General features: G+C 39.0%; 6 protein-coding genes and 1 long non-coding RNA gene across 11 annotated transcripts; 3 read left to right on the forward strand and 4 right to left on the reverse strand.

Moving 5' to 3' along the window:
- The first annotated feature begins 4,980 nt into the window (after positions 1-4,980).
- LOC111580830 (gamma-aminobutyric acid receptor subunit rho-1-like) lies at positions 4,981-28,250 on the forward strand. Its single transcript, XM_023288743.3, has 10 exons — positions 4,981-5,195; positions 11,637-11,687; positions 13,689-13,795; positions 16,180-16,247; positions 16,321-16,544; positions 21,302-21,384; positions 21,665-21,805; positions 21,887-22,039; positions 24,166-24,362; positions 25,485-28,250. The coding sequence occupies exons 1-10, from the start codon at positions 5,092-5,094 to the stop codon at positions 25,773-25,775; spliced, it is 1,419 nt and encodes a 472-aa protein (XP_023144511.3). The 5' UTR covers positions 4,981-5,091; the 3' UTR covers positions 25,776-28,250.
- A 3,679-nt stretch (positions 28,251-31,929) lies between these two features.
- On the reverse strand, positions 31,930-39,367 carry LOC111580841 (peptidase M20 domain-containing protein 2-like). The gene is made up of 7 exons (XM_023288755.3): positions 38,885-39,367; positions 37,540-37,688; positions 35,344-35,486; positions 35,106-35,260; positions 34,898-35,033; positions 34,666-34,773; positions 31,930-34,435 (listed from the first exon to the last, which is right to left on the reverse strand). Exons 1-7 carry the CDS (start codon positions 39,290-39,292, stop codon positions 34,269-34,271), a joined length of 1,266 nt encoding a protein of 421 aa, XP_023144523.2. The 5' UTR covers positions 39,293-39,367; the 3' UTR covers positions 31,930-34,268.
- A 15-nt stretch (positions 39,368-39,382) lies between these two features.
- Positions 39,383-43,688, reverse strand: LOC111580838 (peptidase M20 domain-containing protein 2-like). The gene is made up of 7 exons (XM_023288754.3): positions 43,120-43,688; positions 42,819-42,967; positions 42,473-42,615; positions 42,235-42,389; positions 41,353-41,488; positions 41,139-41,246; positions 39,383-41,037 (listed from the first exon to the last, which is right to left on the reverse strand). Exons 1-7 carry the CDS (start codon positions 43,525-43,527, stop codon positions 40,871-40,873), a joined length of 1,266 nt encoding a protein of 421 aa, XP_023144522.2. The 5' UTR covers positions 43,528-43,688; the 3' UTR covers positions 39,383-40,870.
- Positions 43,689-44,153: 465 nt separating this feature from the next.
- cfap206 (cilia and flagella associated protein 206) lies at positions 44,154-55,120 on the reverse strand. Of its 3 annotated transcripts, none has more exons than XM_055016262.1 (13): positions 53,654-53,997; positions 53,416-53,499; positions 52,421-52,511; positions 51,470-51,658; positions 51,144-51,317; positions 49,905-50,119; positions 48,890-49,009; positions 47,284-47,482; positions 47,062-47,202; positions 46,662-46,852; positions 46,254-46,397; positions 44,946-45,063; positions 44,154-44,549 (listed from the first exon to the last, which is right to left on the reverse strand). In XM_055016262.1, the coding sequence occupies exons 1-13, from the start codon at positions 53,759-53,761 to the stop codon at positions 44,338-44,340; spliced, it is 1,986 nt and encodes a 661-aa protein (XP_054872237.1). In that variant the 5' UTR covers positions 53,762-53,997; the 3' UTR covers positions 44,154-44,337. The 3 variants fall into 3 exon arrangements, with proteins under 3 accessions (XP_054872237.1, XP_054872238.1, XP_023144521.2); XM_055016263.1 differs by lacking the exon at positions 53,654-53,997 and adding an exon at positions 54,983-55,120 and having other exon boundaries at positions 44,162-44,549; XM_023288753.3 differs by having other exon boundaries at positions 44,412-44,549; positions 44,837-45,063; positions 53,654-53,989.
- Positions 54,854-89,456, reverse strand: LOC111580836 (uncharacterized). The gene is made up of 23 exons (XM_023288752.3): positions 88,492-89,456; positions 88,172-88,258; positions 86,338-86,461; positions 86,152-86,254; positions 79,867-79,980; positions 79,668-79,784; positions 75,209-75,369; positions 73,122-73,268; positions 72,581-72,683; positions 70,936-71,064; positions 70,503-70,685; positions 70,142-70,395; positions 67,920-68,867; positions 66,578-66,674; positions 66,353-66,463; positions 62,607-64,076; positions 61,759-61,881; positions 60,917-61,045; positions 59,240-59,432; positions 58,905-59,029; positions 57,363-57,553; positions 56,915-57,048; positions 54,854-56,750 (listed from the first exon to the last, which is right to left on the reverse strand). The coding sequence occupies exons 1-23, from the start codon at positions 88,508-88,510 to the stop codon at positions 56,518-56,520; spliced, it is 5,295 nt and encodes a 1,764-aa protein (XP_023144520.2). The 5' UTR covers positions 88,511-89,456; the 3' UTR covers positions 54,854-56,517.
- Positions 89,457-100,909: 11,453 nt separating this feature from the next.
- LOC118471526 (uncharacterized) lies at positions 100,910-103,277 on the forward strand. Its single transcript, XR_008603612.1, has 6 exons — positions 100,910-101,421; positions 101,558-101,689; positions 101,820-101,945; positions 102,186-102,261; positions 102,378-102,624; positions 102,895-103,277. It is a non-coding gene; the product is annotated as an uncharacterized LOC118471526 (long non-coding RNA).
- Positions 103,278-108,257: 4,980 nt separating this feature from the next.
- On the forward strand, positions 108,258-111,088 carry LOC129350220 (SH2 domain-containing protein 5-like). 3 transcript variants are annotated; one of them, XM_055016095.1, is made up of 6 exons: positions 108,258-108,599; positions 108,768-108,828; positions 108,988-109,053; positions 109,141-109,221; positions 109,302-109,376; positions 109,459-111,088. In XM_055016095.1, exons 3-6 carry the CDS (start codon positions 109,003-109,005, stop codon positions 109,651-109,653), a joined length of 402 nt encoding a protein of 133 aa, XP_054872070.1. In that variant the 5' UTR covers positions 108,258-108,599; positions 108,768-108,828; positions 108,988-109,002; the 3' UTR covers positions 109,654-111,088. The 3 variants fall into 3 exon arrangements, with proteins under 3 accessions (XP_054872070.1, XP_054872071.1, XP_054872069.1); XM_055016096.1 differs by lacking the exon at positions 108,768-108,828; XM_055016094.1 differs by lacking the exon at positions 108,768-108,828 and having other exon boundaries at positions 108,261-108,547; positions 109,459-111,085.
- The last annotated feature ends 16 nt before the right edge of the window (positions 111,089-111,104 follow it).

Consider the following 111,104-nt stretch of genomic DNA (forward strand, 5'->3'; position numbering starts at 1 on the left):
ACGCACACGCACACGCACACACACGCGCACACACAGAAAAGAAGAGCTGCTGAGCTCATGAGGAGCCTAATTATGTCCGCATTTATAGATGAGTAAAAGACTTGCAAATTTAATGAAGTGATTAAACTTTAAACGGAATCAAAGTTGCTCAGGTACAGTCCAAAAATGGGTAATTATTTCATCGCAAGAAATAAAAAAAAGAGGGTAAACATTGAACCTGACAGTCACGCAGTCAACAAATATCATGAAAATGTGAGTTTTTGGGTGTTAGTGGGTGTAAATCAAGAGCTTCATTGAATTATTTTACCGTGGAAAACAGCTAAAGCTCCAGACATGAATGATGGAGATAACATCCTGAGTTCATAATTAAGAGATCAAAAGGTAGTTTGGATGATGAAACCTCTCTCTGGATTCACGTTTGGACCTATATAAAAATTGATGGAGGGCAGTCAAACTTCATCTGTAATTATTGAACCGTTTCCTTTTACTTTACAGTCGACTCGGGTTTTCAGATTTCTGTGTGATTCTCGATTGAACCGTTATTTAATTTATTTTACGTGCTCTTATCTCGTAGCCTGTTATATGGTGATGCTTGCATGAATCTGAAGTAGAAGCTTCTCGGCCATGAGGCAGCGTTTTCCCTGAAAAATTACAAAAAATGAAACAACTGAAAAACAGAAAAGAAACAGGAAAAAAACTGGTGCAAATTTGGTGTCATTTGAAGAAGAATCCTTAGCTACAGATGATAGCAGTGCTTTAAGAGTTGATGAAATAACATTAGGGGCAACAATTTCAGCAAATATTCAGGTGATAACACATGTTGTAAAACAACCTCTATATTTCACAATGATTTTTTCTGTGTTGCTAAAATAAATTTTAATATTCCATAAATTACAATAATGCACAATAAATGTACATGTCTAATGTAAGTTAAATTTAAAAAACCATACTATACTTGATTTGATCTAAAAGGAACAGTTTATTGCAATTATATTTATACACATTTGTTTAGTAAAAGTGATTTTAATTGTTTTGGGGTTTTTTTCAGGTTTTTTTTGTAGATTGACATACTTTTTAACAATAAAGATCTAATAAATATACAAAACCTTTACATTAAGTTACATGTAGAAGTTCATGTTACACATGATTTGATCTAAATGTAACAGTATATTATAATTATAATAACGCATTTTTAAAATAATGGTGGTAAAACTGATAATACACTTGATATGATCTAAAATTAACAGAAGATTATTGTAATTAAAAGGCAAAATTACTAGCTTGACAATCATATTTTAATTTTTTTTCATAAAACAATATAGTAAAACCGAACAAATACTAGCACTTTTTTTTGTCTGATTTGTTCTATTCTAACAATCTTCAATAACATGCTTCACTGCTATTGAGCAGCAGATGGTGCTACAATATCATCTCACTGTCAGTTTGTCTGCATCAGAGGGATTGTTAAAAGCAAAAGGCCCAGTTTCAAGGTTTTGCAGCTAAAATGGGGATGAAAGGGTATTAAAGACAAACACTAAAGAGAGCAACAAAATATAGACGGAAAGTTCAATCTGCAGGTATTTGGCAGTGATATATGTATTTTTTAAAGAGAAAATAACTACAGCTTCTGCATACATTTGGATTTCTGTTTCTCCATCTCCTCCATTTAGTGAAAAGTGATGAGTATGGTAGAGGATAGGCTGCAGATAGACACTGTCCGTTCAAAAAAAAGTTGCACACTCTAATATTTCATTGGACCGTCTTCAGCTCTGAGGACGACACACATTTGCTGTAGCATCGTTTCAATTAGCTTCTGCAATGTCAGAGCATTTATTTCTGTCCAGAGCTGCTTTAATTTTCTATCAAGATCTTACATTGATGATGGGAGAGTCGGGAGTTGTGCAAAGTCTTCTCCAGAACATCCCAAAGATTCTCAATAGGGCTGAGGTCTGGACTCTGTGGAGGACAATCCATGTGTGAAAATGATCTCATGCTCCCTGATCCACTCATTCACAATGTGAGCCCCATGAATCCTGGCATCGTCATCTTGGAACATGTCCATGTCATCAGGGAAGAAAAACTCCATTGATGGAAAGACCTGGTCATTCAGTATCTTCAGGTAGTCAGCTGACCTCATTCTTTGGGAACATAACGTTGCTGAACCTGACCAACCCCAGATCATAACTCTAACCCCCACAGGCTGGTAGGTACTAGACATGATGAGGGCATCACTTCATCTGTCTCTCTTCTTACCCTGATGCCCCCATCACTTTGAAACAGGGAAAAATCTGGACTCATCAGACCACATGACCTTCTTTCTTTACTCTAGAGTCCAATCTTTATGCTCACTAGCAAACTGAAGCCTTTTATTTCTGATTTGCCTCAATGATCTGTGGTTTTCTTACAGCTACACAGCTGTTTCGTCCCAATCCTTTGAATTCCCTTTGCATTGTGCATGTGGAAATGCTCTTATTTTCACTATTAAACATAACGGTGAGTTCTACTGTTGATTTCGTATGATCACCTAAGAGTTTGTTCCGACCACATTTGTTCCTCAAAGATGACGGTTCACCACTATCTTTCAGGTTTTAACAATGCGTTGGATGGTTTTTAACCCGATTTTAGTAGTTTCATCTCCTTAGTTGTTTTCTTTGCTTGATGCAGGTCAATATTTTGACCCTTCTGAGACAGACTTCAAACTCTGACCACACAGATTGTCTGCAGATACAGATGACAGTTCTGACGTAGAGCTCTTGATTATTACATTTCATATCTGTTCTATTGAAACAGCATTAAAGGATCTAAACTAATCTTAGGCAGCAAAGAAATATGACAGCATCCCTTTGGATAATCCCATAAACAGTAAATCTGACAACAAAGCAGAGCTCATCAGCGCCTTCTGCCTCATGGATACTAATACTGTCCACACGGCAGCTTTCAATATTGACAGGATTACTGAAGAAAACAGAACAGAGTGAAGGTGTTTCATAAACAATCTGAGGTGAGGCTTAAAAGACTGGATACAGATACTGAACACAGACTGTTACTCCTAAAGAAATGTGCCACCAGTGTAACACACCTAGATCCAGACTTACTCAAGTCTGATAAAATATCTCTGGTTAGGTCATCAGACGGCACAAGACTAGACATTTATTTTGCAAGTGTAGAGTTTGGAAAGGAGGCGTTCACTGGCCTCTGGAACAGTAATCAGTCCTAAACATATAAGATGTGTTCGTGTTTGTTGATCTTTGACCCCTGTGCACTATTATGTAGGAACAAGTGGCCAACAGAAATGAGGCATGTCGCCTGGCATGGAGAGTAAGTTGTGCATGTGTCTGAATTCCCTGGATTACATGACACAAGTTTGTGGTTGTACTGAGACTAGGGAAAAATGTTTTCATACCAGCAAGGCTGGTGCTAATGCTTGCTGCATACTAGCAAGGCTACTTCTAATGTTTGCTACTTCGAATGGGACAAATACATCTTTGCTGTTGAAGTGTTTGCAACAAACTGATTACTTCCCATTTGAGGGGATGGTGAAGTCACCCCGCTGGAGGTTTTGAAAACTCTGCCTATTTTTCATAGTGGCCTCCATGACCTTGACTATGGCGCCAGCAGTAACACCCCTCACCAGGATATACAAATAGCAGCTGAGTACATGCTTCAGGTCCCTCTCTTCAGGAAGAAAGGGCAAGCTGGTGACTTCACTTTATCCCGGAATAACAAGTTGGACGTGCTTGGTAGAATAGCATAGCCTGTCTGGGTTAAAAACTGTATTCGATTGGGCTTGAACACTTCTCCCATCACTTCCAAGCTCCCTGCTGTTGCTCTTGATCCTCTGATCCTCACACGTACACTGTATCCATCTATCCATGATCTATACAGTGCTTTATCCTCTGTAGGGTCACTGTGGGCCAGGAACCTATCCCAGCTGACATTGGGTGGAGGCAGGGTACATACACTATATGCTATAACCGTAATTATAAACATGGCAGCTTACAGAAAGAAAAAAGTACTGATTTGCCTTACAATTTTGATTCAAAATCTCTAAATAATATTCCATTAACATAATTCAGACTTACCTTGGCTAAATTTGCAATTTCGCATCTATTTTTGTTATCTTGGCAGAAATGGGGTTCCATACAGGTGCGACTGACACACACAGTATTGCTGAGAAGAATATTATCAGTAATTTTTTCAATAGTGTATCACACTTAACAGAAAACATTTACTGGAGGATTTATTGTTGATGTGAGGGATAATTTTTCCATTAAAACAGTTAAGTATCATTGATTTGTGGGTAACTTATAGGAGCTCTTATGAAGGTTCACATCAAGTAATAAAGACACAGTTCAAAATTAAATAAAATCAGTCAGGGCCAAAGCAGGTGACAGTTCAAACAGTCTGATTTCAATGTCAAACTATAATGCAGGACAAAGAATGAAATGTACAGTATTTGTGTGATGCTGATGGAGAATATAACCCCACTGACACGCCTGCTCTCAGCCATCCTGGATTAACAGTGTTATATAATTTCCAATACATATTGGTAATCGAGAATATGCTTTGTAAATCTGTCTCCAATAATGTATTTGAGACGATGCATCATAAAGTCCAAGCTGTCATGCCAGCATCATGTGAAATTTAGCAGAATTTATACCATCGAGGTTAAAATGATCCATCAGCTGGTTGGACACACCTTCCTCCCTTCAGTCACTCTCTTGTAAATGATAAAAGTGGTCCCACAAATAGATAAAGTCCTCTGCGCCCCTGTGGCCTACGCAGCTGTGTGCTTTTACCTGAGCATGTGAAGGTAAAGGGCTCGGCTAAACTAAAAAAAGAAGGACAAAAAACGTGCTGTGCGCTCCAGTCTCCACGGAGCGCAAATCCGAGCCATCTGACGCGGAGGATTTGTAGGCGAAATTGCTTCCCCCTCCTCTGGGAGCTTTAATACCGTGGCATCCATGTATAGATTCTCACTATGTTTACGGCGCGAAGCATGTGCGGAATGCGCGACCTGTGCGCAAAAAGAGCCAGGAGCAGCCTGCAGTTTTGAGACTTTCTTGGAGAGGGGCCGGGACTCTGGGCATCATGCACACGGATGTTGTGCTGCTCAGCCTGCTGCTTTGGATGGTCGGTGTGTCCGGGCAGAAGCGTCCCAGAGGACAAATACTGCAGCCGTACAGACACTTCAGGTGAGTCCACAGCTACAGAAACGGAGAAAAGGCTCGTCTCCCTTCTGCGCCATGCGTAAAATGTGCGTAATTATCCAAAAACAGCTTGGAACCAAATCTTTTTAGCTTAACTGCACCTGTCAAAGAAATTCTGTGCAAACCAGCGTGGGTTAGGGTAAGTTGCACATTACTACAGCAAATCCAAGGAAGTCCACATCCATTCAAGAAGGCTCTTAAACAAGAATCAGAAGCTACAAGAAAGCATCACAGAGCTTCACAGTTCATTCCTGAAGCTCAACTTCTACTCACAGACTTGCTCTTGAACTTTAAACTACATCAGGAGCTCTTCATCTGCAGATTCTGCAGAGTCTGCTCAGTTGCCAGATGTTCAAGCTTTTCATGATTCTGATCGCTTCTAGGATTAAACTTGTTTTTAAAATGAATATACTTGAGTCTAATCAAATTTTTTTGGTGCACCACTCCAGTCCTGCTTGGGCCTGACCTGATCAATGATGTGCTTATTGGATCCATCACACAGTGGTCTGTTGATCTGTAAACCTCTGCATGGTTCAGGCTGATATTGGTCTATTGTCACGACAAGAAAACAACAAATTCAATGCTTCCTTGTGGTTGCGTTGCTACCTTAAATATCTGTACAAAATGTCTGAATACAGTTTGAAATGTGTTCTTGTTTTCTCTCAGTGAGAAAGTTTACTCTTGACACTGGGAATAGTTGTTCACAAAATAACATTCAATCTATTTGCTAATGAAGACCATGGAAAGTAAATAAAAGCTGGACATGTTGAGTTATTCATTATTTTGTGTAGAAATAATTCATTTCTTTCTAATTTGTCCTGCTTGATTGGTTTGGCTGTTTTTTTGTTTTTCTATTCAGTCTTTGGAGTGCAGTTATGAAATTAGCACATAATACTGATGCATTTGGTTGTAACTTGGCAGCGAAAGGATTTTCCCTCTTTTATCGCTCTGGCTTCTGTCATGATGATGTAATCTTATTTATTCTGATTTAGGGATTGCATCGGTTTGATAGTGGCCCCATAAAGCTTCTTTCCGCAAATAATGACAACAGGATTGTCTATATCTGCTATTAAAGCCAGAACCCACAGACATTTTCAGCAACAGAATTTTATGACATGCACAGGAGAGCTGGATTAACCTATTCGGCACTCGGGGGAAATTTATTTGCAGACATTGTTTTATTCAAGCAAGCTGAATCTATATATAAAAAACTAATAGTATTATATTTTAATAAAATGATGCAAGCCCTCCTTTAACTATAAATGCTTTTTTCTTCTTCCTCCACCAAGGCGAAGCTGAAGCAGATGGATATATTCAGGACTATTTGTCTGTTTGTTCGTCTGTCAGAGAGATTATGCGAAAACTACCAGGCCGGATTTCATGAAACTTTGTGAAGAGGTGGAGCAAGGACAAAAGAAGAACTCATTACATTTCGGGGCAGTTAAGAATCACTTTTGGATTTGACTGCACTCTCCGAATGCCTTTCTAATTTTTCCTTGATTTAGATGGTTGGGCTTCACAGTGCAGAATAATGTATGTGCAGAGTTTCATCTGTTGAAGGGAGAAAGATGAGAATTGCCATTCAGTTTGCAGCTTATACAAATGTGATGTGGGAGTGTGAAACTCTGAGAATGGTGGGAGACATTATTGCATTTACACCCGGTATAAATGTGCTATTTGTATCTAGAAATCAGATCAGAAGGACTACATTTGGAAGTGGTGAGGCTCAAAACTGAACCACATTCTAAAGAAAAAAAACTTGAGTCCTGCAAGTTGAAAGGTCATCTAACGCCACCTTTTCCAGTTAACTCAATCACCCCTAAAAAAAGCTATGGGCAGAAGCAGCAACATTAGCTTGGCAATGGAAAAAAATAGAGCAAAAAACACAACAAAGTCTGTCCAATTCATTGTTTTTTAACAAGTCTTAAGTTGCATATTGAGGACCAAATTATAGGCACAATTAAGATAATGAGAAAGACATAATTTTATACAAGGTGAGACTGCAACGAGTCATGGATCTGATATTACTATACAGACTGAGCAATTGAAGTTTTGAAGTAAACAATATTTGCATCTTTATAGATTTTTTTCATAGGATTTTTCAACCAGAGAGAATGAGGAGATGTTAGTTTAACAAATATGACCAACAACTGTATTTTTTTTAGATCAAACCACGTTTTTGCATGAAAATAGAGCAGTGAGGGACATGCCAAAACACCAGAGTGTTTGGAGACCACCGTAGCACCAGCACAGCCTTGACCTGCGACTTGTCGGAGTCTTTTCTTTGCTGCGTTCGTGTGAAACCAGGACAGCAGCGAGCCCACGTGCTAATCAAAGCTCTGTTTTTAGCCGATAACGACGAAAGGTGACGTGCCTGCATCGCAAAATCACTTACTCTGATTACGTAACCTGTAATCTGACTGTGTTAATGGTCTTCCTGAATTATTATTATTATTGCTATTGTTGTGGCTTTGGGAAAGGTTAGCAGAGCAGAAGAAAAGGCCAGCAATTAAATGCCACTTCCAGTCAATGTAAAAATATTTAACTTCTTTTAACAGGTAGAATCAGAGGTTATCTGTCTTCCTGTTGTGCATCTGTCAAAAGATTTTAGATTTGAGCAGCTTTACTGGTTATACAATAAATAGAGATTTATTCAAATGAAGTCACATCTCTGAGAGTGGATGGATGGTTTCAAATTGTTGTAAAATAAAATAAAATAAAATAAATAAAAGTTATTCAATCTGGCACATTACAAACTGAGTCAGTTCGCTGACTTTATGACATTTTCTGTTTTACGGATGCAGCTTTCGGTGGCTCAGATTACAGTAGTACAAAGGAGAACCTTTAATTTAGGTTGGTTACATTTTATAGTCAAGCAAAAGTCAGACAAAAAAACAGACAAAAAAACAACAAAAATAAGACAAAATATTACAAAAACAAGACACAAAGCGACAAAAAAATGGACAAACTACACATGCGCGACAAAAAAGACACAAAAACGACAAAAAGGAGACAAAAACAATGAATAAAACGAAACAAAATGACAAAAATAAGACAAAAAAACACAAGCAAGACAAAAAAACCGACACAAAATGGGAAACAAAACAACACAAACATGAGACAAACAACAAAAGTCAGACAAAAAACAACCAGAACAAGACAAAATATTACAAAAACGAGGCACAAAACGACAAAAGAACGATGAGCAATATGATATTTTACTTTAGATCAAAAGAACTTGTCGAGGTCTAGAAATTATTTTAAATTTACAGTTTTACAAATTTACAGTTTGCAGTTAATGTCTTCTCTGTAATTTTTGCACTTTACAAAGTTGTCCCACAGGCCGGATTGGACCCTCTGGTGGCCTGCTTTTGGCCCGCGGGCCGCATGTTTCACACCCCTGATATAGACAATTATTATTCTTTGCGTTTTTGTCAAGAAATGGAATTCCCCCCATAAAAATCAACACTTTTGCAAAGTATAAAAGCATGATCACTAAGTAACTTACTTTCTACCTTCTAAGCTCAGTATAATGAACTGCATTTTCATTACTGCATCGCTGTTACCTTATTTTTTATGTGCTTAAGTGATTCCATAAGTTCCATCCTATGCAGTAGTAACCCCACTACTGCAAATTTTATTGCCATTAGGCTGCAAAATGGGAAAACCCACATTAATATTTCTCGTGAAACTCCAGAAAAGACACTATGATATGAAAAGAAAAATGTTCACCCTGATCATGACCACTTTGTTCCTAATAAGTTCACTGTAGAAACTATGAATCTATTCAGAAACTCAGATTTTGGATCAGGTATTGTCTCTCATTTTCAATTTATCCTAATAAAATACGGTTAAAGGTCTCACCCCCATCTCAGAAAATGAGCCAAAAGTTCTTCCGTTCTTTTAGCTGGAATGAAGAACATGGTTTAGTTTGATTAGAGTTCAAAAATAAAATAAGAAACTGAGCAACAAAGACCAAGGGGAATTAAATTTCACAACTTAATCTCTTACAAAGTAGGATTATGGGTTAGTGAGGCAACTTCAGGTTTAACTCAGGACTCTTAGCATCACAACAGTGGTTCCCTTTTTATGGGGTTACATTACTGGAGTATCTTGTGCTGCACACCTGAGTGGAGCAGGTTATGTTGAAGACAACCAATTTCCTTGGAAAATGGCGTCACCCTTCCTATAAGATCTCGTGTAGCTCAGTGTGCAAATAATAAAAGTACCTTAGGAAGACAAGGATTTCTACAGATCGTCTAATCCCTTCTCTGGCGTATATCTATACGAGGAATATACTGTCGCATGTTGCCAATGTGGCAAGTCAAAGTCACACGCTTACAGGCTTGTCACACGCTTACTTGTATTTTTATGTAACAGGCACTTTCATGTATGCTGTGAGTGATGTGGAGAACTTAAAAAGTGGTCTATAAATAATGTAGTCCTTATGACATTTATGATTGCATCTTAAATGCAGTCTGCTCTTTTCATAGGATTTTCTCACAGTGAGAGTTTTAGATTGCTTACATTGCACCTGAATTTCCATCAAAGCATGACAATGTGAGGGAAAAAGTGATTTTGTCATTCATAAGTTGATTCACAGCATAATTATTAAATGATAAATAAAGATCCTCATTGTTCGGTCATACTGGCACAATGCCTGCATGGACATTCGGAAAAATTCGGAGATGCAATTGAAATGCAAACTTTCCAATTAAAAACTAATTAGGTAGTGATATAACCATATTTACACACAGGTTGCTATTTTCAGGGGCTCAAATGTAATTTGACAACTTTATCATGAATTAAATGTTTATTTTTAATACGTTGAGAATCATTTGTTGGCACTGACTGCCTAAATATTTTTTCGCCAGCTTTCTGTCCTTCCTGGTTGTTACTGCTGCAACCGCATTGCTTTTAGTCCATATTATACTGTCTAATTCCTCACATTTGTTTTGGATTATACTTTGTTCTTCTTGTGAGAAATATGCAGCTTTAGACCTGCAATTTTTGCAATCGGTCATGTGGGTCCAACACGTCTCTTTTATGTGAACGTAGCTGGATTTACAAAACCTGTGTTGATTATCACTGTCACTATCACGGATCCTACTACAAATCGACGTACTGATCATGACTTATCCATTGGAAATAACACAAAGAACAACTGATTAAATTGTGGGGGTGTTTCAAAGTCCCATCAATTCTCGCCGCTACATGTTTAGATCAAGCAATTCAGTATCTGTACACAACGTACACATGCATAACACATGCTTGTGCTGAGCGCAAGGTCATTTTTTATGAAAGGTTTCATCCGTCAGAAATGATACAACTACTGAGCAGCCTTGGTGGAGTACTGCGCTCTCTGAGGGCTTTTCTTGTTACACTTTGTGAAGCCAAATAACAAAACTCTAAGCTGGGTATGTTCAGCTTCATAATGCAGACCCTGAGGTGATTATTTCAAAATAAAATGATGCTTTTGAGTTTTTGTGGGCAACAGTATTCCAAAATGACAGCATAAGCTGGAGTCGAGGAAACTTGTCTAACTTCTGGCTGCCTTCATCAAGATGCCTTTCCCTATTGCTCAAATAGTTAACCTGACTGAGTAGCCTTTATAGTTAAGTTACTCTATTAGTCATGCCTGTTAATGGCAGCTTTCTTCTAAATGGATCTGGCTCTTGGTGAATTGCTAGGTTATGATTTAGGGATCAGGAAAGGGAGACTCCAGGGATAAGCTTAGAACTCCATGTTCATTTTTGACTCTGACAACCTTAACAAAGCATTGAAATCTTCCCAACTTTTTATTACCATCGGATCTTGGTAACTATAAGGCGATTAATTATCAGGTTATAATACCTTGTAACATACAGTCCATTATTCTGTTTGTTTAATACCATTGTCCCACAGTAACAGCAGCTCCTGCAATCTCAAATCTCAACTCCTCTTGTAGTTGAAGTTTTCTGATTAGAATCAACTTTCTTCCACTTTTGTTTGATACAGTCCCCTGCTATGCACAGTTTTTGGTAAATCAGTGAAGGGAAAAATTAACAGTCTGCCATCTTTATGAGATACTTCTAGTGTTTGTATTTTAAAAACTATGATCCCAAGGCTTACTCAGTTTAAAGTGCAAACTCCCATCCCACTGTCGTCATCTCTTCATTCCAATGCTAGGCTCATGAATTCCATCTTCTTTGATATCCCTTCTCTGACTAGAAGTACTTGTGGTTTTTAGCTGTTTATGTAACAAATGGGAATGATATCATCATGCCACTGTCTCCTAAAATCTTTGTTCTACTTTCAAACATGTTATTCTTACTTAACTTACTTATTGATTCCAAGATTCACCCAAATTACCTCGTGGCTTCAGCGCTGTCTAGCATTGCATAATGCTCATTTAAATCAGTGACATAATGTTTTTTTCCCTTTCAGATCGAAACGAGAAATGCCTCCAGCAGAAGTATCTGGTTGCAAAGTTGGCAGGTATGATGTTTTTTTCATTTGTTTTTTAAATTTAGGTCAAGTACCATTTGGAACTATAACAGGGGCAAAACGAAAGAATCTTATAGTGGAGATTAAAGTAGCGTGTCCTGACCTGGAGGGACATAGTCAAGGTATTAATCACACTATTGTTTGGAGTATGTAGAGAGGAGCTTCTGTGTATTTTACTAAGCCCAATATAATCCATTCTTATCCTTCAGAATTAGGAAGTTCGTAAGATTATTTCTAAGTGCTGCACAATCTCCGTAACATGCCAAGAAGCTATGATGATCAAAGTCAAACCTCTGGGAGTAAAGTCAGATCTACAGAACATGGAAGCCATCATTTAACCACAAGTGATTTGGTGAAGCACCAGATTAGATACACAATATACTATTTTTGTCCCAATGAGAAAAATGCAGATATAATAACACCATTTATGTTATAGTTCAACAGTTTCTTAACCAAAAGAACAAATGAGTTGCAGTTAAGCAGAAATTCTGACTAGATTTGAGTACTACAGATTCTGGATCAAGCACATAACATAGAATAATTTTTCTTGTCAATCTGAGAACAATTACCTGAAGGGAAGAGCCGCACAGTAGTCCTAGACATCTACAGTCATCCCAATATCACATTATTAAACACCCACTCCAAATAAAACCTTTTTTTTACCTTGCTAAAATGTCCATTTAGTGTCTTTGTACGATAGAAAACAGTAAGAAAAAAACCTCCACTAATGAACATGTCTGCCTTGAAACGCAAGTGTACCAATGACAGTCTCAAAACACATTCAGACAGGAAGGGCTTCATACCTCACACACTTAAGAAACCTGTTGAACATTATTATTCTTCAGAATCGGTTTCTTGTTTTGAACACATATGGCTGATTTTCTCCATTTTCTCCTTCTAAAGAAGGCAGCAGTGTAAATCTACATGTAAGCCATTTCGAGGCATGAAAGGAATGTTTTGATGGCAAAAAACTTCAAATAAGATAATTTTACAATACAGAGATGAGTTTTAATGGTTAAATCAATGCCAAAGAATGGACTTCAAATGTATATGTAACCATTTAATCAAACCTCTACACCAAAAGCTATACAAAAAGGGCAGTTTTTGGGAAAGCATACCTGAAGTATACAGCCATGCTCTGGGCATTCTCTCTTTGCTACAATGCTAACGTTAAGGAGGTATCATGTTTACTATGTTAACCATCTTGGTTTAGCATTTCATCATGCTAAATTTGACCATTCCCGATAAACACATTGGACATATAATAATACATTTTAACTGACACGTAATGAACATAGGCCTATGTAGACTAAAATCTTTTGCGGGAGAACTTAAATGTGACTGGCTACATACAAAATGTACTGGCTGGACTGGCAGAGGGCCAACAGGGTGTTATCAGCAAACCTTTGCCCCCTCCCTTACTGAGTGATACTAAGTCAGCTATTGGTCAGTACTAATCTCTAAGCAGTGGATCACAACAGAAACAATACTTCCAGCACCTCCATAATTCATTTCACAAAGACCTCAAGGACCAAGACCATACCCACATTTAGCAAGATGTATCTATTAGTTACTGAGTGTGTCTTCATATATAAATGGATGTAAACACTACAGCAACGCTAAAAATCACTACTTGATTTTACTGATCAGGTCAGAGGTAGTCTTCAACTTCTTGTATGGAAATGGAAACATAATTTGGTACCTTCCCAGATTAACTGAGACTGATTGTGAAACCACCTGGTCAGGGATAAAGAACACCAGATGTGGTGCGACACCTCGACTCTTTGTCTTCACTTGGTGTGATTTTACCATCAAGGGGATCGAATTTAGCGATAGAAGAAATAGTATTGGACCATCACATACTGTAGTCAACACTGCAAAGACCGGATTCGGCTCAGAAAAATAACTGTATAAAATGTAATCTTTCTAAGACGCCCTTAACTTTACAGTGCAAGTTCACAAATTAACTCTCCAATTGCTGTTTTCCATCAGCCCCATTTTCAAGAGGAGTCCAGACGTGACTAAAGCCTGGGGTACAAAATCAGACACCCTGCTGAAGCTAGATGAACATGACTTCACAATGCGACCAGGTTTTGGAGGTAAGGAGGTCCATCTTTTGGAACTAAACAAGGAGTGTCAATCGTTTTTCTCTCAGTCAGTAGTCTGTGATCTCCATCCAAAGATGCTTAAGCTTTAGCTGTCCAGACAAGTCATTAGCATGTGTCAAATGTTCCGTTGAACTTTACGCTAAACCCCAATCCACACATCCAATCTATACTCTCATCTAAATATGGGAGGTGGGAGTGTCCAGCGCTGGCTTGTGGAGATGACATAACAGAGTGGGATTATGTCTGAGCGACGCTGCTGTGGGCCCATGATTAATTACCAAGCAGCCACAGTCTGTAGCTTGAAGTTCAATAACTCCCATCCTAATCTGTCACATTAGCAGGGCTCAAAGCCAGTGTGTCTTTAAACTCTCACACTTGTATTTCCGCTATAAGTTCGAACTCTCGTGGAGTTCTTGAAAAACCTTTACTCTGTAGGCTTTGGTCAGACTCTACTGCTGCTAAATACAACAGGAAATATTGAGCTGAATGAATGAGAGTAGTTATTTTAGTCATTGCTGTAAACCGCATGCTGTAAGTGCACGGTCTACACAACAAATATTTCAAACAACGCTCTTCAAAAATATGGAGTTTGCCTTAAATTCTTTCTTCATTTCTTTCCTATTTTAACTTCATTACTTTAAAAAATGGCAATGGATTAACTATATGTAAAAACTGGACCATACTTCTCCATCTGCATGTATGCGAGGGTGTTTGTCTGAGAATTTTGCTGATCAAATTTTGACAATGAATCTATCATTCATCTACCTCATAGACTGTGTAGAAAGCTGCTGGTGGCTTTAGTGTCAGAACTGCATCTCATGGTCATCTTTTCAGTTTGGAGCCAGGACTCCTAACATAAGAGGTTTTCTCTTATGCTTTGGAAATATGTCCCACATCCTCAGAGTTAAACAACACTAGCTCAGTGGAAACACTGACTGGTCCACATGTGGGCCAATGCTAGCTACATTGGCTGCACTGTGCTGAGAGGACCAGAACCACATTCAAGCGCATTGTCCCATCAGGGTGAATTTAGGGGTTGAGTGTAGAGCAGCAGGCGAGCCAACTGTCAGTCACCAACTGTCAGTTTACAGCCACACATCACACATCAAATCTATCTATAAGCCTTCAAATCCAATTACCAGAGCCGTAATTTCCAAAATGCCAAACATCACACTTATTCGAGACCCAAATCTAAACAGCATTGTATGTTAAAGTACTTCACATTGGCTTCAGACACAAGCTGTTGAAGTTGCTGCTTAATGTAGCTCCAGTGTTTGGTTTTGAACCAGGATGCTGAATTAACCAATCAGCTTCTTTGTAACGATGGCTGGCACAACGTTGATGTGGGAGCTGTACCTTTTGGGTCCTCTGCAACCCATAAAAACACCTTTTTTTTTATTTGATGCACAGAGACAGTTATATATAACTTTCTGTGTTTACATAAATGTATGCACATCATTGTGTTTCTCCTTCGGCACTGAAATTATATGACTCACTTCCTTTACTAAAACCTCACTTAAAGCCAAAGGCCAAGAACAAAAGTCAGTATAAGACTGGTACATTTTTTTTATCAGAAACTTATGTGCTGAAGTCAAGATGAGTAACAAATAAATATTTTGTGTATATATCATCAGGTGGCCAGAAACAACAACTAGGTCTGTGTCTTCTGTGCAATGGGAATGCTGAAAATGGATACTTGTATGGTTGAAGTTTTGCCAAGTTCATAAGAGTCATAATTGACACCACTGCAGGAAGTCTTTATCAGTTGAATACAATTGTATGTTACTTTTAACCATGTTAACAAATGACTGGTCGTATTCCTGAGAGGAACATCAGTCATCGACACAGCTGGGTGTGAAGCACACTAGATAGCAGCACAAATAGAATTTTAAGCTCGGATGTTATTACTCAGATAATGATGTCAGATTATGAGAACACCTTCAGCTGGAACCACTATAGCCACAATTCTACACGCTGTTTTCCACGTGCTTCATGACTTTTCTTTTTCAATTTCACAAATGTAGAGTATCTGAAGCCACATTGAAGACAAGTACGATGAGGAAAAATAGTCATCAGCAAAATATCAATCAGGATTAGTGTACTCACTCCGCTGGCTTTGTGCTCCGAAAATCTGCACACAACTGCTTTTATGTGGATTTGGAGGGCAGAAGTCACTATTTGAAGCAAAACACTTGGCATAAAAAGGAGTCACGACCTCCAAATAAAGACAGATAATCCTGACAGCTCCGAATGCGGCACCTGTTGTACATCTGCACTGTTACTGTCCACTGCTGTATATTCAGGTAACACTCATGATGGCACTACAGTAAAAGACACATTAATGCATCTTTAGAACCTGCTACATCTTCTTCTAGGGCCTGCAGTCCCAGTTGGAGTGGATGTTCAGGTTGAAAGTCTGGATGCAATTTCCGAGGTTGACATGGTATGTATTGTAAAGTCTAAGACATTTATGATAACTGACAGTACAGAAACATTTGTATATTTTCTTGTTGAAGGACTTTACAATGACCCTGTATCTAAGGCACTACTGGAAAGATGAGCGTCTAGCCTTCAGAAGCAACACCAATCACAGTATGACTTTTGACGGCCGCATAGTGAAGAAAATCTGGGTACCCGACATGTTTTTTGTCCACTCAAAGAAGTCCTTCACACACGACACGACCACTGACAATGTCATGCTGCGAGTTTACCCCGATGGCAAAGTCCTCTACAGCCTCAGGTACTTCTTTCTTAATTTATTTCAAAGAGTTACTTGGAAATATTATTCCTGGAACTATTTTGTACAGCAGCAGTGATTGTGGGTAGTTACGACCTTGTGGTCACAGTACATTAGATGGTTTGGTACCATCATATAGACATGATTTTTCATGTTGTATAGACTCTACACAATGTTAAAATGAATTCCTGTGTTAACTGACCCAACCTGGCAACCTACACTGTAACTGGAGTAACTGCAACTCATCATGAAACAGTAATAACACATAACTAAGCTGAAACACATGGAGAGAAACCCAACAATTGCCCCATAAGTAAGAACTTGGAGTGAATTATCAGCAGCTCTGTGGTTCTCTTCAGTTTTATGGAACATTTTGGTGTGAGTTATCTGAATTTTGGTTTCATTGTGCACAGCTTTTTTGGTTTAGTCTTGCTGCTCTCCTTAGTATAATTTCCCAAACAATCCACATGTACCCACCCAGCATTTAGATGCAATTACAATACAGTGTAAATTAGCATACGCTTTTATCCAGAGCAATGTACATTTTAGAGTAGATGCAACACGACATAGGTAGGCGGGACCTTGCCCAAGAGTCCTCAGTTGACAACTGTGCCCTGAGTGGGATTTGAGCCACCAATCTCCCAAAGTCTGGGGTGTTAATCACTGAGCTATCCAGCTAACAGCACTGAATCACATTATGTTTAAAAAAAAAAAAAGGTTTTGTTTACAGTGCAGCAAAGAGTACAAGCTCATCCTATAATTAGCCTGTAACACTTGTCAACACACAAAAGTTGGGAGTTGTCATCAAGGGACAAATCTAAAATTAACTGATGAAAGTCGATTCTGCCTTTTGTTGTTTGTCATTGAAGATACCTACCAGTAAATATCCGGTGTTTTTTATATGCTATCATGGCCAAAATAAGCCGTCAGTAGCTTGACTGAACATTTCCACCTTGAAGCTGTAGTGTACTGATGACAGCCGCTGAGACACAGATTCAGACTTCCAAATGTAGCAAACTTAAGGAACCAACTGTCAATTTGCAGTGTGGGTCTTTTCATATTGTAATTCTTCTTAAGAATCAGTTGAACATGTTGAACAAGTATTGCTGAATTATTCCAATGTCACAACTTGCCATTATGTAGTATAGAGTAGTTATACAGTGCTTCAGCAGAGTTGAAAGTGAGCTGGTGTGCTCGAACTGCAGTAAGTGGAAGGCATGACTTTTAGAGGAAGCCACAATGTAGGGCTACATCTAATCCATTTGAAAGGCAGGTAGGGATTTTTTTCTTTTAATCAAAGAACTTACTTCTAAATATGTAGTTTTGATACACAGATATGAGTTTTTAGAGGTTTAATCAACGACATGTAAGAGACTTAAAGAAATCAGATTTCTGGTGAAAAACACACCTCTGGACTGTGACATTGGAAGACTTTGGCTTGACTTTACCTGAACGGACAGAATAATGGGGGATAATCCTTTGTGCTCCACAGCAGCATACTCAGTGTTAGGATTTGGATTCTCGAATATCTAAAAATTAAACATTGCACCTCATTAAAACACTGTCAAGCACTCTGCTGACAAGTCATCAATGAGCCAAAACATTACCGCTCACAGTTGAAAGGACTAATGGTGATTATCTCATCTTTCTATCAACCAAGCATGTCAGGGTGAGTAAACAGACTATTTTTGTACTCAGTGTGTTGGAATAGGTAGGTGTAAAGACATGAATGACAATTTCAAGACCTAAATCAGAGCTGTTTTGCAGCACATTAAGGACCAGCAGCATATTGGACAGGGGGCCGCAATGCTTTGAGTCATCAGCGTATTGTCCTGAAGTCTTGGTTGTTTGTGTAATGAGCACTACAGCTTCATAAAATTCCTTCGAATAAAGTCCCCCATTTTCTTTAGCACTAGGCAAAACCCGTACGTGTGCTACTTATTCAGTGGAGCAGGTTATGATGTTAGTAGGTATTCAGGAATGTAATTGTCATGGGCAATCCTGCCAAGACAAGCGCCACCAGCTGTCGCGGTACAAGAGGGAGATAACGTTCCCCCAATTAGCACCACTAATACTGCTGAGCACGACCTTGTAATTTTGGTGAGCGATAGGAGGCCCCTAGCCAAGATAACCGATTCCGTAATCCACGTTGGCAGAGAAGAACAGCTGGCCATCTGCCTCCTGTTGTGACCACTCAAGCATAATACTGACTTCCTGACAGACGAGCACAAACAAAATTGAAATGATGACATCAACATCCACAAACCTACAAATCCATTCACCAGCATTCAGTGTTTAATCTGAGACATTTTAATCATAACGCTGAAGGTGAGGGCTACTTATGCGACATGTGAGGCATGTGATGATGCACAAACACCCTGCAATGGGGTGAAAGAATTCATCCTACAAGCTACAGAAATTTGGCTACTTTGCTACCTTCTGGGTGTATACTGTATTTATGATGATAGCTAATACATGCAGATATGCATGAGATTGCATATATACTGTATATGCATGTATGCATGCTCATCACATGGCCTGGATAATCTTGGAGATTTTCCAGACTATGGCAGATTGGCGAGTGAGCCTGACAGTCTGGTGACCTTGCCTGCAGATGTGTAGCCCTCTATTGTCCTGTGAGCTGGATTATGTATTTTCATTTATCATCTCTGTGCTTCTAACCAAATCTCAGATGAAACCTCTGCCCTACACAGTATTTGCCTGTGAATATGCTCTGCTGAGGCATGTGTTATGGGCGTCAAAGTATTAAAAATATGCCAAATATTCGGTATGTTCTACTCATGAAACAGCTCTGACCGTGTGGCCGTGGAGCACTTGCTCTGCACAAAACTAAAATGAATGCATCAGCAGAAAAGCGCCCAATTAATTGAGGATTTTCACCTATCCTGGATGGTTTAATGATGATTTTTTAGCTTAAGCTAAATATGAATTTTATTTATATATATATATATATATATATATATATATATATATATATATATATATATATATATATATATATATATATATATATATATATATATATATATGTTTTTGGACTTTTTGTTGGCTTTATTAGACAGGTTAGTAGACAGGCAGACAGGAAAGTAGGGAGAAGAACGGGGGGAGACCTACAGCAAAGGGATCGTGAATTGAACCGAGGCCACTGCATCGGGGACTATAGCCCCTGTTCACAGGTCGCCCACTCAACCAGTTAAGCTATCTGGGCGCCCAGAATCACAACATATTTTTTAGTATATGACGTTTTGTTTGAATAGCAATAACACTCATACTGCTATTAACATATAAAGCTGTAAATGGCACTGGGCCATCATATTAAAAGGAGCTTGTAGTCCCATATGAACCAGCAAGGTCCTTGTGCTCCTGGGGGACGGGTCTGCTGCCTGTCCCTAGAGTTAAAAAGGCAGACAATCAGCGCGTGGGCTTTTTATTTCCGTGCACCATCTGTTTGGAACGCTCTAACGTCTGACATTAGGCAAGCTTGCTCAGTAGAGGTGTTCAAAGCAAAGCTAAAGACCCACTTGTTCTCTGCTGCATGTAAATTATAACTTGTGAGGTACTGTGTCTTCTTAGATATTGTCGTTATCGGTTTTATCATTGTTATTGTGTCATTCTCAGCCATTGTTTTTATCAGTTATCATTTTATTGTAATTTATCTGTTGCATGCCCTGTAAAGCACTTTGACTTGAAAGTGCTATATAAATAAAGTTATTATTATTATACTGCGACCTCATTCTTCATTATATTTGGGCTATAAAATAACTTCTTTCCCTGAAGTCACAATCTACAGTGCCAGTAAACAGTATTTACCCCCCCTTGGAAGTGTTCCCCTTTTATTGCTTGTCAACATTCATCACAGTCAATATGATTTGTCTTTTTTGACAAGAATTTACAAACAAGACTCATTAATGTGGAGCTGAAAATAGATTTATACAAATAAATGTTAATTAATCAAAAATAAAAATAGGTGATTGCATAACTGTTCACTCTCTTCAAGTTCAGTCAATTCACTTTTAGCTGGATTTACAGCACCCTGTCTGGATTGATTTCAGTCGGCCTTGAACATGTAGATTTTTTTCCCATTCTTGTAGTTCTCTTGCAGACTGCATCCGTTTGTCCTCCCGATATTCCTTATTCTTTGCTACATTTCTTTTAACCTCTACCTTTACAAGCCTTCCAGTACCTGCTTTTGGGAAGTATCCCGGCATTATGATGCTGCCACCACCATGCTTCACTGTGTGTGTGATGATGTGCAGTGTTTGTTATCCACCAAACGTAGGGTCTAGTGTGATTGCCAAAAAGCTCGATTCTGGTCTCATCAGACCAAATACTCTTCCTCCAATTGACTTCAGAGTCTCCCACATAAGTCCTGGCAAACCCTAGTTCAGATTTAATGTCAGCTTTTTCAACAGTGGCTTTCTTTTTCTGACTGATGAAGACCAGGCAACAGTTATTCTATGCAGTAGCTCCCATCTAAGCTACTGAAGCTTGTAGCGCCTTTGAAGAAGTCATAGGTGTCTTGGTGGCCTCCCTCACCAGTCTCTTTCTTGCACAGTAACTCAGTTTCTAAGGACAGCCTTCTCAAGACAGATTTACAGTTGTGCCATATTCTTTCCATTTCTTAATGATGAATTTAACTGTACTCCAAGGAATATTCAGTTACTTAGAAATGTTCGTGTATGTAACCCCTCTTCACGTTCTTTAGTGACACTGCACAGCTAACTCTGCTGTCGTTGCAGGGTGACAGTCACAGCCATGTGTAGCATGGACCTGAGTCATTTCCCTCTCGATACGCAGACATGCTCTTTGGAGATTGAGAGCTGTAAGTGACTGATGTTCAAGCCTAATGTGTTTTTGCTTGTCTCTGCAGTTATAGGGTTTCAGCCAACTGCACTATGCTAATTTCTTGTGTTGATCATGAAAAATGTTGTGATAGCTATGAGATATTGACCTCTCTGTCTGTTTTCTATAGTCTGTTCTGTTTACAGTAAGAATAAACTGGATTAAAGAAAGTAAAGTTTAGTCTTCTTGTGTCTTCGATCGGAGTCTATATCTGGTTATCATTTTCGTGCCATACACAGTGAAGCTTTCTGTCTCTCCAGATGCGTATACAGATGACGACCTGATGCTCTACTGGAAGGAAGGGAACAGGTCACTGAACACAGATGAGAGAATTTCTCTCTCCCAGTTTCTCATCCAGGAGTTCCACACGACCACCAGGCTGGCCTTCTACAGCAGCACAGGTACTGACAAGGTGCAGAGCTGCTTTCGAATTTTTAGTCTGCAGTGTTACAGCATTATCTTCATCTTCATCTCTCCTCCAGGCTGGTACAACCGTCTGTACATCAACTTCACTCTGCGGCGTCACATCTTCTTCTTCCTGCTGCAGACCTACTTCCCTGCCACTCTGATGGTCATGTTGTCCTGGGTTTCCTTCTGGATCGACCGCAGGGCCGTCCCTGCCAGAGTGCCGCTGGGTGAGCGTGCTTGGCCTGTTGTTGTTACCTAACTGCTGTTTAGTTAGATAGATTGCTGCTTTTGTTCTTAGTTCTAGCTGTTGGGCTGATTTGAACTGTTTTACATTTCATTTATAATTTTCCTACAATTTTACACCTGACAAAAATGAAATAATATTTAATTAAAGTGGAGTGTATATTTCAAGTTTTTATACACGTTTGACAAAATTTAAGTCATTAAAATTTAGCTCAGTTGCCATTATGACAGTATTAGGTTGTGAAGTATTCTAAAAATGATTTGTGAATTCATTTTCATTTTAAAATAGGACTGTCCTCATGAATGTGCACCCTGTATTCCAAAAGAATGCACAATTGTGAGGTCCCCTTGCTTTATAAGTTGGAGAAAACTGCTTTTGTGTTTGTAGCAGCAGGTTTTAGGCAGCTGGAAGAACTACATTGATTTCCTTGTCAGTTCTACCTTCTGGGATGCTAATTGGATGCATTTTGACTGCAGAAGGTCCTGATATGCTGAATTGCTTTGTCATTGTCATGCTCTGGTTCTGCTTTCAAATGGTCTGAATTATTAATGGCACAAAAACTCCTTCAGCAGCTTCAGGTACATCTTTATCTGCAGAGCTGCTGTCATCAAAACACTCCAATATCAAAGAAAATCTTTCTTTGAACTAAACCAGTAACCAACTTCAGCTCCAGCATGTCATGTGACAACAAAATTTCAAATGTTTTCAGTAATTCATAAGTGCCAATAATCAGATAATCATTTGTTTACAATCTGACACCAAAACACTGTTAAAGAAAAGCAGTTTGTGACATACCAAAGAGTTGTGGGTGTAATTAGAAGAATGATTTAATCAGACAGTGTGTAATCTAGAGCAGTGGCTTTGGGGGTTTATAGGGAGCATCCATCAATATTAAGTTTGACCTGGCTGTTATATTCTCTTAAATTTTGATTAAGTCTGATACTCTGAAAAAAAAGATAGGCTTGACAAACCATAGTTTTCATGAACTACCTCTAATAGTAAAGGTTGAGCGTCACAGAGTGGAGCATCTTCCCTCGCAAAGGCTCTTTGGCCAAGTGCAGGCGCCCAGTCATCAACTTACTCCTCTTGGCTAATAAATAATAGTATGCTGTCCTCTCTAAAAGTTGTTGCAGGCAACACATTTTTCAGCTGTACCTATCTTAATACTATATCCCTGTGCATCGAATCCTCCAAGGAATAGACTTGTGGTTGTGTTTGGTAGAATTTAATCAGGAAAATAGTTATTTTTTGTAAAACTGCAATCGTGTGGGGAATTGAGAGTATAACATCTTAGATATTTAAAGCTGTACCAAGGAACATTAAATATGAACAAATAACAGTGAATTTACCATTTACATGCACACCTGTGCGTTAACAATCAACTACTGATGCATCCATTGGTAAAAAACTAACCATCATCAAAAAATACTGTACTCATTCCAAGAAACAGTAACAGAATCAAGTTAATACAACGGTAAATAGCTGACAACTTACGAATGAAGCCAGTTTGTGGACTTTAAGGCACAGGATTAGGAGGATTAATGTTCTGTGATTCTCACTCTGACCACATCACATGAAAATTCACTTCCTGAATAGTACTTCCTGTTCCTGTTAGCTCACTTCCTGTACTTAGTATCTGAACTCAGCCATTTTTCATATTCACACACACAAGCTGAGGTGAATAAAACTCAAAACGTGAAAAGAAATTATTAAAGTTTGGTAAGTTGCATTTTAGCTGGTGTCAATCCAAGAAAGTATGCCTGGATCTTTATTTTAAATTAAAATTCAATTATTTGTCACTTTACTTTTGTCGTACGTCATGCATACAAAAATGGAAAATAAAACTGCCATGTCATTAAATGATTTTATTTTAGTATTGGCAGCCCACAACTTTGACATAAATAATCTTAAATGGCAGCAACAGGGAACTAGTTACACTTTAAATGTTGTTAAATCCAGGCCTTCTGCAAATGAGGTGAAGAAGCACCTTCTTGACCAGAGGAATTTATATTTTTCTGTCTGCAGCTGCTCCTTCTCAACATATCTCCTTACTTATGGTTTGTCACTATGACTTAACATCTTTAACGTGAACTTGTTGTCCTATTTCAGGTATAACTACGGTGCTCACCATGTCCACCATCATCACTGGAGTCAACGCCTCCATGCCGAGGGTCTCGTACATCAAAGCTGTGGATATCTACCTCTGGGTCAGTTTCGTCTTCGTTTTCTTGTCGGTGATAGAGTACGCTGCTGTCAACTACCTGTCAACTCTGCAGGAACGCAAGGAGAGGAAACAGCGAGAGAGGGTCAGTACCAACATCTACATGTTTTTAGAATCCAGAAGGTAAATAGTACTAATACTATCCATCCATCCATTATCTATACACCACTCAGTCCTCATTAGGGTTGCAGGGGGTGCTGGAGTCTATCCCAGCTGACTTAGGGTGAAGACGGGACACTCTGGACAGATCGCCAGTCTGTCACAGGACTACATATATAGATGAACAATCACACTCGCACTCACACCTACAGGCAATTTAGAATAATCAGTTAACCTCAGCATATTTTTGGACTGTGGGAGGAAGCCGAAGTACCCGGAGAGAACCCATGCATGCACAGGGAGAACATGCAAACTCCATGCAGAAAGATCCCGGGAAAGCCAGGACGCGAACCAGGGATCTTCTCTTTGCAAGGCAACAGTGCTAACCACTACGCCACTGTGCAGCCCGTACTAATACTAATTACAACATAATTCATTCATTAATTGCTAAGTGCATCACATAAAAACAGGTAGCCATGTCATTAAAGATGACAAAAGAATCCACCTCAATTCACCAAATGCCAGACATATAAAATGTGATGTCATAGGTAATGTTAGTTTGTGAGTTAAAAATTTGTAAAGAGGGGGGAGGTCATGTTGATTTTTGCATTTTCTTTGCACCAATCTGTGGATCAATGTTTGAAGCACCATAACTTTGAGAAATAACGAAGCTATAGTCCTGAAATGTACCAGGCTCAGTGATATGCACATATGGTCTTTAACGGTACAACTGCTTTGATAGAAGAATACAAACCAATTATGTGATGGTGTAAAGTTGGTCAAAAAAATAAAAAAATAAATGTTTTTGTTAACTACAATATTCCACTAACCATAAAATCTTTACTAGCTACATTATTTCTCAAGGTCTGGCACTTCAAATGTTGCTCCACAGATTAATGCAAAGAAAACAATGCAAAAATAGAGGGGCCAAAAATGTTACTTACTAATATGCACAGAGAAAAAATCTGACAAATATGAAACAGTCAGGTGTGAACTTCCTAAAAAATTTGGTGAATTGAGGTGGAATGGCCCTTAGGAGAAAGTACAGAGGATTTTCTTTTAAAGTGTAGCTTTGTAGCATCATTAAGTCTTCCCGCTGTGCTTGTAGCTGCCGTGCACATGTGGCGTGGACCATCCCGGCATGATGTCAGCCAGCTACAGCGAGGTGGACGCCAACACCACCGGGAACTACGGCATGCGTGAGGAGAACGGGGTGAAACGGGAGAGGATGCTGGTGCAGCTGGCGATGGAGAGCGACCAGATTACCGGCCACGTCGGCTCCACCGTCTACAGCAGTGTCTGGATCGACACGCACGCCATAGACAAGTACTCCCGGGTCGTCTTTCCTGGATCTTACATCCTCTTCAACATCATCTACTGGTCCATCTACTCCATCTAAGGCAGATGACTCTTAAACAGACCTGAAGCTACCAGAGGTCTGAACGCTTCCAGCAGAAGTGTGAAAAATCTGCCTTCTTAACTGATACGCTTGTAGTGAAGTGGAGCCTTGTGCACTGAAATCATATTTTCAGGTTTTTGCATTTGCAAATTCAGAAGAGGAAAAGAAAGACAGACTTGTGTGCAATTGACGTCTTTCAGGTAGACTTTACTCCCTCTCAAAAAAAAAAAAAAAAAACGGAGGTTCTGATATGGACCAAATCTACGCACAACACATTCTACTTTGACATTTATGACTGTTCAAAATTTTGGACCGGACAGAACCTCGGAGGACCTGGGAACAGTTTAGCAGGACTAAATAAATCCCATGGAAAAATATATGTTATAATAGAACTGACCCTGTCATGTACTCATTGTCAGAAGTTTCCTTCAAAAATAGACAATTATTATTTTCAAGATACCCCAAAACGCTTTACATAATATGTTAAACACGCCATAAGCAGGAGGTAGCACAGAACAATAATCACATGTTAAAAGGTCAGTTTTATTGTGGAAGAATCCTTGTCTTGTCCCTTCTTGGTCCTTGATACTGCAGGCAGAGATGCTTTAGAGCCTGGCAAACGCTTTAATTAAGGATTTAAAAGAGATGGTAGGCTGCATATCAGTATAAGTTGAGCGTAAACGTATTTTTTTTTGTGGCCTCATGTCCATTTGGATGGTTCAGTTTTAGTGGCTGCTTGAAAACAGGTCATAATTTTTCTGTTTCTAGTAGCATTACTTCCATTTTTTGAGCTCTTTCTAGCACAGGAGAAGATAAAGAGTCATGCAAAAAACATTATTCCATCTGTGAGTCCACAATGTAGAATGGCATCACCAGCACTGTCCTCCTTTCTCTATAAGTTCCTACTCATATCACTTGGTGTCTTTGTAAACCCAAACTGACAGGTGCAGAACATTGTCGCATTTTGTTCTTTGGACCAACACATGAACTGTAGCTAAGTCAAAGTGAGATACATTCAAGGCTTTTGAATCAATTTGTATCTTTTTGAATCAGTGAGGACCCTATCTGCAGTCAAAGACATTTGCTTTACCAGATCTAAGTAGATCTCATCTACATGAATATGCGTATGTTTTGTTATGTGTGAACTGATTCATACAGAGAAGCTGAACGGACAAAAATACTGTACAATCATGTGAGGACCTTTTGAAAGAAAACATGCAGTTTTATATGGAGGACAAACAATGTCTTAAGTATAAATATAAGAATAAAAGCAGAAATATTAAATTAATGCTGTTATTTAATTATGATATTCCAATGCATCAACTCCTCTTTATTTTTGTATTTCTACATTTCTTCATTTGTTTTGTTCTGTGTTCAGTTCAATTTAATTCAGTGTCATCTCACAGCGCTTAGCATAGTGAGGTACAGACCTTACAAATTATAAACAGAAATCAGAAAACCCAACAATTAAAAGATGCCTTTGTGTTCCCTATGAGCGACGGTGGAAAGGAACGAAAAAAACGCTGGGATAGGGAGGGGGGACAAGCCTCTGTCAGGATATCGTACAATAAGGTCTTTAAGATATGATGAAGCTTGGTCATTAAGAGTTTTATGTGAGAAGCAGGATTTTAAATCCTATCCTGGATTTTACAGGGAGCCAATGAAGAGAAGCTGTATCTATATGCAAATTAGGTGGGTGTTCTTAACCTCAGTCTAAAGCAGGATTTGTCAGCTGGGAAAACCAGAAATGTAGAAATGAAGAAATGCCTTCAATAAAATTTCATGTATTTAAATGTAGAAACAGATTCAAGACAATAATTTAATCATGCCTCTTTTTATTTATGTATTTATTGATTGATCTATTTACATATGTGTTTTTTGTCCTCTGTACAAAACTGCATGTTTTTCTGAAGTGTCAAATCACAATTCAAGAGTTTTAATCACGTTCTGATGTGTAGCGAAAAACATTTCTGTCTCTGCATGTTTTTTCACTCCATGTGTTGTGTTTTGTATGACTCTTAATTTGACAGAGAGCATCGGGGTTTTTGATAAAAGGTTGTTTTTTTGTGTGTGTGTGTGTGTGGTCCAGTCATTGCATTGTGACACAACATCATTGTGGTTCCATCTGCACAGTAATAAATACACTAAAATAATTTTACACTTTACATTTACATTTGTTGAATTTTTTTTTTGCTTATTTTTATTTTTCATTCTTAAATCAGGTCTTCAGTTTTATTTTTAGTTTTTTTGTCTTTGTCTGGTCATTTGATCTGATCCTTCATACATTTGAACTTCCAATTTAGTAGCTGTCACCAACTTTAGCGTACATCTAAGAAAGAATTGGAGTTTTTTCTACTTCACATGTCCATTTCTTTTATCTCTCCTCATGTGCATAGTGGCATAATGAATGATGGCTGCTGACTGCGTGGTAAGTCAGTGTACAGACTTTGTGATTAAAATGGTTTTCTTACAGCAGCTCTGTTGACTTGCTTCGGGAAATGGGTGAGGGTTAGTGGAACATGAGACATATTTGAGTCCAACAAGGTCTTTTTTTTAATGATAGATGAAAGATAAAGATGCTGTAAAGATCAGAATCCAAAAATTTTCAGAGGTTGCTTTTGAAATTCGTCCTTCTGTTGCTTTCATCTTATGTAATTCTGCTGTAACATCTGCTGTAGCTTATGGCAAATTTTAGACAAAGCCAAACTGACAGACATAGTAGGCAAAACTGAGGGCTTAGCAAAATCTGACATGTCATTGTAAACAAACTCCAGCATCCACTGTCATCTGATAAAAATGGGATTAATGATTTGGGTTTGGTCTTCATCTGTTAAGATTTAGCTGTGATGGAAAAGATGGGCGCTGCAAGTTTTAAATGGATGAGTGACCCATTGTTTTGTAGACCATATCACAAAGGGAGCTTAGTGTGTTATAGCTGGGTTTGATTCAGGGTCTCTGGCCTTCATTTTAAAGGGAGATCGTCATGGAAACCAAGGTTTCATTGTTACCAGCTCTGGAGCTTAATGGAGACGATCAGAACGGTTCAACTGCAGCACAAGTCAAGAATTTTAATACATTTTTCAAGTCAAAAATATGAATGTGTTATTTTTTACTTTAATATTTTAGGAGATCAGAACCATGAAGCCATGGCTCTTTGCTGGACACTGGTGGATTGCTCCCTCCGGGTTGGGAGGAGTTGCTTCCCCAGGCAAAGGAGTTCAAGTATCTTGGGATTTTGTTCACGAGTGATGGAAAAAAGGAGCATGAGATGGACAGGCGGATTGGTGCAGCGTCAGCAGTAATGTGGGCGTTGTATCGAACCGTCATGGTGAAGAGGGAGCTGAGCTGCAAGGCGAAGCCAGTTGAGGTGGTTTGGCCATCTGATTGCGATGCCTCTGGGGAGGCTTCCTTTGGAGGTTTTCCAAACACGTCCGCCTCGGAGGAGACCCTGGGGCAGACCCAGAACTCGCTGGAGGGATTATAAATCTCATCTGGCCTGGGAATGCCTCGGGATCCCTGAGGAAGAGCTGGGAAGTGTTGCTGGGGGGAGGGACGTCTGGCATGACCTCTTCCTTTGCTGCCCCCATGACCCGACCCCGGATAAGCAGAAGACAGTGGATGGATGAATGGAGAACCATGAAATAATACATTTGGATTCATGTCGGAAGCCATAGGTGTTGTAAAGAATGCAAGCTATACTTTAAATTGTAGTTTTTTTGAAAGAAACCTCTATTTGCTTCGATGTCAGTGTTTTTACATACTTCATTCTTCCAACAGCTTCACTATTTGGATAGCAGGACGGCTTCTACAGCTTCTCATTAAGTTTTAAATGTGTCGTTAAAAAGTTTATCTAACAGCACAAATTCAGAATACAATTATTGCACTACATAAAGCTAAAGTCTCAAGTTAATGATATCGTTAAACATCACTTTTTGCTGCTGCAGTGGCCTCATTTCACCTCCCAGACAGTACATCTGCTGCCACATTAAGGACTCCGCTCATTTCATCACCACTGTGCATGCGCCTGGATTTAAGAACTCAAGTTTCTTTCATGTGAGTTGACTCACAGCTGGATTGTTGTACCCAGAGTTATCTGAGTCATTTGGTAACCAGCTTTGTGATGATGCTTATCAAGGATCACTGGTGGTGTTTGGCAGCTCAAAGAGAGGCGGACCGGGCCGAGGCAGACCTCAGATGACCTGACGAGTTAATAGGTGAAAGTACATCTACAATGTTGTTAATAAGTTCTCAATGTACTGGAAATATGTGCTGCATTCAGCTGAAATATGAAGAAGATCTGCAAACTGTCATAAAAGCAACAGCTTGTGTAATAATCTGTTTGTTTAAAGCAAGAAAGTCTATTTAAATTGATTGATTTGATTGCTTTTACTTAGTACTCTTATTAGAACTAATTTTATCTACTGATTTCTCTGTTTATTTATATATTTTAATCTATTTAATGTACAGTTTTTATCTTATTTTTTGTAATTTCTTATTCTGTTTATATACAGTGCGTAAGAAATTTGTGAGACCACGTTTCATCAAAACAAAAAAATAAAAATATTTTAGAAATCTGCCAAAAAACTGTTTCAAGCTAAAAACTGTGTTGTTATTTATTAGGCAAATAACAAACTGGAACAACTAAATAGCCTTTATTCACATATATTAACCAAAAATCTTAATATTTTGTATGACCTCCTTTGACCCTGATAACAGCTTGCGTTCTTGCTGCCACTGTTTTTATGGACTTTTCCAGTCTCTTTTGTTATTGATTTCCAAATAGTTTCTAGCTGTTCCCAGAGACTTGTTTTGAATGAAACTTTTGTGCCATCAATTTTTGAATCCAATAAATCCCAGATCTGTTCAATGGGATTCAAGTCTGGCCTTTAACATGGACAGTCAGTCAGTTCCACTACTCCAGATTCCTTTTTCTTGGTCCAGTCTCTGCACAGCTTTGAAGTCTGCTTGGGGTCATTGTCTTCTTGGTATATCTGTTTTAATAATGAACATTTTAGTTATTTATTTCACCTATTTTACCTTATTGTATTTCATTTTATCTGGTGTTTCATTATTGCACGTGTTAAAAAAGACGGCGGTTCCTCATTTCCTCTGTATTTGAGAGTCTTTTATTGATAACTTGACTGTGGAGGTAAAAATGGGGTAGGGGTGGGGGTTGTTTGTATCGTTTTATGGCATTTTTTATTATCTGTAAAGCCCTTTGTGTTGCATTTTTGTTTGTATGAGAAGTGCTATACAAATAAAAACTGACTAATATAGCACCTTAGCATACACAGAGGTCACTGAAAGTGCTTTACAGGCAAATGTAAAAACATATAAACACATAAAAATAAAAATGTTAAAAAAAAAGTCAAGAGGAGAAAAATTAATGCATGTAAGTGATAAAGTGTGCAATAAAAATAGAAATTAGTTAAAATTAAGTGAATAAAAATGCACACAAATTTAATAAAACTACAGGCAGTTTAGACCAGGTTGTATAAGAACACTCATCAATTAAAAGCAGCGGACAAAAGAACTTTCTCTAGATCTAAGAGAAGCTGGTTCCAGCAGCAGGCCAATGTCTAAACACCACTGAACTTTGGTAACTCTTGGTACAAAAATCTAATCAGTCTGTGGTCCCTGCAGATCCTAAAGCAAACATGTTTCTAAAATATATGACCACTCAGACACTTAAAGACAATTAACAGAGCCTTAAATTCAGATCTATATTCAACTGGAAGCCAGCACATTGACCTAAAAATCTCTGTTGATGCAGCATTCTGAATGAGCTGCAAATGTCTAATCGTGTACTAAGGAGGCCTGTATTATATAATTATATATTATATGCAAATATTATATCATAAAAATAATGTGCAAATGTATGAAAATAGGATTGTGGTTCTAAAAAACTCTTTTACACGTTAAAGTTTGTCTTTAATAGACAGGTAAGGTGTATTACAAAATATAACACTGCCCCCTAGTGGATGTTTGTAGACTGACTACATAAAGCAAAAAAGGCCAAAACACAATAACATCACTTTTCAGAACTATATCTCCTATGATTGCATGACACAGTCAAATAATACTACCCTTATATGTGTGTTTTTTTGTCCTTTTTTCACAATACATCCCTGGTGCAAAATAGAAACAAATAGTCTTCAGTTTTGTTTCATTCTATTTATTTATTTATTGGCTTATGTAATAGGCACCGTGCTCGTCAAGACACATCTCTGTAAACATCAGATTTTCCCTAACAGTCATCCCAAAAACAAAAAAAAGTGACATTTTAAAAATGACTATTGGAATAGTTTATAACCATTCAGCGTGATAATAAAAATCAGGACTATTAATGTCAGTAAAGATATGCATCGACATCTTTTTTGCTTAACTTGCAAGCATTAATGAAATCATGTTACATTGAAACTATACATTAGTAAACATTTAAAGCGATAACGTGAAGTATTTTAAAGCTAGATGATATTGCTGCAGCAGCGTGAGCAGTGTTTACTTAGAAGACTATTTCTTCTATGGCGATTTCCTGTTTGTGTCACCCCATGCAGTGCAGTATCGCTTTCAATTTAGCACTAAACTCCCTGGATTTTTCACATTATTTATCTTTCAGCAATTTTCTCACATCGAAACGTTCCCCATCACCGTAGGAAAACTTTTTTCCAAAGTTATCAGCATGCTGGATAGAAAAAAATTATGTAAGGCAATGCTGTGATTCACAGTTTGACCTGATGGCGACCATATTGTCTCACTGTTTTACTGAATAACTGCGAACACAAAGATATAGAAGCTTTTCTGTTTGGCTTATTGTCACACTATACGATGGATCTGCCGCTATTTATCGGTTTAGTTCAGTCCAGTATTTTCTTTGGTCATGGAGGGTTTAGATGACAACAGCTGTGCAAATTAGAATGTACATGAGCATGTGTTTTTGTGTGAAAATGGTGATCAAAATACATTCAAGGACTGATAAAGGAATCTGATATAGTTCCCTTGCCAGTCTCAATACCACTACAACAAAAGTAGCTTTCCAGGACAAATTTCCAACCATAGAAGTACCATGACTTCCAAAATTCTGATGGATGCTCTGAAAGTCTTTAACTTCTTTGGAAGTGCAGCCTTTTGCAATAGCCTGGTTGCAATAATAATAATCATAATTAAGTACATGAGTGTGATTAGTGATCACTGTGCTGACTGATTTGAGTTTTGGAAAGTGTCACTGTATGAGAAGTTGCAGCAGCTGTGTGCAAGATAAGGCAGTAGAAACATGGGATATAAAGTGGGTCCTCGACTTACGTTGGAGGTCCTTTCCTACAGCTCGACGTAAGTCGATTTTCAGCGTAAGTCGGAACTCCGTCGAAAATGTAAACAAGCCGATATGTGCATCATGATATCAATCAGCTGTTCGGAAAAGTCATGAATACCAATGACTTTCATGCACGTGTGAGTCATTTTACATGAAGATAACATGTTGCACTGTTTTTACAACTTGATCTACTTGATCACGCTTGGGAGCCATAATGAAGGGCAAAAAGTTAGTGAATGTAGCACGATCCAGGGTGGCGTACAACCGGCGAATGTAAACAAAGCTGTCTTATAGCGCCGCATGACGACATATTTGTCTGCTCACCGCGAGATGACATATTCATCTGCTCCACTCGCCAACTAGTTCCGCGTAACCAGTTCTGACGTAAAGATGAACCGCTGTACGTCGTACACTGAGGACCCGCACATAACCACTTCCGACGTAACGACGAAACGCCATAGGTCGAGGATGTTGTAAAGGGAAGACCCCCTGTATAAGTTTGAACTGACAATCATACAGTTAATGTATAAATTCACAAATGACAATACATGCAGATGATTTTAACATATGGCTGAATGTGTCTTGTAGAGGTGCCAGGTTGTGAGCAACCAAGGTAGGTAATAAGGTTTGAAAATGACCCAACATTTAAGAGTCAACAGATTTTTTTGTGAGGTTTTCTTGATGTATAGATAGATAGAGAGCAAGTTTGTGATTCTTTATGACCCAAAAATGTGCACAGGCATGAACATGAACAGAACGCTCTGATATAGTGCTGGGTGGATCAGGATCTGGGTGGATTTTTTTTTTCACATTTACAGAGCCAAGGCTGTGTACGAACACCAGATTTTTTCAGAAAATCTACAGGACAGATAGCTGGTGGAGATGTTCACTGAATTTGACAAAAAAAGTGTGAAGAATTAGAATACATATTCTACCATTTATGAATATTTTGTTACATTTTTCACTTTAGATCTGAGGAGGATTCCTGTTGATATGAGAATATAATTAGCTTTTTACTAATTCGCTAATTCAAGTTTATGTGCAAGTAATGCAAAGCCAAAAATATTTGAGATAATATGATAGATTTTTTTTAGATTAACCTAAACATAGTGAGAAAATAAGTGCAGACGTCTCCCTGAGTTTGATTTACACTCAGCGGAGCAGCAGCTCCTCCACCTGCATTAAGATGGTTTTGCAGGCTGCTTGGCATTCTGCTCCTCCTTCAGTTTTGCCTCAGTGAACTCCTGCTTCACCTTCTGCAGCAGTTCTGGACGCAGCAGCACATCCAGAGCCGTCATGGCCAGAGCCTTGGCTGTCCTCAGAGTGAAGAACTGAGCTCTATCATCACCTGTAACAAACACACAGAGTCTGAAAGGGTCAGATATCAACTTTAAAGTGGTCTCTTATATAGAATTTGTTACACAGCAGAAAACTGGTTTTGTGTTTGCATAAAATAAATATATCTTGCACTTCTAGATGCAACAAATGTGCAAATTTTTACATTATTATTGTCACAGTGACTAAATAAAAATTCAGGTTACACTTGTCATAAAAATTTGGAGAGGTGGGGTTGCATACCAGCAGCGACAGTGTATTCCTCTGTGTGGTTCAGAGCATTAGAACCAATGTAGAAGTATGGATGGATGCCAGGAAGAACAAATGACACGTTGCCAAAGTCTGTGGAGACTTTAGAAAACAAGGAAAAGAAACACTGTAATTACACACACAGGGTTGTGGAGGTAAATGTGATGTACAGATTTGAAATGTGAAATGAGTTGCTTCAAACACAGAACATTTACTGTTTTCTTACCAGAAGTGTTGTTCAGAGCTTCTTCATCTGTGGTGAATTCCATCCCCAGAGACTTTCCATTGATCTCATACAGATCCTCAAGTGTTCTGTTTCGCAACATGTTTTCATAAGGGTTCCTCCCATATTCTACTTCAACCTGAGGACAACATTAAGTTGACACAGTGACTTGCAACACTCAGTTAATAAAACTTCATGTGTCATTTCTCACCTCACAGCCGGTTGCCACGGCAGCTGATCTGAAACACCTCTCAGCTTTTTCCTTCAGGACAGAAAGCTCAGCTCTTGACGGGGTTCTCAGATAGTACTCCAGCTCCGTGTAGGCAGGGATGATGTTTGGTTTCACTCCTCCGTGCTTTATGATTCCTGCACAGCACAACACCAATGAATCACACCTCAGTAAAGTCCTGAGAGCGACACATGAGAGTAGAGGAGCATCAGCTGCTCACCATGAACTCTCCAGTCTGGCTTCATCTGCTGTCTGAGTGCAGACAGGTTGTTGTAGCAGAGCACCGCTGCATCCAAGGCATTGATTCCCTCCCAGGGGTAGGCGGAGGCATGAGACGCCTTTCCGTGATACTTTATAGTTACACTGGAAACACGACACAAACATTAGCATATGTAAGCATGCATATCTGCACAAAAAGCATGAAAAATCAAATGACATAATCCTGATGCATTTCAAAATAATGAGCAAAACGTCAACATGGAGAGGATAGTTGGCGATTATAAGTAGCTCACAATCATTTATTGCTAGAAATGTGCACAATGTCATCATGATGAGATCACAACACAGCAATATGACACATGAGATTTCAAGTCACTTCAGTTCTTTTTTTTTTCGTAAACTTATCACATAAAAGTAGGAACGTATGATAATATTGGCCCACCGATATCATCAGCCCGATATTGGCATAAAAATGTAATATCGGTCAATATTGTTATTGCTTTTTTTTCCCTACCATGAAAACCGGTAAAATTCTTATTTTTGCACACACAATGTTTACATTTGGAGAGTCTTGTTGCATTTGAGAATGCATCTAATGGGGAATCACAATAAAATTAGGCATGTGTTGATTCCACGACAGCAGATACGTGATGTTACATAAAATTAGTTAAAAAGCCCACATATATCGGTTTCGGAATCGGAAATTGAGAGTTGGACAATATCGGCATATTGGTTATTGACAAAAACACCAGTATTGGACATCCCTACATAAAAGCACGAGACACTATCACCATTGTTAGAAGACATATTCAGATCCTTTAGTCAAGTCAAAGTGCCAGTACAGTCATGTAAAATATACATTACAGGAAAAGGCCTGCATTAAAATTCCTACTTAAGCAACAACACATACACTACCATTCTAAAGTTTGGAGTCACCCAGACAATTTCATGTTTTCCATGAAAACTCTCACTTTTATTCATGTGTTAACATAATTGCACAAGGGTTTTCTAATCATCAATTATCCTGTCAACACCATTAGCTAACACAATGTAGCATTAGAACACAGGAGTGATGGTTGCTGGAAATGTTCCTCTGTACCCCTATGGAGATATTCCATTAAAAATCAGCCGTTTCCAGCTAGAATAGTCATTTACCACATTAACAATGTCTAGACTGCAAACACACACTGACTGAACTCTTATCTGTTAGAGAAAGTGTGGTGACCATCATGCAAACTATTTTCAAATCCTATGGGATTGCCCACTTATTAGACAGTACTGGAATGATATTCATGGAGCACTGCAAGAAATTTTTAAATGTGTAATTCCATTTGGAATAAAAACTGTTTATTTTGGATGTTTACCACAGGAATGGAGAAAGAAGGATGTATCTACTGACTGATTTGCTCGTTGCAAGGAAGAAATCTACAACTGAGAAATGCTTATCGCAGCAAATGTTATCTTCATTGAAAAAAATGTTTTTCTTTCAAAAATAAGGACATTTCAAAGTGATCCCAAACATTTGAACGATAGTATAAGTATTACCAGTAAAATGTAAAATAAAAGTACTGGTAAATAAATGATATATCATTATATAGGCCATCATCATAGTATTAATACTGAAGCATCAGTGTTTCAGCTGCATGTTACTGTTGTATCTGCTGTAGGTCGAGACAGTCTGAACTACTTTATATACAGTTTTACATACAGGGACACCAGACATCTAAAAGGTGATTAATGGGAGGTGAAAAAAAAGGTCCTGGGGCACAGATCTGTTTTCAATTTTTGCACTTATTTTTTGATGAGATACCTGATCATTTGCACATTTATTGAAATGCAACCATGTGAGAAGTTTTGAGGGAAAAGTAACTCTTTGGTGAAGTTGTTAATAACTCACAGACATGTGAAAAGTTAGCCTGACTGAAAAAGTTGGAAAACCACTGGTTTAATCTCTAACAATGTGTTGTACCTTAAACACTTGCTATATTATCAGTTGTGTCACCTAAATATGAACTACAGCTGTCAAATAAATGCAGCGAAGCACAAAGTTCAACATCTCATTCTAAAGGTAAAATACAAACACCTCAAAACTGCACTCGAGTGCAGTGTTTGAGTAAATGTAGTCATCACTTCCAACTTTGACGGAGAGGGTAAACAATAGATTTCTAAAATGTTAAACTAATCTTTCAAAACTTACTCTTGTATGGCCACAAGAGGGAGATATGCAGCGTCACCCTGCAGGGGGTGAGCCATGAACACCACATCCATACCATCAAAGGCTCCCTCCTTTATCAGATCCACTTTACCTCCTCCGTCCTCCTCAGCAGGAGTCCCCAGCACCGTCACCTGTGGAGACAAGCATTAACGTTATAATCATTAGTTATTATTGGGTGTGATATCTTCTTATAGTGGGGCAGGCAAGCTTTTCTGTGTGGCAACGTGTTAAATATACAGGAATCTGGTACTTACTAGATGTTAGTTATGTTTTCCTGCTCTTAAAAAATGACAAATGTTGCTACTCATTTATTTCCTGCTTGCTGTGTGCTGGGTTTCACAACACCCTGGCACTTATTTACCACATAAAGTAGGTCCAAGAAATGTAAAAAAAAAAAAAAAAAAAAAAAAAGTCTTGTTTACAATAGTTAGTCTGCTCCTTTCCACATGGCTTCGTGTGAAGACTTCAGAGACAGAAGTGTTATTTATTTAGTCATCTTGATATTTTTTTTATTAAAATGTAACTGAGATGTCATGACTGTCCTGGCTGTGGACTTAAGTGACAAACACCCATATAAATATTTGGCACTATATAGATAAAACTGAATTAAATTGAATGAGGAAGAGGCTGCACAGTGGATTGGTGGTTAGCACTGTTGCCTTACAGCTAGAAGATCCCAAGTTCGTGTCCTGGCCTGGACCTGAGATCTTCCTGCATGGAGTTTGCATGTTCTCCCTGTGAATGCGTAGGTTTTCTGTAGGTTCTCCGGCTTCCTCTCAGAGTCCAAAAACATGCTGAGGTTAACTGATAATTTTAAATTGTCTGTAGGTGTGAATGCAAGTGTGCTTGTTTGTCTCTCTGTGTAGCCCTGTGATGGACTGGTGATCTGTCAAGAGGATCCCCTGCCTTCACCCCAAGTCAGCTGGGATAGACTCCAGCCTTAGTGACCCTAATGAGGATAAAACGGTGTACAGATAATGGATGGACGAATGAGGAAGTCTCGCTCTTACTTTTTCACAGATTACAACAAAAGTAGTAGTTCAAACTAATGGGGAAAAAAAAATAAGTATAGCAATACAAAAAACACCACGAAGGCTGATTTTGTACTGTCAACATATATCAACACACGTGAAACGCACTTGTTTTGATTTTCTCCCACCAGAAAAAAATACTTCAATATTCAAATACTATGATCCAAGAAATTAAACCTGTCTATACTAATATATTTTGATTGCATCAGTGGCCAGGAGGGTATTTCTGGGGCATCCTCCCTGGTTTACCCTCCTTGGTGTGTTACTGTGAGTGTAGCTCGGTGCTCAGGTGTTACCTGCACCCGGACAGGCAGCTTGTGTGTGTTTTCCAGCACCGCTTTGAGCCCCAGAGCCGCAGCAGCTCCAACCTCAGCTATCAGGTTGTGTCCACATGCGTGTCCAATAGCAGGCAGGGCGTCGTACTCACACAGGAAGCCCACACTGACCACGTCTTTCTGCTCGCTGTCTCCAACCCAACAACACGCTCGAAACGCAGTCTGCAGTTTGTAGTGAGGGTCCACCTTCCAGCCTTCCTCCTGACTGAAAAACTCCACCAGTCTGAGGTGAGCCTTGTTCTCCTGGTAAGCCAGCTCCGGACAGCTCCAGATGTCCTGACTGAGGCTGTGCAGCTTCGCTTCGGCTTCGTCTATGGAGCGACAGAGTCTCTGTTTGAGCTGCAGCAGCAGCTCTGCTCCCTCAGACATGTTTCACTCTCAGTGTGTTGTTGTGTTTAGATGTTAGTCTGTTAATGGAACACTTCAGCTCTGTACTGCTGCAAAAATCACGTGATCAAACTTTTTTGTAAAAAACTTTATTGAACAAAGCTCATGTATAGAACATACAGATGACAGCTATACAGTTACAGGGTATGGAGGACCAATAGTGTCACGAAACACTCCCTTACAAAGTCAGAAAGCAGTAGCTACAAGACAGCAAAGACAAAGGCTGGAAGTTTAAAGGGTTTTAGCTAAATTTTGTAATAAATATTTTGCATATTTTAATTTATTGCCTCATTTTTTTAATATATCTCTTTAAATAACTGTGATATGCCTTTAAACTATATAAAAGATATTTAGTTTACTCCACTATCAATCTTACTAAGTAAACACTTTATTGAACTAGGTCTGTGTACATCACATATATATATATGGTAGCTATAAAGTTACAGGGTTAGGAAGACAAATAGTGTCACGAAACATCCCTTACAAAGTCAGAAGGCTGTCGCTATAAAAAAGGTAACAAATCAGCCAAATAGCAAATATTTTGTAAAGTCTTAATTTATTGCCTCATTTTTTTAATTTAAATTTTTTAATAATTGTGACAACCCTTTAAACAATCTAAGAGACATTTAGTTTACGCCACTATTATATGTAGGACCACAAATGTCATGATACTCCCCTACAAAGGCAAAGAGCAGAAACTAAAGACACAGCAAAAAAAAAAAAAAAAGTTGAAAGATTAAAGGCCTTTAGCTAAACTGTGTAGCAACTATTTTGTAAAGTCTAAATTTTATGCCCCTTATTCCTATTAATTTAGCCTATTAAATAATTGTTACAGGACTATACATGGCAGCTGTTAAGTTACATATATGGAAGACTACAAGTGTCTTATTGTGCTAGAGCTGAACAATTTAAGGAAAATATCTAATTGCAATTTTTCTGACAGATAATGCAATTTTATTTGCGATACAACTGTTGTGAAATCAAGCTTCAGTTCAATATTCCAGAACAGATTTGAACTTTTAGTGCACTAAAGACTGTAGAGATGACAAACACAATGACATGTGATCATTTCTATTTTATCTTTTTCTCATTTATAATAATAGGAAAAAAAATAGTTTATTAATCAATTTAATTATGACCCCAATGTATTAAAACATAAGTTTACGAGGGAGAAATCATGTGAATTGCACTAGACTACTCCCTAACATTGTTAATCAGTTATTCAGTTTCTTTAGAAAATAAATAGAACTAATTGAATTTTTCTTCTCTTTTTTCTTTTTAATTGCTCACAATGTTACTCTTCAAATGCATTTGCATATAAAATAGAAATACTTTTTGTTTTCAGACTGAGGTAAATACTTTTTAGGAATCAAGAATTGCCCTGAGATGGAAACATTTAGTGCACAGATGGAAAATAAAGCAGAATCAACTGAACTGAGACATTGTGATGAATAAAGAAAGATATCACCTAAAATCTGTCAGCATTTCTTTGCACAGCAGAGTGTTCTTGACTGCAGAGAGTCTCCATAAGTCTGAATGACAGCAGCTCCTCCACCTGCATTAAGATGGTTTTGCAGGCTGCTTGGCATTCTGCTCCTCCTTCAGTTTTGCCTCAGTGAACTCCTGCTTCACCTTCTGCAGCAGCTCTGGACGCAGCAGCACATCCAGAGCCGTCATGGCCAGAGCCTTGGCTGTCCTCAGAGTGAAGAACTGAGCTCTATCATCACCTGCAACAAACGCACTGTTAGTCTGAAATGATCAACTTTAGTGTTCACTCAGCTCAAGATTTAGCTGAAAACTGAATAACACATCATCAGGGGTTGCATACCAGCAGCGACAGTGTACTCCTCTGTGTGGTTCAGAGCATTAGAACCAATGTAGAAGTATGGATGGATGCCAGGGGCTACAAATGTCACATTGCCAAAGTCTGTAGAGCCTGAAGATTAAAAAGAAGAGAGAAGTTTAGAAGGAAAAACACAAATATCCATCCAACATCCTGATGTAGAAGCGCTGTTTGCCAGACACACATGATTCACACAGACCAGATTCATTTTTGAGAACATCTTCATCTGTAGTGAAGTCCATGCCCAGAGCTTTGCCATTCATCTCATACAGCTCCTCCAGTGTTGCAATGCGGAGCATGTTGTCATATTGATTTCTTGCAAACTCTACTTCAACCTGAAAATGAGAGGATTTTTTTTAAATTTGAGGATTTGTTGCCGTCTACACAAACTAAAAAAAGAGATAATGACATTATTTGTACATGCACTACCATTCAGAAGTTTGGGGTCACTTAGAAATGTCCTTATTTTTGAAAGAAAAGCATTTTTTCAATGAAAATGACAGTAAATTAATCAGAAATACAGTTTAGACATTATTAATGTGTGCAGATAATCTGAATGAAGAAAAACATTTAAAAGTTGAAATCTTCACATCATTGCATGTGTGACTGTATGAATATAATCCAAGTCAAACTAAAGAAATATTTAAGAATATGTCACATCTGCTTCAATTCACTTTTGATGGCAGAAAGGCATCACTTATAGCAAGCATGTGTTAACCCCTATTAATTAACCACTCTGCTGTATTTTAAATAGGATTAACCAAGATTAGGCATCATTTAAAATCACAAACCTTCATGATTCAAATAGTGTACTCTACTTAAAAATATCTATACCACAGCGGCAATACTTCATTACTTTGTCAGAAGAATGCTTACACAGCAATGGATTTGTTTCGTACCTTTGCTGTCGTCTATAGGGGCACATACTTATATGCTGCCATCTATTTTCAATGGGTGAACAAAATGCTTCCAAGCTTGAAGTCTTTTTTCAGTGAACTGGATGAATATTAAAGGGAAATGAATGCAGCGGCACAGAGAGTCCAAAAAGCTCCTTCATCGTTGTCCCCTGATCTTTCCTCACCTCACAGCCGGTTGCCACGGCAGCTGATCTGAAACACCTCTCAGCTTTTTCCTTCAGGACAGAAAGCTCAGCTCTTGACGCGGTTCTCAGATAGTACTCCAGCTCCGTGTAGGCAGGGATGATGTTTGGTTTCACTCCTCCGTGCTTTATGATTCCTGCACAGCACAACACCAATGAATCACACCTCAGTAAAGTCCTGAGAGCGACACATGAGAGTAGAGGAGCATCAGCTGCTCACCATGAACTCTCCAGTCTGGCTTCATCTGCTGTCTGAGTGCAGACAGGTTGTTGTAGCAGAGCACCGCTGCATCCAAGGCATTGATTCCCTCCCAGGGGTAGGCGGAGGCATGAGACGCCTTTCCGTGATACTTTATAGTTACACTGGAAACGTGACGCAAACACACTTCTGTGATTTCATGAGGATGCTAGGGCCAACTATGAAATACAGTAAGAAGGCAGATCAGTAGAAGAAGCAACACAAAGGACCACTTGTATCACATAACGAGACCTCCACTAAAGTACCCTGTGTGTTTTCAGATAAACAGGACATATTTAACAGGATATTGCGCTGTAATAAAACGTACTCGTGCACAGCCACACAGGGCAGGTATGGGGCGTCCTCTTTTGACGGATGGGCCATGAACACCACATCCAGACCTTCAAATGCTCCCTCCCTTAACATGTCGATTTTACCTCCACCATCCTCTTCAGCGGGAGTCCCCAGAACCACCACCTGTGGAGACACACACAGATTCACACTCCAGCTGGTTCTTGTTAAACTAATCATGTCCAGGCTAACTAAACTACAAGATTTCATTAATTTGTTCCAAACTGGGCATGAACTTCTCTAGTTGGGTGAAAACATTCTGCGTGCAGTTGTCTTACCTGCACCCGGACAGGCAGCTTGTGTGTGTTTTCCAGCACCGCTTTGAGCCCCAGAGCCGCAGCAGCTCCAACCTCAGCTATCAGGTTGTGTCCACATGCGTGTCCAATAGCAGGCAGGGCGTCGTACTCACACAGGAAGCCCACACTGACCACGTCTTTCTGCTCGCTGTCTCCGACCGAACAACACGCTCGAAACGCAGTCTGCAGTTTGTAGTGAGGGTCCACCTTCCAGCCTTCCTCCTGACTGAAAAACTCCACCAGTCTGAGGTGAGCCTTGTTCTCCTGGTAAGCCAGCTCCGGACAGCTCCAGATGTCCTGACTGAGGCTGTGCAGCTTCGCTTCGGCTTCGTCTATGGAGCGACAGAGTCTCTGTTTGAGCTGCAGCAGCAGCTCTGCTCCCTCACACATCTTGTTTACTGTGGCTCAAAGGTTGCTGCTATCTTAGTATCATGTTACAGTCACTCCCCACACCCTCACCCCCTCCAATACGAGGGCTAAATTAGTAACAGAGTAGTTTCAAAATAGTCCTCACACACAACGCAGCATACTGGTGAATTTCTGAGATACTATTTTACACAATGATAACCTGCTATTTCCTGATCATGAGAACTACTCAGCCTGTGTGCTGCTGTCATTAAAGGAGAATACCAAATGTAAGATATTCCAAGATTGAACTTTTCACTAAAATTGTGGAGCTGACGTCAAATGTAATTGAACATTTTTTAACCAAATTAAAAAATAATGTAAATTTAAAGTATCCTTGCTAGGTAATTTTCAATGGAGTCATACACTTTAAGAGAGTTCCAATACAAAGCATGAAACTCAGCTGCATTGGGAGTTTACAGTTAAGTTTCAACTCTTGTCACGAGTTGGATATTTCCATACTGTTACGCCCAGCCTAGGGGTCACTGTGCGTAACACGAAGAGGCATCCTTCCCCTGGTCCCAAGCATTTCCAACACACGTTTTCACAAAAAGATTAGGTATTTATTTCTCAACAAATTTTAAGAACTGAAACAATGGGGGACTGGTAACTGAAAGCGACAGTGAGCAAAACCAAAAACAACAAACAAAACGCCACTAAGCTATTAACCCAAAACTGATCTGCCAAAAACAAAAAGGTAAAAAGAACAACAAAGCCTAACTTCCCTATTCTAACTTAAACATGAGAAAAAAAACGGTTAAACAAAAGGTGGCTGCTGACTGCGATCACTCAATATTAAATCCCTAAATCACAGCTGATCACTGGAACCCAAGTGTGCTGACGTGTAGGTTGGAAGCAGGGTAGGATGTAGCCACGCCCTCGGACCCTCTGACCCGAAGACGACGTCACGGTTCCGCCTTTATATCGCGGTCTTCCTGGTACAGCCAACCAATCCAGTGCCGAGCCGTCATCCTGGCGACCAACCGTGGCCGTGGTGCGGCGCAGCCCTATTTGCATACATGATAGGGACATAAAAAGGACAGACGCAGCACAGGAAACTACGATAACGACCGCAGTCGTAACACATACTAAATACAATAAAAATATACAGCTTTCATTCTCATAAAAGTCCCAAAACACTGCAGACATGGAATTAAAATGTTGATATCTGTGTTTATATCAGTAATACTGGGACCAGATCAAAACCAAATTTTGTAGTGTGGCCCACATGTAAAAATGATGAGAAACAATAGCATGCTTAGAATAACTTTTATTGTGGTAAATGTTTCTGCACCTTGTTTATTCATCCACAGATCTGGTCAGGTTTGTTTTGACCACTTGTGCGTTTCTTTGTCCCCTCAGACCTGCCAGGTAGATCTGGGGTTTGGGCACGTTGCTCTCACTGTCTCTCTTGCTTTGACAGGCAGCGTCTTTGGGAAGCCAGGTCTGAGTGGCGTTTTCCCGTCTCAGGTGGCTCAGATCAGTCTGCATCGAGTGCGTCACTTTGGTCCGAAGATCAACCTGGGTTTATGGAACACAAAACAAAGATTATGACACACTTAAAATAAGGCAACAAATTCAGCGCAGTATTAACCTCCTTCCTCCAGTGGATCCCTGTAGAGCAGGGGTGTCAAACATATGGTCCTTGGGCCAAAGCCAGCCCTCCAGAGGGTCCAATCTGGCCCTCAAAGCGTAAAAATCACAGAGATGACATCAACTGCAAAATGTAAATTTGTAAAACTATATAGTTTTAAAATAATTTCTAGACTATGACACGTTGTTTTGATCATAAAATAGTAGTGTTTCTTGTTTTTGTCATTTTGTGTTTCCCTTTTGTCTCGCTTGTGTTTTTTGTCTTATATTTGTCATTTTGTTTGGCTATTCGTTCTTTTGTGTAGCATTTTTGTCGTTTTTTTGTCTCACTTGTGTTGTTTTTTTTTAGTTTTTTTAGTCGTTTAGTTTCTTGCTTTTGTCATTTTTTGTCTCGTTTTTGTCGCTTGTAACTTTTTTGTCTAATTTTTTGTTTTGTTTCGTGTCATCTGTCTCATTTTTTGTCGTTTTGTGTCTCGTTTTTTTAATATTTTGTCTTGTTTTTGTTGTCTTTTCTGACTTTTGTCGTTCATCTCATGTTTTTGTCGCTTTGTTTCTCATTTTGTACTGCATTTTTTTCTTGGTTATTTATAGGTTATTACGTTATGATTTTAATGGTCCTGCCCTCTTGAGATCAGATTGTGCAGAATGTGGCCTCTGAACTAAAATCAGCTTGACACTTCTGCTGTAGAGGGACTTGACTTTATCTGTCATTAAATCACAACATCGATCAAAGGTTGCCAAGCGTAGCGCATTTACTGAAGAGGCCTCCTGCCATTACAATAACTAAAATGGATGCATTGTTGTTCTTCATTGCTGTTGCATTTGAGATACAATAAAATCAGCATCACTAGCCCACTGTTACATACTAACATTTACTCTCTAGCTTTGAGAAAGTGGAAATAAAAAACAATCACTTTGATAATAAGAATAAGAAGCTTATTGTATTTCAAAATTCAAAAGTGTCTCCTATTCATAGAGCCTAATGCCCATTTTGGCTGCATAGTTATGCAGCTGTTACTGGCTGATTATGGGGATGTTTGTTCAGGTGGAACTGTTAAAATATAGTCTAGGCGTTGCAGTTTTTCACTGGTGAGGAATTCTACTTTCATGCGGCTCACCAGTTGAAGAGCTTTCCGTCGAAGCTCCCACTCATTCCACTCATATGACTTCACGATGTTTGTCTCCATCGGGTGTAGGTCAGTCTGGGTGCCACTCTCACACTTGGTGAATGGCTTCACCAGCAAACTCTCTCCTGGCTGCAACTGCAAAAGAGTCAAAAATTACATTTATTGTGAAACTCCCAGTAAGTGTGGTGCAAGTGGAGTTTCTGAGGGAGACAGTGATAGTGACAGATAGCATGCATTGCTCTTGACCACAATTCTATTCTTAATACCACCACCGGATTGTACCAAAGTGATGTTTCAAATCCTTTTGTGTAATTATTCAAATATATACTGAAATATGTGTTCTAATAAGCAATAGGTGCGTGGTGAAGTTGTGTCTTGTTCTGAGACTATCGAGCTGACCTCAGAGTACGGACTGACACAGGAAAACTGGTGGAGTTTGAGGAGCTGAATGAGTTCAGGGGAGCACTTGGCCTTTTCTGCCACCTTCTCAACAAAGTCATCTGGACTGGAGGAAAAATTCAAGGCAGCTTGTTTGGAGCTAAAAACATAGAACTTCTCCTTGTGTTTCAGGACTCCGATGTGTGGATTACCTGTAAAAGATCAATACAGTCAAATATTCTAAAATAAACACACGGGAATAAGAATGGTTTTCATATTGCATCCCATATTGTGTGTATTAAAGAGCAAAAACATTCTAACCACTTCGGCCGAGCACACTGTTGGTCCATTGGCTGAAGTTAGCAACAATTCAACAAGACCTATGGCTGAATATTGCATTGGTGTATCATAAAGACAGTACCTGGAAGTAAAAGCCCATCTCTGTTCACAAGTGTGTAGCCACAGACTCCATTATACTGTTGTGGCAGCTCATTAAAACTGGTTGTTGTTTCAGGCAGGAGCCATTCCTGTGGCGTCAACTGATCTGGATCAATACGCTCATCTGGAAGGCCAATGCAGGACACAGCTGTTTAAGATTCAGATAAACTTGGATCTGTTTTTACTCTGGAGACATCAGCAATACCTGAGGACTCTGTCATTCTCTGTTCATCTGTCTTCACCTGGGATGCCTCCAGCAGGCTGTCCAGATAAGATTCAGAGAAAATCTTGGCCTGAGAGGCGAGGAAAGGCTGAAGATTGAGTGTGATGTTATTGAGGATATTCAGAAGCTCAGCCTCATCCTGAAGTCCAGACCATAGCTTTGACAGGACCTTGAACAGTGGCTGGAAGAAAATATGAGGAATGAAAAAAATGCTCCTTGGAAAATACAAAAACTAAGCAGAGACATTTGATATTGCTGTCATGTCAGTGTGTTAAGCGCAGAGCTGGGTATGGTTATTCTGGCTTCACATGAGAACCAAAGGGGAAAGCAGTTACCAACACCTTGAAAACTAAGTAGTTAGCTCTTTGTATCACATTTGTTTAATCAATATACAAACAAGAAAAGCACTCAGAGAGTGCAGTACTCTGCCAAGGCCTTCATTCCCCAACGGGCATTGTCAGAAACGCAGCATTTTTTAAATTTTTTTTTTTTTTTAGAAAAGCAGCATTTGTTTATTAGTTATAGATGATCAGAAATTACGGCATCAATCTCATACAATGTTGACACCTCTTCTGTGGAGTTAAGCAATGAGAACGAATGCAGACAAAAAAAAAAAAAAGAAATCACGGCAACATAGAATGCAACCATTTAATATCAATGTACCCACAAACAAAATTACCTTGTGCTGAGCACAGGTGTGTGTCATGCATGTGTGCATTATGTACAGATACCAAATCACGTGACCTAAATATGTAGCGGGCGGCGGGAATTGATGGGACTTGGAAACACCCCCACAATTTAATCAATTGTTCCTTGTATCATTTCTAAGGATAAGTCCCATAAGTCAGCAGCGGTCAATTTGTTGTAGGATCGCAATCATGTGATTGTCAGCAGGCAGGTGACATAGCGTTCACTTGTTGTCATAGTTACACAGATGCCGTGCCGCTATCTCGCTATGATACGGAAATCCTTAACAAATCCGTGGATCCAAACTATAAGCCAGATCCCAGCCAAAATTTAATGAGGCGGTCCCTGTGTCATTTCTGACCTTCCCTGAAATTTTCATCCAAATCCGTTAGTCCGTTTTTGAGGATTGTGGTAACAGACAGACAAACATACACTGATTCTCACATAACTGCTGCGTTCTTTGACAGAGTAACTCATTTTAGTGTGAGCTATATGCTGGAGCTATTCCTAGACTAATAATAACAATTTATCTCTCCATGATGATACAAAATATGGAAACCTTGCTGAGACAACAAGACTCTGCGATGCTGCACACAATCACTGCACCAGGCTGTTCACCAAAAAATTGTTTCATTAGGTACAGTAAAAAAAGAAAACTAAAACCACAGATTTTAAATTGTCACACTTAGGTTTGTGAGAAGATAAAATAATTACAAGATAATGATGTCCTCCCATTTCCAGTCTTTATGTTAAGTCTATATGCCTAGCTAATCATTTCCTGAATTCAACCCTGTACCTAACATATAGACATAAGGCTGACATAGATAGGCACAAGAGAGTTAATCATTTAGATGAATTTTAACTAAACATAAAAGCAGTAGCAACACAAGAGATCACTTACAAAAACTGTTGCGGTTGGTACCGCCATCTTTGGTTGCACAGTTTCTTTCAGCAGCTTCATCTGTGATGAGAGTTCAGTCTGCAGGATTTCAATGTGCTTGGTACATAAATCTGCATCAGCCTAGTGGTAAACAGAAAAGCACATTATTGTTACTAAACGTTTTTCTCAGTAGTAACCTAAAGCATAAATGTAGTGGCCTTCTTTCATTTAATAACCTGCACAGAGAAAAACATTAATTGGGTGTCGCAGGCACAGGTTTTAGTCTCAACCATAGCTCCTAATTGGAAACATGCAGTACAGTGTGCCTCAATGGTCACTTCTGGGTCAATTTTGCTTAATATATGCCACTGCTAGAACACTTAATTTGTAGTTATTGTGTGCTTTTTTTTAACTTTTCATTTTTTTGTACTTCCCTGTTAGACACAATGACCCTGACATGCTGAGTTGCCTGCAAGACTGCCTGCAGTTTTTTGGATGTAAAAAACACTTTCTCCAGCTCAACAACAATAAAATTGAGATCTTAGTCATTGGAGGACATTGCCATACTTCATTTGACAGTAATTTAAGTTTCTAACAGCACAACACAAAATCAATCTCATCTTGTTTTTTTTAAATCATCTTTTAAGTATTTATTTTTATGTCATTAACTTTCTGTCTTCTCTCTCCTGTAGTTTTTACTGTTTTCTCTCTCCTGCTCAGTTTTTTTCTGTTTGTTGTTTTTCAATGCTCATATTCTGCCTCTCTGCCGACCTCCCTCCCCGATTTAGGTTCAGTCAGAGGTTTCCTACTATTAAATGGGAGTTTTTCCCTCCCTACTGTTGCCAAGTGTTTGCTCAAAATGGAATTTTTAGTTTCTCTCTATAATAAACAGTATGTCTTTGTAAAGTACTTTCCAACTTGTTTTTGAAACACTCAGTATAAATAAAGTTATTATTAGTATCTTTTTATAACAGTAATAAATGCAGGCTACATTAAAATACCACCTTTTCATAATTACTAGCTACTGCTACCTCACCAGTAACATTCTGAGGAAAACTTCATGCTGCCTGACGTTGTAGAGAGCCTGTCTGAGCAGAACAATGAGCACGTCACACTGTTTGGGCTGAACGTCAGGGTCGGTTAGCTTCTCCAGCAGAGCTGTATACTTCCACGCCAAACTCTGTGTCACACGTAGCTCGTTTTCTATACTTTTAGTGGTGACGGGAAGAACTTCTTTGACAACTGTAGGTACTGTAGAGAGAATGTACAAAGAAGTTGATCATTAGTGAAGAACAAAAATGCAGTTTGTTGATGTTGTTGAAGACACCAAATGAAGACTTTACACTCTTGGATGAAATCAAATATCACTGTTGCAGACTGAATTCTCACATTGTAGCAATTGCTATAGGTACTTTTAACTATTGTGCACTTAACAACTGGAGCTTCTCATAATCTGAACCTTTAAGAATCCATAAGGCCTACGTTCTCCCTCCTGTTTCCATGTTCTTTTGGACATCACTCAAAAGATAACACTGGGAAAATGTGGTCATTTTTATATACTGTTTTTTAGGCAAGTGTATCGAATCTTCAGCTGTGGGACACACATCAATACAAAAAGTGGAACTAAAATAGACAAAAAAGATCATTTATTTTAATGCTTGCATCTAGTAATAAAAGAGGAGGCCAAGTTGCAGTAGGAGGTTGACAGAATGAATCAGACAGAGGATCTGAGACGAGCATCAGAACCAGCTCCTGTGCCTACAGACAAACTCTGAAGGGCCAGATGCAGCTGCCAGCCACAGTTAAAACCTCACAGATATTCGTTTTAGTGTGATGTATGCAAAAGAAAAGCAGCAAATCCTCTTTGAAAAGCCAGAAATGTTAAGCATTTGTCACCAGTGTTGCTTGAGAAATGAAATCATTTATCATTTATCAACCCTGTTACTATTTTTCTGTCAATCAATAATCAGTTACTGTTAGACTGTATATAATGACATGACCAGCACATTATAATCATCTGACCTCCCCTAGACAAATAAATCCTGCCCCAGTGGGGCCACATATCAGCAGAGCTTGTTTTCCAGTTAAGCTTTCAAAATATTTCAAAAAAGTATAGCTGCATGTGACAACTTAAAGATTACAAAGCAACCTGCAACATAACCATTGTGCTAAATCTGTTATGCAGATCAACTAGGATGAACTGCTAACTGAATGCTGCCAACCTGGCCGATCAATGTACACCTGCTCAGTTTTTACATAAAATTAAAAACTTTACTCAAATCATTGATGTTGACTTCCTCCTCCTCCTCCTCCTTCTTGCTGGCTTTGTTGAAGAGCAGGATCCCAGTGACGAGCATGGTGAGCTCTACAAGCTGCTGCTCCTTGTCTTTCTTTAACAGCACCATGAAGGTTCCCACTTCAGTTTGAGGGAAGACGCTCTGCAGGGCAGCTGAGACAAGAAAACAAGAAGAGAAATCAAGAGTCAGAAACAGAACACACATGACCATTATCTCCACCTCATAGTAACACCGTCGGCCTTTCAATGTGAGCCACTCACTGGACTTTCAGTGTAACTATATAGTCTCAGAAACAGAGAAAGACCTGTAGCCTCTTGCATTGCTTTGTTGTCTGTCGGGGAGCCCATGGCGGAGCGTTGCAGGATATAGCTGACGATTTTACGGTACAGAGCGTCACACTCCTCCCTGGTTTTCACCCTGCTGTCAGTGATCTCTCTGCTCACTGGGATCAGCCTGGACTCCATCACCCGTTGGATTTCCTCAAGAAGCTCCCCTTTACAAATGCAAAGAAAGTGATCATGACAGTCATAATATAACAGAATTGACCTCCCACAAATTTCTCTTGTAACTATGCAGTGCTGTAACAACAAGTCAGAAGGCAAAAACTTGTGTGATATGCTTCACTTTGTTGGTAAAAGCCTTGTATCAGAGTTTTGTATAGTCTGTCTGTAGTTAACTGATGTTGCTAAGTAAACAGCTAATCTGAAAATGGCAAAAATGAAGACGAGTGACAGGTACAGAAAATCTTCACGATGCTTCGAAGTTAATTTTTAAAAAAAGTTTTAACTAGCTCAGTAATTTGATCATTTAAGCTGGGATCAAGTTTTTGCAAGATTTCCTTTGTGGTTTTTAACCTCAAAAGTCACTGTGGGTCACTGTTTTGTTTTCTAGGAAACACATGCAGGCATGAATTGAGTTTTGATAGTTTGTTGTTTACAAAAAATCTCCACCTTGTAACTAATATTGCAGGATTGGAATCACAGATTTGGTGGCACCAGTTAAGTAGTAAAAAAACCTGTCTTGCCAGTTTAAATTAAACCAAATGTAACTCATATCCCATCCAGTGTTTAGCTAGCTAGACAATCCTGTACAAGGCACAGAATATCAAAGTCACTACGCTAAATTAGAAGGTGTAGATCATAATAAGCATCAAGTTACCTGTTCAAAATTACTGCTCAAACCTACAGGCCTACAAACAATACATGAAGTACAACTCTACACCTTGACAACTGAGAATGTAGTTTTTATTACTTACGTCGAGAGGTGTAATTCATATCAAAATACACTTGCATTTTGATTGTATCAAGGGATGGGCTGCACTTTTCCATGAGTTTATCCAGACAAAGCTGTAAGACATGTTGCAAAGGGAGAAGTAAAGTGATTATTCTACAGTTACACATGTACAGTAGGGTGATGACTTTTTTACAACCTCATATCCCTGTATCATAATTTGATGAACTTTTATTAAAGATTAGATAAAATCTTACTTTTAAGGTGATTTGATAAAAAAAAAACCTCACGCACAAAATGATTTAAAAAATTTTAATTATCAGCTTTTTGGCCAGAATTTATCAACTTCAAAACAACTACCAACACTTAGATTATCTTTTAAGGCATTGAATCATTTACTTTTCTATGGTTGGTGCATTTGGTACTGTTTGTGAATGCTTCTTTGGGCTTAACGAATTTAGTCCCATTGATAGTAATAGTGATTTTTTCAAAGTGGTTTGTGCGTGACCTTTTTCAATATTTCAACAGAATAAATGTCATTTTAATCATTAATAGGCAAAAGTTCATTCATTAGTGCTACAGGAAATAATTTTTGAAAAAAAAAGTCAAAAAGTCATCACCCTAATGTACAGTTTAACTGGCTCTTGCAGATTAAATCTGTTTGAATTTAACCTCTTAAAGAATTCAGCATTTCTCTATCCAAATTTTATACCTGCAACTGTTGAAGAGGCTTTAAACTAAACCTAATTGATTTAGATGTTCATGTTGATGTAAACAAGTTAAAAGAATATATAAACATGAATCACGGTAAAAATGTAAATATATCAGTAGATTTTAATTTGTAGTGAATATTTTGCAGCGTTTGACTTGACATGCAAAAGTGTAACTATAGTGTAACGAAAAATACATTAAATTAATTTAATGCCTTAAAAAGCATAATTATATTAGTGGTAGCCTCTCTGAAATATTATGTTATACAAATAAATAAATGACACTGAATAAATGAATGGAGTGACTCACCTCTTCCAGTTTTTGGACATCTTGTTTAGTGAGTGTCCGATCAACATTAAAGCCATTTCTTGGGTCCAACACCACAGCTTTCACCTGAAGAGATTTAAAAGAAAAAAACGATATGTAATTATTATATAGAAAGCACCAAAATAGCGTATAGTCTTGCCAAACCAAGAAGCATTAGTTTGGTAGCTAAAGGTAACTAGCTAACAAGTTAGCAAGCAGCAGGTTAGTTGGGTTTACTGACCATAAAAGCCACCAGAGCGTCCGACACAGACTGTCCCCGCACCGCACACTCCTGGACTATTTCACGAATTATGTTTTTTATCACATTTTCAGCCTGAGCTCGGGACATTTCTAGCGACAGAGTGTAACGGTAAACTACAGATAACAGGCGCTAACGCAGCTGGTTCGCTACAACAGACCGTTGAGAACTGGTTGCCACAGCAACGACGTCAACTCGCGCTGCATTACGCCATGACGTCCGCTAGAGTGCGCTACAGTCAAACTATAACACTACGCTGCTGCCAATGAATGTCTACAGCTTTTTTTTTTTTTTTTTCCAGTTTTGTGATTGTGATTTTCCCTACAAATTATTTAAAACGTACATTAATTATTGATGAATTAATAGTTTAAAACATTTTAGTTTATCTAAAGCAGTAAAAACATAACTATTGTGCATATATTTGCAGCTACTTGACAAAAATATACATACAGAGGTTTGAAAAATGGTAAAATTGTTCCAAGTTATTTTTTTTTACAGATTTTCTTGTTCTTAAATTACAAATAATATTCAATTAAATCATAGGAAATCCAAAATATTTTTTAAAAAATTTTTACAATATATGACTAAAATCACAATTTTACTGTATTTTTAAAAAAATGTCAATAAAAAATAGAAATACAAGTGTAAAATTAGAATTCATATATTAATAAACAACTATTGTGACATTGAAAGTAAAAGTCCGCTGTGATAAATAAAAATACAGCTTTGGAAACAGCCTTTTTAATAAATTAAAACCTATTAATTTAACTATTATATTTTTTCGATTGTCTCATTTATTTCCATCACTCAGAGAATGTGACAAATTAAGAAAGAAATCTTCCAATGAAATAAGTAACTACAGCTATGAAATATATCCTGGAATAAAGGATTGTGGTATTAGAAAATGCTCTTAAGAGACTTTCAAATTGTAAAGTTTCAGAATAAAACACAATGTACAGCAAAAAAGAAAGCAACCGACCCTAAAATTCTGCAATGTTGGACACTAGATAAGTAAGATAGAAGTAGTCAAAATTTCAGTGACTTTTCTATTCATTTCCTACTAAGACAGGCTAAAGAACACTTTCCCTACAGCTGCTACAACTGTGTATTAGTCTCAAGAAATTCAGCAAAGTCTATGACAGTCAAACAAAAAGGGTCAACACAAAAAAATAAATAAAAAAATCAGGATTAAAATATTTATTTCAAAAAACATGGCATAAATAATATGGTTCAGGTGAGAAATTGCTAGATCCAGTCTGTTACAGTACATTTAGAGGAGACAACCAAGATGTGCGTTCTCTTCAAACTTACCAGTAAACAAAAGGCACAGATCAGTTCACTGCTGGCCTTACATAAGAATCATACTGCAGTTCCCACAGTCACATTTCATGGTGATTTCCACTTAAGAGCTGAGCCTTAGGTCACATGACAACCCCATGCCTTTAGAGAGGTAAAACACAAATGCATGCAAAAAGACAAAACGCCAAAGGGTGCAAATAAATCCAATACAGCTAAATTAGATCATGCAAAGGAGAAAAACAAAAAGCAGACCAAGTCAAAATACACAAGGTTGGCAACAGGATCATGGAAATGCAACAATTTGGCACCAATGGAATATTTTTTTTACAAAAATTAATGCTGCTGTGCACGTAGGTGTGGAAAATACATGCAAAGTTCTCACATCAACATATTTTAGAAAAGACACTAAGGGCATGACACTGCACTCACAGAAAATAGTAAAGAAACTTCAAACTTCAAAGGACCAACACTGTACCTGCAGCAGGAGCATTTTAAATCAGAACCAGACCAACACCTGCACTCCACAAACCGTCACCACCTAAAGTCAGCTCAGGGAAATTCAGCATTAAGTTCACTTCTAACAAATCCGCACTTTTCTCCTCTCTGGGTCAAACTACTGCCGCAACAGAAAACGTCCATGTAAAGGAATATTCAGCTTTGATTTGGGAGATATTTCATGAACATTAGGGCCACTGCAATGAAAAATATACATTTAGGAGATTTGCAAAAAAAAGGTAATCTTCCAAAACTCTTTTAAGAAGTCATGTTATAACAAAAACAAAAGTCCACTCACAATGTATAAAAAGAAATTGTAATAATTTGAAAATGTTTAAAGGGAAAAGGTTGTTTTTGTTGTAAGGCTAAAGTCATATTTTATTCCTTGCAGAGGCCTGAATACTCACCATCAAGATCATTGAAGGTTGAATAAAGAAAAAAATAGTTTCATAAATGCAACTTTCACCATGTCTAATTCATAAAATAATTTGATACATCAAATTTACTTTAAATGTTTGTAAAAATACACCGAAATTTGATATTAGATTGATATATATTTAGATATAACGATATAGATATTGGGAGTCAGTAAGTTGAGTTTCCTTCATGTGCCTCAGTTGCTTATTCTGGAAGCAAAGTTGGCAGACATCAATTAAAGGCCAGCTTCAATTATAGTCCCTTAACAATGAACGTGTATATACTTCACTGCTGGGGACACATTTAGCCCCAAAATATGAAATTGAAGACAGTTGTATGGTTCTTAAGGGACAACGATTATAAGGACAGAAATCTTAGGACAGAAGTTTCCTCATTTGCCACATTGGTGGATCTCGACATATTAAGCATAAAGGAGGCAGCAAGCTCACAAAAAAAACCTGCTGGTGTCAAGTAAGAGCTCAAGAGTCGAGATCCACACAGCTGACCAGAGTGAAACCGACTCCACAGGGAAAAAAAACACATATAAACAGATATTTAAAAAGGAGTCAAAGTGGCTCAGAGCAACCCATGGCACTGAATATTGCACTTGGTGAAGTAACTCGCACTAGTCCGCCTCAGAAACACTTCCTGAAGACGATCTGCGGTCCGTACTCCTCGTATTCCTCCTGGCTGATCCATGCAGAGCTGAAGGTGGGCAGGCTGGCCAGCACTGCTCCTCCACTCCACACTGAGAAGTCTCTGTCTTTGGGGCTGCTGACCCTAACGGCCTCCGCCATGTCAGCGGGCAGCAGGTCTACGATTTCAGCCTGGAGCCGCTCGGGCAGGCCGGCCAGCAGAGTGTTCCCACCTTCAGCAAGAGGGAAGAAAAACATTCACCAAAGAGCAGAAGATGAACTGGAAAAAGACCAAATCAAATAAAAATCAAAGCATGCTGTGCTTTTGATTTACAGGCGCAGCTGGAGTTCATTGCCGAGACTGTTGTGCAACACCTTAACGGGAAACAACTGTTACCTGACAGCACGATGTTTCCCAGGAAGCAGCGCCGCAGGTCAATGTCTGAGCCGAGGATTGACTTGAAGATGCTCTCGTGCATCCCATAATGGTCCCGTCCAATCAGCTCGGGTTTAAAAAGAATCTCAGGGGCCCTGAATGAATGGAGGGGAAGTTTAGGAGTCTGCTTTAGAGAGCGGCAGCTGGTCTGTCTCAACAGTCTGACCTGGTGCAGCACCTGCTGGACAGATCTCTGCTGCTCTGCATTACAAACTGGTGTTAGAGATCATTCAAGAAGCCTGAAGACAAGTGATGTACAGATTGAGCCTGATTGATTTTGTTGATAAAACACGCCAAAACCTCACAGTAAAATCCTCAATTTTCCAGCATTAATAATAAATTCCTTTATGAGCCCCATTCGGTGGATTGAGTGTCCGTCTGGAACAGGACGTGATGTGCAGGCTGTTACCTGAACCTCTCCGTGGTGAGGGTGACAATCTGTCCGTCTGGCATGGTGTAATGCATCTCCCCACAGGATGAACCCCCGTGACTCAGCTCAGCTTCATAGTGGAGCGCCACACAGCAGCACTTCTCCTTCATCTCCCTCACGATCTCCTCCTCTGCTGAGGTTCGCATGCAAACCCCTTGTTCCCGCAGAAGCTGGAAGCACAGACACAGCAATTGATCAGTGTAGGGATAGTTACAATTTCATTTTCTTTTATCCAAAGCGACGTACAACACGAGCTAGGTTGCCTAAAGGTCCTCGGTGGACAACTGCTGCTAATTAGTATTCATATGGGGGATTTCAGCACATAAAGCATTCAGAGATACAAATCATGAGCGTACAAGTCCGCTTCCACCTCACAGCGAGGGTTTTATAATGAGGACACCAACCCAGGGCATCACTTATGATATAAAAACATACAGGAGGTTGTGCTGTATATAATGGCCACTGGCATCAGTGTATTTAAAAAGAAAAGAAAAAGAAGAGATGCAGAAAGAACCGAAAGGCCTTTTATTATTATGACAACTCTTGGTATTAGTTATTTTCATTACTCCGCCAAGGAACGTGGCAGAGTTATGTGACAATCAGTGTACGTTTGTCTGTGAATCTGTCTGTTCGCAATATTACTCAAAAACGGACCAACGGATTTAGATGAGATTTTCAGGGAAGGTCAGAAATGACACAAGGACCACCTCATTAGATTTTGGCAGTGATGCGGCTTATAATCTGGATTGACAGATTTGTTAAGGATTTCCCATAGCGAGATGTAGCGGCCAGCACGGCGTCACCGTAACTATGACAACCGAACGCTTTGTCAGTTGCCTGCTGACGATCATATGATTGTGATCCTACTACAAATCGACCACTGCCTACTTATCGGAAATGATACAAGGAACAACTGATTAAATTGTGGGGGTGTTTCCAAGTCCCATCAATTTATGACGGCCGCTACATATTTAGGTCACGCGATTCGATATCCGTACATAACGTACACATGCATAACACACGCCTGTGCTCAGCGCAAGGTCAGGGAATGAACAGTCTTGGCGGAGTACTGTGCTCTCTGAGTGCTTTTCTTGTTCTAATTGTTAAACCTGGGATTTAGATTTGTCAGGAGGATAAAGAGAAACTCTTGTTAATCTTGTGATGAGACCATGGGTTAAATTTGATCCCATGCATTTATTTTTGTCCCTGATTGCATTTTGGTTTTTTTATTGATAAGACCACAATGAATTCAAACCGTTGCGATGATGGGAATTTTACAGGAACGTTTGTTGATTCAGTCATGAATCTAAAACATAACATTTCCAGCACATTACAGAAAGAGGTTCCCAAAACGAACTGAAATTTAATATCCTGATGTAGAATCTGTGCAGCAATTGTAGTAACTTAGCTGTCCTTACACCGGATTTCTTTTCGACTTGACTGCAAGTCTTCACCTAAGTTGCTAACTCATGGTTCACCACTGCCCATAATCTGTGTAAGGAAAACAGCAGAAATAGATACCTTTTTAAGATGCATTGTAACATCTACACCAGCCAGAGGGAAGCGCTGCACTGCATGAGGTAGACAGTATCCCTCAAACACAGGCACACTGTGGCTCACACCGTCTCCAGAGTCAAACACCACACCTACAATGAAAAAGAGAAACAATAAGTGCACTCTGAGTTTTGATTATATTTGGCTTAATTAGGAAGGGAAATATGTCTTTATGACAGCTGCTCCGATCCAAGACACTACAAAGTCCTACTGAGTCTGTAAGTTCACTAATTATTTATCCATCTGTAACTATTCAACGCAATGTCTAAAACCCATTCAAAGCCATCACGTGACTGCAGTACCAGTGGTTCTCCCTGCAGCATAGAGCGCCAGCACCGCCTGCATGGCCACGTAGGTGAAAGGAACATTGAAACACTCGAACATGATCTCCACCATCCGCTGCCGGTTCTCCAGAGGGTTCATGGCCGCCTCGGTCAGCAGAACAGGGTGATCCTCTGGTTCCACACACAGCTGCTGGAACGTGTGGTGCCAAATCTGAAAGCCAAACTGCAAGTCAGTCATGCTAACAGGCCTGTTTACGATCAAACCTATTATTTCAGTTCTGCACAAATGCGGGCAGGTATAGTTGCCCTTTCGCTAAATCTTCCTTGACTTTCTGACTTCAGTTCCACATTTTCTTGGCATGTCGAGTACTATGAACTGACTTGATCTCACAGTCTTTGAACAAGGCATGAACTGTGGTGTAAGGATCTAAAAACAGTAGCAAACGTCCAAACATTTGCTCTGTGGGAGTTGGCTGGCTGACTGTAGACAAAGGTGGAAAAAGAACACGGTGTGAAAGTTAGAATACTTTGTCGTTCTATTCCAAACGGCCACGTGTGGAAACCTGCAGACACCTCCCAGGGCAGCTCCCATTTCCTGGGTAATGTACTGGAAGTGTTTGTGTCGTTCTGTTCACTTAGAAATGTGAGCAGTGGACTAACAATGTCAATTAGTTCAATTAGTTTCACTTGGTGAGGACAAAAGCATTGATGCCAGAGTAGAAACTAACTGGCAGATTATGCAGGTTTTGAAGTTAATATTCTTGATTCTTTTTGTACCAACAGAAAATTAAACTTAACTTTTTGCAACAAAAAAAGTTAAAAATTTGTCTCCGGGTTTAATACCTTAGTTTCCTCAGGATCCTTCAAAGCTGCCTGACCACCATTCACAGATAAGTATCTTATTTTATTTATTACTCCGCCAAGGAACGCAGCAGAGTTATGTGACGATAGGTGTACGTTTGTCCGTCTGTTAGTCGGTCTGTGCACAATATTACTTAAAACAGACTAACAGATTTGGATGAAATTTTCAGGGAAGGTCAGAAACAACACAAGGACCAACTGATTAGATTTTGGCAGTGATGCAGTTTATAGTCTGGATCCACGGATTTGTTAAAGATTTCTGTCTTGCCAGATAGTGGCACGGCATCACGGTAACTATGACAACAAATGAACGCTACATCAGCTACCTGCTGATGATCACATCATTGTGATCCTACTACAAATCGCTGCGGACTTATGCGTCGGAAATGATACGATTGAGCAGTCTTGGTGGAGTAGTGAGTGCTTATGTTGATTTATTTGGAAGAATGCACATTAATGAAAATCCAGACTAAAATAAAAGATGTAAACATGCCAAATTATAGCAAAATTGCTCAATTACACCTGTGCTCCCTCATCTGGTAAAAGTTTGACAAATGATACACAGATTTGTGTCTTGTGTCTGCGCTTAATTTTGTCATTTTTTCCGTCAGCATCATGAATGGAACTGGGACACAAAAAATACTTTACCTTATTGGAAAGAATGGAACTCTGAGCCATCATTTAGCTAATCCTCTATTGTAATGATAATTATGCAAAATTACATTAATGACCAGTACAATACCTCGATATCAAACACATATTTCAGTTAAATCCATGCCATTCTTTTACATAGACATATTCAGTAGTATTCAGTTCGGATGCATTCCTACTCGCCTTTTCCATTTCATCCCAGTTGCGAATGATCCCGTTCTTTATGGGGTGTTTCAGAGCCAGGACCCCTCTCATGTGTTGAGCGTCATGGCCTATGTAGGTCTCCCTTTCAAGGTTGCCATTCATTATTTCCTGCAAAACACAAGCACTTTATGTTAAATCCCTGTGCTTAACATTGACAAGCAATATATACAAATTCAATAAACAATTTACAACACACTAAAATGTACTTGTAGGCAGAGTGTTGATTAATGTATTCATATTACTATAATTCCACTACAAAATGTGCCTTCATAGGAGAGGTAACCATTTTTGACATCCATCTCAAGTCCACGGAATTTTATTTTAACTGAAAACAACTGTCCAGGAACTTCCCCCAGAGTTTGAAGTTCCTCCAGCACCCCGAAATATGCGATTCTGCAGAAGTGCCAAAACTCGGAGAAGTTTCAGCAAATTATTAAACGCACCACAATTTCACACCTTGCTCTGCAAAAATCGGACAACAAAGCCTGAACTTTGGTCCATTAATGGTAAAATCGCTTTGGCTGTCCATCCTCATTGTTGGCTACAGAAACCAAGAAAACCAGCATTCAGGTTTTTAGAAATTCTGTCTGTCTAACAGTGCTGCATAAAACACCAGTATGCTTGACCAATCAGGAATGTTCAGCACTGCAAGGCTCCCTCTGAAAAGCCTTTAGAGGACCTGAGTTTCCTGTGGAAGGTTTGTACTTCAACACTTAAAATGTCATTCTACCTGCCTGAAACATTACAGTGTGTTATGAACCATTTGTTCAATTGTTGCTCATAAATGCTGATGCAAAACCTCTAATCATCAGGGTCTTTACCTCATACTTTGGCATCCCAATTATTGTTGGGAACATGAGGCTCGGGAGGTCTTGATCTGCAAATCCCGCTTTCATCAAACCAGACCCCGTATCCAGGACTATAGGGGTCTTGAAATCATCCATCTGCAAACACATTAGGAAGAAGATTTGAATCGAATAAAAAAAATGGGAATATTCACACTGTGGTTTGTAACGTTTTAACTCAAGTTTGTCATCATTGCATCGAACCCTTATGATCATTGACCATTCAGAATCTTGCACTATAGCCAGAGATACAACTGTTCTATTATTGACTTTTCAACATCACGTTTGACGTTTTCTTGAGAACAAAAGCTAAATTAATTAAGTAAATAATTATATCAGATAGTAATTTGTCCAAGTTGCGTTTGCCACATCAGTCTGCACCTAAATCTACCTCCTATTTCAAACTTCTTTCAGATAACTGTGAAAGTTTTACGAATAAAAGAATCCTAACAGTGAAATGCCCTAACTCCATTAATCAATGGACTTTGTTAAATCAAAAAAAAATCTAATTTAGAAAAGTTTTTGTTCATACAGAAATCAAAAAAAGCAGAAGTAGCGGTATCTGATAAAATGATGGATGGGGATCAGCGATTAGTCGTTTACACATCTGTCTGGCTGCTGATTGGTCAACTGAAAGAACTCAGTGATCCCAGATGTGCAAAAAAATTAAAGAAAAGCTTCTCAAGTGTTCACAAGAGAGCGAAAACAGTATCAATCCTTCGACTAGCTTTCTGCATTTGAGATAGACTGAAAGGCCAAACTGTTGGTTCTCAACTGTTTTGACAAAAAATATCACATCTTCAATAGTGGGCACTCCTATGTACCTGTCTCATGCTGATGTTGAGCTGCACCTGGATCTCAGGAGACCTAGAGTGTGATATTCTCACAGTCTCAGAGCTCTGAACTGAATCAGGCGGCTCTTCATTCAGTTCATCTTCACCACCTGGATCAAACTCCAGAGGATGATCAGGAGTGAGCGGAGATGCTGAATGGTTACATGTGGGTTTATCTCCATTAGGTGAGGCCTGGATTTCCTCCGTTATCTGTAGCAAACATGTTGGCACCGCTGGTGTTTCCTCTTCGTCTTTGGTGGTTACTTCAGACAAGCTTTCTACTGGCACGTCACACTTCTCTGATGGTGCACTGTTGTTATTGTTGTTGTTACTGTGCTCCTTTACGTTTGGGTTGAGAACCAAGACATCTGGAACCACATTCTCTGGCAGCGCATCAAATGTTTTATCTTGCAGATCAAGTTGTGCAAAACCAGGATTTTGAGCTACTAAAAACGGAGATGGATCGAGCATCTCTGTGGAATGAGGAGATTCGAGTTCAGTGAGATTATCGGTCACAGGAAGCAAAGCCTTTCTCGGCTTGGGTACCGGAGGAAGGATTGATTTTCCACCTGGGTCAAACGCTCCATCATCTGGCCTCATTTCAGGGGTTAAAGAAGCTTCTGGATTGTTCTGGTTAGCTTCTTCTACCAGTTTGTCCAGTTCTGTGCCATAGATACATTTCCGAGGTTGGATATCCACCTCAGAGGTTTCCTTCAACTCAGAGGAACCGTTAAAAGTAGTTCTATTACACAGAGATGGATCAGCTTCAGAGTCACTGGGATCCTCACACTTGGAAACTGGAAGTTGATCCAAGTCTTCTGGTGTAGCTTCTTTCTCAACATCCTGATCGGATGTTGTACCCTGAGTTGGAGAATCGTTTTGATCCAACAAATTAGAAGGATTGCTCCGTGATCTCTTGAAACTGTCCGATAAAAGCTCCTCACAGAGAGCTCGGTCCTCCTCATTCTCCGTTCTACACTTTTCCATTACAGAACATCGTATAACCTCTCTATGTTTGTTCTTCTTTTTCACTTTGTGCTTTTTGTCTAAACTCTTCTCAAGTTTCTCCACCTCTTTTTTCTCCTTTTCAAGTTGCAAACAGAAAGCCTCCCTCTCATTGTGCACACACTGTGGCCCGTTTGGCTCCGAAGAATGGCTTTCTGTGAGCTCATTGTTGGGGTTTTCTTCAAAGCTTCTGAGCTTGTGGATCTTCAGGTTCTCCTCCATGATCAGCTCATCCAGAATGTGGACTTTCTTTAGCTCTGTCAGCAGGTCCGGCCTGCTGTTGAACGAACCTGTATCTCCCACTATTTCAGCTTCAGTGTCAAAGTCATCTGCAGAAGCTTTAGATTCAACTGGAGAATCTGCTGATTTGAGTTCGTTGAAGCTGTCAGATTCTGGGAGGTCAAGGGAGTCCTCGAGGCCGAGAACACCGGCTTCAGCCAGCTCACTGGATGACATCTTAAAAAAGGAGCAAAGGGCAGAAAAAGCATAATGAACACTAGCTTATACATGCAGGTTTATATTGACGGTATGAACTATACTTCAGTGGCTGGAGACATTTGCTTTAGGCCACAGGGACTGCAAAGCTAAATACAAGTTGCTCCGATACACAAATAAGACTGATTGTTAGAGTGACTCAGTGCCTGGAAGAGCCACAACTATCCAGCAGTTCAACGATATTTAACTAGTTTTATCTCTGAAACAATGACACTAAGTGCAAAGTGCTGAAAACTGGTATGTTAAGGTTTTCTAAAGGTAAAAATATCAATAGTAGTCTTCATATATTTTCAAATAAATATATATATTTTTGGATTAAACCATTTTGGCTGCCGGTGACCAAAAAAATAGTTAATCAGCAACCAAAAATAATACAATAATCAAAAGATATAAGAAAACTAAATGAAACTTTTTGTTTCTAAATAAATACAGTATTTTTATGGCAACAAATACAAACTAAACAAAAAATATGGACCAATATTACAGTTTTATTTCAATTTAAAGTCAGGCACTTGCATGGATCTGCAAAAGATAATGATTGGTCATGCAAAAAAAAGTAAATCTCTTACAGTAGGTAATTTGGTGCTTGACTTTATACACTAAATAATAAAAAATACTCACCAGCTACTATATTAGGTACATTTGGGAAATCTAGAACAATCCAATTAGATTTTAAAGAAGCTTCATTTTCAGTTTTTATTAACACTGGCTGAAGTCATAGCAGGTGGTGGAGGTGTACTAGACTGCAGTGGATTTAAAAAATATTCTTAATACTTTTCCCTCTTCAAGGATGCCAATGGGGTGACCGATGTGTGTTCTTAGAAGGCTCTTCAAACTAATTTAAAAAGACACATTTATAGATGGAATTTATCTACAGTACTGCTGAAATCCCCTAAATCTCACATTCCACAGAGATAAGCCAACATTAATGTAACATCAGAGGTAGTGAGTATAAACAGTCTTCTGTCTGCCAAGTATGTGATAGAAGAGAACACCATCTTTAACCAGGCTGCACATTGAAGAATGGTACACACTATAGACTGTATGAGATGGTTGTAGTGCCTGGCTCCAAAAGTGTCAAAAATTTGCAGTATTACTCCGTCCACCAGGGGCTGGCTCCAAAAAGCTCTGGCTCCATAGACCCCAATTCTAAAAGGATTTTTTTTTCTCATTAGTTTTCATGGTCAAAACAGAGATCAGGTACCCGACCTGAAAATAAGTCAGTATTGAATTTTATATAAAGAGGTAAAGTTTTGCTAAATCAGGGGGCGTGGTTACTTGATTGACAGTCTGGTCTGGAATGACTGACAGGTCAAGCAGTCCAGACGCTCATTCACCGTAAACTCTGTTCTCCTCATTTGGATTCAATTCTGATATAACAACCGTTAGTTTATTTATCGGCAGAGCAGCAGGACATTTTCCACAGACAGTTTTTCTTTCTGTTGGCTTGTTTTAACCAGTTTTCTACTTTCAGTTGATTCTACCAGCAGACACTGAAAGGACTCTGATAGTTCAGTAAGTAAATGTTTATTTTCTTATTGGTGCCGCTTTTAATGCACTTTATATGCAACTTCAGTGTCAGATATAATGTGTGCCATGCACTCTAGATGCTGATGCAGTTTATTTCTGTGTGTTGAACAGAAGAGAGCTCCACTTTTGGAAGCTAGCGTTGTTAGCAGCAGCGTCGGTAAACAGCAGAAGCTGGTAAATGTGGGCAGGACAGAGAGTCCTCGGCTCTCAGTCAATCTGACCAATCAGTGCTCTCCGGCTTGGCCCCTCTGACAATATTTTTTTCGCCTCTGGCTCCAAAAATCCAAGATTGCAACCAGGAAGTAGCAAAATCCTGGCTTCATTTTTCTCATTGCTGAACCCAGCCGGTGACATCATGGTATCTACGTCCATCTTTATTATACAATCTATGGCACACACTCTACAATTTTTACATGTAAAAAGTTTAAATGTGAAGATGAAAGTACTCAGTGAAATCACTATAAGTGAACTTGAACTGTTCAAGAAATAAAGTTTTCACAGTCAGCTACTTTATCGCCATTTTATAAAGGGTTTTATATTTACGTTTCAAGAAGAAGAAATCACTTGGTTGTTTGGAACAGTTAAAATAAAACTACCTGGTGTGATCAGTAAGGGCCACTATGAATAAAATCCGCAGCATCAAACCCCATATGAAAGTTGGAACATAGTATAACCTTGATTTGATGTATTATGTATACTTCACATACCGTACAAAGTTGCCCTTCACTGTCCCACACTGGCCAGAGATTATTCTGCCTTTCCTCCAACCTCAGCAGGGAGTCCAGCACAGCTTCCTGAGCCAGAACATTTTCTTCCTCCTGCACAAGACATTACTCGACTGCTGATCACATCATTCGAGAAATTAAAAGACACTGCTGAGATCTTAGGAGCATCTATTGTTTCAGCAGGGATAAGGTTAGTGTGTCTCTTACCTCCAGGATTTCATCAGCTCTGTCCAGGATCTTCTCCACCTCCCTCAGACCCTCCTGCTCCTTCACATCCCAGTCTTTCAGGGAGACATCCGTCACACTGAAAAAAGCAAAGTGACATTACATCATGCCTAAGGCCTGTCATCCACATTCAACAACAAATGGAATCCCTGTAATGTCAAACTATGAGCTTCATTGCAAATAAACAGCGCAGTCTGCAGCTTTAAGATGCCTTAAGCTCTCTGTTGTACTTTTAATTTTCATCCCAATAGCAGCTCCTTACAGTCATAAGAATGATTAGTACATGCTAGTAATATGTGCAATACGAGTTGTTCTACTGTTTAGTACATTGCATCACCATCTCTGGCAGAAAATCAAATACCGTTTCTAAATGGAAGCCACTCATTTTGACTATTACAGTGATTGTGAAAGGGAACATAAACCCATTAATTCTCTTAGAGGTCAAAGTTTAAACTCATGCAATAACAGTCTTGCTACATTCACAGTATTCCTTGATCCGGTAAGATCAGACCAGCTCATGGTAGCAAATGTCTGGAAACTTTAGATAGAATGGCTGACTGAGGCTGTGTGCTAGAGCTCTAGTAAGAAAGAGTTTTGGTGTATAAAGTGCTCTAAGGAGGACGTGTCAGTTTTAGTTGATCTACCAGGTAAAAGACAAGAGAAAAGAGACTGGTTTGTATTGTTCTACTCTGCCACCTGGATAACTAGTCAACTACCTACAGTTTTAATATAGTCAAGGCCAAATGTAGCACATTCTGAGACTACAAGGTTACACTGAATAAAGTCCTCTTCATTACTGGAACATTCTCACTGATACAACTGGTTCTGAACCACTACATGAAATGAGTTGAGGCTAGCAGCTCTTTCCTAATCTTTATTGGATTTGGGCATGTTAACGTGAATGAGGTCCTACCCATATAATGTCCAACATGTTTAAATGATTCAGCTGGAGACCGACAACTCAGAGTTGAGTGCATACTCCCTGAGGAGAGGTCCAATTAGCCAAAAATACATACATGATCGGCTGTGTGGGTGTTAAATAGCTGCACAGGGTCATTATCATTAATTACCATTTAACTAGAGCTCATAAATCCTGCTGGCAACAGATGTCACACAAGCCTGCCAAAATCAACAGCCAACAGATTGAAATGAGGAATCAGCAGCTCTGTAGGCTCTAAGTGAAATGTATTTCAGGTGGTAAATCTGCAGCATTGTCACTTAGCTGTGAATGTGCTTTGCTAGAGTGTAACACGTTCTTAAGGAAATGCCTGTTGCCACCTCTGACTATAGTGGCTGCTGTTGAGTGAAGCCAAACAAGCATTACCCATCAGTGGTATCTGGATTCTGCTCATGGAGGTCATAAGAATCCCATAGAAGAGTAGGAATCCCCTCTGTTGAACACACAGACTTGTCTCTTCCATCAGTAATAGTGCTGGAGAGAATGTTGCGAATGGGGCTCAGTTCAGGATCCTCCAAACCACTTTGGGAATAAAGCATCCTGTCGCTGCTCAAAGATTCCGTCTGTGTGGGCTGATTTCGAGACCTGCTGGTCTGACCGGCAGCAGAATGGATGGCTGAGGGTTCGTGAAAGTGCGGGTCTCTCTTTTGTGGCGCTGGGTTCTGTGTAATAGTCACCGTATAGGAGTTTTCCAAATCATCCGCCGGCAAGCTAAGCCAGGGATTATTGGGCAGCGCAGCAGAGCGCTTCACTTTGATCTCAAAGTTGAGCGAGTCCACCGTTACATTGGGGATGATCTTGATGCTTGCCCTGGAGGAGTTTCCCACAGAGCCCAAGTCAAACTCCTCCCTGTGATCCTCACAGTCTGAAATGCTGGAGAAGTTCTCCTCGTGGATTTGAGGATAACTCGAGGCAGCTCTCACAGGGTCCCTGGTCCCTGCTAATCTGGACAGACCTTCCAGTCCTTCCCTGCCTCCCCAGGCCTCCAGCTGGCTGCTCCCAGCTCCATCGAAACCAGAGTCGAATGAGCTGAGGGAGGGAGGCTTGCCCTCAGCTGACACCATTGCGGGAACCGCAATCGAAGGAGATGTTTCAAGAAGATGGAGAGCTTCTTTACCTCCTTCACATTTAGTGAGGTTAGACTCTGAGGGGCTGTGCTTATCATCCTGAGTTGTTCTGTTTGCAGCGCTGTCAGCAGGGGATGGACTACTGTGGCTGCTCCGCAACAAATCATACTGCCACTGCAAGGCAAGCTGGAGGTTCCTGACTGCCACCGGTCCTGAAGAAATCAGGAGCTTCCTCAGGGTCATACACCTGAAAAAAAAAAAAAGAAGACTAAAACAACAGTATCTGAAAGTGTTTGCCAATAATCTAAAACACCGGTGCGTCCATGAAAGTGTCTATATTGGTAATGCTCAGTCTATTTCATAACAACTCAATCAAACTATAACTTATCTGCAAAGCTGTAGGAATTAGAATAAAGTTTGCAATATGGATATAATGTATCACGATATGTTAACCCTTTTCCATTTTCCATCGGATTTAGGTGACTTTTGACCCATGTTGTGCATCAAAGGGTTAATGTAATTTTGTCTGATGGTATCAATAGGTATCAAGGCATAGCCGATGTTTTGGATATTCAGAAACTGAAACAAACATATATAGACGTCATGGAAGTGCTCGGTTTGAAAATATAGTAGCAGCTGAGCTTGAATGTGTACAGATCTATCCCTTCGACAACGATACAAAGTCTCTTTGCAGATGAAGATCAGGTGATCTGGCTCAAAGTTCCAAGGCAAAAAAAGCTAAACAAATAACCTTTTGTTCTGTTACATTATGACGACTCACAGTTCAGAGATAAAACAGTGGAACTTTTTGAAGATGCGAGCCGAAAAAGGATTAATTTCTCAAGTGAGTTTAAAGCTTAAAAACAAATATTATCTACGTTGTTAGTCATCTTATGATCACTGAGATTTGTCCTCAGTCCTGACCTCCAGTTTTTGGTCCAGTCCTTTTGATGCAGAGAACACTGGTGATTTCTAAACAGAAATGTTACATTTGTCCATGTAGAGCAATTGTTTTGCATTTAATAAAGATTCAGCATCCCTCTGACAAAATAAAGTAAGTGGTAGTCCCACATAACGCACATTTTTGTTTACACAAGCTGATAGTTCTTGAATTACAGGGAATTATCATTAATTTAGTGCAAATTGTTCATACATACGGTACCTGAATAAACTGTTCACAGGGAGGATGCACACAAACTGCATGAAAACTAGGAAAAAATGTCTTGTTGATCTGTTATTTCTGTGATTCTTATTAATTGAATATGCACTAAAGTGAGTCAACTTCCTGTCATGATGGGCTTATTTAGCAAACAGGTGTTTTTAGGCTCATTACACCTCTTTAACATGGTTACACAACAAACAAAAAAACAGTCAGGACCAGATTTACTTACACAACCCTGAACTTGTCCTTTAATTCTAAAATAGGTGGCAATCTAATTACCAACATTCCACCTTTCTGGAACCAACTGGTGTAGGAAAACTAACACAAAGACAGCCGTGGTCTTCCCTTTATGATCTTACCTCTGAGACATCTGCTTGCCCGCCTGCTGGATCTCATCGTCTGGGATGGAACTAGACAGATGGGCCAGATGTAGCAGCTCCTCCATGTCTGGAGGAGGATTCTTCTTCAGGAAGGTGGACAGCTTCCGTCTCCATGGAGGGATAGTCGTCCAGTTGTTCCTCTGCCGCTGAGAGGAAACAGTGTCTCCGTTGACACCTGACAGCAGCTCCTGGAGGAAGTTCTCACAGAGGACCAGACTGTACCAGGTGTTGGCCTAAAGAGGAAACAAACGGCTTCAGATCTGCTGCTCTTGGAAAGAAATGGCATCACCAGCAAAGAGCATTTGGTATTCTCACTTTCACTCCACTGCTCAGGACTTGCCTTGTTGTAGTAGTGATGGTAGCTGGAAGCTGCTTTGAGGGTTTGGAGAATGTAATGCACAGCAGAATGCAGTTTCTCCTTCAGCCTCTCCAGATCCAAAACCCAGCTCTCCCTGATCTGCCCGTCCAACGGCAGGATCTCCACTAACGTGTGGATCACGTCTTCAGCGCAGCGAACAAGAGCCTTTGGAAGGTCAAAGTGGCAATTTTCAAGTTATTTAAAGTCCCCGGTGAAGTGGACACCAGCACTTATCAAAGTCACGGGGAATGTGACACTATGATGTAGGCGACTCATACTTTAAGGACTAAGAACTTGAACCACAGTGGAGTCTGACTGAAGCTACACAACACAACAACTGAACTACATTTAAGTGAGATCTCAGGCTACATGCTGCACAAGGTAAAATTCAGAACACCACATCTACAGTCAGTACCATGGCAGGAGTGTGAATGGAAGTCTCAAATTCAGACACCATCATGGCAGCCTTTGCAGCGTCCTTGGCGATGTCCATTTTGTAGGGCTGGAGCTTCTCTTGCAGAAGAGTTTCAATCTTCTCTGTGATCTGAAGACACATTTGGTTCACAGTTAGCACCAGGTCACAATTTGACAGCAAAAGCCCAATGAGCCCCCAACTATGGAAGTCTATGGAAGTCAGACACACCAAGTCAATTGCTTCTTTTAGATCTCACCTTAAAACTTTCAGAACTGAAAACAGAAAGCTATTTATTCAATTTTATTCTTATTTGATCTAATTCAATTGCTAGTTTTTATTTCCTGTGTGCTCAGGTCCACTTTATCTGCCCAGTCTTGTCTCATTTTTAAAATTTTAGTTAAGTTACTTTTGTTGAGGAAAGCGCTACATAAATAAAGATTATTGTCATTTTTATTCAGAGGTCACCTGACATCTTAACAACAGTGACTTATCTTGCTAGAAGAAAAGCACATTTAACCTCTCAATCCTTTAGGCCATCATTAAATGAGAAGCAAAGAAGAATTTATCACAGCATCAAGTCAAACAACACTGTTTATCTTCCATAATCAGTGTTGGATCATCTTCCATTCAACAGAACACCACAGCTGAAATTTAAAACTCACACTCACACCTGTAGCTCACTATTTGGATAACACAACTGTCCTTGATCTAAAGGCAACAATACATGATTTTTTTTTTTTGCATCCAAGTGTGTGCATTGCCCTGTGAACATCTTTGTAGGTCTTTAAATCAATTTAACAACAGCATTTCAGTTCTGTCCTGAACCTCAAAACCCATTTTGTAGTTTGTTTTTGTAAATCACTTGATTCCGGAAGGTCCAGTGCCACATGGTTGGCACCAAAGCTGTTTGAGTAAATGACTGTTTTTTCTGAACCATTTTTCTCCTGTTCCGTTTATCTTAGCGAGTTACATGCGGTAAATCTCGCTCATTCCCCTTAAAGTTAATCAGCATATTTCTGAGAAAACATATCTTTGTTTCTTGTCTGACCTTGGTTCACTCTGAAGTAACATTGCTTCCAGTAATTTCTGCTTTCTTGCCTGTGGTTGATAACAAATTCTCCTACTTTGCTGATAAAAGAGAGGCTTGGTGTTTTTTTGTGGAAGGTGGTAGGGGAAAAAAACCCTTTGTACTTTCATGCTGGGCACATATTCCCCTTAATGGTGGCTTAACACCAAGATAATTGCATAAATACATACACAGCTTACACACACACACACACACACACACACACACACACACACACACACACACACACACACACACAAGGAATATATAAATATATACCTGTATCTCTCTCTCTACATGTATCCATCTATATATACATCTATATCTATAGATAAGGTATAGACCTCCATCTATCTACATTGACAATTCATTATTAAAAAACTAATTATTAGTAGTTCAACCTTTAGGTTCATACAAAAATCACAAGTTTGCCACCATTAAATCTTGCAGTTATTCAGTCTTGTCTAAAAGACACCTTCAGAGTTCATTTTAAAGTAGATTGAGAGTGACCCACAACAAATGGGAGAATGCTGCAGTTTGTTCATAAACTGAAACAAACAGGTTTGGTGTCAAACTCACCTGCAGTGCATCATCGCGTAGCTGGAACACTTGCAGCTGCAAGTGAGCCTTAGAAAAGGCCTGCTGCCACAGAAGCTCCACTTTTTCCACGGCTGCAGTTATTCTGTAGAAGAGAGAAAGACCTTTCATAACTTGCATAATTTATTCATATATTTTACAGTATTTTGTGCATGATTTTTTGGCTTTATGTTGCAAAAATGAGTGCTAAAGGACACTAATGTCGTTCATTAAATGCAAAAATGTTTCCAACAGTTTCATTGTTGTTCAGTAGATAAGGCAAAGCAAAATGCTGTGATGTAAAGAAAATCTAAAGAAATGAATAAGAATTAAAAGTTAGCTTCAGTTCAACAGATTATCCAACATGCTTCAGTTTAGAAAATCTTATTAGTCCAACTCATGTTGCCACTGTGATTTAGCCGTTGTGCAACCCGGGATCATTGCAACACCGCTGTATGGTATGTGTGGGAAGCGTTGTTAGAGGAGGATTAAGATAAAGGCCATCGAGAACGTTTTCTGTGATGGAGCCGGCCGCCTGCAGTACCTGCTGTGGTTCTGCGCCATGTCTAAGGCAGTGTGGGTGAAGAGGGCGGTGCCGGCCATGGCCTGATAGCACGGCTCCCTGTCGGGGTAACGCAGCTTCTCCACCACGCTGTCACAGTGCCTCAGCAGCTCATCCAGACCCAGCTCCCTGCATAACATGGACGCAACATGTGACCAATAGCTTCAATTAAACAAATCTTTTCTTCTTGCATTTTCTGCCACAGTAATCTGCTCCGGTGCTCGTTTACCGTTCTGAATGACTGACTCTGCTTACATTTCACTGCAACATATTTCAGCAGCCACATTAAGGTCACAGCAAGAGCATCTTTCCAAACCCACAATTTAGTTTCCTTTTCTGTGGACATGACTACAAAGCGCTGCAGCCTGTGAGTGAACTTTAGTTTTGTATTTGACCTGGAAATTCAAGTTTACAGTATGTTTGATATTCAGAAGTGGTTGAACCCCTGAGAGCAGTCTTGTTACAAAACTACACAGATGACTGATTAGGTTTCCTGTTCTTTCAGTGCTCTTTTGAGTAAAACACGCGACTTTCCATTTTCACAAGCCAAGCTCCAAGATTAAGTTGAGCACATGGGGTATAAATACATTAGCAGCAGAAGGTTGTATATAAGAACTCTCCATATTAATGCAGTAACCAAAAAAAAAAAAAATCATTCAATTACCTAAAGTTATTTAACAGTATACAAAGAAGGCTGGATATTAAACTTCAGTTCTTTTTGAGATCTGTCAAATTTGCACCCAAAATTTTTTTTTAAAAACTAAAACTATTAGCAATCATCAACTATCCGGTCAGATTTGTAATCTTTTGCATATTTAGTTTCCGATTAATTTTTATTGTAATTTACACCACTTTCTTGTATTCCAGCTTTGGTTCAGACAAAATGTAGTGTTTGAAAAGCATTTTTCTTAAAAAAAAAAAAAAAAAAAAAAAAAAAAAAAAAAAAAAAAAAAGGATTTTGAAGAAAATATGTGTCATAACTATCAAAGTAAAGTACTACAAATTTTAAAAAATAACAATAACATGTAGGAACAAGAAAAACACTCAGAGAGCACAATATTCCGCCAAGGCTGCTCAGTCGTATCATTTCTGACAGCTGAAATCTTGAAAGAATTTGTGGCAGAAATCACTGCACCATAGAATGTGGTCATTTAATATATATGTACCCACAAACAAAATGACCTTGGGCTGACCACAGGTGTGTGTTATGCATGTGTACTATATGTACGGATACCGAATCGCCTGACCTAAATATGTAGTGAATGGCGGAAATTGATGGGACTCAGAAACACCCCCACAATTTAATCAGTTGTTCCTTTTATCATTTCTGATGCTAAGTCCCAACAAGTCTGCAATGGTCGATTTGTAGTAGGATCGCAATCATGTGATCGTCAGTAGGCAGCTGGCGTAGTATTTACTTGCTGTCATAGTTACAGTGACAGCGTGCCGCTATCTCGCAATAATACAGAAATCTTTAACAAATCTGTGGATCCAGACTATGAGCCCCATCACTGCCAAAATCTAATCAGTTGGTCCTTGTGTCATTTCTGACCTTCCCTGAAAATTTCATCCAAGTCCGTTAGCAACATTACTCAAAAACGGACTAACAGACAAACAGACGGACGCAGATCGTCACATAACTCTGCCATTCCTTGGTGGAGTAAAAATGTCGTACATCTACCAAAGTAAGGTATTTCACCCTTAAAGAGGAACTGATTCAACAATGTGTGGAAAAGTTGGACTTGTACTTTACAAATAAACAGACAGTAAATTCCTATAAGAATATAGATGACAGTCAAGATACAAGAGCAGCCCTACAAGTGCTAGCTCCCAGCATTCAGTAACGGTTATAAAAAGCTACAGTCAAATAGTTGTGCTCCTCAGATCCACTTTATTTGGAAAAATTAACTCAAAATGTATGCACTTGCTCATATATCTACAGTTACCTGTCACTGCAATGAGAAGGCCAAAATACACTTAATTTTACTAGAATTTTTTTGGTTGAAAAATGCAGAAAGACGATGTTTTGAACTGAAACCAGCCTATGAACTTGCAGTCATGAGCCTGACCTCCTGAGCTGATGGAACTTTGCTTCGTTGGTGGAGCAGAAATGTTGGAGCTCGGTGAAGGTGGAGGGCAGGGGCAGCCTGGACAGAGCCTGCAGCGTGGAGATACACGAGGGTAGCCGCTGGACCACAGACAGGAACTCCTGGACGAACGCATCAATCTCCTGCAGGGAGCAGCATGGAGCCAGAGTCACTTTAAAATGCCACTGTCATAGTAATGTGCTGGTAAACATACAGGATGCAGATATTGGTACTTTTCACTGTTAATGTTTATATTTGTTTGGCTTAAAGCATGATTTTTTTTAACACTCACCCAACCATGGGGTTTTAAAGTATGTCATCTTTAAATTACTCAATTTTCCAAGCTACAAATTGTAAAAACAGAGAAAAGCATTGGATTTTCCAACTTTCTGACTGTCCTTGAACTACTTTACAGTTCTGCCAGGATAATGAACCAGACAAACTTAAAATTGCGGTATTGTATTGATATCGCTTTATTCTATGTGCCTCACTTAACAATTTACCTGATACAAATTTTTTGCATGGACCAGAGTTTGTAAAAAAAAAAAAACAAAAACAGAAGTCCTGCAATCTTTGGCGCAATTTAGAAGCTATAATTGACTCAGCAGTGACCAACATCTACGTGACAAAAATTCAGGAACTTTTCACCGGGACTGGATTGAACTGCAGGCTGTGTTTACACAAAGCAGAAAGGATAATATGAAGATTAATCAAAAATGTTTGTAGTTAAATAGCTCTAGTATGTAGAGGCACCATTTGCCCCATGGTAACACCTGTGGCTACTTGGAGGAATGTTGTACATACTGATTCCAGCATGTATTTTTTGGAAAATAAATATTCTAAAAAATTAAACTTGCATTTTTTCCTTTTTCATGATTTATGGCATGACAACATGGTCATACAGCACAAAAGACATTCTAAGTTGCCTCTTCTTCTAGCCATGTTTGCACCATTTCCATAAAGGTGCAGGATTTTATAATGCAGTGAAAAATTAGCTCACAGTGAGTAAAAAAAAAAAACATTCAGAAACTGTTCAACGTTCAGAGCGTTAAAATTTGATTCACACTCACCTTTATAATTAAATTATCCTGATAATACATCAAGCTGATGCTGGACGAACTGTATGGCTGCCCTGATTTGTGTTCAACTCACAGCCTACATGTAGATCCAGTGCAGATAGTGTAGTTGCATCCTAAACAGGCCTCCTATAGGCAGAGCTCTGCCGTGCTTAATGAATACTGTCATGGCCCAGCTGAACATGAATGAATGTATAATCTAATAGAATGAAGGCTCCTTTCACTTGCTAATAAGGTCAGCTGATTACGCGAGGCATTTGCACAAGCTTCACCAAGGTAACGAACAATAGATGCGGGCCGCTTGGACGAATCTCACGAGTGGATTCACAAATGAAAACACCTCCTGACTGAGTGAGCTCTTCATCACAAAGCAGCCATCTTTAGCTGGAATAAATATGTTGCCTTTATTCCGTCCCAGTGTTGTAGATGTGATAAACAGACGATATTTGTGTGCCGCTTCAGTCGTCAGCAGAATAAGAGAGCGTGGGTGTAGGAGTGTGTTTACACACACAAACACTACAGCTGCTGAGGACAGCAGCACAATGTTACTTTGTGTAAAATCGTCTGACTGATCATAAGACAGGTTCTTAGTTAGGCTTCGAATCAGACTCGTGTTTTACAAACGTAACCGGTCAGAAAAGCTCATCAATAGATGCTAACTTTTTGCAATGTTGTTTCTGTGAGCGATCAAATTTAAATATCCATTTGTCAGTTCTACTTCTGATCATTTATGTTGCTCTGAAACTTGGCTGCACATCAGTTTGAGCTTCAAAGTCTTGCCAAGGGAATGTAATCCTGATAAGATGGTCATTATATGAGAAGATTTTGTTGTCAACTAAGAAAACAAAACACAGGAAACTTTTAGGCTACTCACAGATACTATTCATATAGTCCAGCTGATAAAGGGAGCAATGAGGACAAGCTAAACAAGTTAGACTCACACCTGAACCTGTACTGACCAATAAACTAGTATTTTAGACTTCTAATATGGTTAGAGGTTTGTCAGATCATGCCTCTTCCCTCATAAACTCTCAAACTACTGGTTCAGTTTTCCTATAAACAAAGACAGACTGTTTGGGTGCAACATAACTTGATTTTAAATGTAATCCAAGAAAGTACCTGAGCAGATTGCCCGTTATCCTACATCAGCATCTTCTGAACAGTCAGATATCTGTCATTCTGACAGCTAAATATACAATTAAAAGCTAATTAAAGCCAAACATGATCAGAGGATGGTTCTCCTCTGCTTTAACCCTTTCCACTCCAGAAGTCTCTGTACCGGGACCAGACCACAGAGAAGTAAACCCCCCCCTCTTCCAGTGAATCACCAGTGGACCTTGTTTGGGGAAAAAAATGCAAACCTTACATGTACCTATTTGAGTTGCATCGTAAATATGATGTTTGTCTTATAACTGTTGCACCATAATCCTTAATCACAAGCTACCCAGAGCCATTGAAGATACAAACGTGCTACATTTTCATAGCTGTAGCTCTCAATATAGCCTGACTTTCTACTAATCTTTAGACAATTTTTCCCTTTTTCTGGAAAAGTGAGGTGAACTATGTCAAGGTACAGGAGAGGGATGTAGTTCATGGAGCAGTTTCACACAAAGATGAATACCACTTAATGTCTTTATGACACACTGCACCTTACTTGAAATACAAAATTAGCTTTTAAATTGATTAAAAAAAAATGGGTGCAATTCGTGGCCCAATTTAAAAAGCGTCAAAAAAATCATCTCTCTCTCGCCCTTGACTACTCTGCACAATTTTTGCAGATAAATTCCCACAGGGAACGCCAGAACAGGCGAGACTTCAACTTCAAAGCAACAGGTTGTAGAATAAAGCACATTTAGCGGTACTATTATGACGCAGTAAAGAAGATGCTGCATTGTTGTGCTTAATTTCTGCAAATTTTGTCGTACAGATTCAATACCATCACTGTCACTGACTCACTGTTGGAAGGCTCTTATTTATTTATGCGCTTGAAACATGAGTTTCTTCTTTTTATTTTTTCTCACGTTTTTTGAATTGCAATGTGCAAGGCCTAAAAATACTCAAAAATGCATGAGAATTTGCACACACATCAGTACTGATGAAAAATTTGAGAATTTGCACACACATCAGTACTGATGAAAAATTTGAGAATTTGCACACACATCAGTACTGATGAAAAATTTGGTATTTTATGTAACTTGCATAGGTGTAAGCCAAAATGGCTCAGTAGCGCCACTTGGAAAATTTCAAACAGGCTCTACGACCAGGATGTGTCACCTACAGCTATGACATTTGGTACAGATAAGTAACTCGTCAAGATGCACAAAAATGTAATCGACAACCATACCCAAAAGACAACAGGAAGTTAACCATTTTCAATTATGTGATATATTTTGGACGATTTTGGACCAATTTTTGCACATTTTAAAAAGCTATAAACTCAAACAGGGTAACCCCAACAGAGCTCAAATTTGGCCAGGACGTACAGCAGGCATGGGTGATTAAAAACAATCAGAATGACCCGCAAAAGTCTGAGAGTGTGGAAATGGTGGCTGGCGGAATTTCTGCAATTCGCCATGACACAGGAAATGCTGTGTAACTGGCCTGTACATGTTCGCATCTGCCTGAAACTTTACATATCATATACTTATTAAACAATAAGACTCTGGCCCTGATGACATTCACAGGCCGATATACAGTCACAGTCATAGCGCCAGCAGGCAGACATTTTGCATGTCTCACCACAAAACAGGAAGTGCTGTATAACTAACCTGCACATGCTCGAATCTACCTCAAACTTTACATGTGTGATCACAGCCTGGCTCTGATAACATACCTTGATCAATATACATTTACACTGATAGCGCCACCTGGGTGACAGTTTTGATACGTCGCCATCAAAAAGGTCATAGGCCGAAATACACTCTCAGTTGCAATGCCACCTGGTGGACATGCTTGGATTCGCTGACCAGCAAGGATGCGAGGACCAGAACAACACTGCTTGCAGCCTTAAATTGGTTTTCAACTCTCACTTTTGCCAGGTAATAAGGAGACTCAAAGCATCTGCTTATGCTCTAATTCACAGATGGAAACAATGAAAACTGGGGCATAACGATGTAATTCATAATTTGACAAATGCCCAAATCTGACAGTGTGCAGAATGCAACAGTTTTATCTACAAATTTCACAGCAGTATATGTAAAATGCACCGTCTCCAAGTCATAAATTTAGTGATTTACACCCAACTGAGTCTCTAAACTTTCAAGAAGAAAGCCAGCCTCCCACAAGGACTTTCTGGCTTTGTTGGAGGCAGTCAAGATTCAAACCATTGAGAGACATTGAAAAATCATAAATATTGAATAAATGACCTTAATGAAGGCCACCCAGCTCTGGTGACAGTACATGAGGTAACCACCCAGAGATGCTGGTAGTTGGCTTCGGTCAATGTAGTTGGAGAGCTCCGGGATTTCTTTCAGAAGGACTTTCTGCAAAAAAGATGAGACCAGCCTTTAGTTGCACCCCGAATTTAAACACAACCTTGTGCACAGTATGAGTTGGTTTGCTTACCTTGAAAGAGGGGGTGTAAGACTTTGACGGAGCCAGGAGCTTCAGCAGCAGCTTCAGAACATCTTTCTTTTTGGGCTGAATAATGTAGACACAGTGGACAGTCCGCCTGTGCAGCTAGAAAACAGAGAGCACAAAAAAAAACTGAAATAGCACCAATAATGTTTTCATTTGGATCAGATGACTTTGGTTGCTCATCCTGCTAAATCAGAATAAAAAGGAGCATTTTAGCACTTTAGCAATTACAGAAAGTTGGGAGAACTCAAACAAGGAGATCCTACATTTCAATCAGATTTGTCACTCAAATTTTCAGGCTTCCACCTTAATGGTCATAGCCACACAGTAGTAGTAGTTTCCAAATAGATAAAGCAGGAAAAACACTTACAGATACAATCCTCTCCTAGACTTTGACAGTTTTATTGGATCAAACCGGTAGGACCCATATTGGGGTATGTGCAATGCTCAGAAAAAAACAAAAATAAATAGAAAAAAGGCCCACAGACCGTTCTCATGCAGGTATTGCCAAGCCTTGCTAGTTGATTAATGTACTTTTAAAATGTTTATTACATATATTTAAATGTATCAATATTAGATATTACAATAACTGATCCCAAAAAAAATAAAATAAAATACAAGATGATCGTATGAAAAAAATTATAAATTCAAATTTGTATAAGTAGCTTAATCTCACACTATAAGTTCTATTAGACTAACATTACGTCCATGTAAGATCATTTGGGGTTTTGCCGGTTCACTTTGCTTTTCTCCATAAGACTTAAGTGGGACTAAGAAAACAGTAGCAATCATGAATAAAAGTAGCTTCCTTGCCTATAAAAGTCAAGACAAATTTTGAAATGAGGCCTTGTAGATCTAATATGATTGAAGACTCAGCAACCTGGCTGATTGTTTCTGACCTCAAATTTGTTCAGAGAAGGATTTTGGTGGGTTTCGAAGGGAAATCAGTGAAAGTTTAAGCGGCCCACTTTATGCAGCGGAAGGTTACTCATCCTGCGTAAACCCCACTGGTTTACCAAACTAGCAGCCTCAGGGGCAGTTCAACCTTTCAGAAATACCACAACCCGGCACTGAGGCCTCTGGATACATGAGACTTTTAAATGAAAACAATAAAAAAAAAAGTCTACTTTGACAAGACATGGGCGATGTACAAAACAAGCTGGTATCACTGTCCAACAAACTGACAGCTTTAGCAATTTACCAAAACTTCACTCATACTATGCAAAAGTAGGACTTTTTTTGGGCCTTTAAGATCTGGGACAGTTTTCCCATTCCATTCCAGTTCTTATAAATACACTGACAAATACAAAACTCCCCACAGCCCACCGCTGTTCCAAAGGGCCTCATATAATCCCATAATAATATGGTGATGACTGGGAATCCTTTCGCTTTCATCAATGAATGCGTCATTAAAATAAAGCTGTCCGTCTTTAAAATTACAGAATGAGAACACCAAAAGTCACATGAAGTTCAGACAGAATACCAACTCTGAGTGAAGTCGACCCTCATCCCAGCAGTTTGCAATTACAAAATAAAACATGTCGGTATGCAGGCTGACATCAGGCCAGCAACTAAGACCACAAAAGCTATTAAGTCTTTTTCTCTCCGAGTGGGGAACAGTTGATCTGGATGCAAAAGAAAATAAAAAAAATTGCTGCATCCCCTACATAATTGTGCTCATTTCATGTAATTTCACAGAGGCCTTTTCTATTAAATAACCGAGCATGTGACCAACCATGCATGTGACCCCCACCCGCTTCCCTCCACACACTCACACAGGAATTCCACTATGAGCTCCACAGACATGACATACTTTGGGATTGTACTTTGAAGACCAGCTCAGACTGCAGCGCGCCTCCGAATCAATAAAACAAATGTTGCATAACTTTATGCTGCAAGAAAGAAAAAAAAAAGCTCTCCTTGTCGATTGGGCGATCACAAGTTGAGCACGTCACAGCGCCGGGTGCAGAACACTCACCTCAAGTCGTGCTCATGCATAATTCAGACAGAAGCGGCAGCAGAAACGCAGAGCTGCCGTTCCACAAAAGCTCCGTCCCTAAATGCATCTGAACTGAACAACATAAAAACACTAGCCTCATCTTTCCTCCAGAAGAAAATGCTTTTTTTTTTTCCAGGATAGGACCTTCTTCTTATCCAAAACCAAACGCTGGTGTTGGATTTGCATTTTTTTTCTATGAACAATGACAAATCCAAAATAGGAAATGATGTTGATCCAAATCCAGCAGTGACTTTGCCACCATTGTTGGTATAAAGGACGAGCTCCAAGTGCAGCATTTCTGGAGCGAAACGAAAATATTGCAGATGACCTTTGTTTCTTTTTGGAGCTGGCAGCTTGCAAGTATGCAGAACCCTGTGCAGCTTTAAGGAGAGGTATTTTAAAGGCAGTAATGTGCAAACAGAGCAAATCAAGACTATTCCTCAACTATTGGAAATGCCATTGGTGTACCGTTGTGAGTTTACAAAACCCGCCATGTAATTGCAGCATCTCTTGGCTACTTCTAGCTGGGGATTTGTGTTGCATGTTATGTCCATCTCTCATTCCAATCTGGCATTAGACGCTTCAGACTGCACAACACTGTGTCTGATAACATGCTCACTGTGCCCAAGTAGCCCATTACATTGGTAAATTCTTGCCTTGGACACCATTCAGTGACAGTAAATCTTGTCTGTCCATTTAAACCTACACTTTTCTTCACTGTGTTGTTTCTAGAGAAGCACTTTGGGCTCCTATTGGTATATGTCACATGACAGGTAAGTAGGTAAAAAATAAAACAAACAAAAAAAGAAATCTGACACGCTCTTTTTTTTGGGCACATCCCACTGATTATGATACACCACACAATAAAACCAATTGTTTTCCATCCTGGCATCCTACTCACTGCCTCAGTAGAGCTGCAAACATTCTTAAAGACCAAAACCATCCTGGACATCATCAATTTGACCCTCAGGCTGACTTTTAAGGTCCAAGAAATGATGGACAGACAGACTAAAAAACAGCTTCTCCTCCACAGCCATAGAGAACTGAACTCTCATTAACTATCTGGACCCAAGTACCTACTACTATCTATGCACTTTTGACAATGAAGATATTCCATTCTACATCTTTTGGGCCACCATCTTCTATGCTGAAATATGTTTTCCCCCCTCTCTTGCAAATTTTTAATCAAGCAAATACTTTCATTATTATGTAAAAACACTAGTCTCTCAGCTCATTAAAGAAACTCTCAAACGCATCTCTGTATATCAAAGTTTTCCCATGAAAATAATCCCTTGCTGCCATCCTGATTGATATCAAAACTGATAGTATAATACCAGAAAAATGGGTAAATCAGGGTTAGTTGTACCTCCATCTGTCAGTAACAAGCTACAGCTCAGTCACTACTGTCTGGTTTTCACTTCTTGTGAATGATTACCATCTATGCTGGTCTAATACATTTATGCTTAATTTGATTTTGACCAGATGTACAGTAATTGCAGTTTGGCTTTGTGAGGCAGGCAGAACTGTCTTTGTCTACTGTTCTTCAAAAAACATAGTTGTAATGACCAGCTCATTGTGTTCACCCATACGCTCCCAACCCTCAAGTGACAGGAAGCAATTCATGTGAACTGAACCTTGAAAAAAAAGAAAGAAAAAGAAACGTGCTGGAGCTGACCAACAGACTCAAAAGGCTCCCTGTGGCACAACATGAAGGATTTACGCTTCAGTTGGACACCAATGTGCTCACCAACAAATTGCCCTTTGTTGACTCCCATCATGCAACTGTACGATGCGTTTCCCTTCTGCTAAACTCTACTGCAAAATACCATTAACTGTTCTCAAAGATTGTTGTCACTGGGAAAGTTTCAGTGTCAGAACTTTAAGAAGATGCACTTGAATGAGAAAAACGTGTGAATTACATAATTTAATGAGACAATGTAGTGACAAGTGGGAGAAAGGAGCTGCAAATTCAGAGCAAAATACTAAAACAAAAACATGCTTAAGGCAAACATGGCTGCAAATTTATGGGAGGCGAAAAGGCGTCTGACTCTTTATACACGTATGGAACAATTATCTGTATGATAAAACAGAAATATCACCACAGGCTGCATACAGAGTATATCTGGAAGCATGTTATTGGAGATAAAACCTCAGAGCAGTTAATGTTTTTGTGTCTCAAAGTGTTACAGTGACGCCTCACTGACAGATGCCGTCTAGTAGAACTGGTTGAGATGATCACATACTGTATATCATGTTACTGTGCAAGGTTTTTTTCTTTTTTTACTTCATGTAAACAATGAAAATGTCAGATCATTATGACACACGCACAAGCAGCATCAGGGTTTCTTTTGCCTTAATAAGGAGCACTGTTGCAACACATCTACTAAGACTGCACTTTTCTAGCTTGTAAGAGTAAGGCCTGTAAGTATTTTCACTTTCAACGAACTGGTAGATTATTTTCCTCAATTAATCGATTAGCTGTTAGGTCAAAAAATGGTGAAAATGTCTTGTATTGGCCACAACCCAAAGATGTTCAGTTTACTGTCATAGAGGATGAGAAAAGTGAGAATAGTCACGTTAAAGAAGCTGGAATCATCCTTAAATTCCTCAAACTGATTACTAAAATAGTTAACGATTGGGTCAATATATAATTGCGGGACTTTTTGTAACATAGTTGACATTTTTTTTTTATTGTTTTCAGGCCTAAAATCAACATGGCCGCCTATAACCAAACACCACATGGCATTTTTACAGAAAGATTCTTCTAAATATTATATTTACAATTGAGTAAAATTGAAAGTTATTTATAAATATATTGTAGTAACACTGCAGATATGCGATAAATCCACACTTGACTCACACACTACTTTATATTAAATAACTCAGAAAGCCTTGGAGTCTTGCCAGTCTTTTCTTTGGGAGGAAATGACATCATGTGGAGCAGGTCATGTGATCTGGAATTAACACACTTCCTTGAGAGGTGTTTTTGTAATGGGAAACTTAGTTGAAAGTGATTTCTCGGACACAGACAGAATTTGTTATTTTCCATATAAAATTTGCTATATTGCCGAAGAAACATCTGTCATGATTATCTCAACTTCATACAAAGAACACAGTCAAAACAATTTATGAATAAGCTCATTTTATTATTGTTTAGTGAATTAGAAGGTGGTTGTTATTAAATTGGGATGGTTATTTAGTTCACATTTTAGTGATATCCAGTCACTTTTTATTCATAAGTGATTGTTTCCATAAAAAAATAACATGGGATTTTTAAAGACATGATCATAATGAACATAAACTTTTTTTTTTTTTTTTTTTTTTTTACTTCTAATAAAAATGTATGCAAGATATATCCCATGGACTTCAAAAGTCCCTCAATTATATACTGACCCGACTTGCAGCTCCAGCACAGAAAGCACAGAAATGTTTGTTAAAGTTTGTGCTCAGCTGTTATTACTGTATAGAACGTAAAGAGGCCAAGTTTAAGGATTCATCAGCTGAATGCACATCTATTAAGAGAGCTACATACATTGCAACAAAACAAAAAACCCCGAAGCCCAAAACCATTTTTCTCCACAGAACTCCAATACAAAAAGAGACAATAAGAATAAACCCATTGACTGGGAACCTTCCAACTGAAAACAAGGTCAATTATTACTCTCTATTATGGACTGTGATTGTTTTACACTTGAAAAACTTTCCAAGGGCCTCAGTACAAGCTGTGGGTGACACAATAATAACTCACTGAGGTGATGTGGTGCCATTTTGGAAGTCAAAGACCCTGTTTTCCAAATACGGTGCAAATCTAGATGCCTTTTTCTGCATGTAGACGATATCGAATTACACAGCGAACACTGGAAAGATGCTCCAGACTGAATCTACTTCATTAACTTTGTTATGATTGTCTCAGGGAAGAACCTGAACATATATGAAGGGAGAATCTGCCACAGATAATCATGTTCGCACATCACAAATCTGTGCCCCGACACATGTGATAAGGGCTTATGTTATGTTTTGCAACGTCACAGGACAAAACAATCTGACAATGACTCTAGTGAACATCCTGACTCAACTGTTTAAGAACAACTAGAGACACAAAGAAATGCAAAAAAAGGAACAAATAAATGATAATTCAAGAAAAAGAGACACCAGATGACCACAACGAGACACAAAATGGGTGAAAAGATGCAATAACCACAAAAAAATCCAAAGGACTACAACTAAAAGATGTCAAACATCACACAGACATAGACAAAGAATAGCAATAATACCTCGAGTAGAAGCAGCGTCTCGGTGATGAACCTGGTCGCAGCCGGTGAAGCCTGCCTCAGATCAGCCACCACTGACACTAAACTCTGCTTCTCCTGCTTCTTACTGTTGGAAAAGGACGACACAACCATCAGCACATCCTGTACAAACTCTAACAGACACATTAAGACAGACTCCGCTTCACCTACATGTGCAGCCCATGAAAGTAATTTATGAAGTCGACCACTTCGGCTTTGCTGAGTTCTGAGGAGAGTCTGGTTTGTCCATCCACAGGGAACACGATCAAAGGGCAGCCGTGCTGATCGAAAGCACCTGTACAGACAGATAACACCACTTATCTCAGAATAATAGCATTCCAGCAAAAAAGACAAGTGCATCAGGTATCCACATGAAGTTAAGGGACATTTTTGGTTAATTAATTTTGTGTCAATGCTCCCCAATAATTCCAGACCATTAATCATTTCCTGGCCAAGTTTGCTGATGACTGAAGCCACATTAATATACATTGTTAAATAAATAACAATATTATTCTACAAAAACAAACAAACTGTGAAATTAAATTTTTAGCTGATTAATTATGTAAAGTTCTGGCCTGCCTTTTTTTTAAAAATAAAAGAACATGTAATTTAATATTTTTTCTGTGATTTTACTGGATATTATCTGTAATATAACAACTGTGAAAAATCTGTAAAATAATCATTTAGAAATTATTTAGCAGTTTTTCAATCATTAAAATACATCACCTCTCTTTCAAATAATAGGCAAATATCTGAAAAATAATTCTAGATTTTCCAAATTTAAATACAGTGAGGGAAAAAAGCGTAGTTTTACAGTCCAATGTCGTCAAAGAATAAATTACCAAATATGAAAATATATTATTTTTGAAGTAGACATAATTTTCTGACCTGTTTTTCTAAGTCAACATGTATTTTTTTCCTGTGATTTTACTAATATAACAAAATTGGGAAAAATCTGTGAAATAACCATTTATAAATTATTTACCAGTTTTTCAATCATTAAAATACATAATCTTACTTTCATATAATAGAAAAGTATAAGAAAAAAAACATTTTTGTAAATTTAAATACAGAAAATAAAGTGTAACTTTGAAACTTAATAATTTAATGTTGTCAAAGAATAAATTACTAAATACCCCTTTTTTGTTGTTTTTTTGTTTTTGTTGTTTTTTAAAATCAACATGTAATTAAAATTGTTCAGTGATTTTATTAATTATTATCTCAAATACAGCAAAATAGTAGAAAAACCTGTAAAATAACCATTTATAAATTATTTATCAGTTTTTCGACCATTAAAATATATCATCTTGCTTTCATATAATAGGTACACATCAGAAAAATAATCACCTTTTTTTGCAAATTTAAATACAGCAATACAAAAACTACCAAAAAATGTAAATGCATATTTTTGATGTGTACAATTCCCAAAGTTCTGGTCTGTTTTTTTGTTTGTTTGTTTTGTTTTTTTAAGGTCAACATAAATTTGTCTTTTTTTCTCATAATTGTATTGAATATCTGTAATTTGACCAAGCAGGAAATATCTGGGTTTTTTTTGTTTTTTTTTTTAAGTTTAAAAAAAAAAAATCTAATTTTATTTTTTTCTTTCAAATATGAAGAAATATCTGTAAAATTAATTAATTAATTAATTTATTTATTTATTTGTTTATTTATTTAAAAATGGTGATTTAAATACAGAAAAAATGGGCAATTTTATGGTTCAGTGTTGTCAAAGGACTAATTATTTTCTATATTTATACTTACAAAAATAATAGTTTTATCTTGTTTTATGTGAACAATACAGTTTTGGCAATTTTGGGGGGTTAACAAGCAAATTCAGATTCTTTTTTTCAACTTTCATTTAACAAGTTATTATCTATAAGTCAACAAAACTTGGAAAATCTGTACAAAATTACAGCAAACTGTGAAATAACTTCGAGTTCAAACAGTTTTGAGTGCAGATGAGAGCAGGTACAGGACACAGAACACTGTGGAGGCTGATACCGACCAGGGAACAGCACCGCTCCGGAGCTGAGCACATGATCGGCGGGCAGCGGCGGGGAGGAGCCGCTCTCCTGCACCGGCTCCTGGACGTCTGAAACGTTCCGTAGGAAACGATTATTTTTATGGAAAACACACCCGACAAGAATTTTCAGACTGTCTAGGTTGCAATATGACCGCTGGAGGAACTGGTCCAGCAAATTCCTGAGCAACTTCCAGAGAGTAGCCTGTTAGCAGCAATGAAGTCAAATTTAAAGAAAAAAAAAGTCCAGCTGGAGGTTTAATGGGGAGAAACTGACCTCCTCCGAAGCTGCACTTGGCTCCTACCTGTTGCGTGTCGGTTCATCTCCAAGTCCTCACTGGTGGATCAATTTCACTTTTTTTCGGCTCTTGACTCAAAGCAAACTGCTGCTTCTCTGTATATCCACAGAACCGAGCCAGAACCGGGCGGTTCTACTGTCCTACAGCCGGACAGAAGCACCTGGACGGCGACTGCTGGCGGCGTCTTTCCGCCATGTTGCATCCTCTGATCGGTTCCCTGCTGCTCTGATGATCCCCGCTGCTTGCAGCCTGCCTGCCTCATTTATAAACCACGGAGGGCGGAGAAAACACGCAGGAGGAGGAGGAGGAGGATGGGCAGAAACTGTGGAGCATGACCCGGCCTCGGTCCAATCAGCTTAATAAAGGACAGGGCCGGAGCCAGGATTCTGGAGGAGCCCTGAACCCTGAGAGGCAAAGGGGCACCACTGTTTGAAGTGACTGTTAATGTTGGAGAGTCACAAAACAAGAGAAATAAAACATTAATCAAACTCATTAGCAAAAAATAACATAAAACTACCACAAACTGACACAAAACGACTGCAAAGAGACACAAATACAACAGACTCACTCAAAATAACTTCCAAGAGAGACCAAAAGTGCTGCAAAAGAGACACAAAATGACCACAAAGACACAAAAATACCACAAACTGACACGACTAAAGAGACACGAAAACTACAGACACACTCCAACTTCTAAGAGAGATCAATAGTGCTGCAAAGAGACACAAAATGACCACAAAAACATAAAACTACCACAAACTGACACAAAATGATTGCAAAGAGACACAAAAACCACCAACATACTCTAACTTCCGAGAGGCCAAAATTGCAGTAAAAGAGACACAAAATGACTGCAAAGATATAAAACTATCACAAACTGACACAACAATGACAAAAGAGACACGAAAACCACAGACACACTCAAAATAACTTCCAAGAGAGCCAAAACGTGGCGCAAAAAGGACACTAAATGACCGCAAAAACACAAAACTACCACTAGTAGACAAAAAGATTCAATGGAAATGCTAGATCCTCCCAGGTCCTCTCCCTCAGTGCTGATGTGTTCTGAAGAAGTGGTGTGAATCAGAGCAGCCATGAAATCAAAAGATTGCAACAAACAGATGCAACAGTGCAACAAACAGATAAGGGAGAAGAAAGACGCCAAATTACCGCAGCAAGACACAAATCAACTGCAGAGACACACAAAATGACTTAAAAGGGACAAAAGAACCACAAAAATACACAAAGGGTTCAGTAAAACATACTGAAAGTACTACTACTAGCCTACTACTACTACAGCTATGACTAAAACTGCTACTGAGAAACACAAAATATTGAAAAGACACAAACCATCTGCAAAACTGAACCAAACATTTAGAGACACAACAGTGTCACAAGCCAAATGCTGTTTGTTGTCATTTTGTGGCCTCTATGTTGAAAATGGAGGAACATGAAGAAGTCTGGCAGTCTTTGAGGTCCTCGATAAACAAGACTGTAGACACACAAAATATCTACAAAACATGAGGAAAAACAAGTTTATTTAGGTTTAAATTCTGTCTCGAAGTTTGAAATCCATACACCGACACAACATGGGGCTCCTGAAGCCATAAGAGGACATTAGAGGCAGAGTGATCTAACCCACAAAAAAATCAGAACTGAGTTTTACATAATTTCTGTAATATTTGATCTAGAGGTTTTAGTGGCAGAGTGGTCTAACCCACAAACCAAATATAGCGTTACAGTGGCACTTTGACTGTTAGACCATTCTTGAAAACACAAAACTTTGACCCCATTTTTCTCAAAAACCACAGAAAGTGGGTTAGACCACTCTGCTTCCAATCCCTACATAAAAGATTTTTTTCTGTCCTCACGGATCTAGTCTGCAGAAGAATCTTTGTTTTGTTCACACAAGATATGAATCCCGTGCACACAGTTGTTGATATGAGATGTTGTATTTTGTCCACGAGAAGATAATTTGTGCAAACAGGATAATAACTTCACAAATTGCGATCAGAAGATTAAAACAAGAAAAGCACTCAAAGAGCGCACAGTATTCCGACAAGGCTGCTCAGTCGTTGTATCATCTCCGACGGCTGAAATCTTGAAAAAATTTGTGGCAGAAATCGCGTCACTATAGAATGTGGCCATTTAACATAGATATACCCTCAAACAAAATGACCTTGCGCTGAGCACAGGCGTATGTTATGCATGTGTACGTTATGTACGGATACCATTTAGTTTTTTAAAGAGACCTTTTCCCTCACAGACTTTTGACACAACGTTGCAGGAAAATCTCAGGTGTAAATGTTAACTAACAATAACTGCTTTCAAGTCAGGCGGACCAGCCTCATTGTCTTTGCGTCGCCGTGTCATTGTTCATTTTATTCATTTCACACGAGGTTTCTTTACTGAGGCGTGAAAAAAATCTTTGACGAAAAGGATTAAAAAGCATCAAAGAAAGACAAAAAGAGTCATCAGATAAAACTTAAAATTCTTTTTAAAAAAATCACATTTGGTAGTTTAGGTAGACATTAACTACAACTCCCATAGTGCATTTCAGCCAGAAAACCTTCACAAGCTAAAAATCAGAATCAGTAGGTTAAATCACTGTTAAGTTCTGGTTCAGGTGAGGATGAATTTCACAGCTATAGTCCTGATTTTGATGTTGAGAGCCCATTAAATGTCTGTAATCATCATTTTCATACGTTTAGGCCACTAGAGTCATCCTCCTTGTAGATCGGGCCTTTAATTCTTTTGATTTCATTGCTGCTCTGATTCACACCACTTCTTCAGAACACATCAGCACTGAGGGAGAGGACCAGGGAGGATCTAGCATTTCCATGAATCTCCAAACGGCATGCTGTGCAGAAATGAACCTTCAAACACTCCCATTCCTGTTCAGTGTCTCCATAAAAACAAATGCATTTATTATCAGAGAGCCCTGTGGAGGCTGTTTGGCTCTAAGCAGCCGGTCAGATCACCTGTGTGTCAAACATTTCCTGTGTGGGAACGAGTCTCTCTGTTCTGTTAAAACACCGGACTGGTCTGACTGCATACCTGCTGAGAATGTCATTGTAGCCTTTTGTTTAACTTAACCAAGAGTCATGAATCAATTAACTCTAGCCTCATGTCAGGTTTAACACTCAGAGAGACGGCCAAACTATTCAGACCAGGCTGCGGATGATTCCAGTTCCAAAAGGTGTAAAACAGGGGTGTCAAAGTCATTTAGTTCAGGGGCCACATGCAGCCTAATTTGATCTCAAATGGGCTGGACCTGTAAAATCATAGCAGACTACTTCCTTTTGTTTTAGTGCAAAAAAGGACATTCTGAAAATGTTCACATTTAAGGAACTATGGTTTTACAAAACATTACAAACAACCTGGCTGCACAGTGGCGTGGTGGTTAGCACTTTCACCTTGCAGCTAGAAGATCCCCTGTTCACATCCAGGCCTTCCTGGGATCTTTCTGCATGGAGTTTGCATGTTCTCCCTGTGCATGAGTGGGTTTTCTCTGGGTTCTCTGGCTTCCTCCCACAGTCCAAAAACATGCTGAGGTTAATTGGTATTTCTAATTTGTCTGTAGGTGTGATTGTTTCCCTTTATATGTAGCCCTGTGATAGACCCTAAGTCAGCTGGGATAGACTCCAGCCCCCCACGACCCTAATGAGGATTTAGTGGTGGATACATAATGGTTGGATGGATGGATTTGCCTCAGTTTATCATTTATACATTTGCATTGCAACTTACACATCACAGTGTGTCTACAAAGGCACAAAACATTTTAGTCACAGGCATCTGGAACTGAACAATGTACCATTTCACTTTATGATTAAAACAACTTGTCAAGGTCTGGAAATTTTTTTTACATTTACGGTTTGACAAATTTGCAATTTGCAGTTGATGTCTTCTTTGTAATTTTTGCACTTTGCAAAGTCATCTCTCTGTTCAACATCCCTGCTGTAAAAAGAGAAAACCTAATTTCACTTGTTTTTGTTTATTCATTCTAAAGAAAATAAACAGAAAGAAGTAACGGATGAGAGATAGTTTCTGTTTTCTGTTTCTCAGAAACTGATTCTTAAGAATCTGTTTTTAAGAATGTAAACTGAAATGGTTTCAGCTTCAATAGGATTTTTTTTTTCACTTTGCAGTCTTAAATTTCAAAAATAAAGATAAAGTGTTCCATGCTGCTTCCTTAAAAGCAAAGACAAACAGACTCCGTTTACTACTATGGATGCTTGGCTTCAAAAGTTGTAAACAACTAATGTGATATTGACTATGTGTTGCTTGTAACCACATTGTTTTCTAACCTATGACATCACGTACAACCCTCATCTGAATAATACAATCATCTAAATGACTTAAGTTACTACAATTAAAGTCCTTTCCACTCAAAATATGATAAATCTTTTGAATGTGTAAGATTTATTCTGTGCAGAATGGTGTAGGGTCAGAATTTGACACCAACAATCAAAACTTGTGACACCACAAATAGTTTGGGAGTCAGTCCTGCTCCAATAGGAAACTTACATAGCCCAGAAATTTGAAGCCTGCACTTAAACAAGAGAACAAACTTTGAGTGATGCAAGAAATCTTGTATCCTGCTCAAGACCCCCTTTGATGAAAATCAAGTTTTTAGCCTTGTTAACATGTTTATATGTTATTTTTTATTCATGAGATGACACATAATGACTGAAATAAGCAGTCAGTGCCATGGCTGAGCATTGCCATTCTGGAAATGCAGTGTATGGATGAGTTTATCCACATGCATGTGAGTATCTACTACAGTATACTGTAGCTATTTCTATTTTTTTGACCTTTCATTCACACACAAATGCAGTCATAGGTGACTAAAAATGGACCTTTGTAGATTTGTAGAAACTTTGGAAAGAGAATAAAGATAACAACAGGATTTCAGGATTAAGTTAGATTTTAGTTACTGCGTATTTTAAACTTTTATGGGTTTCAAAATAATTGTGTTGAAAGGGTAATTGATGATTATAAAACCCTTGTGCAATTATGTTAGCATGTGACTAAAATTGTGAGTTTTCATGGAACATGTGAAATTGTCTGGGTGACCTCAAATTAGTATTTTTTTCTGTGATTTTACAAGACATTATCTGTAACTTAACAAAATATAGATGATCTGTAAAATAGCAATCTAAAATTTATTAATATTTTATCGATAATATTCATAGGTCAGTATGAGTTGACATTTTTTAAAAATACAGAATTTCTGATGTGGTTAATTTTATTATTATTATTTATTTCCTCTGTGTCATGGTTAAAATTTAAAGGAATATTTTTCTATGTGATTTTAACAGTAAATATCTGTAATCTAAAAATACAAGGAAAATATGTATAATAACAGTAAATTCTTAAAGATGTTACGGCTACAAACTGATTTTGAAAAATGCTTTTTTTTTTTACAGTGCAGTACATCCTGTATATGTGACAAACTCATCAAACATTCATATATATATATCAATACAAATCATAACATCAGAAAAATGTATTATATGACCAGATAATTTTCTAAATCTACAGTCAGCGATCATTTAGATTCAAATGCTTTTGCTGGGGGGTGTTCCAGAGCTCAAATATCACTTTTGAGTCTTGGAAGTCAGAAACCCATCATCCAGCCTCCATTTCCTCCAGCATGTGTCTGTCATGCTGACTTCCCCTCCTCATGAATGACAGTATTCTTTCCATTGAACACATTCTTGGCACGCTTCAGTGGCAGCAGAAACAAACAGACTGATTGGTTTCCATCCATTGTCTCGTTCTTTGTACATGTGGGTCAGGTTATCAGGGTGAAACGTGGCTTAGTGGAGGCTCCCAGACACTCCCAGGCATTGTGGGAGATGTGGTCTTCCTGCTGAACAGGTTTTCTTGTCTAACTTCTGTACATATGATATATGTTAGGGTTATTTATTTAACACTTCACAAGAACTAACTAAAACAAAGTGCTTGACATAAGACATAAACAACAGCAGTGATAATAAAATCACACCATCTACATCACAGGATTGTTGCATGTCACCTGGTTATGGTATAAACTTGGTGATAAATGGGTTAAGTACAGATTAGTTTTTTTAACCAATATTCACCAAGTAAACATATCAGCAGAAATATTAAAGGTATGACAGCTTGATTTTCCTTCATAAGACAAGGCCTCAAGATTGAGTTAGAAACCCTGTGTAGACTTACATTTTTACTGGAAGCCACAATTTAGAAACTTGTTACTTATGCTTATTTACTGCTGACACTAAGACAGCTATTTTAAATTTTCTGTAATGTTATGTTTGAATGTGTAACTGAGGTACTTTCTGGGTAAATATACGCTAATTTGCATTCATTTCCAGAACAGAAATCAGAACACTAAATAAAGCCAGGTTCAAAATTCTCTTTTTAATTTTTTTTTCGACACATTAGACTTTTTACAGAGGTAGTTGTTGAATCACCGCAAAAATCTTGCCAACAGACACAAAATAAATAAAATAAAAATAATAAAAAGGAATCACAATTATTACTCCGCCAAGGAACGGGGAGTTATGTGACAAGTCTGTCTGTCTGTCTGTCTGTGTGAAACAATACTCAACAACGGACTAACGGATTTGGATGAAATTTTCAGTGAAAGTCAGAAATGACACAAGGACCAAGTGATTAGATTTTGACAGTGATGCAGCTTATAGCTCTGCGGCTTTGTTAAGGATTTCCCATTGCTAGATATAGCAGCTGGCACGGGGTCGCTGTAACCATGACATGATCACTGTCAGTTACCTGCTGACGATCACGATTGCGATCCTACTACAAAATGACTCAGATTTATCAGTTGGAAATCATACAAGGAAGAAATGATTAAACTGTGGGGTGTTTCTGAGTCCCATCAATTCCTGCCGCCTGCTACATATTTAGGTCACGCAATGTAGCAAGCCCCAGCCAGACACGTTAAGTTCAGCCGTCAGCCTTATTTTGAACACAAATTCACCTTTCTGTCCTTCGCTCATTTCTTCAACCTAAGAGCTTGTCCCCATTGCAGCTAGGAGCTTCTAAGTTTAGACACATCCTTTGCTAGAATTTTCGTCAGCATCTTCGTCATGTCAAGAAACCGCTTCATAGATAAACATTTCCTGTGCTGCTGGAATGGTGACAAAATAAAAGCCTGTAACATTAAAAATGTGTCTTCAAAATAAAAGCATGGAGAGAATGATTATTTTCATACTAGCAAAACAAAGGCTTGCCAAAAGTGATGAACTGATCAGCAGACCTTTATAAGAGTAATTTACACGCAATTCAGTATTCATACATAACACGCACATGCATAACACACGCCTGTGCTCAGCGCAAGGTAATTTTTTTTATTAAAGATTTTATCCGTCGGAAATGATACGTCAATTGTGCAGCCTTGGTGGAGTACTGCGCTTTCTGAGTGCTTTTCTAGTTGTTCATCGTCTCGCTCCTATCATTGGCTGTCTGCTACACTTGTCATGTTGATGCACCTGAACACATCATCAGTGATGATTCCTGGACTGTTTTTGCTCTTTCAACATCACACTCCGTCACCCCAGGGGGTAGATCCAAGCGGTGGCATCTTCTTCATAACATATTGAGATGTCTGTCAAAATCCAGTTCATAGTGTGACTCAGACAGATGTGGAACCAGTTGGATTAATGTTAGAAATCAAAACGTAGTTAAGGTTTCACTGAAAGTCACTGTGGATTCAGCAAACATTAAAATACCTTCAGAGGTCCTGTTTGCTGCCCACAGCTGCTGTGTGCCACATTGTTTTCTCTGATTTTAATAAAAACCTGCAGCATCACAGCAGCAGAAACCATCAGTGCGTCTTTAAGCGCATTTACGCACGTGGCGCAGCAGCGGTCACTTGACTGAGGTCAGACGATAAATAACATTCTGTGGACTTGCACACACCATGTCAGCTGTTACGCACAGATTGAAGTTTTATAGGGTGGAATTATTTGTATTAAAGCTTCACTGGATGAATCCTGAGCTCCATCAGAGTGTCAGCACAATTTTATGAAGACAAATCGTCCTTACGCACAAACGGTGATTAGACTGTTTTAGATGTGTGATTGCAGGTGAACTGTGGGTAAACTCCTGCGTATACATGGAGAAAGTCAAGTTTAGAAACAAATAAGTTGACATAATAGAACATTTATTGAACTTCATATCAAAATTCCTCAGGCCCAGGCGCATGCGTGCATTATTTAAAACCATGGAAACGCTCCGAACGCATATAAAAGGCCCACAGACCTTCGATCGGCCACTTTTTGCACTTGGACTTTGTCTGGACCTTTTGCAAATTGACCTGATCGGCAAAGCATTTTGAGAACAACCTTCCTGAAGACCAACCTCAGAAGATCATCGAAAGAAGAAGAAGAACCAGAACCAGCCGGAGAAAGCACCAGTTTTCAGAGAAGCACCTGCAGTTTGCATTCAGGTAAGAAACTTCATTTCATGCTTTTCCTGTCTCACTCATCCTGATCTCTGTGGACACTTTGAAAGCCGTTTCAGTCCAAAAATGAGAATAATTTGTTGAATTTAAAGTCTGTTAAGTAACAGAATTTGGAGGGCCTGTTTGTAAAACACAGTTTGGGTGATGCTGATGGTTTCTTGGTGTTAAATTGTTATTTGTGAGTTTTACTGTACAAAAACAAACCCTGAAATATGTGAACAAAGCGCTAAAGTGATTTAATGGAGCCCAAACTTTTGAACAGTAGTGTACATTTTGTCCACATTTGACTTTGAAAGTTTTGGGAAAATGGCGACTACTATTTTTCATAAAATGTTGAGAATCTGATCTGTTCTGACCTCTGAAGGTCTTCAGAAGCTCTTTTCTAACTTTCTGATGTAAAATTTATTTCATGTGATGTGGTTCTTTGGTTTGTTTGTGCTGAGACCAGTAATATGATTCATTTACAAGGGAACTGTTAGAAAACAGGCAAAAGCTCTGAATGCTGTCCACATCAAACATCTGTATTTTATAAAGGATTACTTGTGTTTTTCCGATCATTTTTAACGTATTTTAAGGTTTAAAACATGTTAAATAATTTCTATGTTTTAAGGTTAAAAGTTTTAGACAAAGATGGCGACTGGGCCATTTTTCATAAAATAACAGATGCATATTTTTGGTAACCACGGAGATGATGGAAGTCTTTGGAGAAGCGTTCGGGGGAACGTCATGACGTCAGAACGTGCAGGTGTAAACAAAGCAGCTGATCTGATCTGATGGAAGATGTCGGAGCATCGGGTCCTTTTCAGTTCAGAGCTGATCCTGTTTGTGAACTGATGCTCAGATGTTGCTTCAAAAACTCCGTTAGATTTTTGTTGTTGTGAACTGACCTGAAGTCAGTGTGTGACTGTCAGCGGACAAACAGCTGTTGTGTTGAATCTGTCGTTTGTCATCATTTAGGAGCCTTAAACTCCACATGCTGTTAGTTGATCACTCTGAAATGTGTTTTCACTCCGAGTCAAGCTGTTCCTCTGTTTTCTTATCGAACTGTGAGAGTGACTGGATGATTTCCAGTTTCTAACCTGGAGAGAAGCTCGCACGTTTGTGTGCCTATTTTGGAGAAGTTTCGTTGTTGGTTCCGCATGACTTGGTAAAGGTACCGGAGGTTCAGAGTGCGTAATTACGCATACGGTGTTGTGCGCTGCATCTGGTTGGCTGGATGAGTATTTTCTAGCGGTGATGGAGATTGTGGCAGCATCTTGTAAACACAGTACACGTAGTATCACGAAAGGTGAAGAAATCAGTGAAGGTGCTCTCACCCTCTTTTCAAACGGTCACATTTAAAGTTCATTTTAATACGATGTGGTTATGTGGTTTGATTGTGGAGACACCAGTGAAATGATTTTATTAACATGTTACTGTGTGGATGCATCACTGCTGCATGGGACTGGATCTGAATCTGTTCTGTGTATTTAGTATTTACTGGTTGAGGTGGAATCACTGTGAGAAATTAGGGGTTTGAACAGTTGCTTTTTTTAATGTACTGTTATTATATCATACAAAGTCAGCATTTCTAAATGTGATTGCATAAACTGGCACAATGATGGTAAATGATAAAAACTTTACAGAACTGGTAAATAATGTCCGCATCAAAGATTTGTATTTGTATGAATGGTAATTTGTTCTTTGATGACATTTGACCTCAAAATCACACTATTTTCACTGTATTTATTTATTTCTATTAGCATTTTACAGATATTTCCTTATTTTGAAAAAAACATACTTATATTAAGTGCTGACAGATGGTAATCATTTCTAAATTGTAATTCTGTGTTTAAAGCGGTGACCTAGACACAATATGAGGATGAAGTAAAACAGGCAGAACATTGGTTTGTGATGCTTCAGAGCTCTGAGTGTGTTTCTAGTCTCTGCTGACTAAAGACACACAAAGTGAGGATTGAAATTGTGCAGTTTTCATTTTGGAATGGTCTTTGTACAGAAATGTGAGAAACAGCCTGAAAGCCAGAAAGTGTCCTCTCAGTGTAAAATGGAACTTTGCTGCCTGCCTTGGTTTAACCCTCCTGTTGTCCTCATTTACAGGCACCAAAAAATATTGTTTCCTTGTCTGAAAAAAATCCAAAAATTCAGCAAAAAAATTCCCCAAATTGCTGAAAATTTGCAAAACCTTCAGGAAGAAAATTTCAATAATTCCTTAAAAGTTTTATTTTTTAAAAAATCCCCCAAATTTGGCAAGAAAATTCTTGTTGTTAAAAGATTTCCTAAAAATGTTGAAAATGTGGACATCAGAAGTTTCACGGTGAAAATATATATTTTTTCCACATTTTCAAACTAAAATGGGCCAATTTTGATGGGCAGGACAACACCAGGGTTAAAAAGCTGGCTCTGTAGTCGGAATCAAATTGAACTCATTGGAAGATGAGGAGAGATGTGCACTGAGCAAGGTGGAGGCCATTCTGACAAACATGGATCATCTACTTCATATCTGCCTCAATGAGCAACGAAACCTCGGTGGTGAACGGCTCCTATTCCTGTGCTGCAGGACAGAAAGATTTAGAAAATCTTACCATCAGCAATTAGACTATTTAATTCTAAAGTAAACTGATGAGACCCCAGACACTTGAATTTCCCTTTGGGGATAAATAAAGTTATTATATTGTACTGTAGCTCCAGGGACTGAAGGTGTCCTGTAATGTGCAGCAACATGTTCTCCTCTGAGGCTGCTCATTTAGATCTTATGTTCTATCAGTGTTGTGAAGCTGTGCTCTAAACATTGAGGAAAACAATCGGTGTCCATCTTTGACACGACAGCAGCAGCAGCAGCAGCAGCATCTGAGCAGCTTCACCACTGTGTTCACCTGGATCCAGTTTAGTTTGATGGAACCAAGTGAACGATGTGAGGAGCAGAAAGTCTCTGAGGTCAGACAGCAGCACTTTGAAATATTGCTTTGTTTCTGTTTTCAGAGGACTTGGGACCTCCATTGGAGCCCCGAACCACCGATCCTCCAACTGGTTACACACACACACACTCACACAAACACACATTCACACCCACCACCATGTTTACACACCATCCTCACCCTGTCTCTCCTTCCTCCTCCTCCTCCTCTTCCTCCACCATGCTTTCTCCCCTCCTCTCTCCCTCCTCCTCCTCCTCCTCCTCCTCCTCCTCCTCCATGGTTTCTCTCCTCCCTCCCCTCTTCTCTCGTCTCTCCCTTTCTCCACCCTCCTCTCAGCACAGCTGCCAGACAGGTAAGAGAGGTGCTGAGCCTCCAGCAGACCAACCTCCAAGTAAGAGGTCTCGCACTTAAACTCTTATTTATTATAGTTTAAGTGCAGTTTCTTTTTTTTAAGTTTAACTGAATGTGATTTATGTTGGATGTGATCTGGTCAGACTTTATTTGAATGAATCTGTTGTGATGATGTCGGATCGATCTATTCCAACTTTATTTGAATATATTTTCTTTTTGTATAGTGTGATTTATGTTGGATTGTGATTTGATCAGACTTTATTTGAATGAATCTGTTGTGATGATGTCTGATCAATCTATTCTGACTTTATTTGAATCATTTTTTCTGGTTTTATTGTATATAGTTCGTTTGCAAAATGTGATTTATGTTGGATGCGATCTGACCAGATTTTATTTGAATGAATCTGTTGTGATGATGTCTGGCTGATCTATTCCAACTTTATTTGAATGAAATTAAATTGAATATCTATTGTTTGTGGCCCTGCAATGGACTGGCGAGCTGTCCAGGGTGTCTCTGCCTTCGCCCTGAGTCGGCTGGGAAAGACTCCAGCCCCGCGTGACCCTACAGAGGATCAAGTGGAGTGAGGATGGATGGATGGATGGATGGATGGATGGATGGATGGATGGATGGATGGATGGATGGATGGATGGATGGATGGATGGATGGATGGATGGATGGATGGATGGATGGATGGATGGATGGAGTGTGATTCCAACTGAACTCTGTCCTTGTCAGTGGGACTCGGGTCAGGGTGCCTTTCAGAGGTGTGGGTGGATCTGGGGGGGATAAACACCCTCACAGTGAAACTCCGCTCTGGCTAAAGGTGAGAAGGATGCAGACAGCATGTCATGAAGTAGTAATATGTGTGTCTGCGTCCCATCCTGGACCCACAGTGGAGTTCCACAGCGACAAGGACCAGAGTTCAGTGGAATCACACTGGGAGGGGGGAGGAAGCTTTCATGGGCCGCTGCACAGCAGTGGCCCGTGACAAGGTAAGTTTTAGGTTTTGATTATATATTCATAATAAACAAAGTTTTTAAATATCCAATAGGAGGTGAGCAATATTCTGACATGGTCTCCTGTTGTTTTTTCCAGCCCCAGCAGACCCATGAAGATGACCAACCGAGCCCACCAGAGACGACCCCAGAGACTGCAACCAGATGACAGGACAACTTTCTAAGGAGCAGAATGCACTGGTACTTTACAAAGAATCACCCTACACATACTGCATGTTTACACAGGGATTTAGTATACTGTACATCACTGACTGAGAGAATGTAGTTCTGTCAGAGTCGATGGAAAAATCAATCTACGTGTTTTTTTTTTTAATAGCTGTTTCCTGGCCCCCAACGATTTCAACAAGGATGGAACATCAAGGAGAAAAAAGTCATTAAGAAGAAAAGGATGATGGGAACTAGATCCAGGAGCAGTGCATGAGATGTGAGACCACTCAACTAAAACAAGGTGAGTCCATGGAGTGAACTGGCTCTTTAGATGCTTTATGTTAATATGAGCATGTTCAGTTCTATGGCTCAAATGCAATTATTTATCTGTGATTTAATGAACCATCTTGCTGTGTTTTTGCTCTCTTTAGAGCTCTCTCTCCAAGACACCCAGTAAAATGAAGGATCAGATCAGGACAAGAAACTAGATCAAGAGCAGCCACAGTATGTGAACTGAGACAATGGAAGAGGGGATGCTTATTATAGTGACACAAAAGGTGAGACAACAAAGAGATCTAATTCTGTTGTGTTTCATTATTTTGTGTCTGTTGTGGCCTATAACAAAGGACATCATCCATCCATTAGCTACATCTTTTATCCTATATAGAGTTGCAGGGGTTTCAGGTCACCAGTCCACCTCAGAGCGATCACAAAGAGACTGACAACCATTCACACTAAGCCGTCAGATTTAGTTCAGAATCACCAGTTAACCTTCCATGTATGTGTTTGGATTGCAGGAGGAAGTCGGAGTACAAAGAAAAAGCCACACAGCCACAGAGAGAACATGGATGGAAAGAACCAGACGACCAGCAGGTTGGTACCAATGTAAATACAATGAACCTAGTGACAGTGTATTCTTATATACTCCTACTGAATGTGAATCTCACACACGTGTCTGTGATTCTTTTCTCCCAACGCTGTGACTTCAGAATCTAAGAAGATAAAGAAACAGTTCGATGAGCCTCCAGACGATCAACGACAGAAGAAACATGTCAGAGAACAGGAGGAAGATGAATAACAGCATCAAAGAGTGAAAAAGAAACAGACCCAAGAAGAAGAAGACCCAAGAAGAAGAAGAAGACCCAAGAAGAAGAAACAGACCCAAGAAGAAGAGGAAACAGACCCAAGAAGAAGAAGAAACAGACCCAAGAAGAAGAGCTCCAGATTACTCCGAAGGTAAACTCCTCAAATGAAATGTGTCTACAGTTAAAGTCATTTCAGTGGATATCTTTACTATAGACATAGATGCTCTGAACGACAGCTTCAACATTACATTTCAATGTGAGACTCCATTCATTGTTTTTTCTCCAAATGTAAATACAGCAACCCAGGCTGCTGGTGGACTTCCCATGATGCACTGAGCCCCTCCCCTCTCCTCATCTCCTCTCCTTACAGTTAGATGCCACCATTGTACGTCACTAACTTTGTGTCTGGTCCTCTCTGCAGGTTCCTCTGGATCTGGAGCTATAAGTTTAGATCAGCTCCTCACCCACCTGCAAAGAGTTCATGTTCTCTCCCTCCTCTGTACCCTCATTCCAAACGGAGGTTTTTTTTTCAACTTCCTGGCAACAGGAAGTTTTTTTTCCTCCACACTGCTGCCAAATGTTTGATCTGATCAAACTGCAATAAGAGAGAGTCTTAAATAAAAAGCCAAAACAAGAGAACTGTATCTGTTTGTTCGAACATTTGACATTATGGACTCTTCCTGTAGCCTTATTCTATGATTAGAAAATCATGTTAGTCTAAAAATGTGTTTTCAAACCACTGGTTTCTCATAAACATCTGTGACTCAGACAAACTGTACAGCATTTGCATGTTTGAAAGGTTGCTTAATAACTTGGGATAAATACACAGGATACTATTTTCACTGAATACACAAATGCTGCTTATTTTCGTGTTAACAGACAGTTTTGGGTTAGTTTTTCTTTCCAGTGCTTGTTTTATTTACAAAAAACACATTGGATAATGACATAAGAAAATGAAAACAATATAACAGCTCAAATGACAAATAGAAGATATGAAGTAAAACACATCCAAATCAGAGACACAGCACCCACAAGTACATGTCAACTCCTGAATGTGTTGCCTTCACTGAAGTCCAGAGGTTTAACAGGTGCAGCAGCTTCTGACCTCAGTGGACTGAGCTGAAATCCGTTCCAGAGCCACAAAAATCTGATTATTTTAACCTACTGATAGCTTCTTCTTCCCTCCTATTACTCTCTGCTCTTCCTGCTTCATCCTGGATTCTAAATAATCCCGGTTATGATGGACTTTAATATGTGGCTATGGTCTGATAACTAATAAACAAATGCTGCATTTCTAAACAAAAAAAAGCTACATTTCTAACAATGCCATATGGTTGAATGAACAGCGTTGGTGGAGTACTGCGCTCTGACTGCTTTTCTTGTTATCATTTGCTGTGTATTTGCCATTGTGAAGACAAAAATCTGCTTTCTGTAAGAATGTACCAAACGTCCAGAAGATAAAAGACAAGATTATTAAAGAATGTAATCCTATCGACCAACAATTCCTATTCGTCAGTGATATCAGACCTGGCCTAATTATTGAAAAATTATTCAAATGAGCATTTTTGATCCAACACCTCTCTGATTAAGGTTTGGCTATGAGTACCTAGTTAAACATTGAGAAAGCTAATCGCTATGGTTCAACAAAAAACAAACCAACCTCTCTAAAGGTGTATTTCAAATCCCTTCCTCATTCCCATGTACATAATCAGTTTAGTAATCTAGTGACCTAGACGGCACACCGGGATCGATCCCACGCTTCAGTTCAATCTGCCATAAACATTTTAGACAAAGGTTATTTCAGAGGAATCACCACAAATCATGAATTTTCTCACAGAGGTGAGGTGGAAGTTGTGAATTTGTGCTACTGATCAAGAAAAACTGTCTTGCAGATATGAGCTTTGAGGAATTTGCAGACACGTCAACACCTCATGGATTTCTCTCTACTTTCAAAAACAATAGATGCTCTCACAACTAGACTAGACTGCTTTTTATAAAGATCTATGCTCCATCGTATCTGTGGAATCTGTGGAATCACTGTCAGCACTGGGATCAAATATGGGGGTTTTAAAGGTTAACTTTATCACTGGTCTTTAGCTCTATTGGTATTGCATTGAACAAATAAAAACAAAACTAAATAAAATATATGAAGACAGAAGGATATATGAAGACATAAAACATACAATACTACAATACTACACTTAAAAATAAAAAGATTTTTGTAGGGTTATAACTTCAGGTCTCAATTAGACACAATAATCTCCATAATGAATTTCACTGTAGGGTATTAACCTTATATTTAAATTAGCCAGACTAATTTCTATAATTAATGATAGGGTCTTTACTCACGATATTTAAATGAGTTATCGGGAAGGAGACCCAAACTTGTGACCTCTGGGAAGGACTGTATTTAGACTGGTTCAGTTACATTCAATCGCCCCAGGTTGTCTGGCAGAACAAAAGAGAATGCTAGTTTACACTCAATCATGCCACTCTTAATTCACAAATGAGAACTTTCCATGGTCGTGATTATGGTTGTGTTTATTATTGCTGTGGTTTCTATAAAAGGACAAAGACAAAAAAATACAATAAGCAATGACAATTATGAATGCAATAACACAGTGACAACAAATTATGTATAAAATAATGAAAAAGATTGACTATATTACTGAAATGTTCATGAATATGTGTACCATTCAACAAAAGAGGCTATAATTTACATAAGGGCAAAAACAGTACAAACAACATATAGGCCCTTTAATACCGTGCCCCCTTTTATGAATAATGCCAAAGAAACACATTACAATATCAATCCGCCCTCTAAAACACTAAAAACTAAAGCCCAAATAACATTTGGCAAATAAGGGGTTAATGGTCCCAATGGACGCGAGGCGAGGCGCACACGCGCTCATCACGTGAAGGGAGCATGCTGCCTAACTTCGACGCTTATGCGCAGAATAAAGCCCCCCGATTGGTTAAACGAAACTTTAGCAGACATAACAACATAAAGTGGACATGACTTACATTCTCATGGACGCACAACACGAAAGGGGGAAGAAAAGTATGCCGAGAAGAAGGGGAGAGGACAGAGAATGTGCCCTCACCGAAGTCACCTGCAGACTAACAAAAACCAGCGCTACTGATATCTGTCTCCTGATTGGTGGAGAGCAGGGAGGGGAACACCGAGGAAAAAATACTATTGGTTGCTAGGTAGATTATGATAATATAAGAAATAGAAACTTAGAAAGTGCTAGAAGACGGAATATCCATTAACTTAAAGAAACATTACCAATATAAAATAAAAAAAACCTTGTTAAAAAGATTATCAAATGTGTTGGAGGGAAAACAATCGGACAAGAAGGAGGTCTGTCTGATCAATATCCCTAAAGGAAATCTTTTGAAATTCCCAAATGTCCAGAGATCATGACAGAACTTCAAATCTGATGCTGACTGAGATCATCCCAGAGCAAACGAGAAGGACAGTACCGGTTTCAGGGACCAGTGATGGTCTCTTTGCAGATAAATGGCACAAAATTAGGCTCTGACCATGCTGTTGAGGTACATGAACCTTGTGTAACTGCTTCAGTCTGTAGCTCACCAGAGCAACACATGCTGAAGCTGTCGTGGAAGAAACAGCAAAAGAAGTTCCTAAGAAAGCGTACGTGAACTTAATCGTGCAACAGGTGGTTCAAGAAAGGAAACCTTCCCTGCTCCTACTGTGAAGATCTGGAGACCAAACACAAATGCTGACCGACAAAGTGTGAGCCGATGTCCAGAGCAAAGACTTTAACATTCAAAGTGAAAAAGCTTAAAAGATCTCCCACAAGACTATGTTCAAATGGCTTTGCAAGAAGTGGGGTGGTATAGAGCGCATTCTGGTGTCTACGCACTAGAAGAAGGATTGTTGGACATTCTTAAAAAAAAAAAAAAACACTTTCTTTAACACCAGCTGACAAAATGATGAAGGTTAAAGTTGATGGTTTGATACATTGATGGGTCATTCAACCTCAATTCATCAAATTTTAAAAAGCTTTCATGCCTGACCATCTCATATTTGTCAGATTTTTTTTCAGTGCATGTTTGTTTGAGTTAAAAATTGGCTAAGAAGGCTGGGTGATTTTGAACATTGGATCGCCAAAAACTTGAGAAATAATGTAAATAGAGTCCTGAAATTAAATTTTCTCTACTCTGATATTCCACCAACCATAAAATTTAAACATCATCATTTTAATGTTAAAACTTGAATAACTGTGATAAAACATTGAATTTGAATCTCATAATTGGAATAAAATTGTACATTTGAATATCAAGCTAAGACATATATATGTCTTAGCTTGAATAATTTAAATAATAAATTTATTTAAATGTCATAAGGTGCACTTCACTTTCTCAACTTGAATAATTGCAATAAACCCTTTAACTTTTTTCTCATACTCTTACTGTAATCACCAGTAACAGGGTCGCAAACTCATGCTAATGTTAGCTTTTTTTAAGGAGTAGAAGCTAGATATTTAGCTAGCTGTTGCAGCTAAATATCTAGCTTTTTCTTGACTTTTTTACTGATGGAAAAAAGTAAAGAAAAAAGCAAAAGGGATTTGTCTTATCCTGAAAATATGCAGAACAGGGTTGCATGAGGTAGAGTGAGACATTCAGTCAAGGCAGACAATGTTATAAAAATATGAAAAATAGAAGAGCAGACTTAACTTTGCTCTACCCATTCTTTTGGAAAACTGACGATGCTAATTCCAGCGTTTCATGTGATTCACTGTTTTCTTCTTCTACCAGCTAAAAATGTTATGCTACCAGGGTTGCGTTCATGTTGTGTGACACACGTTCCATTAACCCTTAGATGCACCAGTGGGTCAAAAATTACCCAATGAGGTCGTTTTCTCGCATTATCTTTGTAATGAAAAATTTCTATCATTTAATTTTCCAGCTATTCCTTCAAAACATATTGTTGAAATCATTCCATTTAGCAAAAAACTCCCTTTTATACCTTTAAAGAAATTGTAATATTTGTATTACTACCCCAAGCTCTTTGTCACTGATAATAATCATACAGGAGGTGATGAAGTACACAAACTTGGAGGGATGGAGAGCAGCGGCAGTTGAAGGAAAAGAGTGGAAAAATGTCAACAAAATGGATGGGGACATTCTTTTATTGTTGTTATGTGTAATATTCTTCTTTTTCTATTATAAAAATGTTCAAAATCTGCTATAAAGTGGAAAAATAAACATTTCAAACATGAAATCATTCTTGTGTGGACAAAAATATAATATAAACAATAAAACAATTATTATTCTTAAGCAAAATGACAAAAAATAACTTAAAACACATTGATTCTTATATGGGTCATTTTAAACTCATTTATGGAAGAGTGTAGGGTCCAATTACTGGAGCATCTGAGGATTAAAAATAATTATTATTTAAAATATTGTCTTGATTTATAAAATGTTCCCACAATTCGTGTAAAAATAATATCAAAAACTGGAGATTTAGATTAATTTTAACTGTTTTATTTAGTTTGGTCATCAGGGCGATGGGACAAGAGAAAATGGCATGTTAGGGGGAACTCCAGACTTATATGGTATTTTTAAAAATATTTTCAAACATTCTTTTCTCCTAATTTTTTTCAGATTTGGTCTCAGGAGAAGTACATTTACACAACAACTGCATGTTGTAGTATTTTGTACGTGGATTATTTGTCCTCCAATTTTGGAATGACACACGTTTGCGCTTTTCCTTTCCAGCCCCTCTGGTGGGTGTGTGCAGGGATCTTGGTTAGTTTAGTTGCACAATGAGCAGGAATGTGTGGACAGAAGCAGCTGCAGGGGGAGGGTGATGTGATTCACCGCGTTATCTTCCGCTGGCTGTCATATCTTCGATTGGAGGAGTGAAGTTTTCATTTGTACCTTCTCTTCCTCCTCCTTCTCCCCACTCGGAGCCCCGCCTCGGGCCGCTGGCACACCTGGACTCGGAGCAGCGGCGGCGGCTAAATCTGCGGAGGAGCCCGGTGGTCTGGAGGTCTAGAGGTCTGGAAGTTGGAGGCTTCAGGACGCTTCGACTCTCAACAGTAGGTTTCAGTGATTTCAAAGCCTCGTCGTAGCCGCATGCAGTGAACCCAGGTTGGTGTTTGTTGGGCTCCACAGGGCGGAAACCGTCCACAAGTTAATGTTCTCCTGTCCATGTGTCTTTCATTTTGCTTCATCCACACCTTTTGGGATTTCGCTGTCTGTTCGGGACAGATTCGCTCAGTAAAACTGAAACCAGATTTTTTTTTCATGTGTTAACAGCGACTTTGACGCATTTACGACGCTGAAAATGGGCCAAATGCGCCAGTCAGGACGCATGCGAGTAAAGCGCCACACAGACTCACAGCTGATATTAACTCAGCACACACTAACCCGACTCACAGTACTGTGTGTGTGTGCATGTTTTATCAGGACTTTTGAATGTTTTTGGTCTTTTGAATGTAAGGGTTTTCTGCCTGTGTTTTTTTTTTTTTTTTAATAGGAATAAACAGTCAGAATGGGTGAAGCACCAGCCAGAGAGGATGGCACAGTGACCCGGTCAGCAGAGGTATCACTACAGATGAGATTTTATTGTCTGCTTTCTGTCTTTTTGTGTGAGTGTGTGTTTTTTTTAAACGTGTTTTCTCTGGTAAAGTATGTGGGCTCATTTCCTGTGGACGACCGCTGTTTGGACGAGCAGATTAAGCAACTGGACACACAGCTGACGTCCCTCAGAGTGAGTCTTTATCTGAGATTTCTTCACTCACTGCTAGGATTGTAAATCCAGGACCTAATCAAGTGTTTGTCTTCAATCAGACATGCAAGAGACGGCGGCCTGTGTCCCTGAAATTCTCCATTAAAGGTGTGAAAATGTACAATGAGGATGAAACAGTAAGTCTTAACACAATAGTTCTACATAAACAGCTTGTTTTAGGGTATTTGTTGCTGTATGTGAGTCCCTCCCTGTCTGCAGACCCTCCTCATGGCTCATGCTCTGCGTAGAGTCTCTCTGTCCACCGCCCGGCCCGTCGATGCCCAGTTTGCCTTTGTCTCCCATAACCCAGGCAGCATCGATGCCCAACTCTACTGCCATGTCTTCAAAGCAAGGCATTCCAGAGCGGTAAGAAGCCTCCAGTTATTGTTCCGTTATGTTGCTTTCAAGTTCTAATATGAGGAAAAAACAGGTCCACGGAAGTGCTTTTCTTTTCTTGGTTTTCTGGAAGGATCACGGTTAAACAACTTATTTTTGAAACAGTGGAAGACTCTGAAATCCTATGAAATTTATTTATAAAAGCCATTTAAAACAACAAGTGTTGGACCAAAGTGCTGCACAGTTATGAATAGCAACCGATAAGACATTGAAACTTAAAACAATTCTCTGTAAAAACGCAATAAAATGAAGGACAAAAAAGATACAACACAATAAAAGATGAAGTCAGGATGCCAGTCCGTACTTTGATGGAATACCAAAGAGGGGGGTCTTCAGCAGTGACATTAAGTTTCTAAAGCAGGGGTGTCAAACTCATCTTAGTTCAGGGGCCACATGCTGCCCAGTTTGATCTCAAATGGGCCGCACTGGTAAAATCACAGCATGATAACCTATAAATAATGAGAACTCTAAATATTTCCCTTTGTTTTAGTGCAAAAAATACCTTCTGAAAATGTTAATGAACTATTTTTTTGGAAAACATTATGAACAAAGTGAAATTTTTAAAGAAAAATAAGTGCAATTTCAACGTTTTTGTGCCTCAGTTTATCATTTACACATTACAACTTTCCCAGTGTGCCTACAAAAAGAACAAAACATTTAGTCATAAGTATCTGGAATTGAACAATCTACTCTAATGATCTGACAACTTGTCAAGATCTAGAAATTATTTGAAATTTACATTCATTTACACATCTGTGTAGCAATCCTGAGCACCACACCATACAAACTAAAGTGGGAACTATAAAGAAAGAAGTTTAAGTTGTCCCCCTGCCTTGTAAATGTATTAAATTAGTACATAAAAAATAAATAAAAGTTGTGGCAGTACAGTGGACAAATTTAAAATAGCAGTTACTTTTATTGACAAATTGCAGTAAATGTCTTCTCTGTAGTTTTTGCACTTTACAAAGTCATCCTGTGGGCTGGTTTTGGCCAGCAGGCTGAGAGATCTGAGAGAACAGTTAGCAGCTACTGCAAAGACTCCATCACATTTTCTTTTTATTTATTACATTAATTTGTTCCCCTGTCAGTTAAACCTTGTAATCTGCAGCCCCCACAGGACAGACTGAACATCAGGGAAGCTCTAAGAGGTTGTTGTAGTTTATGCATTAAGATGTGCATGTTCTGACAACTATGCTCTCAAATCTGTTTAAGTATGTGTATGTTATTCTAATGTGGCTGGATGCAGTTGTTCCTTTAATCGAAGACAATTTTCTCCTGTGGGAGACAACTATTAGATAACCCTAACCCTTCACAAAATATGCTGTAGAATGGCTTTACTACTCGACTTTAAAAGTTTTTAACAAGATCTGGGGCCCTATTCTAGACATATGAGACTTGCATCCACAGTAAACTAACTACTGTTTAGTCCAGTTATTTTGTATTTCGATGAATGAGTTGATTCGTGTCCG

The sequence above is a fragment of the Amphiprion ocellaris genome, chromosome 12, assembly GCF_022539595.1.
Source record: "Amphiprion ocellaris isolate individual 3 ecotype Okinawa chromosome 12, ASM2253959v1, whole genome shotgun sequence".
Classification (NCBI taxonomy): Eukaryota; Metazoa; Chordata; class Actinopteri; family Pomacentridae; genus Amphiprion; species Amphiprion ocellaris.

Excerpts from the sequence above, each read along its gene's own strand:
- LOC111580836 (XM_023288752.3), bottom strand. Across the intron at positions 79,785-79,866 it reads CTTACACCCCCTCTTTCAAG|AAAGTCCTTCTGAAAGAAAT; the intron begins GTAAGCAAACCA and ends TCTTTTTTGCAG. Across the intron at positions 64,077-66,352 it reads GTGAAGGGCAACTTTGTACG|ATGTCATCCAGTGAGCTGGC; the intron begins GTATGTGAAGTA and ends TCCTTTTTTAAG.
- LOC111580841 (XM_023288755.3), bottom strand. The coding sequence starts at position 39,292 with ATGTCTGAGGGAGCAGAGCTGCTGCTGCAGCTCAAACAGAGACTCTGT. Across the intron at positions 35,487-37,539 it reads CCTCTTGTGGCCATACAAGA|TGTAACTATAAAGTATCACG; the intron begins GTAAGTTTTGAA and ends TCGTGTTTCCAG. Across the intron at positions 34,436-34,665 it reads GGAATACACTGTCGCTGCTG|GTGATGATAGAGCTCAGTTC; the intron begins GTATGCAACCCC and ends TGTTTGTTACAG.
- LOC111580830 (XM_023288743.3), top strand. The coding sequence starts at position 5,092 with ATGCACACGGATGTTGTGCTGCTCAGCCTGCTGCTTTGGATGGTCGGT. Across the intron at positions 16,545-21,301 it reads AAAGTCCTCTACAGCCTCAG|GGTGACAGTCACAGCCATGT; the intron begins GTACTTCTTTCT and ends CTGTCGTTGCAG. Across the intron at positions 22,040-24,165 it reads CCCTGCCAGAGTGCCGCTGG|GTATAACTACGGTGCTCACC; the intron begins GTGAGCGTGCTT and ends GTCCTATTTCAG.
- LOC111580838 (XM_023288754.3), bottom strand. The coding sequence starts at position 43,527 with ATGTGTGAGGGAGCAGAGCTGCTGCTGCAGCTCAAACAGAGACTCTGT. Across the intron at positions 42,968-43,119 it reads AGCTGCCTGTCCGGGTGCAG|GTGGTGGTTCTGGGGACTCC; the intron begins GTAAGACAACTG and ends GTGTCTCCACAG. Across the intron at positions 41,489-42,234 it reads CCGTGGCAACCGGCTGTGAG|GTTGAAGTAGAGTTTGCAAG; the intron begins GTGAGGAAAGAT and ends TCTCATTTTCAG.
- cfap206 (XM_055016262.1), bottom strand. The coding sequence starts at position 53,761 with ATGTCCCGAGCTCAGGCTGAAAATGTGATAAAAAACATAATTCGTGAA. Across the intron at positions 47,203-47,283 it reads GAGAATGACAGAGTCCTCAG|ATGAGCGTATTGATCCAGAT; the intron begins GTATTGCTGATG and ends TTGGCCTTCCAG. Across the intron at positions 44,550-44,945 it reads CTGTCAAAGCAAGAGAGACA|GGCTGCGCCGCACCACGGCC; the intron begins GTGAGAGCAACG and ends GTATGCAAATAG.
- LOC129350220 (XM_055016095.1), top strand. The coding sequence starts at position 109,003 with ATGGGTGAAGCACCAGCCAGAGAGGATGGCACAGTGACCCGGTCAGCA. Across the intron at positions 109,054-109,140 it reads CAGTGACCCGGTCAGCAGAG|TATGTGGGCTCATTTCCTGT; the intron begins GTATCACTACAG and ends TCTCTGGTAAAG. Across the intron at positions 109,377-109,458 it reads TGTACAATGAGGATGAAACA|ACCCTCCTCATGGCTCATGC; the intron begins GTAAGTCTTAAC and ends CCCTGTCTGCAG.